At 35.6% G+C, this 143,842-nt stretch overlaps 10 protein-coding genes, 2 long non-coding RNA genes and 1 pseudogene across 17 annotated transcripts; 9 read left to right on the top strand and 4 right to left on the bottom strand.

Moving 5' to 3' along the window:
- The first annotated feature begins 6,482 nt into the window (after positions 1–6,482).
- LOC133783462 (subtilisin-like protease SBT5.3) lies at positions 6,483–11,826 on the top strand (annotated as a pseudogene).
- Positions 11,827–32,841: 21,015 nt separating this feature from the next.
- Positions 32,842–40,639, top strand: LOC133783460 (subtilisin-like protease SBT5.4). Of its 3 annotated transcripts, none has more exons than XM_062223092.1 (11): positions 32,842–32,958; positions 35,724–35,833; positions 35,915–36,009; positions 36,477–36,644; positions 37,039–37,150; positions 37,654–38,227; positions 38,306–38,406; positions 38,908–39,153; positions 39,260–39,374; positions 39,457–39,670; positions 39,890–40,639. In XM_062223092.1, the coding sequence occupies exons 1-11, from the start codon at positions 32,857–32,859 to the stop codon at positions 40,423–40,425; spliced, it is 2,373 nt and encodes a 790-aa protein (XP_062079076.1). In that variant the 5' UTR covers positions 32,842–32,856; the 3' UTR covers positions 40,426–40,639. The 3 variants fall into 3 exon arrangements, with proteins under 3 accessions (XP_062079076.1, XP_062079075.1, XP_062079074.1); XM_062223091.1 differs by lacking the exon at positions 32,842–32,958 and adding an exon at positions 35,400–35,582 and having other exon boundaries at positions 39,457–39,800; positions 39,890–40,092; XM_062223090.1 differs by lacking the exon at positions 32,842–32,958 and adding an exon at positions 35,427–35,582.
- Positions 40,640–56,399: 15,760 nt separating this feature from the next.
- On the top strand, positions 56,400–67,787 carry LOC133783457 (uncharacterized). Of its 2 annotated transcripts, XM_062223088.1 has the most exons (4): positions 56,404–57,572; positions 58,700–58,768; positions 59,918–61,080; positions 67,530–67,787. In XM_062223088.1, the coding sequence occupies exons 3-4, from the start codon at positions 59,928–59,930 to the stop codon at positions 67,550–67,552; spliced, it is 1,176 nt and encodes a 391-aa protein (XP_062079072.1). In that variant the 5' UTR covers positions 56,404–57,572; positions 58,700–58,768; positions 59,918–59,927; the 3' UTR covers positions 67,553–67,787. The 2 variants fall into 2 exon arrangements, 1 of the variants encoding a protein (XP_062079072.1); XR_009870900.1 differs by lacking the exons at positions 59,918–61,080; positions 67,530–67,787 and adding an exon at positions 59,386–59,904 and having other exon boundaries at positions 56,400–57,572.
- A 9,321-nt stretch (positions 67,788–77,108) lies between these two features.
- On the bottom strand, positions 77,109–78,497 carry LOC133786145 (uncharacterized). Its single transcript, XM_062225356.1, has 2 exons — positions 77,844–78,497; positions 77,109–77,681 (listed from the first exon to the last, which is right to left on the bottom strand). Exons 1-2 carry the CDS (start codon positions 78,495–78,497, stop codon positions 77,109–77,111), a joined length of 1,227 nt encoding a protein of 408 aa, XP_062081340.1.
- A 6,123-nt stretch (positions 78,498–84,620) lies between these two features.
- LOC133783456 (subtilisin-like protease SBT5.4) lies at positions 84,621–91,284 on the top strand. Its single transcript, XM_062223087.1, has 11 exons — positions 84,621–84,804; positions 84,981–85,090; positions 85,172–85,266; positions 85,741–85,908; positions 86,568–86,679; positions 87,853–88,426; positions 89,279–89,337; positions 89,426–89,668; positions 89,772–89,886; positions 89,975–90,188; positions 90,624–91,284. The coding sequence occupies exons 1-11, from the start codon at positions 84,703–84,705 to the stop codon at positions 91,157–91,159; spliced, it is 2,328 nt and encodes a 775-aa protein (XP_062079071.1). The 5' UTR covers positions 84,621–84,702; the 3' UTR covers positions 91,160–91,284.
- Positions 91,285–93,403: 2,119 nt separating this feature from the next.
- On the bottom strand, positions 93,404–94,790 carry LOC133783455 (uncharacterized). The gene is made up of 2 exons (XR_009870899.1): positions 94,098–94,790; positions 93,404–93,785 (listed from the first exon to the last, which is right to left on the bottom strand). It is a non-coding gene; the product is annotated as an uncharacterized LOC133783455 (long non-coding RNA).
- Positions 94,791–96,332, top strand: LOC133783454 (uncharacterized). The gene is made up of 2 exons (XM_062223086.1): positions 94,791–94,916; positions 95,659–96,332. The coding sequence occupies exon 2, from the start codon at positions 95,677–95,679 to the stop codon at positions 96,280–96,282; it is 606 nt and encodes a 201-aa protein (XP_062079070.1). The 5' UTR covers positions 94,791–94,916; positions 95,659–95,676; the 3' UTR covers positions 96,283–96,332.
- Positions 96,333–96,560: 228 nt separating this feature from the next.
- On the bottom strand, positions 96,561–101,295 carry LOC133783453 (protein DNA-DAMAGE INDUCIBLE 1). The gene is made up of 16 exons (XM_062223085.1): positions 101,173–101,295; positions 101,047–101,079; positions 100,772–100,899; positions 99,979–100,093; positions 99,573–99,689; positions 99,370–99,435; positions 99,112–99,174; positions 98,980–99,024; positions 98,717–98,778; positions 98,259–98,352; positions 98,029–98,121; positions 97,495–97,564; positions 97,322–97,392; positions 97,153–97,210; positions 96,957–96,982; positions 96,561–96,823 (listed from the first exon to the last, which is right to left on the bottom strand). The coding sequence occupies exons 1-16, from the start codon at positions 101,236–101,238 to the stop codon at positions 96,695–96,697; spliced, it is 1,236 nt and encodes a 411-aa protein (XP_062079069.1). The 5' UTR covers positions 101,239–101,295; the 3' UTR covers positions 96,561–96,694.
- A 15,922-nt stretch (positions 101,296–117,217) lies between these two features.
- On the top strand, positions 117,218–120,157 carry LOC133786144 (putative disease resistance RPP13-like protein 1). The gene has a single exon (XM_062225355.1). The coding sequence runs from the start codon at positions 117,494–117,496 to the stop codon at positions 120,155–120,157; it is 2,664 nt and encodes an 887-aa protein (XP_062081339.1). The 5' UTR covers positions 117,218–117,493.
- An 806-nt stretch (positions 120,158–120,963) lies between these two features.
- LOC133784539 (uncharacterized) lies at positions 120,964–122,594 on the top strand. 2 transcript variants are annotated; one of them, XR_009871401.1, is made up of 5 exons: positions 120,964–121,578; positions 121,664–121,805; positions 121,899–121,992; positions 122,079–122,262; positions 122,560–122,594. It is a non-coding gene; the product is annotated as an uncharacterized LOC133784539 (long non-coding RNA). The 2 variants fall into 2 exon arrangements; XR_009871400.1 differs by having other exon boundaries at positions 121,899–122,262.
- A 2,762-nt stretch (positions 122,595–125,356) lies between these two features.
- LOC133783452 (putative disease resistance RPP13-like protein 1) lies at positions 125,357–130,098 on the top strand. The gene is made up of 2 exons (XM_062223084.1): positions 125,357–128,753; positions 129,516–130,098. The coding sequence occupies exons 1-2, from the start codon at positions 125,529–125,531 to the stop codon at positions 129,549–129,551; spliced, it is 3,261 nt and encodes a 1,086-aa protein (XP_062079068.1). The 5' UTR covers positions 125,357–125,528; the 3' UTR covers positions 129,552–130,098.
- Positions 130,099–133,650: 3,552 nt separating this feature from the next.
- LOC133783450 (general transcription and DNA repair factor IIH subunit TFB1-1-like) lies at positions 133,651–139,523 on the top strand. 2 transcript variants are annotated; one of them, XM_062223080.1, is made up of 20 exons: positions 133,651–134,264; positions 134,592–134,670; positions 134,809–134,870; positions 135,073–135,136; positions 135,274–135,412; positions 135,620–135,695; positions 135,789–135,884; positions 136,063–136,107; positions 136,267–136,323; positions 136,481–136,636; positions 136,747–136,812; positions 137,170–137,293; positions 137,473–137,529; positions 137,634–137,743; positions 137,830–138,021; positions 138,208–138,321; positions 138,469–138,546; positions 138,634–138,681; positions 139,029–139,097; positions 139,181–139,523. In XM_062223080.1, exons 1-20 carry the CDS (start codon positions 134,184–134,186, stop codon positions 139,271–139,273), a joined length of 1,806 nt encoding a protein of 601 aa, XP_062079064.1. In that variant the 5' UTR covers positions 133,651–134,183; the 3' UTR covers positions 139,274–139,523. The 2 variants fall into 2 exon arrangements, with proteins under 2 accessions (XP_062079064.1, XP_062079065.1); XM_062223081.1 differs by lacking the exon at positions 133,651–134,264 and having other exon boundaries at positions 134,598–134,670; positions 135,073–135,132.
- Positions 139,524–140,404: 881 nt separating this feature from the next.
- Positions 140,405–140,934, bottom strand: LOC133783451 (uncharacterized). Its single transcript, XM_062223082.1, has one exon. It carries the CDS (start codon positions 140,716–140,718, stop codon positions 140,530–140,532), a length of 189 nt encoding a protein of 62 aa, XP_062079066.1. The 5' UTR covers positions 140,719–140,934; the 3' UTR covers positions 140,405–140,529.
- Positions 140,935–143,842: the final 2,908 nt, after the last annotated feature.

Raw genomic sequence — 143,842 nt, 5'->3', positions numbered from 1 at the left:
AAAATATTCTTTTAGGGTAGACAACGAGATCTTGAACAAAATTTTATTTAAATGCACTCAACGGGATCTTTAAGGATACGCAATGTGCGGCCCTAAAAACATTCATTTAGGGCTTGTAACAAGTGCCCTAAAAACATTATTTTAGTTGTGCGCCATAAAAAACTTTACTTTTTAAGACTCTGTCATAGAGAGCGCACAATGCAAGCTCTAAAAACCCTTTTTTTTTTATAGTAGTGTGATTGAGCACCTTAAGCCCCCCGATAACTTGGGGGCACACGAGATATAAGGCACAAACAAAGCATATGAAAATATGTAAACAGATGAGCAAAATCAATGAAAGCATGAAAAACATTGAAGAGTATAAAGTGTTATATTAGGTTCGGTTATACGAGCTATGTATTTTAATATGCAAATATTAAAAGTACTAATTAATAAGATTATATTTACACCATAAGCAAAACTGCTCGAATGTAATTAAAAACTTAAAAGGAAAATTGCATCAAGCAGTCTGTTGTCTCACCAGGTGAACGCTAGTCGGCGGCAGTATCAGCTTCACCCTCAGCATATTAAAACCAGTGGCCAAAGAAATCTTTTCATTTGGAGAAGCAGGATGGTCATTCTCCTCGACAAAAATAGCAGCACATTTCTCCAACTCAGCTTGCTTTACATGTTCGGGAAGATAATCAAAATTAGCATGTTGATTACGCTTCCAAAACATATAAAAGCAGTTGAAAGTAGCCATTTTAAAGTGCTCCAGGTTGCTTTTGTTGTATGTCCTGGTCGAGAGTCGTTATCTTATGATCCAGCTCGAAAACTCTCTTCCCCGGCTTGTTCGACTCCTCTCGACTCTCTGTGAGCTCCTTCTCAAACTTCAAGGCTTCGTCTTTGTTTGTTTTGGCGATGCATCTAGCCTTTTCCAATGATCCCTTAGCTTTTTCTAGGCCATCAAACACCTGCTTCTTTTCCACGACCACTACCTCTTTCTCCTCGGCAAGCTTCTTGATTGTTCTCTTTGACTAGGCTTTTTCAACTCCCCTCCAACCGTTATTAAGAGTGAAGGAGAGCCTTCTTTTCAAATGTAAAATGTATTATTTACTGTGCTGGCAAAAGTTATTATTCTTGTAATGTTAGTATTATTTTGCTAACCATCAGACTAAAATTATCTCCAATAAAAAGATAGATAAAATCTCACATTAAGAAATTGTATGTTGAAAGATAGAGCTAATACGTACCAACTTGTAGAATATGCAGTATTCATTTTTTTTATTATTGTGTCTTGAAAGAGAAGAAAAAAGAACTTGCTATCTCAATCGAGTGGATAAATAATGAAAGCAATAGACTTTTATTTTCAAAAAAAAAAAAAAAAACCAAAGGACTTTTCTTCCCATTAACACAATAATATTCTATTTTTTGACCCACACACGTTTAACACTTGAGAACCATTGTGGACATTTCCTTTTGTTTTCTTCTTTCTAAAGATAGATAGGTGTGAACCAATATTTTAAAGTGGGCAAAGGTACCAACAATGAAGTGTCTTGTCGTAATAATTACACACTCCAAACTCTTCTGTTATCTTTTTCTTAATGAAAAATATCACCAGCACCCTTATTTACACTATTCTCCACACACACACACTGACAAATAAAGTTAGACACTACAAGAAAACAAGCTTTTGCAGGCACAATTCGTAATGGTGCCGGCAAAAAAAATCATTACCGGCGCAAGTGGTAAAATGTGCCGGCAAAAACTAGGTCATTTGCCGGTGTTCATTTGCACCGGCAAATGTCACTTTTGCTGACCCAAGTTGGAATTGTACCAATAATTCCGACTTGCGCCGGAAAATTTTTATCAGAAATTGGTAATTTAAAAAGAAGATACTTTCGCTGGCGCATTTCACCTAACGCGCCGGCAAAAGTCAACGTGAATATTAAATTGATGCACGTTTTTAAAGAGGTAGGTGGCCAGACTTTTGCCGGCGCGTTTTGCTGCGTCGGAAAAAGTATACTTATTTAAACGGTGTCGTTTTGCATTAGGGTTTTCTGATAGACTTTTGCCGGCGCATTTTTATTGCCGGTGCAATGAAACACGCTGGCAAAAGTCATAACGATATACCATAGCCACCCGAGCCTTCTTCCCCATTTTTGCAATTTTCAATTTTCTCTTCCCTTTCTTCCCCTTCTTCCCTTCTTCAACGGCACCACTACCACCCCCACCCTCCACCACCCCCACCAGTCGCACCCCAAGCCCACCCCACCCCGACGACAGCCTGTGCCCAGCCCACCCACCCGGACAGCACCCCACCCCACCCCGACAGCCACCCCACCCCACCCGAGCCCCCACCCCGACGCCACCGCGAGCCCACCACTACCGCCCTCCTCCTCCTCCAAGCTACCTCCTAAGGTAAGTTTTATAGTATAGTTTTGTATTTTATTTTATTTTATTTATGTATTGAATTTATTTATTTTTTGTTTTCTATGGAGTTCCCGAGCCACTGTCGGAGCAGTGGGAGCGAAGCCACTGTCGGAGCGGAGCCACTTCACCCACTGTAATATTTTTATTTTTCATTTACTATTTTTAAGTTATTTTTATAATATATGGATTTTGTATTTATTAATTTTTTTTTGTGAAATTAAAAAAATAGATTTGAATATGTATTTTTTATTTATTTTAATGCTTTATATGTATTTGTATATTTTTGCTTGTTAATATTTATTATATTGTATGTTGTGATATATGTATTTTAGTTAAAGTATGAACTTAAAAAAATCAGATTAATAATGTATGTTTATATTTTTAAATTGTTTTATATTAAATGTGATATGTTTGTAAATATGTATTTAATAATTTTTTTTTTGTATTAATAAAAAAATTAGTTTTGGTATATGTTTTTTTGTGGTTAAATATTTGTATATATGTAAATTGATGTATTTGATAATGTATATATATGTTTTGTATGATCTGGGAATATTCTGGTTATATATGTGTTTAATTTGTAGGTTTTTAAATTTTTGGGATAGTTTAAAATATAGTCGTTATGCTGCCCAAATTATGTTAGGGTTAGTAAAATTAATAAAATTTTAATAATTAATTAAATAAAAGTTTAAGTATAATTAAAAAATACATCAAAAAATTAATTTTTAACTATAATTTAAAAAAAATAAAATTACCAATCATAATAATTAACAATTAATTTTAACATTAATATTCAATGTTTTGTAATTGAAAAAAGTTAAAAATACAAATGATTTAATAAAATATAAATATAATAAAATTGTTATTGATTAAGTAAATAATCAAATTCGAATTGAAGAATTTAATAAAAAATTACAAAATGAAATTAATGTATAATTAAATTAATTTTAAAATAAAAGTAATAAATAAGTAAATGATTTAAAAAATTGTAATAATTAATAATTAGCTACATTTTCTTTTGTAAATATAAATGATTATACTTGCCATAGATAGAATATTATTATCACTTAGTGATAATTAGGGAGACAAACAGTCATGAAATATTTTGACTATCATTTCCCTCATTTTAAGATAATTATTAATATTTTCTTAATTATTTCGCTTAAAGATGGTGAGCGACAGAAGCTGGATGAGTGCGAGGAATTATTAGTCTCTGGAGTATAGAAATGGTGTTAAGGAGTTCTTCGAGATCACTAAAAATTAGGTGAACGATCGGGGTTTGGTTCGTTGTCTGTGCAAGAAATGTGGGAATGTTAAGTTACAGGCTATAAATGCAATTTTGATGCATTTATCCAACAATGGCATCATATAGTCCTACAAAGTGTGAGATTACCATGAAGATGCGCTGCCGTCTCTACCAGATGTGGTACGAGATCAAGACAGAGATAAGATAGCGAATATCATGGAGGATGTTTATGCTGAAGATGACGTTCCCGCTAGAAACTATAATAATAATCCCCAAGATGATGTTCAACATCGCGACAAGTATGACAATTTATTTAAGGAGATGTCAAGGAGATAAGATAGTGGCCTATGCACGTTATATAATATTTTATACTTTTGAGTGCGGTATGTGTGTGGGGGGGGGGGGACTGAAAATGACTTATATGAAACATTGTGGTCATTTCTTTTCCCCAAAAAAAAAAACATTATAACATTAGTGGACATTTACTTTTTGTTTCCTTGTACAGATATATAGAGATAGTGAACCAATATTTTTCCCTCTTTCTTTCGGCCTTTAAGGTTTCATATTGTGTTTTCATATGATGAAAGACATCACACACTATTCTCCACACACACAAACAAAAAAATCTATAGATTAATTCTTCAATTGTGCTTATTTGTTCATTTTAACTATAAACAAACTATATAATAGAACCATTATAATGCATCGACCATGTACGCACTAGTCCTATATTCCAATTTTAGGTCAAACTTTCTAAAGGGTCAATATCGCTTACCAGGAGACTCTCCAAAACTCAATCACCAAAAAAAAAAAAATAAGGAACACATGACATGGCATGACAAACCAACTCAAACTAAATGCTCAAATAAACATGAAAGAAATGAAAGAATAAAAAAACCAAATATTCACGTTATATGTTGTCAAAATGAAGAAAACAAATCACACGCAGCCACAACGCTAACACCACAAATAGATGGCATATTGTTATTGGTACAATTCAATATCGGGTCCTGTTTATTTGCACTACAAAAAATCTTAGTTTTAGTCACAACAAATTTTGTGACTAAAATCAAAAAAAATGTGACTAAGGAAAAATCATTATACTTATGTCATCACTAAAAAGTCCGTGGCTAAAAGTATTAGTCACAAAAATCACAATTTGTTGTCACTAAATGTATTTTTAGTCACAACAAATTTTATCACTAAAAATAATAGGTTGTGACTAAAGCTACATTAGTGACAACTTGTGATTAAGTATGACTTTTTAGTCACAAGTAATATTTTGTTGTTACTAAAAGTGACATTTAGTCACACAAAATATATGTTGTGACTAAAAAGTTGTCACTAAAGGTTACATTTATTTGTAGTGTTGAATTTAATAAAGATTATGCGACATTGCTAACTAATCATGAAGCGACACCTCATGTGTTGTTGGATACCTTAAAATGTCAAATAGCAACACTCCAACTCAATATACTACATATTGAGAATTCATCCAAAACGACACAAACATAAAAACGATGATTCCTCCTACTACTACTACTACTAATAAGATATATTGGGTCTCAAACATTTCACGTTATTCAGATAAAAAGTTGAAGGCATTGAAGGTCATCAAATGACTAAAAATTTGTGAGCTGAATTAATCAGCCAAAAGCAAAAACTATAGATATCAGACATGTATTTTGAAATATAATCAAGGTAGAGGTATATATAGCGTGGTTCTTGATACTAGATATATATAAGAAATTCTAAAGGCGTGTGAAAAATCCTAATATGCAGAATAAATTAAATAGGATTGTTATATTCTTCTTCTTTTTTTACCCACACATGTTATAACACTTAGGGGTGTTTGGTATGAGAGTTTGGTTTGGTGGGAATGGAAATGTCAAATCTAACCCATTTTTGGTAAATTTATTTTTAATGGCTTGGGAGTTTGTGTTTCCAAGTGGGTCCTATTTTTTAGCTTGATTTGAGGGAAATCTTAACTCTTTTAAACACTTGAGTTTAACATTCCCTTAATCTAAACATCTTCTAACTCTTCTCTCCCAAACCCAAACCTCATACCAAACACCCCCTTAGGAATGAAATATAGTGGGGATATTGAAGTGTCATGTTCTTATAATTACATTCTCCAATTCCTCTATTATCTTTTTCTCATCTCTCCCTTTCTCGGCCATTATAGCAGGGTTTCACATTGTGTTCTCTTCGTGAAAAATATCACATGCACCCTTATCCACACCATTCTCCAATCTCCACACACACACCACTACAAATAATAATAATAGTAATAATAATAATAATAAAAGTCTATATTGTTTTTTTTTCAACCATGTCATGCCATGACTTCAATTATTTATTTGAATATATAATTAAAAATTGAGATGATTAATTCCTTTTAGAGTACTCATAATGAATTGTGTAAATGTATATTTATTTAAAACATAACGAACAATGTTAAAAGAAAAAGAATACTCCATCAGATTTTCTGTTTTATAATTTTTTTTACATATATTGCTATAATTTTTTAATAATATCTCACTCCTCTTTTCTTACTCCTTCCTATTTGAAAGGAAGAAAAAAAAAAGGGTATAATTGGATCAATATAGCGGCGATAAAAAAACAATATTATATGCAAAAAGTGATCCATCGACCACTAAAATTTATTTTAATATAATTTATATATAAAAAATCATATTAATTTGATTTTTTATATTATTTTTTCAAACTTTTTCATAGGAGTTCACATGGGAGATGCAATAACTTATGTTACTCACTTTCTTATTCTATAAATAATAAAGAGAAAACCGCAGCCCTGTTCCATCCACAATTGAATCTCTTCAAAGGGAATATTAAACTATGGCACCACACTCTAGTGTTGTTTCTTCTTCATATTCTCTTCTCTCAATATTTCTTATTTTCATTTTGCTTATATCATCACCACTCGAAGCCTCTGAAAAAAAGGCAAGCCTATACTTACATATATAGTCTTTTTTGTCTTCATTTATATGAAGTTTATGTTAAAATGTATTCATTCATGCATATAATAATACAGTCTTTTATTTTGTGTGTTGATTCACATGAAATTTAATTATGCTATAATCAATGTATTCATGCAGCCATATATTGTGTACATGGGAGCACATTCCCATGGTGTGAACCCTTCCTCAGATGATCTTGAAAGAGCCACAAATTCTCATTACACCCTTCTTGGATCTTACTTGGGAAGGTACATACGTTAACAATGCCTATAATTTTGTTTTCTCAAATATATGTTCAACACCACAATACGTAAAAAAAAAACGTAATTACTTTATTATTACAAAAGTAATTACACCAAGACTTGAATACAATAAGGTCTCTTTCAAGTGTGTTCAAGGTTGTAGCAAAGCGAGCGTCCCAAAAGTGAATCTAAGTGAGTCTTATATAAGTGTGTTTAAAAAGGGTGTGAGAGAAGTTATAAGTGAATGCTCCAAAACAAAGTGTATAAGTATAAGGGTCTTGTGATAAAATATTATATTCAAGTCTTGGTGTAATTACTTTTGTAATAATAAAGTAATTACGTTTTCACGTATTGTGGTGTTCAACAATATATACATACTCTTGTTTGTAATTTTCTTGTTGTGCAGTGAGGAAAAGGCAAAGGATGCCATCATTTACTCGTATAATAGACATATCAATGGCTTTGCAGCAACTCTTGATGAAGTAGAAGCTGCAGAAATTCGAAGTAAGCATTTTATTTTTGTTGTTATGTTAACTAATTATTTATGAATTGATTTATTAACTATATGAAATGTTGATTATTACAGAGCATCCAAATGTGATATCGGTTTTCCTAAGCAAAGAAGTGAAACCAGCCACAACTCATTCATGGAAGTTTCTTGGATTGGAAAGATATAACGAAGTTGTTCCTTCTCAATCTATTTGGAACAAGGCACGTTTTGGTGAAGATGTAATTATTGGAAACTTGGACGCAGGTACTTTTTCTCTCTAAATATATATATATATATATACTAGATACAAGCAACGTGTATATACCTTTGTTTAATTTTATTAAATTTATATTAATGTCATATAAATTTCAAATATTCTAGTTTAATTAAATAATTTATTTAATTTTGTTTAAATTTATGTTTGTTCTATTTTTTGAATTTGAGAGTAACAATAAGAGATTATATATTGTATATTTAATATAATATTAAATATTATACGTGGATTTTAAATTTAAATTTCTTACTAGTTTTTTTTTAAATTAATTTGTTTCTAATTCATAGTAAATTATATTATATGTTTAATATGATATTATTCTAATAAGTGAGTTTAAGTTTAATTAAATTTTATTTAAGTTATAAAATGATTTTATTATTTTTAAATAATTATTATTGTACAATATCTAAAAAATATCATATTTTAATTTGTTTAATTATTTATTATTTTTAAATAATTATTATTGTAATATATTTTAAAATATCATATTTTAATTTGTTTAATTATTTATTATTTTTAAATAATTATCATTGTAAAATATCTCAAAAATATCATATTTTATTTTTTTTAATTATTTATTTTATTTTATTTAAGTTTACGTGTTTACAAATCACGTTAAATATAAGAATATTCTGTTAAATATAAGAATATTTCGTTAAAGTTAACATTAAAAAAATAAAAATCCGTTAAAACCAAGAATTTTCGTTATCTACGCACTTATTATATAGAAGAGATATATAGGCAATAAATTTAATCCCATTTTAGTAAAAAAAAAAAAATGGAATGCCTGATGTTATGTAATGTATATTAAAGTACTTTAGAGGCTTGGTTTGAAGTGTTTATTCTTTCAATGATTAACAACCGTTCGATCAATCTAATCATTGATCCAATAATTATGAAATTGAACGAGAAGCGAGGACAAAACCAGCTCCATATATATAATCATGTTTTTGTTTTTGTTTTTTTTTTTCTTTGCTTTATTTTCTAGATTATTAATTTTAAATGTGGTGAGAGTTGGTTGGTATAGGTGTTTGGCCTGAATCAAAAAGCTTCAGCGAGTACGAAGGAATTGGACCTATCCCATCAAGGTGGCGTGGAAGTTGTCAACGAACCATTGGAGATAAAATTCATTGCAATAGGTTGATCCTCTTATTTCTACTTTTTATTGTTTTTCTTTTTCATATACATATTTCTATGAATTGTATTTCATATACATATACATATATATGTATATGATTTGTTTTGTGGCATTAAAGGGTAGAAAAACATTGACATAAAACCAATAATTATTAGTTATATAGTCCAGCATACTTAAGGGATGCATTTGGGTTAAAGTAGTCTAAATCTTTAATTTTGTTAATCAAAATGACATATGATTTCACAACTACGTTATGCATAAATTTATTTATTTTGTCAGGCAGGCATGAAAGTTTTGATAGCTTAATACATACATATATAAATATATATATATATATATACATATTCTATAGATTATTTTACTTGCTCTCCAATTTCCACCATAGGAAGCTAATAGGAGCAAAGTACTTTAGCAACGGCTTTCTGACACAACTAAGGATGTCCAACGCCTCTATACCTAAGGAAAACTTTTTCACTAGTCGAGACACAAATGGACATGGGACTCACACTCTTTCCACAGCTGGGGGTAGCTTTGTCCCCAGAGCAAATATTTTGGGATTTTGCTAAGGGTGGCTCTCCAAAAGCTCGTGTGGCTGCTTACAAAGTCTTATGGCCAGGGAGCAACGAGGCCGACATACTGGCAGGATTCGAGGCTGCAATAAGTGATGGCGTTGACGTACTCTCACTCTCTCTTGGTACTCCACCTATTGAATTTTATGAAGATTCAATTTCAATTGGAAGTTTTCATGCCATTATGAACAACATTGTCGTGGTTGCCGCTGGTGGAAACGATGGACCTACACTTATGACTGTAAATAATGTTTCACCGTGGATGTTAACTGTGGCAGCAAGTACAATTGATCGTGAGTTCAATAGTTACATAACTCTTGGGAACAAAAAAACACTTAAGGTAAAAACATATATATTTAAGACTTTCAAAGACTGATTTCATAAACTTTTGCATGAAAATTATTGTAATCGTGAAAAATATAATGACAGGGAGCAAGCCTTTCTTCAAGTGGTTTTCCATCTCAAAAGTTTTATCCATTGATCAATGGTACAGATGCAAAAGTTGCTAATGTAGATCCTTCCAAAGCGTGAGTTTAAATAATATTATATATATATATAGTAGTCTTCTTGTTAGATGAAATTATATATATAGATCAATATTAATAATGTATAATAATAACTGTTTGTTTTATTCAGTGAATCATGCAATCCTGGTAGTCTTGATTCAAACAAGGTGAAGGGGAAGATTTTGATTTGTCTTGTGAAGAACATTCTACCTGCTGAAATGGTTTATACCAAGCTTCTCTTGTGGGTGCTGTTGGAGTGATAGTAATTAATCATATCTCCATTATAAGAACAATTCCTCAAACCTTTATTCTTCCTGCATCTCATCTCATTGCCTCTCAGGGAAATTCTGTATATGAATACTTGAAGATTGCTAAGTACGACTAAAACTCTTGACTTGTTTCACTATGCAACTTTTCATTTTGGCTTGACTAAAACTCTTGAGTTGTTTCACTATGCCACTTATTTTCATTTTAGCTTGACTAAAACTCTTGACTTGTTTCACTATATTTTGTTGAATTCAGGAACCCTATAGCCCACATATCTCGGGGAAAGACTGAATTGGAAGTAAAACCATCACCAATTATGGCTCCATTCTCATCAAGAGGACCTAATGCCATAGAACCAGCTTTGCTCAAGGTCTACATATCCGTATAAATTCTCTAGTTCCTTTTTTTCTTCTTTGATAAAATGTGTTAACTTACTTTCTTCTTATCAAATGCAACTGCAGCCGGATATCACAGCACCAGGAGTGGATATTCTTGCTGCATTCACTGAAGCTATTGGACCAACTGAACTACCATTTGATAAACTTCGAGCCCCATTCAACATAATTTCTGGAACTTCGATGGCATGCCCTCATGTTTCTGGGATTGCTGGTCTTCTCAAAACCCTTCACCCACATTGGAGCCCAGCTGCTATTCATTCAGCTATCATGACTACAGGTATATATATATATATATATTTATTGAGAAATTGATTAAAATAGCCTCTTATTTTAAGTAGTTTTGTATTTTGACCTATTTTTGATAATTTTTTGCAAAATGGCATCGGTCTAAAATTCAACCAGTTGTCTAAATTTTTTGACTAGTTATCTAAAATTTTTGACCAGTTATACAAATTTTTTGACTACCTATCTAAATTTTCAACTAGCTGTATAAAGTATGAGAAGTCATTTTGTAAAGAATTATTAATACTAGGCTAGAGTGCAAAATGACTTTAGAAAATAGGTCATTTTACCAAGAAGCCCATATATATTTAGTATATAATACTTGTGTTAGAGTTCCTTAATATTCTCATTAAAGTAAACTATATATATATATATATGCAGCAAAAATACAAGACAGCAACAAAGGATCACTGTTGGATTGGAACAGGAAAAAAGCAACACCCTTTGAGTATGGTTCAGGCCATGTGCAACCAAATCGAGCTATGGACCCTGGACTTGTCTATGATCGAACTATTGAAGATTATTTGAACTTCTTATGTGCTCATGGTTACAATGAATCATTGGTTAAACTTTTCTATAGTAAACCATATAAGTGTTCCAAATCATTCACTCTAGCCAACTTCAACTACCCTTCCATCGTAGTTACTGATCTAAGTTCACACTCAGTGACAATTACTAGAAACGTCAAGAATGTTGGTCCACCAGGCATCTACAAGGCATATGTGAGTGCCCCAGAAGGAGTTTCTGTTTATGTTAGGCCCACAAGCTTACAGTTTAGCAAAGTTGGTGAAGAAAAGAAATTTGAGATTATTTTGAAGCCAAAAGTTGTTGGGAAGCCTAAAAACTATGTGTTTGGACAGTTGAAATGGTCAGATGGGAAGCGAAATGTTAGGAGTCCTATTGTAGTCAAGTACTGATTAAAAGAAATGACAAAGTACTATGGCAGAAGAGTATGTGCAATATTAATTATATATATTTAAGGATCTTCATCCAAAAATAAAGTATTTGCATTTTCTGTCAATTATTTTTTCAAGTGAAATTGTTGAAAATAGTCTCTTTTTTTTAAGTAGTTTTGCACTCTGGTCTACTTTTGATAATTTTTTTGCAAAATAGTCTCTATCTAAAATCCAACCAATTGTCTAAATTTTCGACCCGTTATTTAAATTTTTTGACCACCTGTCAAAATTTTCGACCGGCTGTTTAAATTTTTCAACCACCTATCAAAATTTTCGACCGGTTGTCTAAATTATGAGAGGTCATTTTACAAAGAATTATTAAAACTAGGCTAGAATGCAAAATGACTTTAAAAAATAGTTCATTTTGTCAAAATGCCCTTATTTTAAAAGAATCATTGATACTAGAGATATTCTAGTACTAATGAAGGAAAAGACTCCTAATATAATTTAATTAAAGAGCTTGTTCTTTGATACTAACTCTACTGCTTTATGACTACTTTAATGATATTTATATGGTAGTAGAAAAGATTGGAAAAGACTCCTAATTAGATAAAATGGTAGTATAAAAAGCGGTTATATAATTGTCCTAATAAATTATTTTACTGTAAATGTAATTATCCCTGTTAACCATGCATTAAATTCAGCATAAGAAACATAAGAAACAATTACAATTGCTTAGAAATCAAGCAATAGATTAAATTCAGCATTAGCTTTTGGACTCGGTCTCTATGTAATGATACTTAAGAAAGCCAGAGGTAATTTGGCACATACCAACACAAACAGAAGAGATCCAAAAAATATATAAATGTAATGAATTAAATAATATTGATCATAATCTAAATCTCCAAATAATGCTTCATATGGTCAACCTTGACCATTAAATATTGTCCAAAAATATAATTTGTGACAATGTGTGTCTTCAACACATAAAGTCTCACAAAACTCTTCTAAGGAACCCAATAATTTCTAAAACTATTCTAAGGTCCTAATTATGAGATACCATGCAATAAAAATAATTAATCTGCACTAGTATTTATTTTTTGTCTAAAGTCCCAAAAGACTCCAGTCATACCATCTATAATTAAAATAATATACTCAATATTATTTTAATTGCTAAAAATATTTAATTAAATAAAATATCTCAAATCGGATATTACATAAATTCTTAAGGCAATCAAAGTGGATTTTTATTAAATGTTCACTACTAGAAAAATGGGATTTCCCGACAGTTTTTAACTGTCGTTATTGAGCAACGATGACAGTCGAATAATTGTTGTATTTGCCTATACCGGGTGCAGGGGTAGCTACGCCGACAGTTCTTAGGTGTCGCCGTTGCTGTCAATGCCAACAGTTAATACACTACAAAAAAACTTGATTTTTAGTCAAAAAAAAGTTGTGACTAAAAGTTTAAAATGTTGTGACTAAAAGTTTTAGTCACCAAAAAATATTATCACCACGTTATCACTAAAAAGTCATCTATATAGGTGTCGTCGTTGCTAGCAACGTCGATAGTTATTAATTAGGCGTCGTGATGGGCTATCTATGGTGACAATTTTTAACTGTCGCAAATTTTTCACACTAGAGGACACTGCAAATATGCTGTCAATGCCCCCTGGTTTTAAAATCAACGCAGCAATTGCAGTAAAAGAATGCACATCAAAAATTAAATTAAATTAAATTAACATTGGTAATATTAACTTGATATTTGATTAGTTCTAACACTTTCTAAATAAAAGAAATACATAGTTTCAAAAAAGTTTGTCATAAAATGAATATTTAGCACATTATGCACCTGAAAAGGCTAAATTAACTCAACCTATAATTTCTGAACCCTTACTATTAAACATAAACTATAAAATATAAAAAATATATTAAGCTTTTGAATAAATACATGATTATAGGTTAATTTTTAAAAATAAATAGTCAAAATAAGTAATTGATCAAAATATAGTGTTCAAATAATCAATTATCTATTCATATTTTTAGCATTTTTGACAAAACATGAGGTTTAAAAGTTCATTTTTAAAAATAAATTGTTCAAACGGGTAATCGACAAGAATAACCCTTGCACAAAACATAAATTTTCTTATTCATAATTTATACTTATTATAAAAAAAAAATTGTGAATAAACACCATCATGAAAAGAAAAAAAAAATTACAATGAAGATGCCCTCATATATATGTATGTATCCATAAATGAAATATGCTCTACAGCTAGGGTAAAAAGGAATTTCTAAAATATATATATTTTTTAATAAATATATATATTTTAATTATTATAAAAGGCAAAGCACATTTGTGTTTTCTAGCACATTATATATAACGAAGAGTAGTGAAAATAATATTCAAAAATAGAAGAATAAAAAGAAATAGAAACAATAAATTAAAGCACAAAATTTTCCAGAAAAATTCATAAAACAAAACAATGTTTTTTTTTTAATGAAAATAACAATGCAATGCAAAAATTTCAAAAAAAAAAACAGTAAATAAATAAATAAAATGGTCAAAATAAAGAATGAAAATGGACAAATAATTCTCATGTTTTGTAAGATATGAGATTAATGAAAAGTGGTAAAAGAAAAATAAAGAAAATGCCGACAGATTCCAAAATTATGCAGGGGAAAGAATGTAAATATAAAAAGACAAAAGAAAAAGTGACACCTGTCAAGGATTGGACCATTTTTTGTGTGGCTTTTGAAAACAATTTTTTTTTTTATAATTTTGATAACACATAAAATTGATTGGACCATTTTGTGTGAAGATTATTTCCATGGATTTTTGCTATCATTTTCATTAATTAGCATTGTCAATTTGTGATGGTTTTGCGTTTTCCCAACGCTGTTGAATCAAACAAAAATTTCTGTCCTTTTTTTAATTTATGTTATTTATTATTCGTATAATTGCAATACATTTAGCCATGCATCATTTTGCAAAAAAAATCAAATTAATTTAAATAATTATTAAATTATTTTGCAAGTATTTTTAAAGCATATCTCTTTAGTGAAAAATGTTTAGGGAAATTTGACTTTTTATGTTTAATAGTGTGGTGTAATACAAAATAATTCTAAGCATTTTTAACATTACAAAATAATGCCAAAAATTTTCCTAGTACCCAAAATGCCCCTATCACAATTCCCCCCAATCCCACTTTTGATTCTCCCTCTCTCTCTCAAACTCTCGGTCAAGCTCTCCCCCGACCATTGAACTTCCCAGCTCTCCCCCGACCGTTCAAGCTCTCTCTCTTAAACTCTCAGTTCAAGTCCCCGTCACAGCCCCCGTCGAAGCTGCGCTGCCCCCCGTCGCAGCCCCCGTCGAAACCCCGCGCCTCTCGCGTCTCGCCTCTCCCCGTCTGTCATCCAAAACCCACGGTTCAAGTTTCTCCATACCCAAAACAAAGGTAAGCTTATTACCGTGATCATGTGTGTTTGTGTGTATGTGTATGGATTAGTGTGGGATTGTTTGTGTATGGATTAGTGTGGGATTGTTTGTGTGTATGGATTAATCTGGTTTGCTTTGGGTATGGAATAGTGTGGGTATGTTTTAGTGAAGCCTGCGATTTTTGTGGGTCTGGTAAGGTTGCTCGATGGGGGGTTCGATGCATGCTCTATGGGGGTTCGATAGGTTAAGCCGTTAAGGGTTCCAAGTTTAGGTTCGATGCTCGATGGGGGTTCGATGCATGCTCGATGGGGGGTTCGATGCATGCTCGATGGGGGTTCGATAGGTTAAGCCGTTAAGGTTTCCAAGTTTAGGTTCGATGCTCGATGGGGGTTCGATAGGTTAAGCCGTTAAGGGTTCCAAGTTTAGGTTCGATGCTCGATGGGGGGGGGGGGGGGCGGGGGGTTCAATGCATGCTCGATATGGGTTCGATGCATGCTCGATGGGGTTCGATAGGTTAAGCTGTTAAGGGTTCCAAGTTTAGGTTCGATGCTCGATGGGGGTTCGATGCATGCTTGATGGGTTGGGTATTTTTTGGGTTCGATGCTTGTCGATGTTGGTTCGATAGGGTAGGCCTTAGGGGTTCGATGTTGGTTCGATGTTGGTTCGATGGGGTAGGCCCATTATGGGTTCCAGGTTTAAACCTAAGAAATTAGATGCATGCTCGATGGGGGTTCGATGCATGCTCGATGGATTGGGTCTTATGTTGGGTTCGATGCATGCTCTAGGGGTTCGATGGGTACTCGATAGGGGTTCGATGGGTGTTCGATATGGGTTCGATGGTTGCATGTATGTTTATTTATGGATTTTTCACCCAACTTTATTTAACTATATTATTGTTATCTTTATTTTTTGCAGATGCCGAAGTTTCTTTTACCCTTGACAGATCACTTTCCTGGACGAGTCACATATAAGGGCAATGGTTACTTTAAAATAATCAATGACAAGTTTGAGGAGCTCGGGTTGATAGAAAGGGTGAAGGAATCCCCATTCAAACAATTTTTCATGGCTGAGAAGTTAGACTTCTCTGCATCAATTAATGTTGCGCAAGATCCAGTGCTTCAAAGAGGATGACTTGCATTTACATTTGGGATCTAGACCTTGCAGATTTGGTAGAGGCGAGTTTGCTTTGGTTACGGGGTTGAACTTCAGTTCCGGGCCATCTGAGACTGATTTGAAGAAACACTTGACTAGTGACCGCTTAATCAAGGAGTACTTTAATGATGAAGAAACAATGAAGATAATGCATTTGGAGGCTGCTTTAAAAAACTGCACTGTAGTTGAAGATGCCTACAAATTGGGCCTATGTTTCTTTGTTGAGGGGGTTTTACTTGCACGAGAGAGCAAGTTAAATGTCTGGATAGATTCGCTGAAGATGGTGGAGGATACTGAGTACTTCTTTACTTACCCATGGGGGAAGGTGTCTTTTAACAAGCTTATGGATTCATGTGAGAAAGACATGCTTCATCAGAAGAGGAACTATGAGAAGAAGAAGGAAGTTAAGGGGAAACAGAAAGAAGCAAAATACAGTTTGTATGGTTATGTCCCTGCATTGCAATATTGGGCATACGAAGCCATCCAGCAGTTTGCACGTGAGTATGGTATTAACCATGGAAACCAGTTTCCGAGGATGCTCAGTTTGTCGAGAAATAAGGAGCGTCCTATTTCGAAGGCCGACCTTGCACCGATGTTCAAGAAGACGAGTGTAAGTTCTGATATATTATGTAAAACTAGTGTTTTCTTTGGTGGTTTCAAACTAACTTAATGCATTGTATTTGATGCAGTTGATTGTGTTGTCCATGTTGAAGCCCCGGCCTTCGGAGATAGATTATTATAGCGCTCTGACAGAGGGTGATGCTCCCTTGTATCCCGGGTTGGGCCAAGAAGAAGAGGTAGAAACTCCCACTGATTTTGAGAAGGTAGCGGAGATAGCTGTTGAGGTTGCGAAGGCCGCCAATATTTTTGTTGATGGCCCTGATGATGAGGATACCCCAGTCCCCATCGGCCCCATACTCTCGGCCCCGGCCCCATCGGTACACCCCAGTCCTGATCAACCTGATTTACTGTGACGCCCCACATCACTATGGCTGCTTTCTGGAATGACGACTGGCCCCACAAACCAACACAAGTCTTTCTAGCGTGCTTTGTCCTCACTCGCACACTTCCTGGGAAAACTTCCCAGGAGGTCACCCATCCCTAGATTACTCCAGGCCAAGCACGCTTAACCATGGAGTTCTCAAGTGATGGGCTACCGAAAAGAAGATACATCTTCCTTTGTCCTTGAATAGATCAAAATATCGTCAGTAAAGACGATTACAACTTGTCCAAATACTCTTTGAACACCCTATTCATTACATTCATGAATGCTGCAGGGGCATTTGTTAGACCAAATAAGAGTATTAAAAACTCATAATGTCCATACCGAGTCCTAAAAGCAATTTTGGGTATATCATTTTCCTTTATCTTAAGCTGATGATATCCCGACCTCAAATCTATCTTATAGAATACCGCTGCCCCTTGAAATTGGTCAAACAAATCGTCTATTCTAGGTAAAATATATTTGTTCTTTATTGTCACCATGTTTAGTTCCCTATAGTCAATTCACGTACGCATCGATCCATCCTTCTTCTTGACGAATAGTACCGGAGCTCCCCATGGTGAGTGACTTGGTCGATTGAATCCTTTGTCAAGTAGCTCTTGCAGCTGTTCTTTCAACTCCTTTAATTCTGAAGGCGCCATACTATCCGGTGCTTTTGAAATATATGTTTTCTCTAGTGCTAACTCGATCACGAACTCGATCTCTCGATCTGAGGGTAAGCCTGGTAGATCTTCTGGGAACACCTCGAGATACTCACACACCACTTTAATGTCCTCAAGTCGTTGTGGCGTGTTCATTGTGTTGTCTACTAAGTTGAGGAGAAGAAGAAACCACCAAGAACCGGCCACATTAAGAGGTATATATTCATAAATTTCCTTAGTAGTTTACGGTACCGATTGTTCTTCATTTATGTTCTTAGGTTGGCTATGGATTTATGGGCTATTTTGTATGGATCTAATTAGTGTTTTGGGTCTAGAAACATACATTAAGGGGTTGGAGATAGTTTAATATATGTGGTCTTGAAGTTTGAGATGATTTGGTGGTGGTTGAAGAATGGTGGAAATGGGTGGCCATGCATGGGGAATACTACTTTGGGTGGTCACGCGTGGAGGCTGGTGGTGGGGCTAGTGGTGGCCGAAGTGATGAGCATGGTGGTCTATGGAGTGAGGTCGTGGCTGCCATGGTGAGAAACCTTGGTTAGGATGGCCATGGCTGAATGTGTATAAGGATGAAGATGATGGGGGTCGTCACGTGCATGTATGAGCATGTGTCCAAGTAGTTACTAATGGTTACTAATTAGTAACCAAAAGGACCAAAAATGGTAGTTGGTCCCAAAACTTTAGAATTTTATCGCTAGGCTCGGGATTAGGTACCCCAAAGTCTACAAACTGATATTTGAGGATCAAGGTTTAGAAAATTTATCTAAGTAATATCTAAGATTAATGATTTACGAGATAGGCTCGGGAATTATTATTTAAGCTTCAAGGAAAATTCTAAGTTCGGGAATTAGTTTCAAAGTTTAGATTGATGACTTAGAACCTACGAAATATTTTCAAGGACTTAGAAAATATTTTAGGAAGTACAATATTACCGATTTTAAGTCTCAAGGTCAAGAGGTGGGCTCGGGGCTCGTGAATTGGACTCGAGCATCGGAAAACGGAATTTTAAGAAATAATTGGAGTTTTGACTTGAAATTTCGGACGTGGTCTAGGATAAAATTCTTATAGGAAATAATAATTTTCTAAGTTGAGTTTGGGATTTTTGAGAAGGGTATTATGGTCATTTTACCCCAAGGGCTCGGGTTTGGGCCAGGGTCGGGAATTTTAGTTTTTGATTTTTAAATTCCCTTATTTATATTTAAAATCTTAGTAAAGCATAAACTAAGACATATTGTCCCAATATGATTATAGGGTCTAAACGCGATCGGAAATACTCACAAAGATATAATTCGCGAAAGCTAAGGACAAGAGGAAGAAGGGAGAGTTATTGGGAATTCGGTACATGAATAGTCAGAAGAAAAACGTAAGTCCGAACATACATTTGCGTTGATTTTCTCTTAGATTATGAGTACCAAATTTATGTCAAATAGTTTTTTTGTGTTCTTGTTTTGTACGTTCACTTCGGGTCCAAGAAGGAGGAATCAAAGGTGAGTTTTCCTTAGTTTTTCTTTGGGTTACAGTCCTTAGACACGTCCTTAGAGCCTATGTTTTGATTGTAGAAGAAAGCAAGAGGTAAGGAAGTATACACCAAGAGTAACTTAGCTTGTTGTGATTCTAGTGAATTGTTTGCATATTTGTAGACTGCTGGTTAAATTCTAGATGCTATATATGTGTGTGATTATATGGCTGGATGCGCATGATAGTACCCATCTATCGAGTTTGAATATGCTTAGTGTAGTAAAGTTATCATGAATGCATGTGTAATGTTTGAGACTGTCAAGGGAAACCTTGTGAGGGTGGACCCCATGCAGCCATGTAGTGGGGTTCGCCGTCCAGTCAGTAAAGTCATCGAGTTTTAGCGGAGTTTACCCCTTTGGCACGGGAGGTGAGTATTCTCTGGGCCGCGGAGGCCACCCGGGGATCATGACCCCACAGATAGCTCAATGGCTCAGTACAAGGCCTTGTGAGGGTGGATTCCCCATGCAGCCGTACAATGGGGTTATCCGCCAAGTCAGTAGAGTAGAGTCATCGTGTTTTAGCGGAGTGTACCCCTTTGGTACGGGAGGTGAGGTTGCTCTGGGCCGTGGAGGCCACACTGGGATTAAAACCCCACAGATAACACGATGGCTCAGTTATATGTTTTCAGTATGTTATGCAGCACTTTGACTTATGTGAATATGCTAGACGTGTTGCTCAGTTTGCAGTTTCTAGATATGCATTTCTGTTATGAAAAGTTTGTTTTGAATAGTAGAATCATGAGTTGTAGCTAGCTTCCTTACTGAGCGTTATAGCTCATCAGTTACTATGTGTGTGTAGGTAAAGGCAAGGCTTAAGGAGCAGTGCAATGAGCTGGAGGGGATTCTCTCTGAAGTATGCATACTGTGAAACAACCGACCTGCAGGGTTGTCAGGGTTCTCTTAAGTTTTCCGCTAAGTCTAGTAACAGTTTTATCAATTTCATGTTTACTAGTTCTACTTAAAGAAGGCCCTATGGCCACAGACTATTTCTTAAGTTACGTTTAAACTACATTTTATTTTTAAAACCATGGGATCCCATCCAAATACTATTTTATTTCAAAGTACTCCAATGTAAAATTTTCTAAAGTTTACTCTAAAGTTTATTTACTTTTTAACGTCCGATTTTTACCAAATTTGACCGTAAGGGTCCAGTTGACCCCGGATAGTCATAGTCGTGTTCAGTGGGTCTAGTTAAGAAAAGTCAGGTCGTTACATTTACGGGAGGTGTTGGAGAGGTTGGAGCGAGTCGAGAGTCGTCAGGATACCATCCTAGAGAACCAGGCGGTCATCATGGATGTTGTCAATAAGATCTTGACATTCGTACAAGATCTTCCAAATGATTCTGATTCTGATTCTGACTCACTTGACCTCCTAGATGATTTTGTCTCACATGACATAGGCACTCCTCCCCCGATAGTACTCACCGCAAATCCTGAGACCCCAGGTGTTGCTATTATAGAACCTAGGGATGTTGCTGGTGTAGAGTTTGAATTGGCCAAGAGGAAAAGACGCAAACCTAAGAAACTTGAAGACTACACCGACCCAACCAGAAAGAAAGCTTATTTGGATGCGATTGATGATGTTTCATTAGTCCTCGACCCTCTAAAGAAGCCACTTGCTACACAGTACAGGACGATCGGCAAGTGGTTGCTTGGAGATATTCCGAACAAGACGAAGAGGAATGTCCAAACTGGTGTGTATGGTCCGAGTTGGTTTCTGACGATGAAGACACCACAGTTTTGGATCGATGATGGGGTAAGTAATTTTATTAAATTTATTAATATTTGTCATCTGGTATAAATAGTGGGTTCAATAGGGGTTTCGATAGGCTGATTAATTGCTTTCCTATTATTTTTGCAGCATATTGATGCGGCCATGCATATGCTACGTAGGCGTCGACAGTTCTATCCCGGGGCGTATCGGCAAGATGCTATTGTGATGAATATTATGTTCTCACAAGTGGTACCGGCCCGTTATGATGCATATCAGAATGCTAAGGAAGCGGATAAGAAAAGGTTTTTGTGGGATTCAGATGTGATATCAATGATTACGGGAATTGACAATCAATTTCTGGCATCGTGGAAGGGAGTAGACACTGTATATTGGTGCCAGAACTACCTTCAAGCGCATTGGTTTGCAGTTGAAGCCTCCATTTCTACTTGGACTCTGAATGTTTATGTAACGCTCTGGATAGCCAAGACCGCTACACTGTGTGTTTATAAAGTGTCAAACTTGCTAATCAAGTCGTTTAATTAAAACTGTGTTACTGAACTGTAAAGGAACTACGGTTAAAAGCATTTTGGTCTCAAAAGCCACATTTTCATTAAAGAACGTTATGTGTTTACACGGGATCCCAAAAATACAAGTTTAAAGACCGTTTACAAAAGTTATAAGACCCAGATACAACAGCCAGCCATACTAAGGCAAAATAAGCAATTAGATAATCCTTGTCCTGGTCCACTCCTCAACCATGGTGGTCGAACAGCTGGCTATGTACATTTCACCTCGGAGCTCTCCACCTCAGGCTTGGTCCAGCTTGCCCTTGCCTCTACCTGCACCACGTAGCACCCGTGAGCCAAGGCCCAGCAAGAAAACACAACAACAACAGAGCATAAGCATTAAGCAGTCAAGTCAATATCTCACAATGCATCACATGGCCTCAGTCAAATAACCATTCAATATAGTCAAGTATTCCACATACTAGGCATATCAATTCATAACATACACAGTTTATAACGATAACCAGGGCTAGCGCTCACAGGCTGCTCCCTCTGTTATCCCAGTGTTCATGGCTCCTAGTGGCCAAATTGCGCTCTATGCGCTAACAGTATGTACGACACCCTTAGGCTGCTTTTACATGTCCCATGGCATGATACCAACATTGACACGATACAATTCACGGGAGCACTTAGTCCCATCACAATCATATAACCGAGTGCAGTTTTCTTACCTTTCAATTCAATAGCTTTGATCCCTCGACTCCTTGAGCACGATCCCCCTCGAGCCCTAGCGCTCACCTAATCACAATCTTGAGTCAAAGTCATTATCAATCCCCAAGTTCAAAACCTAGCCCCGGGGCCAATCCCGAGCCCCCGGGAAGTCCTAGTTCCACCAAACAAGGTGGTGGAACCAAACCCCAAACCTTAGGTCAAAAACCCTTGCAAATAACCTCAAAATCCCCTTTAGGAAGCAGGGTAGCGCTACAGCGCTCTTGGGAGGGCGCTACAGCGCTACAAGCAGAAGCCAGAAGCCAGAAGCCCTTTAGCAAAATGGCCTAGCGCTACAGCGCCCAAAGGCTAGCGCTGTAGCGCTAGTCACAGGCAGTCCAGCACCATTTTTCTTTTCTGCGATTTTTCTCAAACCAACTCGAACCAAAACTCTTCCAACTCTTACCCAAACTCAAAAACAACCTCATGAACACACTCCACTCTTCCCAAGCACCCCAATCACCTAAAACCCAAGCACATGCATCCATAAACTCAGATTTCACCATAGCCACTCCTAAGCTCTAAAACTCAGTAAAAACCAGCTGATCATCAAAGTTTAGAGTTTAGACCTTATACCTTTGATAGAATTTCGACTACAAGCTGCCTCTAGACTCCTTTTGCTTGCTCCTCCTTAACCTTTGCCCTGAATTTCCCAAAGTCCCCATCAAATTCTACTCATACACCATAGTTCATAAACCAAACCAACAACTGAAGAGATTATAGAACCTTACCTCAAGTGATGGCCTAATCTTGCTAAACCCTTGTCAAACCCTCAACCTTAGCTCAGTAACCTTGTGGATTAATTGGGCTTGCTTCCCCCTGAGTTTTACTCTAGGAATCCTCAAGAAATTGGTGAAGAAAGCCTGAACCGACTTAGAGAAAACTCTCTCTGTTTTTCCTCTTTCTTTTCCCTTCCTTTTCCTTCTTTTTCAGACTTCTTTGATATTCTACAAATTCCACTAACATAAAGCCTTAGTATAATCTAACTTCTGTAAAGCAAATGTCCATTATGCCCTCCCTATTAATTCTAACCCCTTTAGTCCACTTAAGGGCATTTTAGTCACTTCACCCAATTCCCGCTAATTCCTCGAGTGTCTTTATTATTTCCCGCTTAGTTCCCGATACTTAATTAATCACCAATAATATTCCTCAACATCAAAATAAAGTCCAGTATATCCGCTAAATTCCCATTTATACCCCTGAGCTCACCCCGAGCCAGGTATAAATCCCCGCTATGACTTTTCCGCTACTTTGCTCACTAGGATCGTCTCGAGTCACAGATCACAGATATATCCACATAATAATGTGGTCTCGAAAATTATCACATATACCAAAGCAGTTATGCCCATAATGGCCAAAATTACGATTATGCCCTTCTAACCTAATCTGGGCCTATATGCATACTAACACACATAGTCATGCATCTCAAATACTCAAGTAATCATATAACATGCTTTAAATCATAATCATGCATCTTAATCATTAAAACCACACATAATCCCCATTATGCCCTCCAGGCACACTAATCAAGGCCCTTAAGCCTTATTAGAGAATTTGGGTCGTTACAGTTTATGACTCGGACGTGACCGTGATAAGTGATAATGTAGAGTCCAAGAACTTTACTTAGCTAATTGTTTAGTAGTATTATAGTATGTTTAATGTTATCATTGTTACTTTGGATTTTTGGTTCAGACCGGGAGTTATTTGGACACTCATAGTAGTACTTATAGATTTTCTAAGTTTAACCTATAGTTTAAGAATATTAAGTATAACCTAAGGTTTGATTAATGTGACTGATATTAAGGATTATATTAGTATATTATAAGGTTTAGACATCAACCAATAGGATTTTAAGCACATGTTTTGAATGGTAATTAAGGATTAAGTATTTTTTAGGATTAAATTAAATAAGGGTAAAAGTTTGAATGTATAGGGTCAGTCAGCAGCTTTGAGCACGTTGAGGGCTTAGTCAAGGCTGTTTAGTCCATTCAAACTTAGCTAAAAATGTGTAAATTCGTGTTTAAATATTCTGCGTATGCCGATATATCGTAGCTATAGGGGGCGATATGTCGCAGCACGTAGATACGGAAAACACGAATCGATGCACGGTCGCCTCGGGAACAAAGGTCCAGGCGATATATCGCCTATAGGGGGCGATATATCGCCTCCACCAGCATGAATTCAAATACTTTTGAATTCTTTTCCCTTCAGCCATTCAAACTCCTTCAACAGTCCAGCATCTTCTGAACGAGTCTTCAGCCTCTGCTGAACGATTATTCAAATGGTCTTCACTTAAAAAGCCATTATTTTTATTCAAGTAAAATCAAGATATTTTCATTCCCAAACTCTATAAATAGGACCTAGTACCCAGCCATTATTCACCATTTGCTCTAAGTTCAGAGGATGCTAGTGTTAAGTGAGTGTGAGAGTGTAAACACTTGGTTTGGGGAAAAACTATAAGCTTAAACATCATAAGCTTATCAAACACTTTGGGAAGTGAGTTCTATAGTATTTCGGTGAAGGTTAGATTGATCTTGCAATCTTTGAGGTAAACCCAAAACTCTAGTTCTTTTTTGTATTTTTATGTTATTTCTTTTCTCAAAACCTTCTACTCAGTCCCCTAACCTTATTCTTATTTTGGTTAGGGAATCCAAGCTTTTAAGCATATAAGTCGGTAAGTATGTTTTCTATGGTTTAGTTTTTCCATCTCTTTCATTTCATCTCCTTTCTTAGACTCACTCTTTCTTATGGTTTTAGGAGTGTTCCAACAATCCCAACTCAGTCCATAATCTCGGTAACTTTGGTAAGGAAAATAGGCTAGAATTAATATGTTATGTGCTTATGTTATCTATATGTTTTATGTTATTAAAAGTGTTATGATATGTATATGTGTATGTTGTAGGCTTGGGCATATGACCCATATGACTAACAAGACCCCAAATGGGTTATGGGCATATGACCTACTTAGCTAGTAGGACCCCATTAATCCCATGGGCATATGCTTGTTTAGTCTATGGGACCCCAAGTAATAATGGTCATTATAATAAGTGTATGTTATATGTATTATGTTAAGTCTTTATGTTTTCTTATGAAATTATGTATGTGACTTTGTGTTAGATTTTCCTTACTGGGCATTAGGCTCACTCCTTTCTGTTTATGTGCAGGAAAATAAGTTTAGAGGCGGAAAGATTCGTGACGCTTGGAGAATGTGTATCGATGATGAATGGAGTCAAGGGGCCGAGCGTTATTCGATTCGAGGATATAGTCTCCTTTTATGTTTTTATGGTTTTATGTGTATTTTCCGCATTATTATGTAATGTCTTTTATTTTTAAATCATCTTTTGTTTTTAAAGACAATGGGATCCCAAAATCCTTCTTAGTATTCTGTTTATTTGTAAATAACTCTTATTTTCAAGTTACTCAATAAATTATGGTATTTTCGTAAAAATGTAAGTTTTATGTATAGTTTCGATAATGGTCCAATTAGTCTAGATTAGTGGGCCATTACAGATAAACACCTGCAATCGTTTATGAAGTCATGGTATCCTTTGTTCCCATCGTTGTTATTGCAGTCACAACTTTTCAAGGACGACCCTCGATTGACGATTCCACCTGGAGCTAAAAGATGCAAACAGGTTCAATGTGCACCGCATGCCAGTTGATTCAGTACCCCAAACCAAAGTCAGGTAAACAAAAGTCTAGTTTTTATTCAAGTTTTTTAAATTAAATTCTATGTTGATTTTGTTGCTAATGCAATTTATGTTTTGGTTATAGTGGAGATTGTGGTGTGTACGCCATCAAGCAGATCGAACACTTATTGGGTAGGCTACCACTTGACACGATTTGCGATGACAACATGGAGTTGTTCAGAAACAAATGGACAGTTGACTTATGGTATCAGAATGTTAGACATTGAATATTCTCTTGATATATGTATTTGCTTAAAATGTAGATTTTTAAGAATTTTTTTTGAGTCGAGCATCTTTTTATTAACGACCAAAATTCATTAACAACAATAAAAAAAGAAAAGGAAAAATAACCTTCAACTTCAAGTTTAAATAAAATACAACAAAAAATAAACTCAAAGTCGAGCTTTGCATGAGGATTTGTTGTGGCCACGACCACCACATCTACTGCACTTACGCATTGTAATTGGTTTTTCCCCGCCAAATGGCCAACGGTTTGTCCTTGGCCTTCCTAGCTTTGGCTTTTTTGGCCGACCAACTTGTTGTTTCTCTATGGGTACACCAACTACCATATTCTTAGTCTCATCTGGAAGTATCCAGTCATCCTCGTTCCCAGTTGGGTAAATGGTTTCTTTGTACGAATTCCTCCATGACTCAATGGTGTAAAACGGTGAACACAAAGAGTAAAGGTTCACTCCACGCTCTATAGTTGCTACAGCTGCATGGGGACAAGGTGCACCTATGAGCTGGAATACCCCACATGAGCATGATTTCGTCATCAAACTCACCTCAGCATCACTGTCTACACCAGTTACATGAAACTCGAATTGACCAAGGGCATAGACATTCATGAACCCTCCTTTGTTAGCATTGTTCGATACATCTGCCTCCATCAGGGTGAATAATTTGGTGGTAGTCTTCTCTGTCACACTACATCGTTCAGAAAACCAAGACTGTAGTGTGAACCGAATGAATTCTAAAAATATTGTAACTGAAAAGGTTCTTGCATCCTTGGTCTTGTTGTTGAAGCTTTCAGCGTAGTTGCTTGTCATTATATTGTATCATTTTCCAAGAAAGAAAGGACGAGACCACTTATCGAAACCAATTCCCTCCAAATAGGTAGCTATAGGAGGATCCATTCGCTTAATACTTTCAAAATGCTTTAGAAATTCGGTCTTCTTCCATGCATAGGTTGTTGCCCACATCTCACTGTGACAGTGATCAGTCTTGAACTTGGCTTTCACATTCATACTGATGTGATGGTAGCATGCGCCATGGTAGGCATCAGGAAAAACAGCCTCTAGAGCATGAATAATACTCGCATGCCTATCTGACACGAAAGCCAAGTCATCAACGTTCCCAATGGCTTCCTTAAACTTCATCATGAAATATTTCCACGAGTTGTGGTTCTCACTATCCACCAACCCGAACGCAATTGGATATAAATGACTATTCACATCCAAAGCAACGGCACATAGCATGTGGCCACCGTACTTATTCTTCAAGAACGTGCCATCCACACATATCACAGGACGACAAAATCTGAATCCTCTCCTACAAACTCCAAGGGCAAATAAGCAATATAGGAAACGACCATCTTCAGTGACAAAATCAGTAATTGTACCTGGATTCTTTTGCTGCAACATGTGCAAATAGGATGGCAACTTGCAATACGAATCCTCATATGTCCCCCTAACATACGTAAGTGTCTTCTCTCTACATCTCCATGCCTTTTCATAACTCATATCAATACCAAAATTTTCTTCATATCCTCTTTATGTTGTTTTCCATGTAACTAGTCCCATCAACTGCGTATTTGTTCTTTATGAGGTGTCCAACGACCCACGGTGCAGCTTGACGATGACCTTTTTGTCGCACTTCTAGTGAGCATGTGTGTACACTCTTGTATACCGTGATCTCAAACATGGGGGACGTTGGTTGTTTTTTCCCTCTTAGTCTCCAACAACAGTCAGGATCTTTGCATGTGATATAACACACGTCAGTACCAGACTTTTTCACCATATACTCAAAGTTATTCTTCATTCCAAATAGAGCAGCTTTGGTTTTTAAATCAATCTTTTCCTCAAAAGTCTTCCCAACATATATTTCTCCCATTGGTCCACCAGATGATGGCGAATGGGTTTTAGCAGATGCCTCAATATCTTCTTTTATAAACATTGGGGCATTCCATCTGGTGTGATCTTCTCTTTATACAATTGTCTCCCTCCACCCAGTGTTATCTTCTGTCCTAGCAGGTTGATTACTGCTTCGAGCAGGTGCTCGGCGTCCTTGAGTTAGGAGGTGTGCCTATGCAAGAGGCAGTCCTGACTCTTCTTCTACTTGTTGGGCTTGGGAAATGTCTAACTCCTCATTTGAAACATCTGCACTATAATACGAGTCATCCTCGGAACCATCATCATTATCTTCAAAGCAATTACCAACTGGATCATCATTCACATAGGGATCGTACTCATATGCCTCAAGCACACCTGTGGGACCTCCTTGTGGTATATCAAGCTGAATAGTAGCCATCGGATCAGTAACTGGAACAAAATTTCCCACCTCGCTAAGATGCTTGTAACTGCTACCTACAGGAGATGGATCGATACTGGTCGTGTCTTTTTTGTTCACACTAGGAGAAGGATCTAATATGACATTCTTCTTAACTGGAGACACACATAAGACTACCCGTTCATTCAAGCTTATTCCTAAGAATACATGAACTTGACGATCATTCTTCAATTGAATCGGTGCAAATGGTTGCTCGCCGCATACGTATGGCACCTCGAGTTTCAATTCATACACCTCTCTATCCACCTTAAATGTCTCGTGCAGTATGTCAAGTAGTTGCAAGTAAGTGACATCATTCTCTACTGGTATCAATTCACCTTCAGCATCCTTAAAATACCATTTCCTACCATGCATTTCCCAAACACCATTGTAAGAAACAAATACGTAAACAGTAGAACCTGAAATAAAAAAACACAAATACAGTTAGCTGAAAAACAGATGGTAGGAAATGGTATTTTAATGATGCTGAAAAACATGACCATTGAGCCTGCATCGAGCATGCACGAAATAGTGAGAATGCACATTACCATCGAGCTTGAATCGAGTAGCTATCGAGTAACCATCGAGCACAACATGCAACGTAAAAAATGATGTGCCATCGAGCTTGCATCGAACATCCATCGAGCATGAATGAAATAGTGATAATGCACATTACCATCGAGTACCCATCGAGTAGGTATCGAGTACCCATCGAGTACAACATGCAATGTAAAAAATGATGTGTCATCGAGCTTGCATCGAGCTGGCATCGAACATCCATTGAGCATGAATGAAATAGTGATAATGCACATTACCATCGAGTACCCATCGAGTAGGTATCGAGTACCCATCGAGTACAACATGAAACGTAAAAATGATGTGACATCGAGCAGGCATCGAGCATCTATCGAGCATGCATGAAATAGTGAGAATGCACATTACCATCGAGTATCCATCAAGTAGGTATCGAGTACCCATCGAGCAGAACATGCAACGCTAAAATTGATGTGTCATCGAGCCTGCATCGAGCAGGCATCGAGCACCCATCGAGCACAACACAAACCCAGAAAATTCCCAGAAAACGCAGATCGACAAAAAACCAGAAAAAACCCAAAAAAATGTACAAATATTGCTCAGATCTATTCGAAATGCTCAAAAAGTTTAAAGGAAACATCACTAATCCAAGTATTTAAGAAAAAATTACTTACCCATTAAATTTTTCTCCAAGATTTCTCAACCCTTACTTTGGTCTTGATCCCCCTCTACAAATGGCTTTCTTAGTGGTGGTCCCAAGCTCGATGGGGTTCTACCGTGGTGCTCTTAGTGGTGGTGTGAGGTGAGGTGAGGTGAGTGAGAGTGAGGAAGAAACAAGAAGAAGGAAGAGAGGAGGAAGGAAGAGAGGGGGAGGGAAGAGAGGAGATAGTTGTTTTTAGGGGTATTTTGGGTACTAGCAAAACTTTTGGCATTATTTTGTAATGTTTAAAATGCCTAGCATTATTTTGTATTACACCATACTATTAAGCATAAAAATTTAAATTTCCCAATGTTTATGACTAACTTAATAAGGAATTCGGTATTATTGTAAACTAGGTAACACTGAACCACGTTAAAATACTTGATTTCATTTTCTTATTCAAACTTGCATTAAAAATATCTTTGAATGGCATGCGAAGAGAGTCCTAAAACTTTATTTAAAAGTACTCAACAGGTTCTTGAAGGATGTGGATTGCGACTCTAAAAATATTATTTTAGGGCTTGCAACGAGTGCCCTAAAAACATTATTTTAGCTGCGTACCATAAAAAAAATTTACTTTTTAAGGCTCTGCCATAGAAAGCACACAATACGAGCCCTGAAAATCTTTATTTATAGTAGTGTGACTGAGCACCTTAAGCCCATCGATCAATTGGGGGCACACGAGATATAAGCACAAGCAAAGCATATGAAAATATATAAACAGGCGAGCAAAATCAATGAAATCATGAAAAACATTGAAGAGTATAAAGTGTTATGTTAGGTTCGGCCATATGAGCATGTATTTTAATATGCAAATATTAAAAGTACAAATTAATAAGATTGTATTTACACCACAGGCAAAATTGCTTGGGTGTAATGAAAAACTTGAAAGGGAAACTACAATAAGTAGCCTGTTGTCTCAACATCACGAACAGGTTGTTCGGACATTGCAAAAAATGTATTACAAGATAAGAAATAGAGAAAATCAAGCAGCAGGTGAACGCTAGTCGGTTGGAGTATCAGCATTCATCCCCAGCATTAAAACCAGTGGCCAAAGAAATATTTTCATTAGGAGAAGCAGGAGGGCCATTCTCCTCATCAAGACGAGTAGCTCATTTCTCCAGCTCAGCTTGCTTTACATATGTTCGGGAAGATAATCAAAATCAGCATGTTGATTGCGCTTCCAAAACAATTGAAAAGTAGCCATTTTAAAGTGCTCCAGATTGCTTTGGTTGTACATCCTGCTCGAGAGTCGTTATCTTATGATCTAGCTCGGAAACTCTCTTCCCCGCTTGTTCGACTCCTCTTGACTCTTTGTGAGCTCCTTCTCAAACTTCAAGGCTTCGTCCTTGTTTGTTTTGGTGATGCACCTGGCCTTTTCCAATGATCCTTTAGCTTTTTCTAGGTCATCAAACACTTGCTTCTTTTCCACGACCTCCACCTCTTTCTCCTCGACAAGCTTCTTGTTCTCTTTGACCAGGCTTTCAACTCGCCTCCAACCATTATTAAGAGTGATGGAGAGCCTTCTTTTCAAATATAAAATATATTATTTATAAATTATTTTAGTTGTGTCGAAAATAATTACTATTCTTATAATGTTAGTATTATTTTGCTAACCTATCAGACTAAAATTATCTCCAATAAAAAAATAGATAAAATCTCACATTAAGAAATTGTATCTCGAAAGATAAAGCTAATAAACTACGTACGTACCAACTTGTAGAATATGCAGTATTCATTTTTTTATTATTGTGTCTTGAAAGAGAAGAAAAAACAAATTGCTATCTCAATCGAGTGGTAGATAAATAATGAAAGCAATAGACTTTGATTTTCAAAAAAAAAAAAAAATAGCAATGGACTTTTCTTCCCACTAACACAATAATATTCTATTTTTAGACCCACACACGTTTAACACTTGAGAATCATTGTGGGCATTTACTTTTGTTTTCTTCGTTCTAAAGATAGATAGGTGTGAACCAATATTTCAAAGTGGGCAAATGTACAAATGATGAAGTGTGTTGTCGTAATAATTACATACTTCAAACTCCGCTGTTATCTTTTTCTTAATGAAAAATATCACCCTTATTCACACTATTAATTCTCCACACACATACACTGACAAATAAAATTAAAAATCTAGATTCTTTAAATTACTTGATAATTGTTATTATTTGATCTTTATTTGAATCATTATATTTAATCGAGATGATTGATTATTCTTCTTTTACATCACTTTAACTAAAACAAAATAATGGACCGTACAAAACCCTCACTACCAACAAAGTTACCTTTAATCATAACATAAATCGTGTGTGATTAAATGTAATTAATTTTTAGTACAAACAAAAATTTGGTCCCAACAAAAATTTACTCATGACTAAACAGTAATAATATTTAGACACAAATTATCATGAATATAGTTTTAATCGCAACACATTATATATAGTGATAAAATTTATTATGACTAAAACACATTTAGTCCCACCAAATTGTAGTTTTTGTGACTTATAATTTTAGCTACAAACTTTTTATTTACAATATATATATGATAATTATTTTTCTTTCGTCAAATTTTTTTACTTTTACCTACAAGTTTTGTTGTGACTAAAAGTAAGATATTTTGTAATAATTTCACAAAAAATATATATTTTGTAGTGCCTACACTTAGACATAGACATGCACTATACTCCGATTATTATATGGCAAAACCCTAATGGGTCAATGGGTCAATATCACATACACTAGCTATAGTTATTGGCACTGATCATGAGTCATCATACAATATATTCTTCTTTGGCCAACTAAAGATGTAGCAAATTAGAAATGTGGTTCACAAGATGATATGTTACTTTAGTTTGTGTATATATAGAGAGGGAAATCACAGCCATTCTCTCCAATTCAATCTCTTTATGTCAGAGATAATAAACAATGGCACCACATTGTAGTGCTGTAATTTCTTCTTCTATGCTTTCCACTATTATTCTTATTTTCATTTTGGTCCAATCACCAGCCCAAGCCACTGATAAAAAGGCAAGCATATATCTCATACAAAACCCCTCTTCTCTTTTCTCTTTCATTTAACTGATGAATTAAGCTTATTTTTATGTAAATATACATAAAAATTTCACTAATAATAATGGACTTGATGAGATTCTTTTTTTATATGTTGTACATGTAAAGTAAAAAATAATTTCTATTACACAATCTCTAAAATATATATATTTTAATTATTACAAAAGGCAAAGCATATTATATATAATAAAGAGTAGTGAAAAGAATATTAAAAAATGGAAGAATAAAAAGAAATAGAAAGAATAGATTAAAGCACAAAATTTTCCAGAAAAATTCATAAAGCAAAACAATGTTTTTTTTTTGTCTTTTTTTAATGAAAATAACAAAGCAATGCAAAAATTACAAAAAAAAAAACAGTAAATAAATAAATAAAAAATAGAATGGTCAAAATAAAGAATGAAAATGGACAAATAGTTCTCATTGAAAGATATGAGATTAATGAAAAGTGGTAAAAGAAAATTAAAGAAAAGACAAAAGAAAATGCCAACAGACTCCAAAATTATGCAGGGAAAGAATGAAAATATAAAAGACAAAAGAAAAAGTGACACCTGTCAAGGATTGGACCATTTTTTGTGTGGCTTTTGAAAACATAATTTTTTGTGTCACTTTTGAAAAAGTGACACCTTTATGGAAAAACCCGAGCTACCTCTGGGTCTTAGAGTGATTGACCTTAGGGGAGCTGATGGGGAGTGGGATGAGAACTTTATCCGAAATATCTTCACTAAGGAGGATGCGAATAGTATTCTGAGCATTATTCCAGGGCCCTGAACTCTAGAGATAAAAGGATATGGCATTACAACCAAAATGGTGAATATTCAGTGCGCAGCGGCTACCAAGTTGCTATTCGTGAGAGAGAAATAGCAGAAGGCTCAGATATGAGGGAAACTGAAAGTTGGTGGAAAAAAATGTAGAGTATGAGAGTTCCTCCTAAAATTAAACAATTCCTATGGAAGCTAAGCAACAGGTGACTCCCCACTAACAGTGTTCTGTTTTGCAGGAAACTCAGGAAGGACCATGGTTGCTGCAGGTGTGGGGATTCTAGCCAGAGAGAGGACTGGTATCACGCAATATGGCAATGCCCAAAGAATAAACAGGTCTGGAAGGTGGCGGGGTTCAGCAAGATCAGTAAAAGAAGGAATTGGGAGGACCCGATCTCCTTCTTGTCCAGAATCTCCCTTCAGCTTCCCAAAGACAAATTTGGGTTCGTTATTATTTTGGCTTGGCAGTGTTGGAACAGTCGCAACAACGCTGCTTTCAAAAAATGGAATCCGGAGGCTACAGCTGTGGTGGAATGGGCTGCCAACTATCTCAATCGAGTGGTAGTTAAATAATGAAAGCAATAGACTTTTATTTTCAAAAAAAAAAAAAAAAGCAATTGACTTTTCTTCCCATTTACACAATAATATTCTATTTTTTGACCCACACACGTTTAACACTTGAGAATCATTGTGGACATTTACTTTTGTTTTCTTCTTTCTAAAGATAGACAGGTGTGAACCAATATTTTAAAGTGGGCAAAGGTACCAACGATGAAGTGCTTGTCGTAATAATTACATACTCCAAACTCTTCTGTTATATTTTTCATAATGATAAATATCACCAGCACCCTTATTCACACTATTCTCCACAGACACACTGACAAATAAAATTAAAAATCTAGATTCTTAAATTACTTGATAATTGTTATTAATTGATCTTTATTTGAATCATTTCATTTAATCGAGATGATTGATTATTCCTCTTTTACATCCCTTTAACTAAAACAAATTTAGGCACAAATTATCATGAATATAGTTTTAATCCCAACATATTATATATAGTGATGAAATTTGTTGCGACTAAAATACATTTATTAGTCCCACCAAATTGTAATTTTTGTGATTAATAATTTTAACAATAAATTTTTTAGTAACAACATATGTATATATAATTTTTAGTACAAACAAAAACTTATTTGTGACTAAACAGTAATATTTAGACATAAATTATCATTAATATAGTTTTATAGTGATGAAATCTGATGTGACTAAATTATTTAGTCCCACCGAATTGTAACTTTTGTGACTAATAATTTTAGCCACAAACTTTTTAGTTACAACATATGTATGATCATTTTTCTTTAGTCAAATTTTTTTACTTATATTTACAAATTTTGTTGTGACTAAAAGTAAGATATTTTGTAATAATTTCACAAAAAATATATATATTGTAGTGCCTACACTTAGACATAGACATGCACTATACTCGGATTATTATATGGCAAAACCCTAATGGGTCAATGGGCCAATATCACATACCCTAGCTAGTTATTGGCACTGATCATGAGTCATCATACAATATATTCTTCTTTGGCCAACTAAAGATGTAGCAAATTAGAAATGTGGTTCACAAGATGATATGTTACTTTAGTTTGTGTATATATAGAGAGGGAAATCACAGCCATTCTCTCCAACTCAATCTCTTTATCACAGAGATAAACAATGGCACCACATTGTAGTGCTGCAATTTCTTCTTCTATGCTTTCCATTATTATTCTTATTTCCATTTTGGTCCAATCACCAGCCCAAGCCACTGATAAAAAGGCAAGCATATATCTCATACAAAACCCTCTTCTCTTTTCTCTTTCATTCAACTGATGAATTAAGCTTATTTTTATATAAATATACATAAAAATTTCACTAATAATGGACTTGATGAGATTCTTTTTTTATATGTATATCCAGCCTTATATTGTGTACATGGGAACACATTCTCATGGTCGGAACCCTTCCTCAGCTGATCTTGAAATGGCCACAACTTCTCATTACAATTTTCTTGGATCATACTTGGGAAGGTAATAATAATCAATCCTCATACATCTTTTTTTTTATTTATCATAAAAATGAAGACATAATTCTTTGATTTTCTTGTGTAGTGAGAAAGCGAAAGATGCCATCTTTTATTCCTATAATAAACATATTAATGGCTTTGCTGCACTTCTTAATGAGGCAGAAGTTGCAGAGATTCAAAGTAAGACTTTATAACTATATATATTATGTATTCTGTTTATTATGATTAGGAGTAATTGGTAAAAAAAACATAATTTTTTAAGGAAAAATGTATATATTTTTCCAAACCACTCTTATACTCACTACAAATAAATGTACCATTTAGTGACAACTTTTTAGTCACAATATATATTTTGTGTGATTAAATATGATTTTTTTGTCACATATAAGTCATATTTAATCACAAGTTGCTACTAACGTAGTTTTAGTCACAACTTATTATTTTTAGTGATAAAGTTTGTTTTGACTAAAAATACATTTAGTGACAATAAATTGTGATTTTTGTGACTAATAGTTTTAGCCACAAGCTTTTAGTAATGACATAGGTAAAATAATTTTTCTTTAATCATAAATTTTACTGTGACTAAAACTAAAAAAATTTGTAGTGACCATATGTATATCTTAAATGTTGCTTTATTATTATTACAGAGCATCCAAATGTAGTATCAGTTTTTTTGAGCAAAGGAGGGAAATTGCACACAACTCATTCATGGGAATTTCTTGGATTGGAAAGAAAAGGTGGTGTTGTTCCTTCTCAATCTATTTGGACGAAAGCACGCTTTGGTGAAGATATCATTATTGGAAACTTGGACAGCGGTAAGTAATTAATTATTTTTCTTATTATCTAGATTATTAAGATCCAATATATTTACTAAAGTTTTATCAAAAATATATATATATGTACACATATACATATAAAGGCAGGGCAATATATATATATTATATATAGTTGCTCTCCACATGTTGGGCAATACTATTCATTGTCAAGGTCTGCAAGGCAGGGCCAAGCAGCTATTTGGGCCCAAATTTTTTTAAAATGACACTATTAATATAAGTTTATAAAAATCTCATTTTATATATACCAAAAAAAAAACTTACATATTTTGGAAAATCCCATAATATCACTTTAGGCTAGGCCTGCAATTTATAAAGCTAGCTTGTTTTATATGCAGTACTTGATAAGAATAATGAGTGAGTGTTGTTTTGGTAGGTGTTTGGCCCGAATCCAAAAGCTTTGCTGAATACGAAGGAATTGGACCAATTCCCTCGAGGTGGCGTGGAAGTTGTCAACCAGTCATTAACGATACATTCAAGTGCAATAAGTCAGTATATTTATTAAATTCAAATATGTGAGATCTAATATTAAATTACACTAATAGCTATACACCAACTGATTGTAGTGTTGGGCAAAACTAGCACCCATTAGCAACTCCCTTTTTAAAATGGGATAACTTGAAAAGTACCCCGATTTAGGATTAGTTAACCAAAAATAGCTACTAATAACATTTAGTTGAATATTACCCACTTTTTTAATCACATTCCTCATATTACCCTTAAAACACTACTAGAAGTCCAATGTAAAATTCTCAATATTTACCTCTGTCGTGCTATTTACTTCCCTCTTTAAATAATCTTCTACCAGTTCCACTAGTTCAATATGAAATGAGAGGGATATAATAAGTATGTTAATAAAATATTGGTATTAATGTCAAAATCTAAAATAATAGGTGAAAATGAAAGAGGTTCTTTAAATTGGGTACCGCATCTAATTTCTACTTTTAAAATCCAATAATCTAATCATTCTCTATTTTCTAATATTGTATAGGAAGCTAATAGGTGCTAAGTACTTTAACAAAGGCTACTTTGCATATCTAAAGACTCTCAACGCTTCTTCCTTTCCATCGTCTGCACGAAAAGCAAACTTTTTCACCAGTCGAGACATTAATGGGCATGGGACTCATACTCTTTCTACAGCCGGAGGTAGCTTCGTTGCTGGAGCAAACGTGTTCGGGAATGGGAATGGCACAGCAAAGGGTGGATCTCCCAAAGCCCGTGTGGCCGCTTACAGGATTGGTGGTTGGCTTCCACCTGATGATGGCCCTTCGTACACTGATGGTGATGTTTTGGCTGCATTTGATGCGGCAATAAGTGATGGTGTAGACGTGATTTCGGCCTCTATTGGTTCGGATGAAGCTACTGAATATTTTAAAGACTCAATCTCAATAGGGAGTTTTCATGCGGTTATGAATAACATTGTTGTGGTTGCCTCAGCTGGCAACGAAGGACCTGATCCAAACACCGTAAAGAATACATCGCCATGGATGGTAACCGTGGCAGCTAGCACACTCGATCGTGAGTTCAATAGTTATGTATCTCTTGGCAACAAAAAGCACCTTAAGGTAATTAAAATACGTATCCTCAAGTCTCTTAAAAAATTTGGTTATCTATTATAGCATATATAACATATATAATAACAGGGAGCAAGTCTTTCTTCAAGTGGCTTGCCATCTCAGAAGTTTTATCCATTAGTTTTTGGGCTAGGTGCACAAGCTTCTAAAGTAAAAAACCCTTTGGACACGTGAGTTATAGTATAACGAATCTTGTAAATAAAATTATTGGACAATTCGCCTATAGAAGCTTCACTTTAAGTTTTACCGGTAGGGCTCTCAGTATTCTCGACTTTTGTTTTCGACGTGATTTTTTTATGACTATGTGTATTGTAGCTATTTAGAGCATCGGCTCGTTTTTTAGAAAATTCTGAATAGTTTACAGTACCAAAAACTTGGTTCAAACATGTTGTTACACGCATGAATAATTTTTTTTATACGAGTGTAAAACAACATGTTTAAACCTAGTTTTCAGTACTGAAAACTATTCAGAATTTTCTGAAAATTTGCAGGATGCTCTAAATAACTACAATATACACGGTCATAAAAAAAACTGTGCCAAAAACTATTCATGAGTCGAGAACACTGAAAAGACCCACCGATAGAGCTTAAAGTGAAGCTATAGAAGAATTCTCCTAAAATTATTTATGATATTTTTACCATTAAATTGATATTTGTATGTTTTTATTCAGACAACTATGTATGCCCAAAAGCCTTGATCCAAAAAAGGTAAAAGGAAAGATCTTGGTTTGTCTTGTTGGGGAAATTTCAAATCTTGAAAAGGGACACCAAGCTTCTCTTTCAGGTGCTGTTGGAATGATTCTAATAAATAATGGCATAGTTGACACTGAGATTGATCCTGAAGCTCATGTACTCCCTGCATCTAATCTCAATGGTGCTGAAAGCAATTCTATGATTGAATACCTCGGCAGTACTAGGTACAACTCAATAATCTCAAATTGGTTTTGCTTTGAAGCTTTTATCCAGCTAAGATGAGAATAAATTCAATTTGATCGACCTACATGGTACTTTTTGTGAATCTAGGACTCCTGTGGCTTACATGACTCGACCAAAGACTGAAGTTGGAGTAAAGCCAGCCCCAGTTATGGCTTCATTCTCATCAAGAGGACCTGATGTTATTGAGCCAGCTTTGCTTAAGGTCTCTAACTTTACTTAGTACTATACTCTTTTCTTTGAACAAATAATATGTTGACTAACTTTCTCAACAATTACATATACAGCCGGATATAGCAGCACCAGGATACAATATTATTGCTGCATATAGTGAATCTGTTGCACCAACTGACGAAGAATTTGACAAGCGTCGAGTCCAATTCAAAGTAGAATCAGGAACTTCAATGTCATGCCCTCATGTTTCTGGGATCGTTGGTCTTCTCAAAACACTTCATCCAGATTGGAGTCCAGCTGCAATTCATTCGGCTATAATGACTACAGGTCTATATATATGTATATATATACACAGGGAAACTCTAAATAGCTACACTATATACGGTCATAAAAAAAATCGCGCTGAAAACTATTCACAGGTTCAGAAATACTGAGAGCCCTACCGATAAAGCTTAAAGTAAAGCCCCTGTAGAAAAATTGTCCTATATACATATGCATATTCCACAAATACTACTTATTTCTCATTAAACTATAATCTATTTGCAGCAAGAGTTCAAGATAACAACAATAAGCCAATGTCGGACTATAACATGACAAAAGCAACACCATTTGAATATGGTTCAGGCCACATCCAACCAAATCGAGCTATGGACCCTGGACTTGTCTATGACAGAACTACTGATGATTATTTGAACTTTCTATGTGCTCATGGCTACAATGAAACAATGGTTAAGCTTTTCTACAATAAACCATATAAATGTTCCAAATCATTCACTCTAGCCAACTTCAACTACCCTTCCATTACAGTTACTAATGTGGGTTCACGATCAGTGACAATTACTAGAAAAGTTAAAAATGTTGGCCCACCAGGGACTTACAAGGCATATGTGAGAGCTCCAGCAGGAGTTTCTATTTATGTTAAGCCAGCAAGCTTACAATTTAGCAAAATTGGTGAAGAAAAAAAATTCGAGATTATTTTGAAGCCTGAAGTTGTTGGGAAGCCTAAAGAGTATGTGTTTGGACAATTGAAATGGTCAGATGGAAAGCGTTATGTTAGAAGTCCAATAGTAGTCGAGTACTGATAGAAAGGAGAAAATAATATGTATGCATGACAGAAGAGTATGTACAATATTTATTATAGGGAATTCAAATGTAAAAAGTACATGCATTTTATGTCATATATATATATTAACTTAATATAATTATTGATACTAGAAATATTCTAGTACTAATAAGAATTCCAAGAATATGATTGGAGTAGTGATCACTTTGATGACATAGTATTTGTTTATCCAACCTTCTTGTCTCAGATTAATTGTTGATCTAAGATACCATGTTGTCCTTCCTTGACACTACAAATGATTTCTTGGCATAAGATCTACTAACAACTGAAGTTCTTCATCCACATTAATAAAAACCATAAACAAACAATTTTAAACTAGCTAGAACAGTCCAACGTTAGCAAAAAAAATTGGAGTAGAAAGAAAACTAAAGAAAGAGAGGAATAATATGGTCCATCATTCGAGGCATCTACGCCAAGAGTTGGACCAGCGTCAGCACTTCATCGTCATGGTTTAAGGCCAGCGCATATTGATTTTACGAGCCCCTTGATGTGCCCCCTAGATGGGGTCCTCCTGAGATAGTCTCTACTCATCCATTGACCGGAGGGGGTCCATGGGCCATTGGCTACAAAGCAGCTGGCACTTGTCCTTGGGCTTGTGGAGGTTGAACTACAGCTGGAGCTTGGGTGGGGAGTGCTCTAGCCCTGGCATACTAGTGAAGAAGCCCTAGCTTGATGAGATTTACAATCTCATTGCGAATTACTATATCCTCGTTGGTGTGGTGTCCAACGTCATTGTGGAACTTGTAAAACTTCAAAGTATCCCTTCGCTTCCTATCCCCCGGGGTGGGCTAGGGTCTCCGGTAGTGGACCTGCTGCTCAGTGGCAGTAAAAATTCTCTCCCGATTATCAACCAAGTCAGTGCACTCAGAGTATTGGGGAGTGTACTTATCCTCGGGATCTCTAGCTTTCTTGGTCTTTTTATTACTTCCTGCCATTTCCCTCGCATTTGCTTCCACTCGAACCCTCACTGAGCGCCACTAACTAGGTGGGAGTCGTTGTTCCAACACTGAAACCAGGTTAATAAGCATTGAATCTAGTTGTAATAACCCGGAATATTTTTTTTTCTTTCTTCTCTGATTTGATTTAAGAGTATGAATAATAATTAAAATAATATTTGGTGAATATTATTTTAATTAAAGAAATGTGAGTTGATCGCTTTAGACCATAGTGTGGGGACTTATATGTGAAATAAATCTAAGATGGACATCTTGTTCAAAGAGTTTAAATATATGATTTTATGTGTTTGGAATCCACGTAAAATCTTAAAATTATTTTAGACTATGATTTTGTGAATTATTCACCAAGAGCCTACGAATAATTCAAGAGGAATTTTATGGGATTAAAGTTGTGATTTTATGTTGAAAGGATTCACATAAAATCATAAACATAAATTTAAGCTAAAGTCACATTTTGGTATTTACACTATAGTTTTTATTTAATTATTTTTAGATATAGTTAAATGCATTTTCTGAACAAATGCATAGGTTCGGCTGGTGGGAATTTTTTTTAATATTCAAGGCAGTTATTAGAGGTTAGAAGGGTGGGAATTAGAATCACTCTTCCTTATCTCTTTCAGCCATTGTCGAACTTGAGAGAAGAAACTGAGAAAGATATAGGAGAAAGAGAACATTGTGTTCTTATAGTGCACGACCATTTCGGGTCCAAGAAGGAGAAGTCAAGGTGAGTTTCTTTGGTTTTCTTTGGGTTACAGGCTTTAGACACATCCTTAGAGCTGCTGTTTTGATTGTAGAAGAAAGCAAGAGAAGGAAGGGGGTGTTATAGGGAGTTCGGTACAATAATAATCAGAAGAAAAACGTAAGTCCGAACCTACCTTTTCGTTGATTTTTCTCTTAGATTCTGAATACTAAATCCATGTGAAATGGTTTGATTACGTTCATAGCATTGTGGACTAAAGTGGGGAGAAGAAGGAACCCCAAGAAACCAGCCACAGTAAGAGGTACAAATCCGTGAACTTCCTTCGTAGTTTACGGTACCGATTATTTTTCTGTGTATGTTATTAGGTTGGCTATGAATTTGTTGGCTGTTTTGTATGGATTTAATTAGTGTTTTGGGACTAGAAACATTCATCAAGGTATTGGGGATAGTTTTAAAATGATTGATCTTGAGGTTTGGGATGTTTTGGTGATGGTTAGAGATGGTAGTGTGGCTGGCCGTGCGTGGGAGGATACCACTTTGGTGGTCACGGAGGTAGACCGGTGGTGGTGATGGTGGAGGTAGTGGTGGCCGAAGGATGGGCATGGTGGGGTAGGGATTGAAGTCGTGGCTGCCATGGTGGGGAACCTTGGGTCCAAGCAAGGTTCGGCTGGCCATGGTGGTGAACGTGTGTGAGGATGATGGAAGTTGGGGTGGTCACGTGCATGTAGTAGGGTACATGTGTTCAACTGGTTACAAATGGTTACAGATTTGTAACCAAATGGGACAAAAAGTGGTATTTGGTCCCAAAACTTTGGAATTTTGTCGTGAAGCTCGGGATTAGGAACCCCAATGTCTACAAACTGATATTTGAGGATCGAGGTTTAGAAAATTTATCTAAGTAATATCTAAGATTAATAAGTTACGAACTAGGCTCGGAAATTATTATTTAAGCTTCATGAAAAGTTCTAGGGTCGGAAATTAGTTTCAAAGTTTAAATTTGATGACTTAGAACTTATGAAATATTTTCAAGGACTTAGAAAATATTATAGGAAGTACAATATTACCGATTTTAAGTCTTAAGGTCAAGAGGTGGGCTCGGGGCTCGGGTTTGAGCCAGGGTCGGGAATTTTAGTTTTTGATTTTTAAATTCCCTTATTTATATTTAAAATCTTAGTAAAGCATAAACTAAGACATATTGTCCCAATATGATTATAGGGTCTAAACGCGATCGAAAATACTCACAAAGATATAATTCGCGAAAGCTAAGGACAAGAGGTAAGGAAGTATACACCAAGAGTAACTTAGCTTGTTGTGATTCTAGTGAATTGTTTGCATGTTTGTAGATTGCTGGTTAAATTCTAGATGCTATATATGTGTGTGATTATATGGCTGGATGCGCATGATAGTACCCATCTATCAGGTTTGAATGTGCTTAGTGCAATAAAGTTATCATGAATGTATGTCCAATGTTTATGACTGTCAAGGGAAACCTTGTGAGGGTGGATCCCATGCAGCCGTGTAGTGGGGTTCACCATCCAGTGCGTAAAGTCATCGAGTTTTAGCGGAGATTACCCTTTTGGCACGGGATGTGAGTATTCTCTGGGCCGCGGAGGCCACCCGGGGATCATGACCCCACAGATAACTCGATGGCTTAGTACAAGGCCTTGTGAAGGCGGATTCCCCATGCAGCCGTATAGTGGGGTTATCCGCCAAGTCAGTAGAGTCATCGTGTTTTAGCGGAGTGTACCCCTTTGGTACGGGAGGTGAGGTTGCTCTGGGCCGTGGAGGCCACACTGGGATTAAAACCCCACAGATAACACGATGGCTCAGTTATATGTTTTCAGTATGTTACGCAACACTTTGACTTATGTGAATATGCTAGACGTGTTGCTCAGTTTGTAGTTTCTAGATATGAATTTCTGTTATGCAAAGTTTATTTTGGATAGTAGAGTCATAAGTTGTAGCTAGCTTCCTTACTGAGCTTTATAGCTCATCAGTTACTATGTGTGTGTAGGTAAGGGCAAAGCTTAAGGAGCAGTGCAATGAGCTGGAGGGGATTCTGTCTGAAGTATGCATACTGTGAAACAACCGACCTGCAGGGTTGTCAGGGATCTCTTAAGTTTTCCGCCGAGTCCAGTAATAGTTTCATCAGTTTCATGTTTACTAGTTTATCTAAAGAAAGCCATGTGGCTACAGACTATTTCTTAAGTTACGTCTAACTACTTTTTGTTTTAAAAGTATGGGATCCCATCCAAATACTATTTTATTTCAAAGTACTCCCATGTAAATTTTTTTAAAAGTTTACTCTAAAGTTTATTTAGTTTTTAACGTCCAATTTTTACCAAAGTTGACCGTAAGGGTCCAGTTGACCCCGGATAGTCATAGTCGTGTTCGGTGGGTCTAGTTAAGAAAAGTCAGGTCGTTACACTAGTGGTAGCTGCTCCATACCCGGTGGGTGTATAGCGCTGTAGCCAGCTTAGGGAGCAGCTGAACTATAGTGTGGGGCACTCATAGCACTTGTTTAAGCTGGAGTGTAAGGTGAGAACTAAGGGTCCGAAGTTGTGGCAGCAGGAACTGTAGGCGCTGGAAAAGAGATTGGTTTTCTGAAAGCACCAATCTGGGTATCCTACCAGTGAATGTATTCTTGGGCCCGACGAATGAAGTCATCGAGCATGTGGCATCCGCGCCTTTGTAGGTCATTCCACAGCAGAGAACCTGGTTAGATACCGACTTGTAAGGCCATAAACAGTTGGCCATCATCGACTATCTTGGTCCTCGCAACTTCTTCCTTGAAGTGTTTTATGTACGCTTTAAGGGTCTCGAAAGGCCATTGTTTAATATTGGCCAAAGCGTTGACCTCGAAGTGCACCTTTTGAGCAGCTAAAAATTGTCTCCGGAAGGCAGCGGAGAGTTGGGGCCAGGAATGAATTGAACCTAGCTAGTTTTTCTTAAACCACTCGTCAACTAGTCCCGCGCATCAAGGTTAACAAGAAGATGTGGCATCTTGTGTCCTGAGAGACACAGTGCACCAACATCAATTTGTTGAATTTGGACAGATGGTCAAAAGAGTCTGTAACTCTACTATAGGGAGTAATGTCTGACATCTTGAATCCTCAAGGTAACGGGGCTTCGACGATGTGTGGGGCACACGGCTCCCCATCTTCATCCTCCGATTCAGAGTCTTGGCCCTGTCTCCCGGCCATCTTGATCAATATCTTCTTCAAGCTCTCCAACTTCGCATGGAGAGTGTAACGCCCTAACTTTATTTTGTTGGGGTTTTATGCCCTAATTAAAACCCAAATTCTTTGTAATCTCATTTTATTATCAATAAAAGAATAGAAATCATTTTTTGACTTGGTCAATCACTTTGCTCACATGTTTTATTTTCATGATTATTTATTTAATATAAACTTCTATTAAATCCCGAGCATATAGCTAATCTTATTTATAGTGACGTAATCACAGTGGAATATAAATATGATTATATGTTCAAAAATAAGTTAGTCCTAAGATTAGTCAGTGCACCGGATTTACACTGACTTGCCAATCTACGATATGATCTACTTACACATTACAGTGTTATGTTCTTTCCAGAACATTAGCAAAGTAGATAAGATCGGATGTATTTGTTACATCGGACAGGACCGATATTGACAGTTGATAAGATAAGTAAACATACCGTTATTATCTATTCTAGTCATATCATATAGTTGACCATAGGTCAATTCAATCTCAATTCTGAGTGGTTAATATTCTAACTGATTGTATTATTTGAGTTCTTTGACTTGTTCGTTACCAGCTTACCCTACGGACTAGCCCATACTTACATCTTGGGAACTCGGTAGTATAATTGAGTGGGAGTGTTAATCATAGATATGAACATCTATAGCTTCTGATGAAGAAGTGAAACGATGGTTTCCTTTTAGTTTGGTTCAAGGTGTTAAATGATAGAGATCTCATTTCAGTAATTTAATTAGCTTACTGAAATATCATTTACAAGGAACTAAGTGTTTTAAGGATAAAATACAATGAGGGGTAAAACGGTATTTTAGTCCTATCTCATTGTAGACCATCTATAGAGGATTGAGTGACAATTATGGTTGTAACAATGGATAATTAATAGCGTATCTATATTTGTTATAGAGCGTTCTATGAATTCAAGAGTGCAATTCCAAGTCTATAGTGGAGTCACGAGGAATTAATAAGTTAGTAAATTTATTTGTTAGATTTATGAAAACTTATTGGAGCTTGATTTCATAGGCCCATGGTCCCCATTGTACCTTGGATAAAATCATCTAGATAGTCTCAATTAATTGATTTAATCATCAATTAGAATTATCAAAGTTGACCAGGTCAATTTTGGATAGTTTCACAGAGTTGTGTAATTTTGAGAAGAAAAGAGAAATTATGGCAGATTTATTAATTAAGATAAATTGGTATCTAAATTAATAAATAAGTTTAAATCAAGGTTCAAATTATAAATAATTAATTTGATAAAGGATTTAAATAATTATTTAATTAATTAAATCAATTGAAAATAATACAGGCCTTGATTTTAAGTCCAATGGGCTTATAATCAAATGGGAAATTTCACGGGCTTATAGCCCATGATAATTTCGACCTAGGGCTTCAAAATGGCTGTTATGTTATTGATTTTTTAATTAAATTAAATGGCCTAATTGAGTCTATAAAAGGAGTGCTTATAGAGAAGTCAAAATAAGGGTTTTTGATAAGTCAGATTTTCTGACAGTTTTATATTCTCTCTAAACACAAGTCCTTTTCTAAGCCTCTTTGTATTTTCTCTTCTTCTCTCTATATCTATCTCATGTGTTGAGAATTGCCCACACTAGTCTAGGTGGTTCTAAGGATACATTGGAAGATCGTGAAGAAAATAGAAGATCGGTTCAGTTTCTTGATAATACTCTGCGACAGAGAGGATACAAGAGTTAGAGAAACTGAAGGAAGGACTCTTAATTCCGCTGCGTATACTGTAAGTATTATATTATTTGTTTTTCTTTGAATTCAATTTTAGAAACATGTTTTAGGCTATCTCGTATTAATTTGTTTAATATTAGATATACATGAAAATAAATAAAGATCCTATATAAGTTTTTCCAACAACTGGCCTCAGAGACTTTGGTAATCTTTATTTTCATGCATGAACATGTTTAAAATTGGATTATATGATATGTTTGAATAATTGGATGGTTTTTCATGTTTTTATGAACATATTGATTTTATGTGAATTTTAGCAATTTTTAGGTTATTTTGTTGTGTTTTCTATGCTCTTAATTTTTATATATGCTTTATTTTGTGTAAAACATGGTAAAAATTAATTAGAAAATGGTTTTGGTTTGAAAAATTGCTTAAAAAAAATTTTTGGAAAATTTCTGGCCTGGCTGCCCATGCGCGCGCGCACACCAGCCACCATCGATGAACAGTACCCCGTGAACAGTGCCACGGGTACTATTCATCATTTTTTAATTTTTTTTTAATTTTTTTTTTTAAATAAATAAAATTAAAATTGTCAAAATTTATTATTTATAATCAAAACCTAAAATATCTTTTTTGTTTTATCATTTAAATTTTTTAAAATAAAGATATTTTTGTTAGTTGATTTTAATAATTAGATATTTTCTACAAAGAATCAAATTCAAATTTAAAAATAGACTAACAACTTAATTTGAAATCTTTTAATATATCAAATATTAGAATTATGATATCAGATATTTAAGATATTTTCATTTAAATTCTTGATTTTGTTTTATTAAATCTTTATTTGAAAATATAAATATCTTTTTATTCTATAGTTTTTAATATTTAAATTATTTGAAATTTGAACATTGTTAGTTAGATATTTTTATGGTTATTTGAATTTGTTTAACTATTTAAGATATTTTAGGCTTGTTATAACTATTTATATTTTATTATTTTTAAATGGTTAAAATATTGATAATAGTTATAACAACATAAGATTTTTTGGAAAATAGTTAAGATATTGATTTTAAAATTTAAAATTGGTTAAATTTTGAAAAATATCATGTTTTTCAGCCAATTAATAAAATATTTTTTTTAATAAATGGGATTTAAATTAACTATGGTTAATTGTTGATAAATCCTATTTAAATTAAATTAATATTTTTTTTTCAAATTAACCTAAAACCAAGTTGATTGTTGATAAATGAAATTTAAATTAACTATTGTTAATTGTTGATAAATTTCATTTAAATTGACTTATTTTTTGTAAAAATTTAATTAATTTGAATTTTTTTTGATAAATTCTAGATAATTAATTGTGGTATTTTTGCAAATGAAATAAATTGTGGTATTTTTGCATAAATTCATAGAATTGCTCATATAGTAACATGATTAGGCCCATCCAATTATAACATGTCTGTTTGCACTATATGTGGTATTTTTGCAATTGGGCTTAGATGCATATAGTGGCCCATATGTTTGTTAGATATATGGTATTTTGCCAAATAAAATATTCATAAAATGATAGGTTTTATTTGGGCCCATTAGAAAATGTAAAGTTTAAATTCCTCTCTTGTGGGTGATTCCACTTGTGAAGGCCCATTTGCTTTGCATGACTATAGTGGGCCTAATCAATTAATAACAATTAATAAAACGAAGGTTTAAATTCCTGTCTTTTGGACCTTGTATGGAAGATAGGGGGCCTTTGTAGTGGGAACGACATACTGGACCCAGCCCTCCTCCATACAAGCCCAATTGTTAAGGCCCATTTACCTGAGTTGGACTTAATTGTATAGGTTCATTATATTAGTTAAACCTAAATATTGATTAGCAACAAATTAATTCTAAATTAATTGAATTTGTTTCAATGTGACACTTTAGAATTAATAAGAAATTATAGGACTTTGGTTTTAAAAATGTTAATCTGTTTAATTTTTTTTGGAAAACCATAGTCATTAATTTTCTAAAAATAAATAATAAAAATACTAATTTTAATTTTATAATGAGCTTATTTTAATAATTTTATTCGATCTCCACCGTTGGTTTAACATAGTCAATAGCTTAATGGGGCCTCGAGACGCTTTGATTCGTCCCCCTATGGAAGGTGTTCATTAGTTATTTTGACAAGGTTAGATTTCGAAAGATAGATAATTATAGGTCAAATTCTACTAGACTCACCCATACGGTGACTACTAGGACTAAATCTATGATTATTGAAACCGTGGGTCTAGCTCATAAAATAAGAGATTTTGTTTTCTTATTTTGATTGAATAGTAGGTTGTTAATAATGGTGACCATTATTAAATGAGTTTACAGCTCTATTTAACTAGTGGTATTTTTGACTCTCGCCAACCGGGACAAGGATATCATAGATTAGTTAAAAACCTAAAGAAATAGAGATATGATTGTTTTTGGTATTTTTTTCTCATATCTTACATATTTTTGGTATATGTTGTGCTATTTCTTGAAATTTGTGTGAATAGAAGTTTTATTGAGCAAATGTGATTGATTTCTATTTTATTGGTAATTTGTAGTTTTAAGCTAAGTAGTGTCTGTGTCTACTCGCATCCTTTCTTAACTTTCTATGGAGAAACTCACTGGAGAAAACTTCCTTAATTGGAAGCAGAATATCAACATAGAGTTGATTGGTGACAACTCTGAATTCGTCATGATTGAGGAATCCCCAGAACGAGCACCGTGTCTGCACGTTAGTGATGGCACCGTCAATGCTCGTGATGGTACCGTAAATGCTTGGATAGCACTGTCTCCACACGTACATGATGGCACCGTGAATTCTCGGATGGCATCGTGTCTGCACGTTCGTGCTCAACTCAACTATGGTCTGACGCAGCTCATGAACGAGCTTCAGATTATTGAGCCTGTCATGGGTGGACCTAGTAAAGGAGGTGAAAATAAGACCACTGATGTTGCTGCTCATCTAGCTAAGGCTGAAGCTAACCAAGCTTCGTCTTCGAAAGCTGGAAACAAGAGGAAAGGTGGACAAATAAACAACCCCAAGCCTGCAAAGGCTGCAAAGACGAGTGCACAACCACGTGCACAGACGCCTAAGGGGAAGAACAAGAAAAACAAGAAAGGTAAAGATAAGTGCTTTCACTGCAAAGAAAAGGGGCATTGGAAACGAGATTGCCCCAAGTTTCTAGCAGATAAAAACAAAGGTAATGATTATAGTTCATTTATCTTAGAAACATGTGTTTTAGAGAATGATAACTCCGTTTGGATTATTGATTCTGGATCTACTAACCATGTTTGTAACTCTTTACAGCTTCTTGAATCGTGGGAGAAAGTGAACGAAGGCGGCTTAAAGCTTAGAGTTGGGAACGGAGCGTTCATTGCGGTCCAAGCTAGAGGAAGAGCTCGTCTGAAGTTCGGAAATAAATTTTTAATTTTAAAAGATGTATTTTTTATTCCAGATTTTAGTAGAAATTTAATTTCAGTTTCCATGTTGCAATTAGAACGATTTGTTATGACTTTCACAAGTTTTAATATATCTATTTCTTTCAATGGATCACAATTGTGTATTGCATGTTTGGAAAACGGGCTTTATATTCTGCGACCTAACGAACCCATCGCTCTTAACAATGATTTATTCAAAGTAGCTAAACCTAGGACCAATAAACGTCAAAAGACCGATAACAATAATATGACGTATTTATGGCACTTGAGACTAGGTCACATTGGCTATGATAGGATTCAAAGACTTACAAAGGACGGACCTTTGAGGGAACTCACCTTAGGTGAATTACCTGTCTGTGAATCTTGTCTAGAAGGCAAACTGACCAAGCGTCCATTCTCTGCAAAGGGTGATAGGGCCAAAGAACCACTTGGTCTTGTGCATTCAGATGTTTGTGGACCTTTGAATATACAAGCCAAGGGTGGTTTTGAGTATTTCGTCACTTTCATTGATGATTACTCTAGATACTCATGTCTTTACCTAATGCATAGGAAATCAGAAACATTTTCAAAGTTTCAGGAATTCCTAGCAATGGCTCAGAACCAATTAGGTAAAAGGTTAAAGATCTTGCGATCTGATAGGGGTGGAGAATATTTGGATATGCAGTTCCAAGATCATTTAACTGAACTTGGGATTTTATCACAACTTACTGCCCCAGGTACTCCGCAACAAAATGGTGTAGTGGAACGCCGAAACATAACTTTATTGGAAATGGTTAGATGCATGCTTAGTTACTCAACTCTACCAACTTCGTTCTGGGGACATGTAATTGAAACCGCAAATGACATTCTCAATGTCGTGCCGTCAAAATCAATCCCCAAAACACCTTTAGAACACTGGAATGGTCGTGAACCTAGTTTACGCCATTATAGAATCTGGGGGTGTCCCGCTCACGTCCTGAGGAAAAAGGAGGGAAAGCTAGAACCGCGAACTGAAGTTTGCATGTTTGTTGGCTATCCTAAAGGTACTCGGGGTGGAGTTTTCTACAGTCATTCAGAAAAGAAAGTGTTTACTTCTACAAATGCTACTTTTCTAGAAAATGACTATGTCCAGAACTTTAAACCTCGCAGCAAAGTAGTATTAGAGGAGATGGTTAAAGAATTGACTCCAACCAATGTTCCATCGTCATCAACGCGTGTTGATGATGAAATTCCCACTCTTCATGTACAACCGACGCAAGTCGATTTAAATGAAGAAAGTACCACTGTTCCTGAGCAAACAGTCACGGAGCCTCGTCGTAGTGGGAGGGTTTCTAGAAACCCAGTTCGCTATGGTTTGGATGGTGAAACCAATATGGTTGTTGGTGACACTAGTGATGATGATCCATTGTCTTTCAAACAGGCAATGGCTAGCCCTGAAAAGGAACTATGGCTTGAAGCCATGAAACAGGAAATGGAGTCTATGTACTCAAATTCCGTCTGGGATCTTGTGGAAGCACCTAGTGACTTTAGGGCCATTGGGTGCAAGTGGATCTACAAGAAGAAACGAGGTGTTGATGGAAATATCGAGACTTATAAAGCTCGATTAGTGGAAAAGGGTTATACCCAAAGAGAAGGCGTGGACTATGAGGAAACTTTTAGTCCGGTAGCCATGCTCAAATCCATTCGCATCCTCCTATCCATAGCAGCCGCTCTCGACTATGAGATTTGGCAAATGGACGTCAAGACAGCTTTTCTAAATGGAAAGCTTGACGAGGTCATTTATATGGATCAGCCAGAAGGATTTAAAGTATCTGGACAAGAAGGAAAAGTTTGTAAGTTAAATAGGTCCATCTATGGACTTAAGCAAGCTTCTTGTTCCTGGAATCTTAGGTTTGATGAAATAATCAAAACCTATGGCTTTGAACAAAATATTGATGAGCCCTGTGTTTACCAACTGAAGGCAAATCAAATAGTGGTATTCCTGGTTCTTTATGTAGATGATATCTTACTCATTGGAAACAATGTTAAGAAATTATCAGATGTGAAGAATTGGCTGAGCGCTCAATTCCAGATGAAGGATTTGGGTGAAGCAAGTTATGTTCTAGGTATCCAGATCATCAGGGATAGAAAGAACAGACTCTTAGCTCTATCTCAAGCAGCTTACATAGATAAAGTGCTTGAACGTTTCTCAATGACAAATTCCAAGAAAGGGCGTTTACCGTCCCGCCATGGAACTCATCTTTCAAAGAAGCAGTCTCCCCAGACTCCTGAAGAGGAAGATGCAATGAGAAAAGTTCCTTACGCATCTGCAGTTGGAAGTCTGATGTATGCCATGTTGTGTACTAGACCAGATATCTGCTATGCAGTGGGAGTAGTGAGCAGGTATCAGTCAAACCCAGGACCAGAACATTGGATAGCAGTTAAGCATATCCTGAAGTATTTGAGACGGACTAGGGATTATATGTTAGTCTACATGGGTGGTGTTCTGAACCCTGTAGGCTACACCGATTCAGATTTTCAGACTGATGTTGATGACAGGAAGTCTACTTCTGGAATGGTTTTTACTCTTGGGGGTGGAGCTGTGATTTGGAGAAGCATAAAGCAGTCTGCAATCTCAGATTCCACCATGGAGGCTGAGTACATAGCTGCGTCAGAAGCAGCTAAGGAAATAGTCTGGCTAAAGAAGTTCTATTCGGATCTTGGTGTTATTCCAGAAATGGATAAACCGCTTGTGTTGTTTTGTGACAATACAGGAGCGATAGCCAACTCAAAAGAACCTCGAAGTCACAAGAGGAGTAAGCATATAGAAAGGAAGTATCACATTATTCGAGAATATGTGGCCAGGGGAGATGTGAAGGTTATGAAGATTGCAACTGAAGACAATCTTGCGGATCCGTTTACAAAGACACTACCATAAGCTTCATTTGATAAGCATATCAAGGAGATGGGATTAGTAGAATTAAGGCATTAGTTTCAATTAGTGCAAGTGGGAGTTTGTTGGGGTTTTATGCCCTAATTAAAACCCAAATTCTTTGTAATCTCATTTTATTATCAATAAAAGAATAGAAATCATTTTTTGACTTGGTCAATCACTTTGCTCACATGTTTTATTTTCATGATTATTTATTTAATATAAACTTCTATTAAATCCCGAGCATATAGCTAATCTTATTTATAGTGACGTAATCACAGTGGAATATAAATATGATTATATGTTCAAAAATAAGTTAGTCCTAAGATTAGTCAGTGCACCGGATTTACACTGACTTGCCAATCTACGATATGATCTACTTACACATTACAGTGTTATGTTCTTTCCAGAACATTAGCAAAGTAGATAAGATCGGATGTATTTGTTACATCGGACAGGACCGATATTGACAGTTGATAAGATAAGTAAACATACCGTTATTATCTATTCTAGTCATATCATATAGTTGACCATAGGTCAATTCAATCTCAATTCTGAGTGGTTAATATTCTAACTGATTGTATTATTTGAGTTCTTTGACTTGTTCGTTACCAGCTTACCCTACGGACTAGCCCATACTTACATCTTGGGAACTCGGTAGTATAATTGAGTGGGAGTGTTAATCATAGATATGAACATCTATAGCTTCTGATGAAGAAGTGAAACGATGGTTTCCTTTTAGTTTGGTTCAAGGTGTTAAATGATAGAGATCTCATTTCAGTAATTTAATTAGTTTACTGAAATATCATTTACAAGGAACTAAGTGTTTAAGGATAAAATACAATGAGGGGTAAAACGGTATTTTAGTCATATCTCATTGTAGACCGTCTATAGAGGATTGAGTGACAATTATGGTTGTAACAATGGATAATTAATAGCGTATCTATATTTGTTATAGAGCGTTCTATGAATTCAAGAGTGCAATTCCAAGTCTATAGTGGAGTCACGGGGAATTAATAAGTTAGTAAATTTATTTGTTAGATTTATGAAAACTTATTGGAGCTTGATTTCATAGGCCCATGGTCCCCATTGTACCTTGGATAAAATCATCTAGATAGTCTCAATTAATTGATTTAATCATCAATTAGAATTATCAAAGTTGACCAGGTCAATTTTGGATAGTTTCACAGAGTTGTGTAATTTTGAGAAGAAAAGAGAAATTATGGCAGATTTATTAATTAAGATAAATTGGTATCTAAATTAATAAATAAGTTTAAATCAAGGTTCAAATTATAAATAATTAATTTGATAAAGGATTTAAATAATTATTTAATTAATTAAATCAATTGAAAATAATACAGGCCTTGATTTTAAGTCCAATGGGCTTATAATCAAATGGGAAATTTCACGGGCTTATAGCCCATGATAATTTCGACCTAGGGCTTCAAAATGGCTGTTATGTTATTAATTTTTTAATTAAATTAAATGGCCTAATTGAGTCTATAAAAGGAGTGCTTATAGAGAAGTCAAAATAAGGGTTTTTGATAAGTCAGATTTTCTGACAGTTTTATATTCTCTCTAAACACAAGTCCTTTTCTAAGCCTCTTTGTATTTTCTCTTCTTCTCTCTATATCTATCTCATGTGTTGAGAATTGTCCACACTAGTCTAGGTGGTTCTAAGGATACATTGGAAGATCGTGAAGAAAATAGAAGATCGGTTCAGTTTCTTGATAATACTTTGCGACAGAGAGGATACAAGAGTTAGAGAAACTGAAGGAAGGACTCTTAATTCCGCTGCGTATACTGTAAGTATTATATTATTTGTTTCTCTTTGAATTCAATTTTAGAAACATGTTTTAGGCTATCTCGTATTAATTTGTTTAATATTAGATATACATGAAAATAAATAAAGATCCTGTATAAGTTTTTCCAACATATTTTATATAAAAACTATTCAAAATAAAGTGTATAAATAAACAGTAGACGTCGCCATATTTATTAAATGTAAAAGAAATTTAGACAAAATGGGATCCCAGTAAAAAAAAAAATAGTCTTAACATAATCATAGCAACAATCTTTATTGGAAATAAATAAATAAAGTTGGCTTGTCCGAGATCTCTCATCGATTATATGGTCCTCACAGGATACACACGCTTCTGGATCGAGTCTCAGCTTATTGCGTCTACCCTAATAGTTTCACTTTTTCTCTGCACAAAAGACAAAGAAAGGAATGAGCAACTAAAGCCCAGTAAGGAAGTGCTTCACACCTACAAACAAGAATTCTAAAAAAAATAAAAAATAAAGTCATAACATGAACTCTATAGCATACTAAATTTCATGCAATAAAATATCAACAACAATATCACATATCTCTACCACAGCAAATAACATATAAACAAGTTGAGGAAGCAAGAGATCCTGATTGTGTTGGGAATAAAATACCTCTGAGACCACACTTGGTCATAACTGTGGACCTACACGGTCAAAAAAACTGTGATCTCTGTACAAAACTCAACAAGTAAGACTAGATTTACATAGAACAAAGACTAAATCTATCTAACTTTCTTACCTCAAAGAAATCAAAAACTAGCGCAAGTGACTGCAAAGATCAACTCTCGTCTTAATGTGACCAAAATACCCACAATTATTCCTTGCTACTAATCTCTTGAAGTCTAATGCAAAAATAGCACCATCAGTAACTTTCTTGAAATATTTTTATAAATCACCGAAAATAACAAAATTGTACCTTGAATATTCTACTAGGCCAATTTTGAAGCACCAAAATGTCACTTACGTTCTCTTCATTTCCTATCACTTTGAAAGCTCGTTTTATTTTGAAAGCTCTATATATAGACCAAGGATGTAACAACCTAAGAAAAATATCTATTTAAAATTCCCTAAAATATCTACCAACTTTATCCTCATTGTATCTCTCGGTCAACAAAGAGTGTAATATCCGTTTTCCCGGAAGGGCAATTTCGTAATTTTCCCATTGTGTGCATCCTTGTCATTTTTTTTTCTTTTCCTTTGATGGATTATTGGATATGTATGACTTCCAATGGAAATAAAATTCATGGTTTCTCATGTTTGAGTTTTTGTGGAATCACAACATGAGAATAAAAGAAAAGTGAATAAATAATGGCTCGGGTTAAGTTATTTTATTTATTTAAAAATTATAATAGTAATTATTATTACTATTATGAGCATAATAGTAATAATAATATGCTTGAAATTATTTTATCTTATTATGTGTAATTTTTGATTTACCATAATATTAAATATTAGAATTTGTGAAAAGACCATAATACCCTCAAGTTTGGGATTGGTTCAAGGGGCATTTTAGAGACTTTATTTCTTCTGTTTTAACATGATTAAATATTCATAAAATTGATTAAATTTTTGAAATTTAACTGATAATATCAGTTGTGGAACTTAGTCAATTTATTTTATTTTTTTTTTAAGAAAAAAAAAATAAATTCCTTGAAAAGAGGATTTTACCACTTCAAACGCTAATTTATTTTTTTTAAACCTATTTCCAAAACGTGTTACCATGATAATCTGATGAAGAAATCGTGGGAATATTGAGGGAATCAAAGGATTGAAGAGAGAGAGTGTTCTTATCGTTTTTTTTTTAAAGAGAAGAAATTTTTGAGTTCTTGCACTTGGGAAAAATCTGGGCAGTAAAGAGCATTGTAGAATCATTCTAGGGGAGGAAATAAACATTTTGAGTGTGAGAAATACATTTATAAAGCCTCGGATTGTGATTCACCATTTTTATCCAAGAAAATGCATATTCTTGGATAATTTTGGATTTAAGTGTGTTCAAGAGTGTATGGTGTGTGTGGTTGGTGATAAACAAGCTTAGGGGACTCCAATAATCGGTTTTGACGTGAAGAAATGGGCTGAAATGGTCTAGAGCAAGAAAAACTAATTTTGAGCTCCATTTTTGGCGGTACACCGGACTTGGAGAAGAAGACTTCGGAACAAGGGGTTACGGACATCTTTTTGGGCTGGGGTCTATTGATTTGAAGTTCTGGACATAAGGGGATCATTTTCCAAGCAAGAGAAGGATTGGAAAGCAGCAAAAGTCAGCCATAGAGTCGCCGTCGCCGGAGAAGAAGACAAAACCGGCGATATTCCCGGCGAACCCGATCTGGGTGTTTACTGAGGTGTTTTTTTTGGTTTTTCAATCTTAAAAATTAGTACATTAATTTTAGAGCATTTTCCAACTGGTTTCATATTTTTCTGATTTTTCTTTGAATTATTATGATTTATTGAAGTTTAAATAAAGATTAATTATGAAAAATATTTTTATTGTTCAGAAAAATATGATTTTATGTTTCAATGATATCTGTATGTTTTAGAATGACTTTGTACGTTTAGATTTAAGTTTTGATCGTATTTGATAATTTTCTTCAATTATTTACTTTTAAATGTGTGATTTAAGAAAATAAATGTGGAAAATTATTTAAAGTATTCTGAAAATTCTGAGAATTTTTGTATATGTTTAAAATGAGATTCTAAGGCTCTCTGTAATTTTATTTCGAATTTGTATCATTTATGAAATTTTCATGATTTATTTGGCTTATGTTATATTTTAAATATAAAAAAAAATATTAATGCTACTGTTCTGAACCTTAGATAATTTTTGTGTGTTACTGTAGGGTGTAGAAACCGATCTGTATAGTTAGATTCTATTTTTAATCAGTTATTAATTTTTCTTTAATTAATTAGTTTCTCTATAAATTAATTAAGAAAATTAGTTATTTTGCCCAGAAAATTCTAAAATAATTTTTATAAGTTTATTTTGGAATTTTAAACAGTTCTGTATGTTAGTTTGATTTTTGGGCTTGGTTGTGTATTTATTTATATTATTTGGGTTTTATTTGAGAAATTGAGGAAAAATAATTTATAAATGTTAAAAATTATTTTTCTGGTCGTATATGAGAATTTGCTGATTATTTAGGGTTCTGGAAAAGTTATTTATTAAATTTTGTTGTCATATGATAATTTTTATAAAATTATTGAGTCTTTAATGTAATTATGATATTAAAAGGTATTTTGGTAATTTTCACATAAAAAGTAATTATATGAATTCATGCAATATGTTAGAAACATCATTGTTTGTGTATGTGACATGATGGTTTGAACCTTTTGTGGAAAATTGTTTTAATTTACGTGTCATGCATGTTAAAATGGCATAGTTAAATTATTTCGATAATTAAGGTTTCGAAACAAAACCTTAACGCCTATTTTATTTTTTTCCTAAATTTTCGCTGTGTAATTGGACGTCTAGGAGCTAGTGGTCATCGAGGTGACGCAGCGAGTGGTTCGGGACACGTCAGCGGAAAACGCACTGTGTAAGGTAAGAAGAGTGGACATCTGCGCATAGGGTGTACGTTATGCGTACAACCTTGTTTTCTTATTTGTTAGTTATGTAATTATATTTGTGACCTGAATTGTTGCATTAGGTTGACTAGCATGAGGATAGTGCTAGAGATTTTAGTTAGTAGACATGCTAAGAGGATAGAGTAGGCGTGCTACTAGATTTTAGCTGCTTGTGTGAGTATAGCACTTGCAGGAATTATCTTGGGTGTGTATAACTCATGATAATAGGATGCCACCACGGAACTGCCGAGTGTGAGTACAGCGCAGGCAGGGCAACGATGTCTCGAGGGAACGGCCGAGTGTGAGTACAGCGCAGGCTAGACTAGTAGCCACCGTGGGAATGCCGAGTGTGAGTACAGCGCAGGCAAGGCAGATTACATTTCATGTCCGATCAACATGACTTGTTAGTATTTATGTGTGTGAGTGTAACTCACATTATGTTAGTGTGATATGGTGTTTATATATCACACGATGATTATTGTGCTTATGATGTTTATTTATGTTTAGTTGAAAGTTTATGTTTTCTGGTTTGGGGAGTTATGTCCTACATAGCTCTTCTTACTGGGCGTTAGCTCACGGGTACTCTGTGTGCAGGTAAAGGCAAAGCAAAGCAGTGAGTGGTGCGGGCTCGAGGCATGGACGAAACATGTTAGAGGCTGGGCTCCAGTTATTTTATGTTTTTAGAAATAAATGTTATGTTTTTAAATTTTCAGACTTGAATGGTTATTTTCCTTATGTTTTGTTATTAAACCTAGCGTCCAACATTTTTATTTTTAAATAATGAGATCTCATTGCTGCTTAAATTTTAAATACATATGTTCTCTTAGTGTCTTAAAGTATTTATTGTTTATTATTTTTAAATGGACTCCCTAAGTAACGTCTCGGGAAATCGGGGCGTTACAGTATGGTATCAGAGAAAAACGGTCCTAAAGAATCTGTGATAAGCCCTAACATGTAAAGTTCATCGCCAAGGACGAGCTCGACTCACTGTACTGTAAGCGGTTAAAGATTACTTAAGAATTTTTGCTTTTTGACTATGCACATTTATGTACTTAGTGTTCTCTTATAATGATCTCTTACCGCAATAATTCCTTTTCATTATAAGTTATTTACGTGTGTGGTTCAGGAAATTGAGAATGCTCCCTCGTAGATCAGTCAGAGTAGGACGTGGTCGAGGTAGGGGGAGAGCAGCAATGAATGCAGCACAGCCCGAACCGCCACAAGGATGGGAGGAACGTCTTGCGAGAATGGAAGAGACCATTCAAAGACAGAACGCAGAGATCAATCAACTGAGGCAGCAAGCTGGGCCACCTGTAAGGTCTGAAGCACCAATGGTTAGTCAGCCACCTGCCATCGTAGGGTTACCAGTTGCGGAGAATCGTATGGAGCCTTTGTTTGAAAGGTTTCGAAAGCAACACCCGCCAGTGTTTGAAGGCAGCATCGATCCTGTCCAGGCAGAGGAGTGGATCAGTGGGATGGAGAGGATCTTGAACATGATGGGAGTTCAAGGAAATGAACGAGTGGTGTGCGCATCTTTCATGCTGAGAAAAGATGCTCGGATTTGGTGGGAGGTAGTGGAGCAATCACGGGATGTTAACACTATGGATTGGGACGGATTCAAACAAGTGTTTAATGATAAATACTACAACTCAGCAGTGTTAGCAGCAAAAATGGATGAATTTACCAAGCTGACTCAAGGTAATCTCTCGGTGACAGAATATGCACAGAAGTTCGATCGGTTGGCGAAGTTTGCCAAGGATCTTGTACCTACTGACAAGGTACGAGCGGACCGGTTTGTGAGAGGTCTAAAACCAATGATAGCTCGGGATGTGGAGATTGTTTCTAGAGGTGCTTTCACCTATGCTGAAGTGGTGGAAATGGCTCTTACGGCTGAAAGAAGCGAAGAGAGAATCTGGAAAGATAATGCTGCTAGAAGAGATGCTAAGAAGAGTGGGGCAACCACCTCCACTGACAATAGGAAAAGGGTACAGGACCAGCCAAGCCAAGCCAGAAATGATAAACGGCCCAAGCCCAACAATGACAACCGTCCTGGTGGAAATGGTAGCAGAAACATTCCACCTTGCCCTAAGTGCACAAAACGCCATCTTGGTGAGTGCAGAGCTGGAGTTTGCTACAAATGTGGGAAGGAAGGTCATGTGAAGCGCAATTGTCCGACATGGGAACAATCTGGCAGTAAGGAAGAACAGAAGAAGGATGACAAGTACGTCCCAGCCAGAGTCTTCACCATCACCCAAGCTGAAGCTGAGGCAAGTCCTTCCGTCGTAACAGGTCAGATCCCTATGGCCAATATCACATGTAAAGTTTTATTTGATTCTGGTGCATCACACTCTTTTATTTCTAGTAGAACTGTAAATGTTGTAAATGCACCTAGTGAAATATTTGATGTGGGGTTTGGGACTATGTTACCTTCTGGGGAAAATGTAATATCTAAAAATTGGGTTAAAGCTGTACCTTTATGGATAGGTGGGAGGGAATTGTATGTAGACTTGATTGTATTAGATTTGTATGATTTTGATGTAATTCTGGGGATGGATTTTCTTTCCAAATACGGTGCATCTATCGACTGCAAACGCAAGAAAGTGGTCTTTGCACCGGAAGGTGGAGATTTGTTTGAGTTCGAAGGCATAAGCAAGAAACCCAGAACTCCTATCATATCAGCGATGAAAGCTAGAGAAATGTTGCAACACGGATGTTTGGGGTATCTCGTGAACATGGTCAATGAAACCGAAGAGACAGAAAGGAGACCTGAAGAGACAAGAGTTGTAGCTGAGTTCCTCGATGTTTTTCCAGAAGAACTGCCAGGTTTACCTCCGCACAGGGAGATAGAATTTGTAATTGATCTGATGCCAGGGACAACGCCAATATCTCGAGCACCATACAGAATGGCACCAGCAGAATTGAAAGAGCTCAAAACTCAATTGGAGGAATTACTAAAGTTGGGGTTCATCAGACCGAGCTATTCTCCTTGGGGCGCACCAGTGCTTTTTGTCAAGAAGAAAGACGGGTCTATGAGGATGTGTATTGATTATCGGGAGCTGAATAAGGTCACAATAAAGAACAGATATCCTTTGCCAAGAATCGATGATCTGTTTGACCAGCTTCAGGGGACCAAGGTGTTTTCAAAAATTGATCTTCGGTCGGGATACCATCAATTGAGGATCAAGAATGATGATATACCAAAGACAGCCTTCAGAACCAGGTACGGGCATTACGAATTTCTGGTGATGTCGTTTGGACTCACAAATGCCCCAGCAGCTTTTATGGACCTCATGAACAGGGTTTTCAAGGAGTACTTGGATCAGTTTGTCATTGTGTTCATAGATGATATATTGGTCTACTCCAAGACAGAAGAAGAACATGAGGTTCATTTACGTCTGACCTTGCAACGATTAAGACAACATCAGCTATATGCCAAATACAAGAAGTGTGAGTTCTGGTTATCTGAGGTTGGTTTTCTGGGTCATATTGTCACCGATGGAGGAGTGAAAGTAGATCCTGCAAAGATTGCTGCAGTGAAAGAATGGCCAAGACCAAAGAATGCCTCGGAAGTCAGAAGTTTTCTGGGTTTGGCGGGCTATTATAGGAGGTTTGTCGAAGGGTTTTCAAAGATAGCCGCACCGATGACAGAATTGACAAGAAAGAATCTGAAGTTCAATTGGTCAGATAAATGCGAGCAGAGCTTCCAGGAATTGAAGAGTCGGCTTATATCAGCACCTGTACTCAGCTTACCCTCAGAGGACGGGCAGTTCGTGGTTTACTGTGATGCATCAAAACAAGGGTTGGGATGTGTACTGATGCAGTCTGGTAAGGTGATAGCCTATGCCTCTAGGCAACTGAAAGATTATGAGCAGAGGTATCCGACACACGACCTGGAATTAGCAGCGGTTGTCTTTGCACTGAAGATTTGGCGTCACTATCTCTATGGGGTGAAATGTGAGATTTACACCGATCACAAGAGCCTCAAATACTTCTTCACCCAGAAGGAGTTAAATATGAGACAGAGGAGATGGTTGGAGTTAGTCAAGGATTATGACTGCGACATACTATACCACCCTGGTAAAGCCAATGTTGTGGCGGATGCACTTAGTCGCAGAGGGCCGGGAATGGTTTCTTATTTACAAGGAGTATCAAGGAAGATCCTAGAAGACATGGAACGCGCTGGTATAGAACTGATCACAGGAAAACTTGCAAAGGTTACACTTCAGTCCACCTTGTTAGAAAGGATCAGGGAAGGACAAAATGCAGACAAGAAGTTAAGTGACCTAAAGCAAGAGATGCAGGATGGGAATGCCAAGGATTTCACTATGTCAGATACTGGACTAATCAGATTCAAGGGGCGTATTTGTGTGCCAAACAATGATGAGCTGAGGAAAGAGATTCTGGCAGAAGCTCATACTACCCCATATTCAGTTCACCCCGGGACCACTAAGATGTACCATGACCTTAAGGTATTGTATTGGTGGTCGGGAATGAAAAAGGATGTAGTGGAATATGTGGCAAAATGCTTAACCTGTCAACAGGTTAAGGCAGAACATCAAAGACCAGCGGGGCTATTGCAACCGTTGAATATTCCTGAATGGAAATGGGATGAGATATCTATGGATTTTGTGACGGGGTTACCTAGGACCACAAAACAGCACGATGCAATTTGGGTAATTGTGGATAGGTATACTAAGTCAGCTCACTTCCTACCAGTGCGCATGACTTATTCTATGGATCAGTTCGCCGAGTTGTACATGAATGAGATAGTACGGCTACATGGGACACCGTACTCTATTGTGTGTGATCGGGATGCTCGGTTTACATCATCATTCTGGGAGAGTTTGCAAAGAGCGATGGGAACTCGGTTGAAGTTCAGTACAGCTTATCACCCAGAAACGGATGGTCAAACTGAGAGAACAAATCAAATCTTAGAAGATATGCTCAGAGCGTGTGTCATTGACTTTCAGGGATCCTGGAGTAGATACTTGCCACTAATTGAGTTTTCGTACAACAACAGCTACCAATCTACCATCGGGGTAGCACCATATGAAATGTTGTATGGAAGAAAGTGTAGGTCCCCACTTCACTGGGATGAACTAGGAGAGAGAAAACTACTTGGACCCGATGCAGTGCAACACACCAATGAGGCTATTCAGAAAATCAGGGCTAGAATGGTCACAGCTCAGAGTAGACAGAAGTCTTATGCAGACCTAAAGCGCAAGCATGTTGAGTTTGAAGTTGGTGATCATGTATTTCTTCGTGTGACTCCAAGGAAAGGAATCTCGGTGAAGAGGTTTGGCAAGAGGGGAAAGCTAAGTCCCAGATATGTCGGACCTTTTGAGATTTTGGATAGAGTGGGCAATGTGGCTTACAGGGTAGCTTTACCACCATCATTGTCCGGGGTGCACAATGTATTTCATGTGTCACAACTTCGAAAATATGTATCCGACCCATCGCATGTGCTGAGCTACGAGACCTTGGGTTTGCAGGAGGATTTGTCATTCGATGAGCGTCCAGTGAAAATACTCGATCGAAAGGAAAAAGTTCTAAGGAATAAGACCATTTCCTTTGTAAAGGTATTGTGGAGGAACAGTGTTGTTCAGGAGGCAACCTGGGAATTAGAGTCTGATATGCTGCAGCAGTATCCCGAGTTGTTTGAATAAAATTTCGGGACGAAATTTCTTTTCAGGGGGGGATAATTGTAATATCCGTTTTCCCGGAAGGGCAATTTCGTAATTTTCCCATTGTGTGCATCCTTGTCATTTTTTTTTCTTTTCCTTTGATGGATTATTGGATATGTATGACTTCCAATGGAAATAAAATTCATGGTTTCTCATGTTTGAGTTTTTGTGGAATCACAACATGAGAATAAAAGAAAAGTGAATAAATAATGGCTCGGGTTAAGTTATTTTATTTATTTAAAAATTATAATAGTAATTATTATTACTATTATGAGCATAATAGTAATAATAATATGCTTGAAATTATTTTATCTTATTATGTGTAATTTTTGATTTACCATAATATTAAATATTAGAATTTGTGAAAAGACCATAATACCCTCAAGTTTGGGATTGGTTCAAGGGGCATTTTAGAGACTTTATTTCTTCTGTTTTAACATGATTAAATATTCATAAAATTGATTAAATTTTTGAAATTTAACTGATAATATCAGTTGTGGAACTTAGTCAATTTATTTTATTTTTTTTTTAAGAAAAAAAAAATAAATTCCTTGAAAAGAGGATTTTACCACTTCAAACGCTAATTTATTTTTTTTAAACCTATTTCCAAAACGTGTTACCATGATAATCTGATGAAGAAATCGTGGGAATATTGAGGGAATCAAAGGATTGAAGAGAGAGAGTGTTCTTATCGTTTTTTTTTTTAAAGAGAAGAAATTTTTGAGTTCTTGCACTTGGGAAAAATCTGGGCAGTAAAGAGCATTGTAGAATCATTCTAGGGGAGGAAATAAACATTTTGAGTGTGAGAAATACATTTATAAAGCCTCGGATTGTGATTCACCATTTTTATCCAAGAAAATGCATATTCTTGGATAATTTTGGATTTAAGTGTGTTCAAGAGTGTATGGTGTGTGTGGTTGGTGATAAACAAGCTTAGGGGACTCCAATAATCGGTTTTGACGTGAAGAAATGGGCTGAAATGGTCTAGAGCAAGAAAAACTAATTTTGAGCTCCATTTTTGGCGGTACACCGGACTTGGAGAAGAAGACTTCGGAACAAGGGGTTACGGACATCTTTTTGGGCTGGGGTCTATTGATTTGAAGTTCTGGACATAAGGGGATCATTTTCCAAGCAAGAGAAGGATTGGAAAGCAGCAAAAGTCAGCCATAGAGTCGCCGTCGCCGGAGAAGAAGACAAAACCGGCGATATTCCCGGCGAACCCGATCTGGGTGTTTACTGAGGTGTTTTTTTTGGTTTTTCAATCTTAAAAATTAGTACATTAATTTTAGAGCATTTTCCAACTGGTTTCATATTTTTCTGATTTTTCTTTGAATTATTATGATTTATTGAAGTTTAAATAAAGATTAATTATGAAAAATATTTTTATTGTTCAGAAAAATATGATTTTATGTTTCAATGATATCTGTATGTTTTAGAATGACTTTGTACGTTTAGATTTAAGTTTTGATCGTATTTGATAATTTTCTTCAATTATTTACTTTTAAATGTGTGATTTAAGAAAATAAATGTGGAAAATTATTTAAAGTATTCTGAAAATTCTGAGAATTTTTGTATATGTTTAAAATGAGATTCTAAGGCTCTCTGTAATTTTATTTCGAATTTGTATCATTTATGAAATTTTCATGATTTATTTGGCTTATGTTATATTTTAAATATAAAAAAAAATATTAATGCTACTGTTCTGAACCTTAGATAATTTTTGTGTGTTACTGTAGGGTGTAGAAACCGATCTGTATAGTTAGATTCTATTTTTAATCAGTTATTAATTTTTCTTTAATTAATTAGTTTCTCTATAAATTAATTAAGAAAATTAGTTATTTTGCCCAGAAAATTCTAAAATAATTTTTATAAGTTTATTTTGGAATTTTAAACAGTTCTGTATGTTAGTTTGATTTTTGGGCTTGGTTGTGTATTTATTTATATTATTTGGGTTTTATTTGAGAAATTGAGGAAAAATAATTTATAAATGTTAAAAATTATTTTTCTGGTCGTATATGAGAATTTGCTGATTATTTAGGGTTCTGGAAAAGTTATTTATTAAATTTTGTTGTCATATGATAATTTTTATAAAATTATTGAGTCTTTAATGTAATTATGATATTAAAAGGTATTTTGGTAATTTTCACATAAAAAGTAATTATATGAATTCATGCAATATGTTAGAAACATCATTGTTTGTGTATGTGACATGATGGTTTGAACCTTTTGTGGAAAATTGTTTTAATTTACGTGTCATGCATGTTAAAATGGCATAGTTAAATTATTTCGATAATTAAGGTTTCGAAACAAAACCTTAACGCCTATTTTATTTTTTTCCTAAATTTTCGCTGTGTAATTGGACGTCTAGGAGCTAGTGGTCATCGAGGTGACGCAGCGAGTGGTTCGGGACACGTCAGCGGAAAACGCACTGTGTAAGGTAAGAAGAGTGGACATCTGCGCATAGGGTGTACGTTATGCGTACAACCTTGTTTTCTTATTTGTTAGTTATGTAATTATATTTGTGACCTGAATTGTTGCATTAGGTTGACTAGCATGAGGATAGTGCTAGAGATTTTAGTTAGTAGACATGCTAAGAGGATAGAGTAGGCGTGCTACTAGATTTTAGCTGCTTGTGTGAGTATAGCACTTGCAGGAATTATCTTGGGTGTGTATAACTCATGATAATAGGATGCCACCACGGAACTGCCGAGTGTGAGTACAGCGCAGGCAGGGCAACGATGTCTCGAGGGAACGGCCGAGTGTGAGTACAGCGCAGGCTAGACTAGTAGCCACCGTGGGAATGCCGAGTGTGAGTACAGCGCAGGCAAGGCAGATTACATTTCATGTCCGATCAACATGACTTGTTAGTATTTATGTGTGTGAGTGTAACTCACATTATGTTAGTGTGATATGGTGTTTATATATCACACGATGATTATTGTGCTTATGATGTTTATTTATGTTTAGTTGAAAGTTTATGTTTTCTGGTTTGGGGAGTTATGTCCTACATAGCTCTTCTTACTGGGCGTTAGCTCACGGGTACTCTGTGTGCAGGTAAAGGCAAAGCAAAGCAGTGAGTGGTGCGGGCTCGAGGCATGGACGAAACATGTTAGAGGCTGGGCTCCAGTTATTTTATGTTTTTAGAAATAAATGTTATGTTTTTAAATTTTCAGACTTGAATGGTTATTTTCCTTATGTTTTGTTATTAAACCTAGCGTCCAACATTTTTATTTTTAAATAATGAGATCTCATTGCTGCTTAAATTTTAAATACATATGTTCTCTTAGTGTCTTAAAGTATTTATTGTTTATTATTTTTAAATGGACTCCCTAAGTAACGTCTCGGGAAATCGGGGCGTTACAAAGAGAATCACCAACAACTCTAAACTAGCTGACTATATAAATTTTAAATAAACTTAAGTCTAAATACTTACCACCATTTAAGGAATACACGTATAATAATCCATTAACTCAAATATCCCCTCAAAACAGATTACTCTAAAAATCATGTAACATATATATAAATTTATTTGACTAGAACCATTTTTCCCACCTATCTTGGGAGGCTTAGGAATTAGATAATATCCCCATTATTTTCTTATTAAAATATTCACCTAACAATAACGTAATACTTTATCTACTTAAAATCATTATGATTAAAAAAAATCACCACTTAATTCCTTAAAATAATCGCACTCCACCAAACAGTAGTATTATTTAATATTATTATAACTCAAAATAAATATTAGTTTTTCTAAGAAGCTAATTGTTGACGCAGTTCTTCACCAACAGGTAATTAAGAAAATAAGAGAATGGGATTAGTGCTAAGTGTTGAACCGAAATAGATGAGTGATCTTAATGTAAAATGGTAATGCAAACACTTTTTTTTTTGTGGTTCAAAGGTTAAAATCCTTCTACTCCACCAGCCACTATTATTACTATATTTCTGGTATTCTTTACAAAGTATTTTGTTACACCATAGAATCCAAGCCTTTGCAACTCCCAGCCTTTCCATATTTATAGGAGAAGGCACCTGGGGGTTGGTAAGGGGGGGTCATCCCGTGACCTCCTTACCCATCATGTCACTTCTGTGACATTCATGATTAATTCCTAAAACCTGACACATGAAGTGTGGTCTAATCAATAAAAGGGGGATAATGGGCCGCACGGCCCATCCCAGTCGTGGGTGCCTGAACACGCACGTTCCTGCTGCGTGTCCGAGAATTCAGGGATATATCAAACACGTGAGGTCTGATAAATGCACGTTTACATTGCGTGGCTGACTTTATAAAAGGTCACAGCTTCCAACTCCAGCTCGTGCCCCGAGCTGGATGCCTTCTTGACCTACAGTCTTCATAGTCCTGACTCGGCCCTTAAATGGTCTTGATAGACCTTTGGTTACCTCGAGCTAAAGAGGTAGGACTTGACAACAGCAGCTCCGGCCACGTGGTACCCACGTGGCTGATATAATTACGCCATATCTCAGCTCGCTAATAGCCCGTGGAAAATTAGGGCGTACATTTGCCCCCCAAGCCTCTGCTCATGGCACACGACGTCATTTGGGGCCACAGTAGGGGCTTTTAGGCTTCTCCATGGACTCTCCATATTCCATCCATTACGCAGGCGCCGAATACGTGGAGCATCGTGGTTGGTGACGGTACGTCTTCCGAGAACCGCATTAAATGGCCTAGCCTATACTCAGTCGTCATTTCGCCTTTCGAGTGGAGAGCCTCGGATCCCACATCAGGGCGATCCAACGGCCCTCCTCTCATGGCCTTTCACGTATATAAAAGGGGTGGCCACCATACACATGGGCCACCCGTTTATTTGAAAATTTTCTGAATTTCCCATCCTCTTCTCTCTTCTCATCCTCAAAAAAAAAACCCTATTTTTCTCCCGGTTACCATTCCCAGCATTCCAGAAGATCGGGTGCAAGGGCACCTTTGAGGTTTTGGAACCAGTTACTCCATCGAGGCCCCAACCCAGACGACCCCTTCATCCCCCCCACAGCAAAACAGTTCGTAAGTTTTATGACTGTGCATGCTTTAAATTTTCTTTTCACTGTAGCTTAGGTAAATAGTTCCTGTAGCTGCATGCAATGTTTTGTTGGTTTTTTGTGGGTATGAAGGGTGTAGGATTTTAGGTTAGGGCATCGATTGTAGAAGAAAACCATTTAGGAGTATGGCTCATAGGGTGCGTTTTCTGGGGAAACCTTCTGGGTAGATTTTTTGGTAGGCTTGTTCAAAATATCCAGAATTTTGGGTGCAAAACTGGGTAGCCTAGGGGACACGCTTCACAGGCGGTTTTGCACCTCTTTCCTACTGAAACTTTCCTTCCAAGGAAAACTTTTATCCTGACCCTCCTGACACACGAATTCCGAGTAATAGGGGATCCGTTGGGAGCATAGGCCCGTGTTCATAGAACCGCGTAGTCTCACTCTCCACGAGCTGAGATTACCTCAGCCCGTGTAAAGGAAACACCTCTTCAAATTCTTTCTTATGTTCAGGTCGCCCTTTCTAAAATTTCTTCTTTTGTTCGCTGGGCGACCAGATGGGACCCAAGAAGAACGCCCCAAAAAAGACCACAGGCAGCTTGTCCTCCCAACAATCCAAAGGAAAGGAGGTGGTGACAGACTCCCCCATCCCCGTTTTCGGGCCGGCCGTGGAGCGGGAGCTCGAGGTGGCGCCCGACGCCTTCTTCGAGGCTAAGAAGATCGTCTCGAAGATCACTGACTAGGGGAAAGTGAATAAAATATTCCTTTCCCACAACATCGAGCTGGGGAGGGGCGCCCTGATCGCCCGACCTCCCCTAGAAGGTGAGCGGAGCTGCGCGCCGCTCGACGAGGAATACGCGGCTTGGAGTGACGAGCACTTCAAGGCTGGGGCCTTCCTCCCGCTGGACCAATATTTTGCCGACTTCCTCAACTATGTGAAGTTGGCTCCTTTCCAGCTCCTCCCCAACTCCTACCGTTTGTTGGCGGGGTTGAGATATCTGTTCCTGAAATAGGAGTGGGAGGTCCCCACTCCGGCAGATATCTTATATTTTTTTTGCCTCAAGGCCAGCCCGGAGCAGCAGGGGCGAGGCGACGGGTTCTACTACTTAACCCGATTTCCAAACACGGCTGCGGTCATCGAGCTGCCCAGCCACCCCAACGACTTCAAAGGCCAGTTCTTTATGTCCACAGGGTTTCGCAACTGCGAACTTCACTACTTCAACCGTCCTCGTAAGTACATTTTACTCCTAGCTCGCAAGTTAAGTATTGATTAGCTCCCCCTTTATCCATTTCTGACTTAGAATAATTCTGCAGCCATTTTCGCGAGGACAGACAAGTCTGTGATCCTCGGGAGTCAGTACGAGACGCTGGCGGGTCTGCCCCCGGTGAAAAGGACTACCGCCAGCTCGTGACAGACGAGACGATGATGGCATGCAAACTGATCTCCCCGGGCCAGACTTTGAACCTGAGGAGACCGCGGGGGCCTCCCCCAGCTCGCGAGATGAGGCCCATTCCCGAGGAGGAGGCCGAGGGAGGAGACGAGGAGGAAGAGGACGAGGTGCCCCTCGTGAGACGGAAGAGGGCGCGGGAGGTCGCCCAAGAAGCTAACATGGAGAGGGCCCAGTCCGGGGCAGCAGCCGGCCCCTCCGGCCAAGGTAACCCATATCTATTTAGGGGCTTAGATAGGGCCACCGCAGACCCCCGGCTAGCTAGGTTTAATCCCAACTAGCCCGTCGAACGCCATCGAAGTGACCCAGACCTTGACATAACCCTGCTCCATTGTGTCGACCAGCTTGTGCTGGATTATGAAAGTAGTCGTCCTAGGGGTACCGTAGTCGTAGACAATACCCTAGCCTTTAGGTCGACCTTATTTGAGGAGTATGGGACCAACCTTCGGTCATGGCCCTCCCTCCGGGAGGGTACCGTAGCTCTGGGTCTTAGGCAGTACGTAGAAGAGTCTAGTCCCGAGCCAGATTCGGACCCAGAATGTAACGCCCTAACCCCAGGGACCGTTACGGTGTGCCTTGTAAACAGTGCTAAACTCGCTAATCGAGTCATTTGGCCAAAAACGTGTGACTAAGTGTGATTAGCGGTTTAGGGATTAAACATTTTGGTTAAGATGTAACGTTTCACTAGAACGTTTAATATATACATTGGGATCCCGAAAATAAAGTTTCAGAGTTTATTACAGAAAATATATACAACAGGTCGTTCTAAGCGGCAAAACAGGGTTCAACCCTAGTTCCACTTTAAACCTCGGCCGTGGCAAACGAGCAGCTGCATATGTACACGTCATCACCTAAGCTCTCCAACTCAAGGATGGTCCAGCTTCCTCTTGCCTTTACCTGCACCACGTAGCACCCGTGAGCCGAAGCCCAGCAAGAAAACCCAATAGAGCTTGATATAATATCAACAACGATCATAATAACCATTCAGGACTATCAGTCCAAGCAAATAGGCGACAATAGCCAAAAGTCACAATAATGAGCATCGCTCCTTCTAGCCATGTGACGATAGGGTCACCAGGGCTTAACTGATACATGATCCTTTCATAAGTTTGATTAGGACAGGTGCAAGGTGATTAGTCACCAACATAACCTTCCTCACGACTCTAGAGTCGAAACTATGGACAACGTCCCTTAGCCATGTGACAAACGGTCACCGGGGTCATATACCTTGGCTATAGTCATCTGGTCGTAGACCAGGCAAGCGCTTATAAGTTCTTCGACCCTAGGGTCGGTCTAGCATTAATGCCATAGAGCCATTCAATGCATGATTCTCGACTTTAGAGTCAGTCCCTGATTAGTCAGTGTCATCCACAAGTAAGACATGCCACCAATCAAATATCTCATGTTCCGTATCCATAAACGAGGCATTTAGCATGCTTACTAAACAGGTATTAGTGCTATTAGGGCCATGCATAAACACAGAGGCTCAAGCTCTGAACGATATCATACTCAGTATATAAAGCATGTCCCAATCACATGTTTCTCATGCAATAAATCCAGCAATCTAACATGCACCAATAACAGCCATGCATGTCACGTTTAATAGTCAACCAACATGCATCAAGAATAGCCATGCATGTCATACATAATAATCAATCGACATGCATCAATAATAACCACGCATGTCATACTCATTAATCAACCAACATGCATCATAATAACCATGCATGTCATACGTAATAATCAATCAACATGCATCATAATAACCATGCATGTCATACATAATAATCAACCGACATACACCAATAATAGCCATGCATGTCTCATATAATAATCAACCAACATGCATCATAATAGCCATGCATGTCATACATAATAATCAACCGACATACACCAATAATAGCCATGCATGTCTCATATACACAGGGTGCAGTTTTCTTACCTTTGGTCCAAGCACAGGTTACCAGTAAACGAGCCACAAGCACGATCCTTTCTCCAAGCCTCTAGTGATAACCTAGTCACAACCAAAAATGGTGATCCAATGAGTTCAAGTTCTAAAACCAATCCCGGAACCAAGACCTAGCCTCCGAGACATCAAACGCCACCAATCCGGGTAGTAGGAATGATCCCGAGGCCTAAGGTTTGAGTTCCCATGACTAAAAACCCATTTTGGTCACTTTTCCTCTTTTGAGTCGCGGCCCCAACCCTTAGAGTCGCAGCCCCACTCAATTCAGGCCCAAAAATCCTCTCTGACAGCAATTAGAGCCTCAGGGCTACCCCATAGAGCCGCAGCTCAAATAGCCCATCAGCACCAAATCAGCAACTTCTTCAAGCTTGAGCCACATCGCCCAAGAACAGGGCCGCGGCTCAACCTCGAACCCAGCCAAAAATCCTCCATTTCTTCATCTAAAATCCTTTCATAAACATATCCAAACATCTCCAAACCCAAAAATCAAAGTTCCCAAACATCCCCATGATCCAAAACCCATAAAACCCAAGTCTCAAATCACCCAAAAACACATCAAAACACAAAATCCAATTCAAGCTTAAAAACTTTAAAAACTTATAACTTAAAACTTGAATTACCTCCAATTGAGTTGTTTCCAACTAAATCCTCCGGCTAATAAGCTTCTAATCTTTCCTAGGATCGCTATGCCTCGATCCTCGCTTGAATCCGAGTCCTAGAACTCAAGTTTCCTTCGAAAATGCGATTGGGAGACGAAAGTATAACTTAGAGGGAGAGAGAACGTACAGAACGTTCTTTTTATTCTTTTAAAAGGTTACTTCAAGCTTAAGTAGCCTCAACCAAATCCTAGTGCTCGGGGTCCCGAAAGCACCCCCGGGGACAAAATAGTCAAAACCTCCAGAATTTCCCCCTGATCTTACTAACTCCCAATTTATCACCAAATATTAATTCCCATTACCCAATAACCCGGTAATGCTCTAAATACCCCTTGACTTACTCCAAGTCAAGCTTAAATCCCGTTGTGACTTTCCCACTAGCTTACCTCCTAGGATCGTCTTGTGCTGGGTAACCCTGGCATAACCAAATAATAACAAAGCACCACGCCCATTTCACATATATGCCAAAAATGCCTGAAATGGCCAAAATATGAAAATCACCCAATTCATCACAAATGGGTTACATGCATATTTAATACACCTAAACATGCACATTATCATTAAATAATACAATAAAGCAATTATGGCCCTCCCGGCCTCCTAATCAAGGTCCTAAACCTTATTAGGAAATTTGGGGCATTACACAGAACCCGTGCCAGCTCGCGAAATCATTGACTTAGATTCCCCCGCAGAAGCTCCGGGGCCGATGGTCGTGACCATAGATTCCTCTTCTAGCTCGGGGGGTAGGATCCCTTACGATATATGTTTTTTAATTCTGTTTTCTCCTTATCTTTGTTGTTCTTGCATAAATGCTAACTTGTATACTAATGTTGTCTTTGTTTTGCGAGCTAGGTTCACCGGAGGGAACTCCTCCGCTAGGGCTTCCGGGCCCATGGTGAAGAAGCTCCGGGTGGCAAAGAAGGTCGCTGGGACAACATCCAAATCCCCCGCAAAGGGGAAAGACCAGAGCCCGGCTGCCCAGGCCAAGGTACCTCCGCCTCCTCCGGCAGTGGAGAAGATGCCCCCGCCCCCTTCCACGAGCTTCGTCCCCTGCTCGGGACATGGAGGTGGATGCCGGGACTCTGACAGCCGTAGCCCCCGAGGTGCGCGTTCTGGTGGACCCCCAGGCCTTGGAGAAGATTCCTGACGTCTTCCAGGGGACGGTGTATGAGACGGTGACCTACACCGTCGACCACTACTACAACACCACCGAGAGGGACCTGCGGGCAATCGAAACAAGGAGCCCGGAGAGTGTGATGGAGTCTTCACTGGGAATGGCTCTAACGGTAAGCTGGCTTTGCCCTTTCATACTCTTTGGTTACCATGCTTTGCCTTGTTTCTCTTTTTTTTTTCCAAGGCAGTTGCCTCTTTGTTTTGTAGGGCGCTCTGGCTCTTCACCGGAGCATATCCAGGTCCAAGGCTCGGCTCGAGGACATGAGGGGCGAGCACCAGGCGGTTTTGGCCGCCCATCAAACTACCTTGGCCGCCCTGCAGACGGCCCAAAAGCAGGAAAAGGAGGCCAAGGATGCCTTGGCGGCTGCGTGGGCTAAGCTGGATGCAGCCCATCCTAAGCTTCAAGAGGCCGAGGCTACCAAGGCCACCCTAGCTTTCGTAATGGCCAAACTGGACTCTGCGAATACTAGAGACGAGGAGGCTAAGGCCGCCCTGGCAACAAAGAAGGCAGCTTCCAGCTCCTCCATGGAGGACATGCTCTACCACTGTTGGGTCTTCAACTCGGACGGCGACTTCTCCTTTTTAGGAGCAAACTGGGAGGCCTTCCGGGAAGGGTTCAAAGCTCGCCTCCAGCAAGAGGCACCTTTTAAGACTGGGGAGGCCTCCACAGTGGCCGAGCAGGAGGGCGAGACGGCGACCTCAACGGAGCAGCCCGGTGGAGCCTAGGGTCTTTCTTTTTCTTTTTACATGTATATTTTTTTTTGTAACTTTGTATGAGGTTTTTTCACCTCGAGACAATTGGTTTTATCAATTTTTGATTCTATGCACCTTAGTTTGTTTTTCTTTTTGGTGGTGCCATGATTGATGCTCTTATATTTTTCTGGGAAAAACATATTAACCAATCTTGATCCAATTTTTAAGACAAATCCTGGTTGAATCCCGGACCTCGCTTTAAAAACTTAGTTCGCGTTAATTTGTATTGATATCTCGTGCTTTTTAAGAAAAACACTAATCAATCAATTTGAATCAACTTCTAAGTTTTAGGACCTAGTTATGTCCAGGACGTTAGTTTGAAAACTTAGTTCGCGTTAATTCTTTGACTAATATCTTGTGCTTTTTAAGAAAAACATTGATCAATCAATTTGAATCAACTTCTAAGTTTTAGGACCTGGTTATGCCCAGGACGTTAGTTTGAAAACTTAGTTCGCGTTAATTCTTTGACTAATATCTTGTGCTTTTTAAGAAAAACACTGATCAATCAATTTGAATCAACTTCTAAGTTTTAGGAGCTGGTTATGTCCAGGACGTTAGTTTGAAAACTTAGTTCGCGTTAATTCTTTGACTAATATCTTGTGCTTTTTTTTAAAAAACATTGATCAATCAATTTGAATCAACTTCTAAGTTTTAGGACCTGGTTATGTCCAGGACATTAGTTTGAAAACTTAGTTCGTGTTAATTCTTTGACTAATATCTTGTGCTTTTTAAGAAAAACACTGATCAATCAATTTGAATCAACTTCTAAGTTTTAGGACCTGGTTATATCCAAGATAGGACTTAGTTCGTGTTAATCCTTTATCAATATGTCGTGTTTTTAAAAAAAAAACATCGACCAATCGATTTGAATCAACTTCTAAGTCTTTAAGGCGGCCTGGTTATATTATCCAGGTACCATATGCCCCCCCCCCCCCCCCTAAGTAATTAGGAAAGGGTCTTTCGTGGTTACTTGAGATTACATTCGCAAATATACACAATAATGAAAGAAGATTTAATTCTCATTGCTTAATACATAAGAAATGGCCTTTCTGAGTAAGCCTTACAAGGGTGTCACTGATAATACTTCTTTAAGTGGATGGTGTTCCAAGCTCGTGGGACCGCTTCTCCATTAAGCCGGGCTAACTTGTAGGTTCCTTCCTTTATGACCTCGACTATTTGATAAGGCCCTTCCCAGTTCGGTCCCAATACTCCATCTTTGGGGTCCTTGCCGGCTAAGAAGACTCTCCTGAGGACCAGGTCGCCAATGCTAAAAGCGTGTTTTCGGACCTTTGACTTGAAATAACGCGTAATTTCAAGTACTGACGACGTATCCCAAGAACTGTCCAGAGGACACCCCAAAGACACATTTAGAGGGGTTTAACTTCATTTTATAAGCATCAAGGATGTCGAAGCACTCAGTCAAGTCGTCGATATGTGAAGAGCTGTGTTTGGACTTGATGACCATGTCATCAATATAAACCTCCATATTTCTCCCGAGTAATGAGCAAAACAGCTTGTGCGTCAACCTTTGGTATGTTGCGCCTGCATTCTTTATACCGAAGGGCATGACTTTGTAGCAATATAATCCTCCCTCTATTATGAAAGTCGTATGAATACGATCCTCTGATTTCATGGGGATCTGATTTTATCCAGAGTAAGCGTCAAGGAAGCTCATCCTTTCATATCCTGCTGTGGCGTCTATCATCTGACCGATCTTTGGTAGAGGGCAGCTATCCTTTGGACACGCTTTGTTTAAATTTGTGTAGTCTATGCATACTCTCTTTTTCCCATTCTTCTTTGGTACCACGACGGGGTTGGCAAGCCAACTGGGGTATAAGCATTCTTCTATTGCCCCTGTGCTCAAGAGCCATTGGACCTCCTCTTGTATGACTTGATTCACCTCTGGAGCGAACCTCCTCTGCTTCTGCTTGACGGGTGGGAAGTTATTGGAGATATTCAGACTGTGACTCATGACAGAAGGGTCTATTCCGGGCATGTCATGTGGAGTCCAAGCAAAAGTTCCCATTCTGGTCTTGAGAAATCGTATGAGGGTCTGCCTCTCTTCTCCAGAGAACTTGGTACTTATCAGCACTGTTTTAGAGGGGTCAGCGTCGTCTAGACCCACTTGTTCTAAGGTATCTAGTGTAACTTGGGGTTTTTCTTGGTCTTCTTCTAGATTGATTCCTTTTAGGCACGCTGGTAAGTCCTGCTGTAATTGCTATTTGTCAGGGGAGTTGTCATGGGAAGCAGATCCAGAGCTATTTATTTCTTTTAAGGTAAGGATGCATTTTTTGGCCTGCTTCTGGCAGCCTTTGATGTCGACGGTGTATCGCCCATTGAGTGATTGACACCGCATCACCTAATGTAGAGTTGAGACTACCCCCTGCATCCGGTGGATCCAATTTCTCCCCATGATGGCGTTGTAACTTGTGGTGGAGTCTATAATGAGGAAGTCTACTGGCAGGGCGCGTTCTGCAGCTACCACAGTTAATCGAATGACACCCTTTGGATAGACTCTTTGGCTATTGAATCCCAAAATGGGCATGGTGGAGGGCCGGATCTGATTCTCCTCCAGCCCCATCTTCTGGAAGGCTTCCCAGAAGAGGATGTCAACCCCACTGCCCCCATCGATCAGAACTCTACCCAGCTGGCAGTGGTCAACTTGTAGGGAAATGACGAGTGGATCATCATGGGGTAGGTGGACGCCCTTCAGGTCATCTTCGGTGAAGGTGATTGCAGAGGCTGGGTAGCTACTGTCTTCTGAAGTGATGAGATTGACCACGTGGCCTAATGATTTGTATCGCTTCACTCGTTCTTCCATCCTTTTGTGGATTTTAGTTGCATGCTCTTGGTTATCGGTGGGTTCTACGATCCCGTGGATCATAGGGACTTGCTTAAGAGGCTCCTGGGTGCTGTCAGAGGCTGTGTGCACGGGGTCTGACGCCCGCGGAGCGGGGGCAGAAGCTGAGTTCTGTCGCGAGGCGCCTGGTCTGCCTGTCTCCTTGATGTATTGGGTAAGCCTCCCGCTCCTCATGAGGGCTTGGATCTGATTGTTCAAATTGTGGCATTCAGCGATTGTATGACCGTGATCTTTGTGGAAGAGACAGTATCTGCTTTTATCCCTTCTGTCAGATGGAGTGGTAATTTTGTAGGGCTCTCGCCAGATAGGTCTGTCTTTATTTTCTTCATAAAGGACTTCTTGCGGGACGGTGTATTCGAAGGATGGGTATCATGATGGTTGTCGATCCTGTCTTGGCCTTTTTCCTTCCTTCATATGATATGTTTGGTTCTGTTTCCTCTTGTCATCCCTGGCAGGTGGTGAAGGATTATTTGTTGGCGAAGCAGAGATGAGTGCAGTCTTCTTCTGTGCGCGCTCTCGAAATTCTAATACCCTGAAGACGCCCTCGGCTCGGGTCTGCACGTCTGCCATGTCGTATGGTGGTGTCATGGTGAGATTCTCATGTAAGAGTGATCCCACCTGCAGGCTTTTGACGAAGAGATTTGCTGCGGTGAGTGGGTCGACGTCGTGGATTTGATGCACGAGGTCAATGAAACGCTGTAAGTATGCTTTCAGATGTTCATTCTCCCCCTGTTCGATTCAATAGAGATCGGCCATTGTTCTGGGTGCCTCTCGATTCGCGTTGTACTGCTGTAAGAAGGACCGTCGGAGATCACTAAAACTGTTGAGTGACCCGGGCTTTAATTGTCGGAACCATAACAGAGCTGGCCCGGAGAAAGTCGTTGAAAAGACTTTGCATTGTATGGCTTCGTTATTAGCTTCTAATGCCATCTTCTGTTGAAATTGAAATAGGTGGTTTAGAGGGTCTCCCTTTCCATTGAACGCAGGCAGGGAAGGGATGACGAAGTCCCGAGGCTTTGGCTCATTCTGAATCCATTCCGAGAAAGGTGATTTCTCAGTGGTTCTTGATACTAGATCCAAATGTTCGGTGGCGTAGGCGGATCACCCATCTAAGAACTTCTGCATCATTTCCCTCATCATGTCTTCTTTCCAGCTGTCCAAGAAACGGATCGAGGGAACGCGACCTTCAGAGGGAGAATCGTGTGCGTCTTGAGGTGTGGTGCGTTGAGGCCGAACTTCGGCTGCTGGCTGAGCGGGTCCAGTGGGTTCTGCTTCTGCCCGCCCATGCGTGTCAGAGGTTGGGGCTTGTCGCTCTTCGGCCCCGAAGGATGGCGGGATGCCTTGGGATTGCCCGTTACCTGGGTTCATGTTTTGATGTGGGGAATTAATGCGGTCGATTAGAACGTCAGATCTGCTAGAATCAAGATTCTCGTGGGCTTGGGTGTTGCGAGTCGTGTCAGCGGACCTGCGCAGCTCAGCAATCTCGGCTTCGAGCCTAGCTTGGGCTTCGGTCAATGTCTTGATTGCTTCGTCGGATCGCTGTTGGCTCGCCTCCAATAGACGACACATCCTTTCGATCTGGTCGCTCATGTCCGTCGGAGGGACGCGTTGTGCGACTGGGCCCGAAACTCCGTTGCCTTTTGGTGGCATGATTTCTGGGTTCGTAGTGGATCTTGATTTCTTGGTTCGACGACGTGGCTAAGGCCGATGTGCTTGTCGGTTCCCACAGACGGGGCCAATTGTTGGGGCAACAATTTGTCTTTCTATATCTGGAAGTAAAATCCCAACGATGAATGATAACTTGCTTCTACTCCGGTGATGAAATCTGCCTTTGACTCGTCGGGATCACCTGCAAGAAAGACACTCCGATGCTTTAAGTCAGTTCAAAGTCCGATCCCTTTCTCCTCTCAAAATCTCATATTTATAGGATGAAATATACAAAGCAGTTAGTTGGTTCAAGTGAACCCTAAAAAGGGGGAAAGAGAATAATTGAATTTCCCTCCAAGAATACCGACTTTTAAAATGTCTCGCTCAGGGGTCAGAGGCGCGGATTGCCTCTGACCCACAGCTTCTACCTTCGGAACCTCTCTTTGTCAAAACGCTCCGTTTTGAATATTTGATAAATGAGGTAAGTGTTTTCGGGCCGAACATTTTGGGCCCAACAATAAGGCACAAGCAAAGCATATGAAAATATATAAACAAACGAGCAAAATCAATGAAAGCATGAAAAATATTGAAGAGTATAAAGTGTTATATTAGGTTCGTGATGGACCCAAAACGGATATGTTTAAAAATTTATAAATCGCAAGCGCACGAATCGTTCATATAGAATAGTGATTGTGTAAGCAAGGATATCGAACCCAAAGGAGTTGTCTTAAAATCGAAAAGAAAACTATTTTAAATCAAAATTAATAAATTCTAACCTAGCTCCAAAGATTGATGAGAGTTTTGTATAATGAAAATAAAATAAAAGACAATAATAAAAATATTAAAGACAAATATATAAACATAAATTAAAAGTAAAAATCAAGATGGTAAAATAAGATTATTAAGGATTAGAATCCACAAAATATAAGTTCAATAATATTTATAAGTACATTGATTCACAAGTTTTAGTGATAGTTAAAATAAATAAAACTATCATTTTCTAAATAGATTTATAATTTTAAGCATAAATTATTTCTAAAAAGATAAGATTTTTTCTTCACTTTTCCAAATTATAATTTCAAAGCATTTAGTGTAAATTAATCTAATGAAATAACAAATAAATCAATGAACATTATTTATAAGGTAAAACATAATATTTTTGTTCTAAGCATGGATGTGTACAATTTAATGACACGTCTTACACAAAGAATATTATGTTTTTGCACTAATGAAGAACAAAGTATAAATATGTACTAACAATCCAAAATACATGATATTTAAGATGAAAGAAGATATTTGAAGAAGAAAATTCCATAAACTTTGTTGCACAAAATGGGAAATCAACATACAAAATAAATACTATCTAGTTACAAATTGTTTCATCACCACCTTAATAATCTTAAAAAGATTATAAACACATAACTAGAATAGAAAATACAAGCTAAAAATGACAAACATAAATAGGAAAATTTAGAGGAGAAACCCCCAAATATTTCCTCTAAAAATACATAGAAAATAACCAAAAAGAAGAAGAAGATGAAGAGAATGGAGAGGTTTTGAAATGTGTAGAGTTTTTGGTATGGTAACCTCCCCTAACTCCCTTATTTATAGCCAAAAAATGGGAATTAAAATAATCAATTTAAAATAATTAAATTGATTAAATTAATTATAATATGGCAAATAAGGGTAAAATATAGAGTGTAATAATGATGTTTTGGGGTAAAATGTGTAGAAAGTGGGGGTAAAAATGTGGTATTTTTGGCAAAGGGACAAGGGTACAAAAGCAAGCTTTTGTTGGGCTCAAGACACTTTTTTCTTTTGCTTTGCTGGGCGTGTGGGCTGGGGGAAAGGATTGGGCCGAAGGGTGCTTGGTGTGGTGGAGAAGCTGCTGGAGGCTGCTTGGCGTGTGCTGGCGGTTTGCTGAAGAAGGCAGGTTGATGTTTGGAGGCTGGCAGGTGGCATTTGGAGAAATGGCAGGGGAGTTGAACGTGGTGGTTGGAGGAGAAATGATTGCTGGGAGGAGTTGGGCTTCGTGGCATTGGGCCTTGGGCCTGCTGAAGGAAAAGGCCTACTTCCTTAGCTTTCTCCCAAAAATACCACTTTTCTCTCATTTTTCTTGCTTTTTTTTTTCAAGAGCAAAAATACCATAAATTCCCTATATAATAAATATAAAATAAATCATAATAAAATATTTTCAATTATAAAATAAATCAATTTAATTCTTTGAAAATATCAATTATAACATAATTTATATTTAACATTTAATTTCAATAATACAACATTTTTTTTACCACTAACTTAACAATAATAATTCAAATAATTAACTACAATATTTTACAACAAAATAATTATAAAAACACACAAAAGTATATAAAATCATGATAAGACTAATAAATTCAAAATTACTTAAAAACTGAATAAATTACTTAAAAACTCAATAATTAAGCAACAATTTACACATAAAAAGTGGTAAAATAACTCTATTTTGTAGAGTTATCAGTTCGGTCATATGAGCATGTATTTTAATATGTAAATATTAAAAGTACTAATTAATAAGATTATATTTACACCGCAAGCAAAATTGCTTGGATGTAATGAAAAACTTAAAAGGGAAACTACAATAAGTAGCCTGTTGTCTCAACATCACGAACAGGTTGTTCGGACATTGCAAAAAATGTATTACAAGATAAGAAATAGAGAAAATCAAGCAGCAGGTGAACGCTAGTCGGTGGGAGTGCCAGCATTAAAACCAGTGGCCAAAGAAATATTTTCATTAGGAGAAGCGGGAGGGTCATTCTCCTCGTCAAGACACGTAGCGCATTTCTCCAGCTCAGCTTGCTTTACATATGTTCGGGAAGATAATCAAAATCAGCATGTTGATTGCGCTTCCAAAACAATTGAAAAGTAGCCATTTTAAAGTGCTCCAGGTTCCTTTGGTTGTAAATCCTGTGCTCGAGAGTCGTTATCTTATGATCCAGCTCGGAAACTCTCTTCCCCGCTTGTTCGACTCCTCTTGACTCTTTGTGAGCTCCTTCTCAAACTTCAAGGCTTCGTCTTTGTTTGTTTTGGTGATGCACCTGGCCTTTTCCAATGATCCCTTAGCTTTTTCTAGGTCATCAAACACTTGCTTCTTTTCCACGGCCTCCACCTCTTTCTCCTCGACAAGCTTCTTGTTCTCTTTGACCAGGCTTTCAGCTCGCCTCCAACAATTATTAAGAGTGATGGAGAGCCTTCTTTTCAAATATAAAATATATTATTTATAAATTATTTTAGTTGTGCCGACAAAAATTACTATTCTTATAATGTTAGTATTATTTTGCTAGCCATCAGACTAAAATTATCTCCAATAAAAAGATAAATAAAATCTCACATTAAGAAATTGTATCTTGAAAGATAAAGCTAATAATTTACTACGTACCAACTTGTAGAATATGCAATATTCATTTTCTCCACACACTCACTGACAAATAAAATGAAAAATCTAATTTCTTTAAATTACTTGATAATTGTTATTAATTGATCTTTATTTGAATCATTATATTTAATCGAGATGATTGATTATTCCTCTTTTACACCACTTTATCTAAAACAAAATAATGGACTGTACAAAACCCTCACTACCAACAAAGTTACCTTTAATCATAACATAAATCGTGTGTGATTAAATGTAATTAATTTTTAAACAGTAATAATATTTAGACACAAATTATCATGAATATAGTTTTAATCCTAACATATTATATACTGTGATAAAATTTATTGTGACTAAAACATATTTATTAGTCCCACCAAATTGTAATTTTTGTGATTAATAATTTTAATCATAAACTTTTTAGTAACAACATATGTATGTATATAATTTCTAATACAAACAAAAAATTATTTGTGACTAAACAGTAATATATAGACACAAGTTGTCATTAATATAGTTTTAATCGCAACATATTATATATAGTGATAAAATTTATTACGACTAAAACACATTTAGTCCTACCAAATTATAATTTTTGTGACTTATAATTTTAGCCACAAACTTTTTAGTTACAACATATATATGATCATTTTTCTTTCGGCAAATTTTTTTACTTTTACTTACAAATTTTGTTGTGACTGAAAGTAGGATATTTTGTAATAATTTCACAAAAAATATATATTTTGTAGTGCCTACACTGACATAGAGACATGCACTATACTCCGATAATGGGAAAACCCTAATGGGTCAATGGGTCAATATCACATACACTAGCTATAGTTATTGGCACTGATCATGAGTCCTCATACAATATATTCTTTTTTGGTCACGCTATTACAAATATAGGTTTTTTTTGCAGTTTTTTTTCAACAATAAATAAAAAGCACAGAGAAAAGGTTTGAAAGAGTCGAAAAAATTATATTTAATATCCGCGCCCTATTTTATTGCGGTTTTAAAAAAAAACGCAGTAAAAAATTTGAAGTGGGTCACTTTTCTCCGCAGTTTTTGGTCTAGAACCGCGTACCACTTTTCTCTGTGGTCGAATACACTACGATTTTCAATAATCTTGAAAACCGCAGTGTATTAAGTAAAAAAACCATAGAGAAAAGTCTTTTTTGTAATAGTGCCAACTAAAGATGTAGCAAATAATAAGAAATGTGGTTCACAAGATGATATGTTACTTTAGTTTGTGCATATATAGAGAGGGAAATCACAGCCATTCTCTCCAATTCAATCTCTTTATCTCAAAGATAATAAACAATGGCACCACATTGTAGTGCTGCAATTTCTTCTTCTATGCTTTCCATTATTATTCTTATTTCCATTTTGGTCCAATCACCAGCCCAAGCCACTGATAAAAAGGCAAGCATATATCTCATACAAAACCCTCTTCTCTTTTCTCTTTCATTCAACTGATGAATTAAGCTTATTTTTATATAAATATACATAAAAATTTCACTACTAATAATGGACTTGATGAGATTCTTTTTTTATATGTGTATATGCATATATATATATATATATATATATGTATCCAGCCTTATATTGTGTACATGGGAACACATTCTCATGGTCGGAACCCTTCCTCAGCTGATCTTGAAATGGCCACAACTTCTCATTACAATTTTCTTGGATCATACTTGGGAAGGTAATAATAATCAATCCTCATACATCTTTTTTTTTATTTATCATAAAAATGAAGACATAATTCTTTGATTTTCTTGTGCAGTGAGAAAGCGAAAGATGCCATCTTTTATTCCTATAATAAACATATTAATGGCTTTGCTGCACTTCTTAATGAGGCAGAAGTTGCAGAGATTCAAAGTAAGACTTTATAACTATATATATATATATTATGTATTCTGTTTATTATGATTAGGAGTAATTGGTAAAAAAAACATATTTTTTTCATAATTTTTTAAGAAAAATGTATATATTTTTCCAAACTTCCCTTATACTCACTACAAATAAATGTATCATTTAGTGACAACTTTTTAGTCACAACATATATTTTGTGTGACTAAATGCCATTTTTAATCACAACAAAAAATTATCTGTGACAAAAAATTCATATATAATCGCAAGTTATCACTAACGTAATTCTAGTCACAACCTATTATTTTTAGTGATAAAGTTTGTTGTGACTAAAAATACATTTAGTGACAACAAATTATTATTTTTGGGACTAATAGTTTTCACCACAGACTTTTAGTGATGACATAAGTAAAATGAGTTTTCTTTAGTGACAAATTTTATTGTAACTATATGTATTTCTTAAATGTTGCTTAATTATTACAGAGCATCCAAATGTAATATCAGTTTTTTTGAGCAAAGGAGGGAAATTGCACACAACTCATTCATGGGAATTTCTTGGATTGGAAAGAAAAGGTGGTGTTGTTCCTTCTCAATCTATTTGGACGAAAGCAAGCTTTGGTGAAGATATCATTATTGGAAACCTGGACACTGGTATCTATAATTGATTATATATTTTTCTTATTATTTAGTTTATTAAGACCAATCACACTTGCAAGTTGAACTTGTCTCATTCCAAAACAAATAACCAATAATCCACTCTCACTAATCTATAGAAAATACAAGTTACTCGACAAGTGACTTGGATTATGGAGTTTATAAAAATACCTAAATTTTAAAAAAAATACTAAAAATATGAAATTTGAAAAAAAAAAATTATAAAAATACAGAGGGGCATAATCATAAATATGGAATTTAAAAAAAACAAAGTTTGCAAATTTATAACAATACAGTTTTGTAACCAAAATAGAAAATTGTAACAAGTAATAACAAAACTGTTACAAACTATTTTTAAAATTTACAATGCTATGTGTATTCTTTACTAAAATATATATTAGATCGGCCCTGCTTATTATGGGCCTCGCCTAATAGTGGGTTCTAAACTTTTTTAAAATGATATTATTTACATAGGCTTTAGAAAAATGCCATTTTTTTTATATATATACTAAAAATATATTTACATTGGAGACCCCATAATTTTACTTTAATTTAGGTCTTCAACCTCTCAAGGTTGGATCTTGTTGTATATGTAGTTATAGATGATAATAATGTTAGTCTTTTTTAAGGATATATAGTGATTGTTGTTTTGATAGGTGTTTGGTCTGAATCCAAGAGTTTTGCTGAATACGAAGGAATTGGACCTATTCCATCAAGGTGGCGTGGAAGTTGTCAACCAGTTATTAACGATACATTCAAGTGTAATAGGTCAGTTCTCTTCTCTATAATAATAAAAGTAACAGTTAGATTTTAAGTTTTTATACACAAACTCAAATAATATCATTTATATTCTTCGTGTCCGACATATATTTTAGTTACGAGGAGTAATGTGGTCAATCTCCTATTTTAATCTCTTCGTCAATCTTCTGTTTTATGGCAATGTTCATTGTAGTTACGATATCCTTACTGCAAATTTTTTTTTAAATTTAAATAGTTTACAGTGCCTAAAATAGAATTCGAAAAAAAAATTAGGGTCTGATTGGTATAGTATCCAAATTCCATTTTATCATTTTAAAAACTTGAAAACAATGGAACGTACAAGAATAATTGATTGGTAAGATGGTTTTGAAAATAAAATTCAAATAAGTTTTCTAATTTTGTGTTTTAAAATAAAAAACAATAAAATCATGTTTTCACTGATTCCAAATTATTGTATCCTAAAATCCTACAAATCTATCATTGTTTTATATTTTCAAATTCCCTACTAATGACACATTCAATTTTTAAAACTCAAAAACAGTTTTTAGATACGAAACTAATTATATTTTCAAAAACATGTTTTCAGACTATAAATTCATATTTTTATTTCAGAAACATACTTTTAATGTGATTGGTAGAGTATCCAAATCCAATTTTATCATTTTAAAAACTTGAAAACAGTGGGACCTACAAGAATAAGTGATTGGTGAAATGTTTTTGAAAATAAAATTCAAATTAGTATTCTAATCTTGTGTTATAAAATCAAAAACAAGAAAATCACGTTTTCTCTAATTCCAAATCACTATATCCTAAAATCCTACGAATTTATCACTTTTTTATATTTTTAGATTCCATACCAATCACATTTTCAGTTTTTTAAAACCAAAAAGCAGTTTTCAGATACTGAATCAATCACATTTTCAAAAACATATTTTCAAACTATAAATTCAAATTTTATTTTAGAAACACTCTTTTTTAAAATGCAATTTTCCAATCACGAACCAATCAGGCCGGCAAACCAATGTCAGACCCTTACTTTGGTTAAGGAAAAAAAAATCCACCACCTATTGATGTGTGTTCATTGTAAGTATAGCTTATCCTCAAGAATACATATCTCTAAATGTCACTATGCATGTTTTAAAATCCAATAATATCTATCGACTCTACTTTCCATGCCACTAGGAAGCTAATAGGCGCTAAGTACTTCAACAAAGGCTACTTTGCGTATCTAAAGACTCTCAACGCTTCTTCCACTCCATCCTCTGTACACAAGGCAAACTTTTTCACCAGTCGAGATGTTCGAGGCCATGGGACTCATACTCTTTCCACAGCAGGAGGTAGCTTTGTCATTGGAGCAAATATGTTTGGCAATGGGAATGGCACGGCAAAGGGTGGATCTCCCAAAGCCCGTGTGGCCGCTTACAAGATCGGTGGTTGGCTTCCAGCTAATGATGGTCGTGATTATGTTGATGCCGATGTTATGGCTGGCTTTGATGCTGCAATTAGTGATGGTGTCGACATACTTTCAGTCTCTATCGGTCCTGATGAACCAACAGAATACTTTCAAGACGCGGTTTCCATAGGGAGTTTCCATGCTGTTATGAATAACATTGTTGTGGTTGCTTCAGCTGGCAATGATGGACCTGATCCAGGGACTGTAACTGATTCGTCACCATGGATGGTAACCGTAGCAGCAAGCACACTCGACCGTGAGTTCAATAGTTATGTATCTCTAGGCAACAAAAAGCACCTTAAGGTAATTAAGACATGAAGGTGATAAACTACCTAAGAATCTATAATATTGAAGAAGTAAAACAAGATTTAAAGAAATAACAAAGAGTAAGTAAAAGAATCACACCAAGCAATTTTTACAAGGTTCACCACTACACAAAGTAATGGCTAATCATTGGGACCTAGTCCAGAAAAAGAATTCCACTAAGATAGAAATTGCAAGTTCTACACAGTATCTCCGATTTTACAACCAAAACAGTAAATCATCTATACTTGTCTCTCTTGCAAAATTCCTTAGCTTGATCTATTTGAATCTTTACACTTGAACTCTTGCAGATCTAACTTTCTTCCAATACTCAGCCTGACGAACAATCACAGCTAGCCGTGGATGAACACCCTCTGAAGATCAAGTTCTTCAACCTGTAAAAGAAAGACAACAAAAACAAACCATACGAAAAACCCACACAAACTCACTGAGCTGAGAAAAAAAACTTAACCAATTTTAGATCTGAGTTCTAACCAATTCAAATATCCAGCCACACTCAAAACAGAAAATTGTTAAGAAAACCAATTAACTCAACACCCACTGAAAAACTCGAAACCTAACAATTCAGTCACACTAAACAAAGTCACGTAAGCAAACAGTCAATTAAAACAATATCCAACTGCCAGATGCAACTGGCAAAATAACAGATGAACCGAAATACTGTCAAAATACAAAATACAGATGGAACTGAAAAACTAACAGATGAATCATGAAATTGCCACAATACAAAATACACAAAGTAAGACACTTACAAGACACCCCCTCAAGTCTCTCTCAATGTCTTTTCCATAACATAACCAAAAATAGTATGTTGTTGTACTATATTGACAGGGAGCAAGTCTTTCTTCAAGTGGCTTGCCATCTCAGAAGTTTTATCCATTGACCTATGGGTGAGTATGGTATAAAGAAATAAGCAATAGACATGAATGTTAAGTACTTGTATGTATAACTAATAATAGTTTGTATGTGTTTATTCAGTGGATATTGCAAGCCTAAAAGCCTTGATCCAAAGCAGATTAAGGGGACAATTTTGGTTTGTGTTGTTGGGGATGAGACTTCGACACTCGAAAAGGGCAACCAAGCTTCTCTTGCGGGTGCCGTTGGAATGATTCTGGTGAATTTAGCTGAGGATGAAATCTTTCCCGAGGCTCATGTGCTACCTGCTTCTCATCTCAATGTCACAGAAAGCAATCTCATATTTGAATATTTCAACACTACTAAGTACTAATCAAAAATCATGAGTTGGTTATACTGTATAGTTTTTATCCAAGAGAATAATAAATCATTGTGTTTTGACTTGTGATACTTATGATGAATGATTCAGGACTCCCATGGCTTACATAACTCAACCAAAGACTGAAGTAGGAGTAAAGCCAGCCCCAGCTATGGCTTTTTTCTCATCAAGAGGACCTGATGTCATTCAGCCAGCTTTACTCAATGTCTACTTTTACCAATTCATTTCTTGATGAAAATCTTCTTTGTTTTCTTTATTGAAATGTTAACTTGGTTTCTCCATTGCACATACAGCCGGATATCACAGCACCAGGAGATAATATCATTGCTGCATACAGTGAATCTGTTGCACCAACTATGGAAGCATTTGATAGGCGTCGGGTCCAATTCAAGGCAGACTCAGGAACTTCAATGTCATGCCCTCATGTTTCTGGGATTATTGGCCTTCTCAAAGTCCTTCATCCAGATTGGAGTCCGGCTGCACTTCATTCAGCTATAACGACTACAGGTATATATACATATAGGACAATTCTTCTGGGGCTTCACTTTAAGCCCTACTGGTGGGGCTCTCAGTGTTCTCGACCCGTTAATAGTTTTTTGTGCGAATTTTTTTATGACTGTGTATATTGTAACTATTTAGAGCATCCTGCAAATTTTCAGAAAATTCTGAATAGTTTACAGTACCGAAAACTAAATTCACATATTGCTTTCCGCCCGCATAAAAAAAATTAGTCAAGCGTGCAATAACATGTTTGAGCTTAGTTTTCGGTATTGTAAACTATTCAAAATTTTCTGAAAATTTGCACGATGCTCTATACAAAAAATCGCACCGAAACTGTTTACAGGTCGAGAACACTGAAGGCCCCACCAGAATTCCCCTATCTATATATATATATACTAGTGCTACAATTCTTTATTTCTTATTAACCTAATCCATTTGCAGCAAGAGTTCAAGATAACAACAATGAGCCAATGTTGGACTATAACATGAAAAAAGCAACACCATTTGAATATGGTTCAGGCCACATCCAACCAAACCGAGCTATGGACCCTGGACTTGTCTATGACAGAACTATTGATGATTATTTGAACTTTTTATGTGCTCATGGCTACAACGAAACATTGGTTAAACTTTTCTATAACAAACCATATAAATGTTCCAAATCGTTCACTCTTGCCAACTTCAACTACCCTTCCATTACAATTACTGATTTAAGTTCACAATCAGTGACAATCACTAGAAAAGTTAAGACTGTTGGCCCACCAGGTACCTACAAAGCATATGTGAGAGCCCCAGTTGGAGTTCTTGTATATGTTAAGCCCACAAGCTTAAAATTTAGCAAAGTTGGTGAAGAAAAGAAATTTGAGATTATTTTGAAGCCAAAAGTTGTTGGGAAGCCCAAAGACTATGTGTTTGGACAATTGAAATGGTCTGATGGAAAACGCAATGTTAGGAGTCCCATAGTAGTCAAATACTAGAAGACATGAGAAATACAGTAGCATGGCAGAAGAGTATGTACAATATATATATATATATATATATTCAAGGCCTTCATCCAAAAAGTACATGTATTTTCTGTCATAATATAATTGTGGGTTTATATTTTTTTGCATTATTTATTTTATCTTATTATCTGTTTAGACCCTGTGTTTTTATAAATTATTTTTTAGACTCTATATTTTGTAAAATTGTTAAAATAGAACCCTAAACCCGATTTTGGTCAATATTTTCTCAACTAAAATCACAAATAATTTACCAAACTAACAATTCAGAACAAAAATACTAACAATTCAGAACAAAAATAAAATCATTCTGCTTAAAAACTGTGTTGTTATATTCAATTTTTTCTTCATCAAAAGTGAGTTTAGAGTTTTATTTTAACCATTTTACAAAACATAGGGTCCAAAAAGTAATTTGTCAAAATACAGGGTCCAAACAAATAATAAGACAAAAAACAGGGTCCAAAATAGTATAAACCCTATACTAAATATATTCTAATACTAATAAAAATTTCCTAGAATATAATTGGACTAGTGATCATATTTTGGAAACAATTGTTATATTCAATGTAATTCGACCAGTACTTGTCCATCCATATATGGTGCTAGGATTTCTTAAACGTAGGAATTAAAATGCATATAACTAGTTCATAGGACTGTCTTAGATTAGAAAGAAGTGGTCTAATCATTCGTTCTATTATTGGGAGCTTCAACTCTGGTAATATTCCCTAAGACTCGATGCTACATAATTATTATCCTCCCTTGCAAAAGAATATGAAAAATGTGTTCTTGAAAGCAATGGTTTTTATTCTGATATTCTACCAGCACATCGGTAAATTCTTAGAACTTGAGCAGAAAAAGAAAGAACTTCAAATGAAATATATATATATATATATACAATTTATATATATCCAAATAAGTAAAGAAGATTATGATAACAAAACAGTGAATATAAGTAGAACATTGTAGCTGCCAAACCAAACTTATGTGCAATGTTTTACAAAGCTGCATAATTTTTTTTAATAAAGTTTTTCGGCTAATCCTACAATAATTGGTTGCAAAGATCAGAAGAAAATATAACAATTGCTATGTAAGTATAGGAGGGATTCGACCATTTGTGACAAGCATAACTTTCATCAATTCCAGTCACTAGAGCATGATTTGAAGAAAGTTACTTCCTATCAATGAATCAATGAGCTGAAGGGAAAACAATCAAGAATACTATAATTCAAATAGGAGGTGAGCTAGTTGACTCGTTAGGCTTCCACAGAACAGAACAGTTTATCCTTTTGGGAAGGAACATGCGGTAAAAATAGTAATCATGACATAACTAATTAGCTTTATTTTCGATTACACTTCAGTTATATTGGTTTCTTGTTCTTTTTAAACAGAACTTGCTGAGGTGTCCAAATTCTTGAAGACCAATGTGTATATATATATGAGTAGCTCATTATTCTAACGACAAGGAGAGAAAGCTGAAAAGAGTGCTCTAGTTTTTCAGATTGAAGATGTTCATCAAGAAGTTCTAATACAGAAAGTAATTCCTAGGAGAGTTGAGTGAATTCTTGTATGAGTGTGTAAGGAAATCTTTGTATTATGAGGAGTTCATTCTTGAGTGAAAATCAGAGAGTTTTTGGGAGAGATTAGCTTAGTAATCTACTAGCTTTCTTGTTTAAAGGATTGGTGTATTTCAGACCAATTTGGAGCTGTTGTAACAGAGGTGTAACATTTGCCAAAGATCAATAGAACCCTTGAGAAAAGCTGGATGTAGGCTAACTATTTGTTAGCTAAACATGATAAAATTTCTGGTGTTCTTCTTCCTTATTTTCATATTTGTTTAATACTTGTTTCTGATCCTAACATTGTTAAATTGTTTATTCTGTTTGATCTGAATCTTTTGGATATTATAAGCTTAGAACTCTGTTTTATATAGCTTTGATCTTCACCTTTATTCTCAGTTTTCTTCCTACAGAACAATACCCTTTGCTTATTATGTTCATGCCATATCCAGAGATATAAATTTTGGACATGTCTCTATGATATGAAATTTGATGATTACAGCTTATAGGGACAAAGATCAAAAAAAATTAGCCTGGAATTACAAATTTACAATGGATGATACTCTCAAAATACTCTCTAATAAGCCACACCATTGTCCCAAGTCATCCACTTCAGCTAACTAATCTAAATTCAGAAAAATTGATTATGACAAGCCACACCAGATGAAGTTGGTAAGAATTTGAAGCCATGCTCATTAAAAGAAAGAGTAAAATAAATTATTACATACGATCAGTCTCAAGGATCTTTAACCTGAAAGTACATGTTTTATGTATCATATTAGTAAGATTAAGTACTTTACAAAAGAAATTCAAGCAGAACAAAAAACAAATCCAACAATGAAAAGAAAAGGAAGTGCTTGCTTAGTTAGTTCAACATTTTGGATCCAGTATTCGTAAAGAAAGTTCTTCAATACACTCAAAAAGACATTAAATATCAGACTAAAATTAGTAAGACTTCAGCCAAAAGAGCAGTCCAATTCACACCCCACTCTGACTTGTTCAAAAGATCCCCTCCACAGCTAGCTTAGATTCCACAGCTTAACCTTCTTCAAAGACAATTGATGTTTACTTGAACTTCTTACCCTAAAACAAGCCACACCTGCAGCTTAAGTTTCTCTTTTATTATGATCAGTAACTTATGTTAAGTAATGTTAAGTCAACGGTTACTAAAATAAACAAGGATTATAACAAAAAAATTATATACACTGATAGTCTCAAGGATCTTATCCATGAAGTACAAAAACAAAAAACTCCAAGAATTAAAAGATAGTGATTAGTTCTACTTGGTAGATTAAGTTTGATCCAGTATTATTAAAGGTATTTCTTCAATATATATCACTAAAAATAGAAAATTCAACCTAAGATCTACCAAGAACTGAAGTTCTTCATCCACATATAATAGCAAAACCTGCACAGAAAACAGCAACAGAATCTGTCGTGAAAGGTTTTAAGTTAATAAAATTCATAAACAGACAAGTTTGAACAAAACCCAGTTGGCAGTACAGCAGCTAGAACAGTCCAAGATTAGCAAGGAAGAAACTAAGGAGAGGGAGGAATAATCGGAAACGTATGGTATGGGTGGAGTAGGAAAGATCAACTCTTTTTTCACTTTCACTTGTTTTGTTTGATCAAACCAAGTGAGTAAAAATCTTATCTTTCCTACTCACCCACACTATAAGCTTCTGAAAATCCTTTCCTCTCCTTGTTCTCCATTAGTGACACTCCGAAGCAGACTTTGCAATGGCGGCTCTCTCTAATCTCAATTCCCAAGTGATCCTTTACTCGACTTTATATATGGGTGCCATCCCAACCCTTCTCATCTCTGACCGTTGGTTTGCCTTGAGATGCTAACACACTGAGTTTCTAGCTTTCTGCACCGTCCATTTGTTGAGCTGAGCTGACAGTGAGTCAACGCGGTTGACTCACCTGGGCCGTTGGCAAGTTCATATTTTTATGGGCCGAGGAGTTTCTTCGGATAGGTTGGGCCTGGCCCAAAATATTGCTGCCAAGGTATAAAAGCTAAAACCCTTCAATTTTTCTCTACCTCTTTCAGTTGGGTGCCGTTGTTTCTGGCTTAAGAACCAGAGACGACGGTGTTGCTGCTTATCTCAACTTTTGTCTTCTCTTCTTGCTTTTTGATCTAAAGGGTCACCATCTTTATTCCCTTCCTCATTCTGGTAATTGAAAAAATCCTTATATTTGATGTTTTTTTTTAATCATTCTTGATATATATGAAGTTTTTGTCTTGAAGGGCGTGTGGAGTTTATTTTGGCTTAATTAGTAATCTAATCGGGTATTGATTTGTTATCAAAAGATTTGGCACTTTTGTTTTTTGAAAGTGCCATTATTTTTGTTCTTTTAATTAAAAGTTCAATCTTTAAGAGAAGAAGGGGAAAAATCTCTGATTAGTAATGTGTTTTCTTAATTGTTTTAATTTTATGGTCGTGTTGTATAGATACTTAGCTATTGAATTCTTTTGATGAAAAGTTGAATCTTTAAGGGGAAAAGGGTTTTCTTTGATTAGTAATTTGTTCTCTTAATTGCTATAATTATATGATCATATTGTATCGAGACTAGCTATTAAGTTATTTTAGTGAAAAGTTCAATCTTTAAGGGAAAAAGATTTTTTTTTATTATTATAATTTGTTCTATTAATTGTTATAATTATATGATCACGTTGTATAGACTTAGCTATTAAATTCTTTTAATGAAAAGTTCAATCTTTAAGGCAAAAAAAGGAGTTTTCTTTTATTTTTAATTTGTTCTCTTAATTGTTATGCTCATATTGTATAGAGACTAGCGATTAAATTTAACTAATATGTTACCATTATGTATTGTCATGTTTTATATAACATATTGAATTAGTTTTGATCCGCAAAGTATGTGACTTTTGTGTGTATGTTGTTATGTTACGAGTAGGTATTGAATTTTGACTCAATGGAAATGCCACAAAAACCACTCTTTGAGCCATTAAAGGCTCATGAGATGTCTGATGGCCGAGTTCAGTTCCGAAAGGTCTCTGTCCCATCGCATCGATACTCGCCTCTAAAGAAAGCTTGGATGGATATCTACACCCCTGTGTATGAACAGATGAAGATCGATATCCGAATGAACCTCAAAGCTCGAAAGGTCGAATTGAAGACTAGAGTGGACACACCAGACATCAGTAATCTTCAAAAGAGTGCGGATTTCGTCCATGCCTTCATGCTCGGCTACGATGTTGTAGACGCGATTGCGCTCTTGCGTTTGGACGAGCTCTATGTGGAGTCTTTCGAGATCAAAGATGTCAAGACACTTAGAGGAGAGCACTTGTCTAGGACCATTGGAAGAGTTTCTGGTAAAGGTGGTAAAACCAAGTTTGCTATTGAAAATGCTACAAAGACTAGGATTGTTATTGCTGATACTAAGATTCATATATTGGGGTCTTTTGCCAATATTAAGGTTGCAAGAGACTCTCTTTGCAGCCTTATTTTAGGTTCACCTGCCGGAAAGGTATACTCAAAACTAAGAGCTGTTTCTGCTAGATTGGCAGAGAGGTTTTGATTTGTGTGGTTTTGACTTTGATGTTATAAAAATTTAGGTTTTAACTTCAATACTTAGCACAACCACTTTCTTGAATGAATGATAGCTTAGATTATAAAAGTTTGTGATTTCACTGTTCAATCTTTTATGATGGATAATGTATAGTATGATATGAATTTTATCTGTAAAAATAAGGAACCTTATGTTCCAAGTTCAAGTCTTTTTCAGGTACCACATAACAATGATTAGGAAAATAGTTATGAAACATCACTCACTTGAATTGCAAGACTAGTTTGTAGTAAAGTTTAATGTTATCAACAATTTATATTTAAAAAGAGTTTAGTGTTATCAACAATTTGACTTTTAAATGAAATTCCAATGGAAACATAATTCAAGGAAAAAAAAAATGCTATAAAAAATGAGCTAGAATAATTTAGCCCCCGAAAAGAAATCCAGCTGCTTGATCCTCATTTCCATTGCATAACTTGAGAGCTTCTATGACTGCTTCTCTTCCAAATCCAAGCTCAACCAGCTTCGAAATTTTGCTTTCGAAATCAGATCCCTGGAGTCAAGCAAGAATAGAATGTTTAGATGATTTCTTTCTACCTTGCTCAATGGGGTCCTAATATTTAGGGAAATCAGTGATTCTTGAGAATGAAATAAGGCACAAGGCAACAAGGCATGGACTACTTTACCTGAGTAGTGCCACCATGAGCACCTCCTGTAGAAAGAAAGAAAAAGTCTTTAACTTGTAAAAATAAGTAAAATGTAAAAGAGAACACTACTATTAGTTCCTAAACACAACTTATACAATAATTGAATGTCCGCAACTAACTAAATTTCCCTTAAGTTAAGCAAAAGACTACTGTGTCATCTAAATTGGAAACTCACCTGAAGACTGGGCTCCTGGTGATGCATTTTTGCTCCCATCCGCTGTTCCTGATGTCCCCTGAAGAGTAGGAACAAAGGAAAGAAAAAGCTTAGATGGGACTCTTACAACATCACCTCATGGTTTACCAAGAACATTTAAGATTAGACAAGAAAAGATGGTATGTCTCACCCCGGCTCCGGAGCTGGATGCTTCTTTGGCAAGCCTTTGTTCATCCAGGAAATGTGATGGTATGTCTTTTTCTGAAAAGGGTCTCATGTCATATTGATCGGTCAACCACTTTCAAAAAGCTTGACCGTGAGTAAATTCAAGCTAATTAAACAAGAATGGATAATATTACCAACCTTGCAAAAATGGTACAGCAACCTCCCCTCCACCCACTCTCAAAACATTATCCTTCAAATCTATACTGCACTGAATATGTGCAAGGGTGTTTCAGAAATATACAAACTATGAAGAGTTTATATTTTTTTGGACCTGTGTTTTGTCTCATTATTTATTTAGACCTTATATTTTGACAAATTATTTTTTAGACCCTATATTTTGTAAAATGGTTAAAATAGAACCCTAAACTCAATTTTGATAAAGAAAAAATTGAATATAACAATACAGTTTTCAAGCAGAATGATTTTATTTTTGTTCTGAATTGTTAGTTTGGTAAATTATTTGTGATTTTAGTTGAGAAATCATTGACTAAAATCAGGTTTAGGGTTCTATTTTAACCATTTTACAAAACATAAGTTCCAAAAAGTAATTTTTTAAAACACAGGGTCCAAACAGGTAATGGTACAAAACACAGGGTCCAAAAAAGTATAAACCCAGCTATGAATTAGCAAGATAGATTATATGTACTACTTATTATGGATTCAATTAGCTACCTGGTGCTTACGCAGCATATCCAGTCCAAAAAGGAACTCCATATTTGGTTGATCGAGAACCATGAAAGAACAATGATAAAATATATTCCCAATCTACAGAGATAATTTTTACCAATAAGAGATGTTAGACTTGGATTTTAAGATGGTTAACGCAATACAATTACATTGCAAAGAAAGAAATCTTTATTGACTTGGAATAAAATTATCTAAATCTGGGTACCATACATTACCTTTATTGGAGCTACATGTATTTTGCCCAATATCTCGGATTGACCAACACCAAGAGCAATGCCCTTGTAACGTCGATCTAAAAGCCTCAACAACCTGGTGATAACATTGCCAAAAACAAAACCACAAGAAGCCTTTCCACTTAAACACTTGATTCACTAATCATAGTGAGTTGTGCGTGAATCTTCTAAACAAAACAACAAAATTACCTCCTCAATCTAATAACTCTAATTATAAAAATTGAACAAAAAATTAATAATAGATTCGTGTAGATTTATGATATCTTCAGCTAAGTTTCTTTTATCAAAGCACGTAACATAACTGCAAGGACCAACAGAGTATGATGACCCCTCAATTGTTAATTTAAGTGAGAATTAGTAGGAAATTGCTACAACTGTCAAGTGATAATCTTTTGTATAAAGCACCGTAATCAGAATATAAATACATATAAAGCACATACCCACAACGCTCGGCACAGCTTTTTGATATAATTGTTGACTGTGCTCCACTATCAACAAATGCCTGGAGAAAATAAATCTTAATAAGCAACAATAGTATAAAAACTGCAATTCATCTAAATGTATCCAGTCTATAATGCCTAAAACAATTGGAACCGAACTCAACAAGAAACCGAAACATGTCGAAGAATGTCAGTCGGTCATTTCAAATCAAAAAACTTAAGCTGAAGAAAAGAAAATCAACATCCTTAAGAGTTTCAATTACCTTTAAAGGTACTCCATTGACCTCCATGTCAACATACAACATAACCTGAAGAGTTTCAAGAAAAAGATCCAATGAAGTACTCAAAATGAAGGGGAAAAGGAACAGTAAATAGAAGTTATATATTGTACATACCACCCTAGCAAAAGCTTCTGGGTTATGTTCCAGGGCAGCTGCCCAATTTTCATCAATTCCTTTCTGCAAAAGATTTAGAAACACAAAATTGTATTTAATGAAATAAACTAAATATTCATAAGTTAAACCAAAGGAAGTACAGAGTCACATTGATCAAGTGTTAACTAAATATTCATAAATTACACTTGTTTGTAGATATACATCGAGTGACATGTGTTCATGCATTAAACTAAATGTATCAAAGGATATAACAATCACCTGCTGTATAGCAGCTTCAATTTTCTTTTGGGCTTCGACATCAAAGGGATCAGCATAAAGAAGGGCCTAATCACGCAATTACAGAAAATATAGGTAAATTTGCACTTTGATCGAATACAAAGTTATAATTAATTCTACTGACATTGTGTGTCCAAAAAGCACTACACAGTAAGAAGTTCTATAGGCAAAACCAATGAACTTACAAGCTCCTCATCTTGTTGACGCCGCATGTCAGATCTTTGGCGATGACGATCTCGTAAAAGCTCCTGCAGTCGATTGATATTGTCCCCAGAAATAGCTTGTGCTAAATCAGGATCGCTCTGTAGAAGAGAAACAAAATTTCTTCAAGAAAGAGTCCACACATATTTTTTTATATTAAAAAAAAAACTGGAATTTCTTCAAGAGACCACACATAAAAAAGATAAAGCTTGCAATGCATATAATGGAACATCATAAATAATGGCAAAGATGATATGCCATGACATGAAAAAGCCCAATTCATTTAATTGCAGAATTCTCCACTCTAATTGAGAAAACTTGACCAGAGTACATGCTTCAAAATCGGTTGAAAACAAAGAAAACCTAATAAGAAACACAAAACCCCTCTACCTGAAACAGTTGTGCCATCATATTGGAATCACTTCGAATGTGCCTCTGGAAAGCTTCGGGGTTTGCAGCAGAGCCATCTGGATTCATGCCCAACCCATTGGAGGAGGCAGTGCCACTGGAAAGAAATTAAGAAAAACATTGAATTTGCAACAATTAAAGTGAAAATGCACAAATTATACTCACTTGATGTGTCAGCCAGTAATATGAGATAGACCCGGATATTGATAGTAAATGGGTAATAGATGAGTATATGGGTCATCGTAATTAGGAAGTGGATGAGCCAAGAGTAGTATATATTTTTAAAAATTAGGCTCCCACCTAATCCTAAGAATATTTGGGGATTAGGAAACTATGGCAATTGCTATGTAGGTAGCTAAGAGGACTCAAACTTCAGACCCCGTGGGAGCAATTTACATGCCTAACCGTTTGAGCTACTCCTCTTGAGTCTTGGGTAATAAAATTGAGTGGAGATATCTCGAATATGACATGGTTCTAGAATGATTTTATCAGTTGGTTTAACTAAACACCCCCTCTTAGATTTGCCTATTTTCAACTTCCATCAACCTTCAATTCATCTCAGTTTTCGCCTATTGTTTTTGCTATTGAATTGAGAATTCTTAATTGGGGTCTAAGAATATGCATCTTTCAAAAACATACAGTAAGTAAAGCAAGAATCTTTGGTCCACAAACTATGAGTTTTAAGAGATTCAATTTCATAAAACATCTTAAAATTCCATAACAATCACAGAACAATATAAGAGAGAGTCTATTATAATAAGAAAAGCAAGCATACCCAGATGCAGCATTCGGTACCATCATCAACAAATCATCATCTTTAACACCCACACCACTCAGCTTATCAGAATTCCTTATCTCCCTCCCATTGTAAAGCAACTGCTGCTGCTGTAGCGGCACATGAGTCTGCTCACATTAACCAAACAATCAAAAAAGATTCATAAATCAATTCTCCCAACCAAATCCCATCTATCAATTCAAAGCTTTTAATCATTCAAAAAAACAAAAAATGCAATCTTCTTTCTTCCATGTCTTCACCAAACATCATCTTACCTCAACCTCGAGTAAAGCTTTCACATTTTCAACCTACCGCAAAAACCAACAAAACGAATATCAAAAGCCATGGAAGAAGTGATATCAAAAGTGAAATTGAGAAAGAAGAAGAAAAGGGTTTGATACAGTTTCATGAGGGTCGACGTCTAAGGTGACGATGTTATCGTTGGTGCTCATTACAGTGATCTTCATCTTCTTCTTCTTCTTCAACTTCTTCTTTTTGTTTTGGTTGGAAAAGGATCTGAGGACTTCGTAGTGAGGAAGTCACCGGAATACTATTTATATACAAATTGGGGACTTGGCTGGCTTCGGAGACACGATAATCGTATCAAACGACAACGTTTTGCAACTCTTGAATTGTTGTCGTTTTTGAATATTTCACCAACAAACGACAATGTCGCTTTTCAGATAAAATTTATCAAATTAATTTTGAATTTATTTTCCTTTCTAGTACTAGTCTAATTAACTTTGAATTAGTTTGAATTTAATTTCAACCATGTTTTTCTAAAATTTAAACTAAAATAATTTTTAAATAATAAAAAAAGCTTTTAATAAAGATAAAATAGAAAATTTATTATTGAAATATAAATAAAATAGGAAATAAATTTTTTTTATTAAAATTCAAAATAAAAAAACTTTCCTTATGTTAATGTTGGTCTCAATAAAACTAAAAAAGAAAAATTAATTATCTTACACATCAATACAAAAAAAAAATTAATTGAGTATAATCCTAATTAAATTTAACAAAGATAATAATATTATCTTATTTCTTTGTATTTTACTTAAATTTTTTATGAAACATAAATATCTGAAATTTTTTTAAAACAAAACCAAATTATTTGCTAAATTAAAAATTACCAAAGCTATTGTCGTTTGAGAGAGAGAGAGAGAGTGTGTTGCTTCATGGAACAATGAAAAAATACCAAAATGTGAGGCTAATGTCGTTTTTAATTATGCACTAAAACGACAACGTTTTCTTTACTTAAGGAAGAATAGAAAAATGAGACTGACCGAGGAAGAGTGGAGTGAAGTAGTTGTCGATTATGATCTTTCGCTAACAAAAATTAAGGAAGGCTTAGGGACTACAATATGGGGCTTGAGAAGTGCATATAAGAAGTAACATGCATGTTATGTTAAAACATATAATGAAGACATTAAGATTCATGTTAATCAACATTTACATATTCTATGAATTTTGTTATTACCATCTCGAAAAAACCCTAGTTGCCTCGTAGAGAGAGGCTTTGAATTGAAGAGTGGAATGCTACTCGACGGTGCTTGGTGTTGGTTTTGCAGCGGCACTTGGAGTGGCTTTCTTAGCCTAAGATTGGACAAAGCGAGACTTTTTCTACTCGAGATTTTGTTGCAATTTTTTGACCTTTTTTTTCATGCTATTTAGTTTTGTTGTTATTTTTATTGATTTTGTTGTTTTTGTTATTTCTTTACTATAACTTTTCTAGGTTTATGTTTTCTTTTTTGGATTGTTCTCATGTGTGGGATTTGATAGTAAGTATTCTAGGAATGTTCTGTTACTTACTATCTTGGATAGTATGATTCTTGTTGATGATTATGGTTTTGGCATGTATGTCATATTATGTGAGTCTATTGGTTTGTGTTGTCGTTTGCTCATCTGTGGTGGTATTAATTAAAACTTGACCCGAGTTTTCACCAATTACTTTATTATTAAATACTAATATAAAAAGTAAAATAGTGATAATTTTTTTTGTCATAATTGCAGTATTCCATCGTATTTGGACAACATAATAGTGGGACAAATGAAGTTCGGTTTGATTGTAATATGGTGTGATATTAGCACTATTTTGGTATTTTGCACTCCCATTTGACTTGCCATTATCTAAACTATTTGTACTAGACTTTTAGTTTTAGTTTTTTTTTAATGAAATCTTTTGGTCTTTTATATATATATATATAGGACCGACTTAAGAGATAGGGAAGTAAGACTTGTGTCTGAAGTCCTCAATTAAAAAGGGCTTGTAATGCCATTAAATTTCTATACAAAATGACCTCAAATTTCACAAAAATACCATTTTGTGATTCATATTATAAAAATATCAAAATTTTCCTTGTACTCACATGCTCACTACCGGCCCTACATATATATTATATATGATATTATCACCAAATAGGTTCCTAACTTATCTTCTGGTGCATATTACAATAATAATAATAATAAAAACGACAAATGATCAAGGAATTTTTTATTTAATATAGTTTTCATATTGAAAAGCTTACTATAAGTAGCATAATTTAATATATACAAATTATAAGAAAAAAGAAATAAGAGAACAAACTCTAATGCTCTTTTGTCTTACTTACTTACCATCAATATTTGAAATAACAATGCAACTTTGTTTGTGCATTTGAATAATATCTTATGAAATAAATAATAATCATGAAAGAAATGAATTTTATTGCCACAAAATTACAAATGATCAAAAGCATATGTACCATCATATTTACTCCTTCAATTTTTTAAAATTCAATTTAAACACTTATAAATTTATTAAATGTATTAGAATAAGAAACCAAACTTTGCTATTGTAACATTATTAGTAATACACACGGGGCGGTGAATTGGCGAGGAATGTTCTCCCATCCCCGTCCCCATTTATATTTTTAATCCACGTCCCCTCCCTTTATTGGTTAGAACTTCTTTATTTGGAAAAGCTACCGTGCTTACCAGTAGCACAACTGCCGAAGAGTGTTACTTATTTGTCCATAGAAGGATGCACTCTGCTAATTCTCAGGTGCAAGGAAGGAACAGGGGAAGATTGGCCCAAAGTTCAACGCATTCCTAACATACTAATCGAAGAAACAGAAAGTAATAAACTCTTAAGCCCAAGGTAACTTTCCTTGTCTCCTCTACTCGACCTACTTTTTTTTTTCCTTGTCATTATTTTAGTAAATATATTTTGATTTATAGATTAATTCAAAGATTGCATTAGAAAAAGTCATTATTAATTCTTTCGTACAAATTTGTTTATTTTCTTCTCATTACTATTTCAACACGATGCAGGTTTATATCTGTTTGCTAAGATCAATTAAAGAATCTAACATAATATAAATCTAATAATAAATATTCTATATATATAAGTTGCTCATGAGACTAAGAATTTGGTGTTTAGCTGATTTGTTCTCAAGCCATTCACGTCTCATTATTATTATTTCATAGAGTATTTGAAACTTATGTACTTGCAATTGTACAAATAAATATAAAATTTTCTTTTATTTTTTAAAAATTATTCTTTTTCACTGATTTTCTGAGTTTCTATTTTCAAGAGTACTAAACAATAGATTTGCCGGGATCTTCTTACTGATCACTTGTTGGGATTGCTGAAGACTCTTTAATTTGGTTGGTATTTCTCTCTTTGCTGCTACTACAACAGAGTTATGACTTGTGACTGAGATTGCCTGTTGTATTGTTGTGAACATTATTGCTTGGAATCATCTTTCTTGATTTCATAGGTTGTGTTTGGTAAAAATTAATTTATTTTTGAATTTTTTAAACACAAAAATAGAATATATTATTTTTATTTTTGTTTCTTTATTTTTTAAAAATAAAAATATGTTTGATAACTATTTGTGTTTTTTGTTTTTAAAAACAAAAAATAATAAATACATTTGATAACTTTTATTTTTATTTTTTGTTTAACAATATAACAAGAAGTGTTGATTTGAAGAAGAGAAAAAAAAAAGGAAAAGTAAAAAACAGTTTGAATATTTTTCAAAAGTGAAAAAATTTTATTTTCAAAATTTAATGAATTTTAATTAAAAATTTTAAAAGTAATAAATAAAAATAGAGTTACCAAACATTATTTTATATTTCATTTTCAAATTTTTAATTAATTAAATGAAAAATTATATTTTTAAGTGTTACCAAACAACTTCATAATGTTTTGTGGGTGAGAATGTGATAGTGTTGTAATCTTTATGATCATTTCATTTATTTGTATTAGAAAACACATAGTTATGCTTTATACGTCCTTTTACTGGTTTCCCTTTGATTTTCTTTCCTAATTTTCATCAAAGTGATAATTTATTATTCATGATGTAGGAATGACTAATAATTTCACATTATGAATGAGATGCGAATGTTATTGTTAAGAAAATATATTATTGACGAAGTTGTTTTCCTTTTATCAATCTCACCTAATATTATCTTATCAATTTATTTTTTTAATTCTCATAGTCGTTTTCTTGACCAAAGAAATTACATATTTATTAAGATAATTTCATGTATATTATTATGAATGAGATGACAATATTATGATCCTGGCTTTTAGTTTTACTTTTCTTACAAGGAAATATGACAAATATTTATTTCTGGTTTGTAGAGTATTTGGCCAATGAGAAAGACAGTGTTTTTGTAATCTTTCTCAATTTCTATGTATAAACCAATCCTCATAGATGTAGCCATGCATCAGACAAAACCATATATTAGGGGTGTAATATGTAAACTTTTCTTTGAATGACTCATATCTACTCAAAGTTTTGCTGCTAATAAATACATTGGCATTGATCATCTATTTTTCTTATATTTTTCTATCTATATGTGTTAGAATTAATATGAAAGTGGGCATATGAACAATTCTATATACATGTAGGCGGAATTAATATATAGAATGAACATATACAAAAATGATCGAATATTGTATACCTCCAGCCATTGCTATTGATAACCTCGATCTAGCTTTAAATCTACAAAAGAAAAAGAACAGAAGTTATAACGAGTACACGGGCTTCCAAGCTCTCACTAACTCTTTTAGATGGAGTTACTGAAAGTCAGAATGAGCAGCGAGCTTGGGGACCGGTACTCTATATTTATAGAGTGAGACTTACCATCAGAGTCTCTGCCACAGATTGAGATATTTCCTCAATCAGTTGGGATATGAAAAATCGGGTAACAACAAATCAGGTAACAAACAATGTTGACCATTAATTAGAATATTTTGTCAATAAATTAAATATTGACTTTAATATATTAAATCAATTAGTTGATTTTATATACCAAATAAATAATATTCTAACATTCTCCCACTTGGTCAGCATTTAAATTAATGTATTACTTAAGCCCGACGATCATCCTTGTTAGATAATAAACACATGAATCATGGCGATAGGTCCTCTTTTTATGACGAGTATTATCTTCCATGTATTACAATATATTTATTACATAACAATGTAATTTATGTGGCTATGTACTTAAACGAATAAACCTTATGTTTATTCAGGTCCTATGAAAGTAAAATTTTCTCAAATAAAATTAAGATGCGCATAAATATGAGAAAATATCAAAAAAGAGAGTTTCATTGATAATAACTTCAGTTTGTACAATAAATTTACATAAGGGAACCAAGTCCCATGTTCACTACATGATCCTTGAATTTATGAGGTGGCAAGCCTTTCGTCATAGGATCAGCAATCATCAATTCAGTGCTAATGTGTTGAATGACCACTTTATTTTCTTTAACACGTTCTCTCACGGCTAAGTACTTGATGTCGATGTGCTTGCTTCGACTACCACTCTTGTTGTTCTTAGCCATGAATACAGCAGCTGAATTGTCGCAAAACATTCTCAATGGCCTAGATATAGAATCTACAACTCTAAGGCCTGAAATGAAACTCTTTAGCCATACACCATGCGATGTAGCCTCAAAACACGAAACGAACTCGGCTTCCATAGTAGAAGTAGCAGTCAAGGTCTGTTTGTTACTCCTCCATGATATAGCTCCACCGGCAAACATAAACACGTAACCAGAAGTTGATTTACGTGAATCAGTACAACCAGCAAAGTCTGAATCTGAGTAGCCAACTACTTCTAGGTTGTCGGTTCGTCTGAACATGAGTTTGTAATCCTTAGTACCCTGAAGATACCTCATAACTTTCTTTGCAGCTTTCCAGTGGTCTAATCCCGGGTTACTCTGAAATCTTCCTAGCATTCCGACAGCAAAGGCAATGTCGGGTCGTGTGCACACCTGAGCATACATCAAGCTTCCAACAGCAGAAGCATATGGGATGTTCTTCATTTCTTCCTTTTCAAAATCATTCTTTGGACACTGGCTCAAATTTAATTTATCACCCTTAACGATAGGAGCAACACTTGGTGAACAATCTTTCATCCGAAATCTCTCTAAAACTTTGTTAATGTAGGTTTCTTGAGATAGACCTAAGATACATTTGAATCTATCTCGATGGATCTTAATGCCAATGACATAAGACGCATCACCCATATCCTTCATCTCAAAGTTCTTTGAGAGAAATTGCTTCACCTCATGTAGCATGCCCTTATCATTGGTTGCAAGAAGAATATCATCCACATATAAAACAAGAAAACAAATCTTACTCCCACTGATCTTCTGGTATATACATTGATCCATGACATTCTCTTCAAATCCAAAAGAAGAGATGACATCATGGAATTTTAAATACCATTGGCGGGACGCTTGTTTTAAACCATAGATGGACTTCTTAAGCTTGCACACCAAATGCTCACCATCACTAGAGGAGAATCCTTCTGGTTGTTTCATGTATACCTCCTCCTCTAGGTCACCATTTAGGAAGGCAGTTTTCACATCCATCTGCTGTAGCTCTAAATCGAAATGAGCAACTAATGCCAGGATAACTCTGAGGGAATCTTTCTTAGATACCGGAGAAAAGGTCTCCGTGTAGTCAGTTCCTTCTTTTTGAGTGAATCCCTTAGCAACGAGTCTCGCTTTGTGTCTCTCAATGTTGCCTAATGAGTCTTTCTTTGTTTTGAAGACCCATTTACACCCAATAGCCCTCGCCCCATTAGGCAACTCAACAAGATCCCAGACTCCGTTGCTTTTCATAGAATTCATTTCTTCATTCATGGCATTGTACCACAGTTCCGATTCTTTGCTATTCATAGCTTGTGAAAACGTTTCTGGATCATTTTCGCCTCCAATATTGTAGTCAGATTCTTGCAAATACACAATGTAGTCACTAGGTATCGCCGATTTTATTGTCCTAGTGGATCTTCTTAAGGCTACACCAGCAGGCTCTTGAGGAGCGGGTGGTTCAGCTTGTTGTTCAACAATTATAGGCAACTCTTGAACAACTTGATCCATTTGAACTTCATCATTGACTTGTGGATCTTCAACAATTGGCTGTGGTGGTTCAACATCCATTTGGACTGCAGGGGTGTTATCGACCACAATCAATCTTGCTCTTGAGGTGGAGGGTTCTAAAGGATCTTTCTCAGAACCTAAGTCCTTGGATTGATCACTCCCACTAATCAAGGCATTTTCAAGAAATTTTGCATTCCTTGATTCCACAATCCTAGTGCTATGAGATGGACAATAAAACTTGTAACCTTTAGACCTTTCAGCGTAACCAATAAAGTATCCACTTATGGTCCTTGGGTCCAGTTTCTTTTCTTGTGGATTGTATACCCTAACTTCAGATGGGCATCCCCAAATGCGTACATGTTGCAAACTCGGTTTCCAACCTTTCCATAATTCAAAAGGAGTTTTGGAGACTGCCTTGGTTGGAACTCGATTTAATATGTACACGGATGTCTTTAGAGCTTCAGTCCACAAGGATTTAGGAAGTTTAGGGTTGCTGCTAAGCATACTTCGCACCATGTCCATCAATGTTCGGTTTCTCCTTTCTGCAACACCATTTTGCTCGGGTGTACCGGGCATGGTATATTGGGCAACAATCCCATTTTCTTGAAGAAACTTTGCAAAAGGACCAGGTGCTTGTCCATCTTCAGTGTATCTACCATAATATTCTCCACCTCTATCTGATCTCACTATCTTAATTTGCTTGTTGCATTGTTTCTCTACTTCAGCTTTAAATATCTTAAAGACATCTAACGCTTCGCTTTTGTTATGAAGTAAATAGATATACATGTAGCGTGAGTAATCATCTATGAAAGAGATGAAGTATTTCTGACCATATGAGTCCATGTCTGGACTACATATATCAGTATGTATGATTTCTAATAGGTCAGAACTCCTATGGACACCACTTTTCTTAGACTTGGAGGTATGCTTTCCCTTAATGCAATCCACACAAGTATCAAAATCAGTAAAATCTAAGGTATTGAGTACCCCATCATTTACTAACCTTCTAATTCTATCAATAGAGATATGTCCCAATCTCCGGTGCCATAATGTAGAGGAATTCTCATTCATAACACATCTTTTATTGCCAGCGTGAACGTGCATAGTATTATAAGCGGTATTGTTTTGTAAATTAAGGCAGTAAAGACCATCAGACAAAATACCATTTCCAACACATTCATATTTATTATATAAATTAAAAGATTTGTCTGAAAATGTAAAGGAAAAACCAAAAGGTACAAGTCTTGAAACGGAAATCAAGTTTCTAGAGAAACTTGGTACATAAAATGTCTTTTCTAACTTTAAAACAAAACCGCTACTTAAAACTAAATGGCACGTTCCTATAGCCTCCACATGTGAGCCCATCTTGTTTCCAGATAAGATGCTTTGCTCACTTCCCACTGGCTTCCTTAGGTTTTGTAAACCCTTTGTCGTCCATCCATTTCTTGAACTTGGCGCATTCCTTTTTCGCATGTCCCTTCTTTTTGCAGAAAAAACATTTGATGGAATCCTTCTTTATATCGCCTTGGGGAGGCACTTTATTTTTCCCCTTGTCCTTCTTGGATGGTTTGCGTTTCTTGCCTTGGGTGGCCATGTGAGAACTTTCACCTTGTTCCTGCAGGAGCCTTGCTTCTTCTTGAGCACACATGGTTATCAGTTCATTGATAGTCCATTTGTCCTTATGTGTGTTGTAGGAAATTTTGAAAGGCCCATATTGAGGTGGAAGATGGTTAAGGATGTAGTGGACCAGGAAGGTTTCAGGAATGACTACATCGAGTTTCTTCAGTTGAGCAGAAATGTCCCTCATCTTTGAAATATGTTCTCTAACTCCTTTGACACCGGTGAGTTTTGTGGATGAGAACTGGTGGATGAGGTTGTTGTAAAGTGGTTTGTCCGAAGTGTCGAACTGCTCATCGATCAGTTTGATCAAGTCTTTGACTTTCTCAGGTTGCTCCACCGATCCATGCATTCCCAGAGGGATCTTGGACATGATGAACATGATGCTGAGGCGATTGGACCGCTCCCATTTCTCATATAGTGCGATCTGAGCAGCAGTGCTAGTCGCAGTGATTGCAGCAGGTTCGTCCTTCCTTATTGCGTAGTCCATGTCGGCGCAGCCTAAATGAAGAAGAACTCGTTCCTTCCAGATTTTGAAATTATCACCCCTAAGCTCAGGAATTTCGGTAAGGATTTCAGCAAAACTAGAGGATGATGAAGAAGCTGCATGAATAGGATTACAAACTTAGATTTAGAAGATTGAGGCTTAATGAAGTCATGTTTTACCAATGTATAACATGCTGAAGATTGAAATTTTATTAAACAAAAGTTGCCTGTGGGCTAAATTTTTAATTTAATAAAATTGGATGTAAAGGATGATAGATTATTCAAACGAATTATTTGGGATAAAGTAAGGTTTGAAACTTCTATCTTTATTAAACTTTATGATAAAACTATTAAATTAATTATCATAACTCCTGTGGGTAAATTAAGAAAATTAATTTAATATATTATCCTAATTAATTATATAAATATAATAAAATCCCTGTGGGGTAAAATTGTTATATTTATATAATCAATCACAATTTTGTCCATTATGTGATCCTTTCAAATTAATATATAATTTTATATAATTAAAGATGCTGTGGCTACTCCCTAATTATGTAAAATTATATGGTTCACTAGACATTATGTTTTAGGCTCTAGGAAGACCTAAGAACAATTTCGTTATAACATAATAGGCAATCACAGAGAGTAGTGCTCCTAGTGTGGTCATCCGAAGATCATTAAAAACCGTTCTAGATTGAGCATTTGTCTCAGTTTCATGCGTTCTTATGTCAACCACAAAATTGTTTATGAATTATTCATAATTTTATTCACCCTAAATGTTTTATGAATATTTTATGAATAAATTATGGAGATTAATGTGCTAAATATTATTCAACCTATCTTAATGTTTTGAATATAATCTAAATATATCTAGCACAATAATGGAATATATACATAATGTATTTAAAATTATAAAGGCATACATATAAAATTAAAGATAATTATACTAAAAATAAATTTTGCATGAATAAGAACAAAATAATCATGCAAATTAGTATAATTAATTATATGTACGAAAATACAATAATTCCATATATATATATACTTAATGGCAGAGAAATTCATGCTAAATAAAACAATAAAATCATTTATTAATCCGGTGAATTAATAAAACAATTGCACAAACTTAATTGTAAAAATTAATTACATTCTTAAAATAGCACAATTATTTAATATTTCATGAATAAAAGAAATATACCATACACCAAAATCAAGTAATTGCACATTTTAATTAATTTCCAAATATATAATTTACCAAAATTATATGTTTTAATTAAATTGGCAAAATAAAATTTATTGTCCAAATAAGCATTAAAATGAATAAAATAACAAAATTCCAAAATAAATCAAAAAATTAATTTTCAAGATTTTAAAGCCCAGAATTCATGTAAATACATAGATATGAAGATTCATAGCCTTATTTTTCATAAACAACAACTTAAAATCAAGCATTAATATCAAAGAAAAAGTTTGACTATAACCGGGTTCTTAAGGTTTCAAAAGTTGTTTTGAGTTTCAAAACATGTTTTTGATACATCAAAACATTAAAAAAATAATAATAATAATCTTAAGATGTCCTAATACTCAAATAGATCGAAAATACATATTTGAATTAAAAATAAATAAATAAATAAAAAATTTCAACTTAAGGCCATGAACGTGTATGTATATGGTCATTGTTTTGTTTTTTAAACTAGTTTCTCAAATAACAAATTATTAGAAACACTTACCAAAGATTTCTAATGCAACTAAATTGAGAAACAAATTTGAATTAACAATTCCAATTTTCAACAATATATGAAACTATATACACGAATATATAATATATGTGAATAGATGAAGACATAGGCACATCTATAAATCATGAAAAAAAATATATGTGTATATATGCATACAAAAATAACAAGGCAGAGATTAACCTAGCGACTGATACCAAATGTTAGAATTAATATGAAAGTGGGCATATGAACAATTCTATATACATGTAGGCGGAATTAATATATAGAATGAACATATACAAAAATGATCGAATATTGTATACCTCCAGCCATTGCTATTGATAACCTCGATCTAGCTTTAAATCTACAAAAGAAAAAGAACAGAAGTTAGAACGAGTACACGGGCTTCCAAGCTCTCACTAACTCTTTTAGATGGAGTTACTGAAAGTCAGAATGAGCAGCGAGCTTGGGGACCGGTACTCTATATTTATAGAGTGAGACTTACCATCAGAGTCTCTGCCACAGATTGAGATATTTCCTCAATCAGTTGGGATATGAAAAATCGGGTAACAACAAATCAGGTAACAAACAATGTTGACCATTAATTAGAATATTTTGTCAATAAATTAAATATTGACTTTAATATATTAAATCAATTAGTTGATTTTATATACCAAATAAATAATATTCTAACAATATGTTCTTAGAGCAGAAAACCACATCACATAGGGACTGGTGTTGCCTTCATTGGAATCCTTCTCGACTTTGCTCTTCAGTCTTATGATGTCTTTCGCTCTTTGGTCTTTCAATTGTGCTTTTGGCGAACAGCAGCAACTCCCATTGGGGAGTCTCTTGATGGCTTGTGGAGTTTCCTTTCTTCTTCTCTTTACCAATTGGGATTATTCAATAAGGCACAACAAACATGGTAAAGTCAAGTCCAAACTGTTAACCTGGAAAAAAAACATGGGATTTTGATCTTGTTTAAGTTGTAAAAATTTATTAATGTGCAGCAATCCAAGGTTGAATGTCAGTGTTTACAGAGTTCATCATTTAATTATATCAGCATCTCACAAGCTCTCATGTTCCTGGGTGACTTCAAACTATACAGGTCCTTACATGAAGATTTGTACCAATCCATGTTCCTTGTTCAGGTCATAAAAATCTTCAAGAACAACTGGTTTGATATTTCATGTCTTTTGGTCTAATATGATATCCTTTTTATTACTCTAATTTCAGCTAGTTGGCACAATTATTGGCCAAGTTTCTACTTTGCCATGGCATATATGGTGGTCACTTTCAACCATTGATCATGTCATCAACACAGAACTTGGTAATGATGTTTTCTACAAACAAGTTTGAGTATTGAATCTTGACTCAAAAATTAGTTGGAAGTTTGTTGACAGTTGGAAAAAACATCAAGACTGCAGCTTGGTTTCAACTCGAAGTCTTACTACTTTGTACTACTTTTTATTTTGGAAAAGTTAATTATTTTTACTGAATAGATTTGCAGGAAAACAACATGGTTTATCATATGGGTGGGGATCGAGTTGTGAATTTGATTGAGTCTCAAAGATGTCAGCCAATGAGACAATGCAAACTGTCAACTTTGTGGGATATATAGCCTTGTTTAATTTGGTCAGTATCTCTCTCTTTAATTTGTTGCCATTATGTATTGTTATTATTATGTTACAGAAAATTGTTATTATGACTTGTGACTGAGATTAACAGAGTGAAATCTGTAGGAAGGCAAGCAAATTACACAGAAAAGTTTCTACGAATATTGAAGATGCATGGTGCTAAGAGTGTTATAGTTCCCTTAGATGGATAAAGTCCCATATGCACTATCTTTCCACAATCTTTCGCCAAATTGGTGCGTCCGTCTGCTGTAAAAATGAAGTAGAATTAGTTCGTCATCTTTTCTTAGATTGTCTCCTTGCAAGGGAGGTGTGGTTAAAATTACTGGCAGAGTTCGGGGTCTCTTGGTGTATGACGTCTTCTTGTTCTCAACTATTCCTGTGCAATCTGGGGGGCGGGCGAAGGATGGTTCGTTTGTGGCAGAGTACGGTTTTGGCGACTTATTGGGCAATTTGGCTCGAAAGGAATAGTAGAATTTTTGAAGATGTCTCTTCTGTAGTGGACAGCCTTTGGGATAAAATCAAGTTCTGGGTGGCCACTTGGGTGTATAGAACGACAGACTTTGACGGTTTGTCTTTTTTGGATCTTTGTAGGGAGTGGAGTAGTTTATGGGCGCATTAGAGTTTGTTGAGTGTGAGTCCTTGGGTGTTGTTTTGACAATGATTGTTTATTTCTGTTCGTTTGAGTTGTTTTTTTTGTCACCACGGTATTCCTCCGCCATAAGTGAGGGTTCTCAATTTATTTGAGAAGAGGTCACTCCCTGACCTCTGTCTCTTTTTCAAAAAGAAAAATAAAGTCCCATATGCACCAGACTAGATATAGCTTATGCCATCAGCTTTTTCAGTAGATATATGTCTAATCCTGGGCTCGAGCATTGGCTTGGTGCGAACTGGTTGATGAGGTATCTCAAAGGTACAAGCACACATGGTTAGGTATACAAGAAAAATGCCAACTTCATATGGTGTTGGCCATTACTGGTGCCTCTTAGCATTTCTCTATTAAAAGCATACGATAATAATAATAAATATTGTTTGATCTTATCATTGAAACATAGTAGTTGGATCCCATAATAATGTGTCTAATGTCTTTGTGCTCTTGCTAGGGTAATTAAATGTTGCTAGGCTAACTTTTCTTGGCAATTTCCTAGAACCATATTGTATCTACATTAATCATATTCTATTCTCATACCCCTACAGCTTTTGTCTCTCTCTCTATTTTCACTCTTATATTATTTTAAGTAGTTATGCATAATAATATTAAAATATATGTATGATAAAAGAGAGAGAGACAAAGTTGGAGTGGGTGCACCTAATTTAATTTTATCATACATATATTTTAATATTATTATATAATAAATATGTTGGATTCGGACACCAACTTGTCATGTTTAATTGTCACACATCAGCATCAGTATCTTTTGTCTGTACTTCAAAATTTATTATCAAAACTCTATTTTTTTTTATTTTACACCAAACTTTTACCTTATATTTTACATCAGTTGCTCTATTTTTATCTTTACATTATTTAAATAATATATTAAAAATATATTATTCATAAAAAAGTTATTTATGGTTAAAATATCTAAATTATTACGTTTGTAGCTAGAACTGTAAATGCAGACTAGGCTTTCCAGCATGACACGAAACTGGCACTAGCACGACACAGCACGAAAAAATATGGGCTTGGCTAGGCACGACACGACATGGGCCTGAGCACGGCATGACATAACAAGCTCGAATGCACAATACGAAAGCACAAACAAACTAGCCTGAAAGCACGACATAATAAAAAACTTAATATTTTGACATTAATAATGACAATTTTTTTTTGTCAATTATCTATAAATTAAAATAATAATAAAAGTCTATTATTTTTCTCAATGTTTATATTTTTATAATTATATTAATTTATTTTAAAATCTGTGAGTTAATTTTTTTAGCATTTATTAGTAGGTATGTAAATTCTAATAATTACCTTTGATATAATTTTGTGTAAAGTATTGTTAAAAATTATATAAAAATATCTAAAACTATAATTTAAACAAAAAGATGTATTTGGATTGGTAGTGAGTCTATTGATTCTTAAAGAAAAGGTGGAGAGTTTAATTCTCTATCCTCACATTTTTTTGCAATAATAAAATTGGCTCAAATTTGGGCCCAAATAAGGAAAGTGGGTCGGCCCGATACGGCACAACATAGCCGGGCCCATGGGTTGTGTTAGGCTTACTCTTTTAAATGTGGGTCGACCCGGCCCACATTTACAGCTTTATTTATAGCACTAAGTGCCAAAGTTTTTTTTTTTTTGAAGCAAAAGTATCTTCCGTCTATATTTGGTGCACTTTGGTACAGTCGTGCATCAATTCTCACCGTTAAGTTTATCTGTAACACGTAAGCAAATGTATCAAATTAAAGATATATTTGCAGCGAAAATACTCAATTTAAAAGATGTTTGCGGTGAAAGTAGACAATTTAAGAGAAATTTGCAGTAAAAGTACCAAAGTTATACATATATATATTTCACACCATGTAATTTAGTCCACCAACATGATGTAAAAGACATTTGCACTAAATGTATTCTTTAATCCTATATTATAGGATAATTCTTTGGTAGTGCATAGAAAATGCTCCTACCCTAGGAGCGTTTTCTATTTCTTGTATTTTGAAAAATTATAATTTTTTTTCCTTGAGCGTATATATTATACTTATAGCAGATATCTCACAAATTTTTGATAAATTCATTTATCATTCCCAAATCAGAGTTCAAGTGCACGTGTGACTAAGTTTTTTTATATGTGTGGAAAACACACTGATTGAACTTTGTTCTGGGCACTATAAATTATTCGGAATTTCCATAAAATTGGTGGGATACATGCGGTAAGTATTATAGAAAGTGTTATAAAAAAATAATTGGTTTATAATTTTTCAAAATAACAAATAGAAAATGACACCACCGTAGGGCCATTAGAATTATCATATATTATATACCATAAAGGCTAAATTTTTTTCTTGGCAACTTCTTCCAATCATCTACTTTGCTGTATTTGTTCATGAGTCACATCTCTCAATTTCACTCTATTTTTTATTTGACAAGAAAGAGTAATTGGTCAGTGTCTTTTAATTTAATAATCGCCTAAACGTGATGGACGGTTGGACCTATTCATATGATGAATTTAATATAAGATCAATATATATATAATCAGTCATACAAAGAAAATATACACACAACACAACCTCCTTATTTCCCTGCGTATTGATTTCTCATATTTTCTCACCAGAATCTGAAACCATGGCCGACTTAATGGTTGGGGGAGCTCTTCTCTCTGGTTTGTTGAATGTCATCTTTGATAGGCTTGCTTCTAAAGAGGTCATTGACTTCTTTAAAGGAAAGGAAGCCATTCTCCAAAACTTGAAGACTGTGTTGCTCACCGCTAATGTTCTACTCAACGATGCTGAGGAGAAACAACTTGGAGACAAGAATGTGAAGAAGTGGCTTGAAGATCTCAAAGAAGTAATTTATGAAGCAGACCATGTGATGGACAAGATCAACACTGAAGCCCTGCGACTCAAGATGGAGAAAGGTGAATCTGAAAGCACAGGAAGTAAGTCCTTGAACTTTTTCAAAAGAATTTATAATTCATTTGAAAGAGCTGTGAAATCTGAAATAGAAGGGATCACTAGTACATTAAAGGATCTCTTAGCCCAAACGGAGTATCTTGGTTTGAAAAAAGTTGAGCTGAAAACAACATTACATAGACCACCTGCACCTTTGTTAGATGATTCTAAGGTTTATGGAAGGGAGAATGATAAAGAGGCTATTGTTAAGCTATTATTGTGTGATGATGTTGGTGACCATAGGATTGTCCTAATTCCTATAATAGGGATGGGTGGTATTGGCAAAACTACACTTACTCGAAGTGTATATGACGATACCACTGTCCAACAACACTTTGACTTGAAAGTGTGGGTAACTATCTCCGAAGATTTTGATGTTTTGAAAATAACTAAACTTATTTTTGAGGCAATCACTAAAACAAGTTGCGAAGCAAAGGAGCTATATCAACTTCAAAATGAATTGAAAAATGCTTTGATAGGGAAGAAGTTTCTTTTTGTTCTCGATGATGTATGGAATGAAAATTATTTGTTGTGGGACTCTTTGAAAAGCTCTTTTCAATCTGGCAATCAAGGAAGTAAGATCATTGTGACCACGCGTAACGAAGATATTGCTTTGATGATGAGGACGATGCATGTTCAACCTTACGAGCTTAAAGAAATTTCTTACGAAAATTGTTGGAAGTTGTTTGCAGAACACGTCTTTGATAATATAGGCTCCAATGAGGTACATCGAGACATGAAAAAAATCGGAAAGCAAATTGTAAAAAAGTGCAAGGGTCTTCCTTTGGCTGTAAAATCGATGGCTGGACTTTTACGATCTATGTCCACTAGTGAAGAATGGAGACATGTACTGCAAAGTGATATCTGGGAGTTGTCCAATTGCCGCGACATAGGAATTGTTCCAGCTTTGTGGTTGAGCTATCGATTTCTGCCTCCTTATTTGAAGTCATGTTTTTCTTTTCTCTCGATATTTCCCAAAGATTATGAATTTCGGAAAGATGACAGAGAAAAAATAATCTTAATATGGATGGCAGAAGGTCTTTTACAACCTCAAAAAGGAAAAAGGATTGAAGATGTTGGAGAAGAGTACATGAGTGCTTTCATATCAAGATCATTTTTCCAAAGATCCGGACACGATCAATTTTCTCTCTCTATGCACGATCTTATGCATGATCTAGCTATGTATGTATCAGGTCAGTGTTGTTCTATTTATGATAGTTGTAATGACTTCCACAAGCTAAATGGTAGCAAGACACGCCATCTATCATACATGAAAGACTTAAAAGATACAGTAGAATTTGACAACTTTTCTAGAGTGAAGTATTTGCGCACCTTGTTAGCTTTACCATTGCAAGATACATTTCCATCGCAGAAGACACAATTAAAGCTTGAAATTGTGCTGAAGGATGGAGGATGCCTAAGATCACTTTCTTTGTCAGCATCATGTATCACAGACCTACCTGATTCAATTGGCAATTTAAAACATCTCAGGTATTTGGATGTGTCTGGCACGAAAGTTAAGGAATTACCTCATTCAGTTTGTGGATTGTACAATTTGGAAACACTCTTATTGTCAAATTGTGAAAATCTCACACAATTGCCTACCAACATTTCCAAGTTAGTCAACCTGCGTCATCTTATGACAAGATGGACTCCTCTAAAAGAGATGCCACCGAAGATTTGTAATATGATAAATCTTCAGACGTTAAGTAATTTTGTTCTGTGTAAAAATGATGGGTCCAGGATCAAAGAGTTGGGCAAGTTGGACAATCTGCGTGGAAGCTTGGAGATTTCAGGGCTTGCACATGTTAGAGAAGTGAGTGATGTTTTGGAAGGCAATTTGAAGAACAAAAAGTATCTCAATGAGCTCGTTCTTTCATGGAACGGTGTGGCAGATAGCTCGACAAAGGAAAGAGAAGTTCTTGATGCACTCCAACCACATGTAAATTTAAAGAAACTCGTAATCAGAGGTTATAACGGTACATGCTTGCCAGATTGGGTAACAGATCCATCATATTGTAACTTGAAAAAAGTTGATCTACACTGCAGAAATCTTTGCTTGTCGTTGTTATCATTTCGGCGGCTAAGTTCATTGATAGATTTTTGTGTTTTTGGTGTTTCCTATCTTGATATGCATGATGAATTTCGTAGTATTTCTTTGAATAAGCCCTTTCCATTCTTAGCAAGATTAGAGCTTCATGATACAGATATGTTGGATTGGTCATTTATTAATGCAAGTGACCAAAGATGTGAGATTTTTCAATGTTTAAAGCAATTTGATTTAGACAATTGTGGGAAGCTGAGTGTGGCGCTACCTATGTGTAATTTTCCATCTTTAGAAGTTATCAATATTGCATCTTGCGATGAATTGGTAACTATATTTCCAACAAGTACTCACATTGACTCTGCATATCCTTCCCTCGAAACGTTGAACACAATGAATTGCTCAAGGTTGGAAACCTTTTCAGAAATGGGATTGCCCTTTACTTTACAACATCTACGCATCGCATCATGTGATAAGCTCATGGAAAACCGCATGAAATGGAATTTACAAAGACTCCCATCATTGAATTCCTTAGAACTCTGGCATTGTGGAGAAGTGGTGGATTCATTTCCAGAGGAATGGCTGCTCCCACCATCTTTGAGATATCTTAAGATCTTTGAATGTAATAACCTCAAAGCTCTGAATAGCAAAGGCTTTCAACACCTCACCTCCCTTCGTGGTTTAGATCTTCTTTATTTGGAAAACCTAGAGTTCTTACCAGCAGCAGGACTGCCCCAGAGTGTTACTTATTTGTCCATAGAAGGATGCAATCTGCTAATTCCCAGGTGCAAGGAAGGAACAGGGGAAGATTGGCCCAAAGTTCAACACATTCCTAACATACGAACCGAAGAAACAGAATATAATAAGAGAGACTTAGGCGGCAGGTAACTTTCCTTGTCATTATTTTTGTAAATATATTTTGATTTATAGATTAATTGAAAGATTGCATTAGTAAAAATATTCTGTATATAATATTAATTAAATAATAAATATTCTGTATATATAAGTAGCTAATGAGACTAAGAATTTGGTGTTTAGCTGATTTGTTCTCAAGCAATCCACGTCTCGTTAATACAGAGTATTTGAAAATTATGTACTTGCAATTGTACAAATAAAAATAAAACTTTCTTTTATTTTTTAAAAATTATTCTTTTTCACTGATTTTCTGAGTTTCTATTTTCAAGAGTACTAATCAATAGATTTGCAGGAGAATTATTGTTTATTGTGCGAGGATTGATGATTATGATGATTGAGGCTTCTTTAATTTGGTTGGTATTTCTCCTTTTACTGCTACTATAACTGAGTTATGACTTGTGGCTGAGATTGCCTGTTGTATTGTTGTGAACATTATTGCTTGGAATCATCTTTCTTAATTTCATAATGTTTTGTGGGTGAGAATGTGATAGTGTTGTAATCTTTATGATCATTTCATTTACTTGTATTAGAAAACCCATAGTTTAAATGTGTAAGTGTTTCCAAAGTTTTCTTTTAGAGATGTAATAATATTCTAAAGTTTTCTAATGACAATATTATGTCTGTTGATGCAGAGATGGCACCACTTTAAATGATAATTTCACATTATGCATGAGATGAGAATGTTATATATGGTTCTTAACATAATATTATTGTTACGAAAATACATTATAGACGAAGGTGTTTTCGTTTACTGATCTCCCCTAATATTATCTTATCAATTTCTTTTTTTAATTTTCATAAAGTCTTTTTCTTGACCAAAGAAATTACAGATTTTTTAAGATAGTTTCAGATATATTATTATGAATGAGATGACAATATTATGATCCTTGTTCCTTAGTTTTACTTTTCTTATAAGGCAATATTATGACAAATATTTATTTCTGGTTTGTAGAGTATTTGGCCAATGAGAAAGACTGTTTTTGTAGTCTTTCTAAATTTCTACATATAAACCAATCCTCATAGATGTAGCCATGCATCAGATAAAACCATATATTAGGGGTATAATATGTATACTTTTCTTTGAATGACTAATATCTACTCAAAGTTTTGCTGCTAATAAATACATTGGCATTGATCATCTATTTTTCTTATATTTTTCTATCTATATGTTCTTAGAGCAGAAAACCACATCACATAGGGACTGGTGTTGCCTTCATTGGAATCCTTCTCGACTTTGCTCTTCAGTCTTATGATGTCTTTCGCTCTTTGGTCTTTCAATTGTGCTTTTGGCGAACAGCACCAACTCCCATTGGGGAGTCTCTTGACGGCTTGTGGAGTTTCCTTTCTTCTTCTCTTTACCAATTGGGATTATTCAATAAGGCACAACAAACATGGTAAAGTCAAGTCCAAACTGTTAACCTGGAAAAAAAACATGGGATTTTGATCTTGTTTAAGTTGTAAAAATTTATTAATGTGCAGCAATCCAAGGTTGAATGTCAGTGTTTACAGAGTTCATCATTTAATTATATCAGCATCTCACAAGCTCTCATGTTCCTGGGTGACTTCAAACTATACAGGTCCTTACATGAAGATTTGTACCAAATCCATGTTCCTTGTTCAGGTCATAAAAATCTTCAAGAACAACTAGTTTGATATTTCATGTCTTTTGTTCTTTTGGTCTAATATGATATCCTTTTTATTACTCTAATTTCAGCTAGTTGGCACAATTATTGGCCAAGTTTCTACTTTTCCATGTCATATATGGCGGTTACTTTCAACCATTGATCATGTCATCAACACAGAACTTGGTAATGATGTTTTCTACAATGCCTCAATTACAAGTTTGAGTTTTGAATAATCTTGACTCTAAAATTAGTTGGAAGTTTGTTGACAGTTGGAAAAAACATCAAGACTGCAGCTTGGTTTCAACTCGAAGTCTTACTACTCTGTGCATAAAAGAATGTACTGTTAATTCCCAAGTGCAAGGAAGAACACAGGGAAAGATTGGCATATGATTCAATTCAACACATAGCTAAAAAAAACTAACCGAATAAAGTCATGTCTCTCTTAGACAGCAGGTAAAACCTACTTTCTTTTTCCATTTCAATTTGTTTCAGTGAATGTATTTTGATTTCAAGATCAATTCAAAGTCAGTATTAGTAGAAATCATTATTCTTTTGTACAGATTTGTTTTATTTTTCCTCAATACTATTTCAACTCACTGTGATACAGGTGTACATTTGCTACATCAATTTAAGAGTCCAAGTTGTTATTAATCAAATAGTCAATAGCCTTTTTTATTTTAGAAACAGTTATTTATTTTTACTGGTTTTCTGAGTTTCTTTTTGCAATCATGCTGATGAATAGATTTGCAGGAACACAGCATTGTTTATTATACAGCCAATGAGACAATGCAGACTCTCACCTTTGGTTAATTTGGTTAATATTTCTCTCTTTAATTTGTTGCCATTATGTATCATTATTATGTTACAGAAAATTGTTGCTATGACTTGTGACTGAGATTAACAGAGCGAAATCTGCAGGAAGGCAAGCAAATTACACAGAAAAGGTTCTAAGAATATTCAAGATGCATGATGCTAAGAGTGTTACAGTTCCCTTAGCTGGTCATCTTAAGTTCACAGCTGATCAATGTCCTGAAACTGAAGCAGAAGTAAAACTGTAAAAGACGAGGATAAAGTCCCATATGCACCGCACTTGGTTGTTTGATGTATGTAAAATGCTTATGCCCTCAGTTTTCTTGATGTCTAATCCTGGGCTCGAGCATTGGCTTGGTGTGAAATGGTCAATGAGGTATCTCAAAGGTACAAGCACACATGGTAAGGTGTACAAGAAAAATGCTGGAAAGATATGGCTCGAAGGGTTTTCAGATTCTGATTTTGCTTCAAATCAAGATTCAAGAAAGTCCCTCATTTTCTATGTTGTTACAATAGTGGGAGCACGGTGAGTTGGAAGTCTCATGAGCAACAAATCATTGCTTTGTCCACGTCTGAAGCTGAATTCATGGCGACTGTAGAAGCTTGTAAGGAAGTAGTGGGAGCATTGCTTAAACTTGTTGAACATTGATACAAGCTTGTTGAAGTTACTTGAGCTAAATCATCATGAGCTTTCCTTATTACTAGTCCTCCAGTGTTTTTACCGCTGACTTTGCCTATGCACGCTAACTCAGTTCATCATCTTAGTTTCAGATTAGTATTGTATTTCACATCTTTGTAGAAAGTGTGGTTGTACAAGGGGTTCTCGAGTTTGGTTCTAAGGGTACAGAAAGAGTGAGTTTGGTACCAAGAAACCGTTGAAGATCTTCAACTGTAACAAAGATTGTATTGCTGATTCTCTATGGTGGATTGCTCATGATAATGCTCAAACTGGATGTAGGCCAAATTGGCGTCCATTTCTTTACTTTAATTTTGATTTGTTGCTCGGATACTTTGTGTTCTGTTCTTGAACCTGTGGCCATCTATATCAGCATGTCACAAACTTCTCCGATATAAATACATAATAGTGAGGTTTTCTATTTGAGATTGCTGAAATCATTGAGGGTGTATTGAATTTGATTGATATAGTGGGACTGAATCAATTAAATTCCTCTCTTGTTCTTTTACTGCACTATTTTATTTGTTCTTTATCAGGCTAATGTGTTAGAGTAATTTGATGTTAATGTAGTTCTTTGGTTTTAATTTCTTTAATATGTTTTTTGTCAGAATAATTGATAAGTATGTATAATAGTACTGAGACAATAAGGAATTTATACAGAAGTTTGTATACAGCTAAGTGTATAGTGAAATTTTATCGTGTAATATTAATATTTGATGCATTTAACCATATAGTTTATTCCTTTATTAATGAAAGAGCTTCATATATATTTATTCCTTTTACAAGCCACAAGCTCTCTGTTATAAAATACCTTAATTCTATCAACTGTAATGATTTGCTTTACAATTTCTATAATCGTTTTTGCCTTGTTCATCAATTGGAACCATTTAGGTTGTCATCTCTTGGTCAAAGCAAAGCCTGATCTTCCAACTCAGAAAGAAGAGTTCACACTTGAAATAGCTCTTTCTTAAGCCAACATATCATTGCAGAATAAGCAACCATATCAAATCAAATCAAATCATTCTTTCTTAAGCCATGAAATAGCTCGTATGCTTTTTCAATGTTTCCACACTTTTAGCATACAAGTCGATAAAAGAATTCGCCAAATGATCATCCAATCCAATCCAATTTATGAATGTAACTTGGGTTTATCAACACATAAATGTTGTTTTACAGAGAAACTCTCAAAAGGCCTTTGGAAGAGGAAAAGAGAAACCTTCAAGATTGTCTTTACAGAAATACCCCAGAAGCCAAGGAAAATCTTCAAAAGCTGAGAGGGATTGAACAAGAAAGAAGTACACACCATCTAATCCAAAATTAAAAATAGGTAAGAAATTTTCTGTATGATCATATTGATGATGTATGTACTGAAAGTTGTCTTTACTGGATTTGTTGAAAGCTTGTCTCTTGTTATTATGAACTCTCTCAACTTTCCAAAGTTGCATCAAGGAAATCTTAAAAGAAAGTGACTACTTAGAGAAATGCTTCCAAGTAAAGTGAGTTCCTTGTGTTTGTATAGTACATTCTTTCAATAGCCCTTGTTATACATTGTGCTTTTAATTCTCTCTCAATATTCAATGCTAACTTCATCCATGAATCTGATTAATGTTCAAGCCACTGGTATTTGTTTGTACCTCATAGAATAAAGAAGGAAAAACATTAAAGGAAACTAAAGAATCACCAATTCACAAGCTCTCTCTTAATTAGGATACTTTAATCTATCAACTGTCAGAGATTTGGTTTACAAAATCTACTACTCTTGTTTTTGCCATCTCCATCAATTGGAACCATTCACAACAATTGATTACATACTAAAATAGTTTCATTTTTGTTTTAATATAGAAAATGCAAAGACCCCAAGTCAACTCTCATTTTAATAATACATAATCATTTCTTTTAAACAGTATTAACGCTCCATACAATATATATATATATATATATTCAGGGAAACATTTGATATAATATTCGAAATTCAATCAACTATTTTTTTTTTGTACGAGTCTTATATCAACTAATTGGATACAAATACGCAAAAATGGCTAAATAAAATGAGTTACTAATTTGATATTTGTGTTTTTATTTATTTATTTTTTTTTCAGCTAATATGAAAAGCATCATAGACTTTTCCTTCCAAACGCGTAATAGGGGGAGCATCATAGACTTTGTTCTAAGCTTCTTTCTATACCATACATTAGTTATCTCTTTCTCTCACTCTCTCTGAAGAACAGAGACCATGGCTGACTTAATGGTGGGAGGAGCTCTTCTCTCTGGTTTCATCAATGTCCTCTTTGACAGGCTTGCTTCCAAAGAGGTACTTGACTTCTTTCGTGGAGACAAACTCAATCAAAAGCTGCTCAAAAGGCTGAAGACTGTGTTGCTATCAGCTAATGCACTGCTGAACGATGCCGAGGAGAAGCAGCTTGGAGACAACAACGTGAAGAATTGGCTTGATGAGCTTAAAGAAGTACTGTATGATGCTGATCATGTGATGGACAAGATCAGTACTGAAGCTCTGCGACTCAAGATGGAGGAAGATGAACTCGAAATCACAGCAAGTAAGTGCTTGTGCTTTTTCCAAAAGTTATCTTATCCATTTGAAAAGGCTGTGAATTCTGAAATAGAAGAGATCCTTGATGCTCTAAAGGATCTTTTAGAACAGACACAACACCTTGGTTTGAAAAAAGTTGACCAGAGAACAACTGTGCATAGACCACATGCCCCTTTGCTAGATGATTCACAAGTTTACGGAAGGGAGGGTGACAAGGAGGCTATTCTTAAGTTATTGTTGTGTGATGATGCTGCTGGCCCTAGGATCTCAGTTATTCCTATAGTAGGGATGGGTGGCATTGGCAAAACTACTCTTGCTCAGAAGGTATTTTACGATACCACTGTCCAAGAACACTTTTCCTTGAAAGCATGGGTAACTGTATCCAACGATTTTGATGTTCTTAAAATAACAAAGATTATCTTGGAGAAGATCACTGGAAAAGAAAATAAAGCAAATGAGTTACATCAACTTCAAAAAGACTTGAAGGATGCTTTGGCAGGGAAGAAATTTCTTTTTGTTCACGATGATGTGTGGAACGAAAAATACGAGTTGTGGGATCTTTTGAAAAGCTCTTTTCATTCTGGTGCACAAGGAAGCAAGATTATTGTCACCACACGTAATGAGGATGTCGCACTGAAGATGAAGACGAGAGATGTTCAAACATATAAGCTTGGAAAGATATCGGATGATGAATGTTGGAAGTTATTTGCGGATCATGCCTTTGATAATGTAGGCTCTAATGAGGTGGTATTGTCTGAGTTGCAAGAAATTGGAAGAGAAATTGTTAAGAAGTGCAAGGGCCTTCCTTTAGCTGTAAAATCGATGGCTGGTCTTTTACGATCTATGTCAACTCGTGACGAATGGAGGCATGTACTGCGAAGTGATGTGTGGGAGATGCCCAATCGTCAAGATGTTGAAATTGTTCCAGCATTGTGGTTGAGCTACCGATTTCTGCCTCCTTATTTAAAGCCATGTTTTTCTTATCTTTCGATATTTCCCAAAGATTACGAATTTGGTGATGTTGATAGAGAAAAACTAATCTTAATATGGATGGCAGAAGGTCTTTTGAAATCTCAACCTGGAAAAAGAATTGAAGATGTTGGAGAAGAGTACTTGAATGCTTTAATAGCAAGATCATTTTTTCAAAGAAACACAAGGAATCGTTCTCTTTCTATGCACGATCTTATGCATGATCTAGCTATGTATGTGTCAGGTCAGTGTTGTTTTATGTTTGATAGTTGTAAAGACTTGCACAAACTTAGTAGCAAGACTCGCCATCTATCATACATGAAAGACTTAAGAGATGCAGTAGAATTTGATAATTTATTATTTGCGTATTTGCGTAGCTTGTTGGCTTTACCATTACCAAGTGGTATATATTACCATTATAGTACAAGATTAACACTTCAAATGGTGCTAAGAGATGGAGAATGCTTAAGAGCACTTTCTTTTTCTGGCTCTAATATGACAGAATTGCCTTCTTCGATTGAGAATTTAAAGTATCTCAGGTATTTGGATATATCTAATACATGCATTGAAGAATTACCTGTTTCAATTTGTGTGTTGTACAATTTGGAAACACTGATATTGTCACATTGTGAAAACCTCACACAGTTGCCTACCAACATTTCTAAGCTAATCAACCTGCGTCATCTTATCATAAGAGGAACACCTTTAAAAGAGATGCCACCCAAGATTTGCAGTATGACGAATCTTCAGACATTAAGTGATTTTGTTTCGTGTGAAAATGATGGGTCCAGGATCAAAGAGTTGGGTAAGTTGGAGAATTTGCATGGAAGCTTGCAAATTTCAGGCCTTGGGTATGTGAAGGAAGTGAGTGATGTTTTGGAAGGCAACTTGAAGAACAAAAGGAATCTCACTGAGCTTATTTTAAGATGGAATTTTGGTGAAGCAGATGATTCAAAAAAAGAAAGAGAAGTACTTAATGCGCTCCAACCACATGAAAATTTGAAGAAACTCGAAATACTCGATTATAACGGCACAAACTTACCAGATTGGGTAACACATCCATCCTACTCTAATTTGGAAAAACTTCATCTAGACTGTAAAAATTGCTACTTGTCGTTGTTATCATTTCAGCTACTAAGTTCACTAAGAGATCTTCATATTTCATGTCTTGATATGCATGATGAATTTTGTGGTATTTCTTTGAACAAGACATTTCCACTGTTAGCAGCACTAGAGCTTGAAGGAATAACTACATTGGATTGGTCGTTTACCAATACGGATCATGGCCAAAAGTGTGAGATTTTTCCTTGTTTGAAGCAATTTTATTTAACCAGGTGTGGGAAGATAAATGTGGCATTACCTATCGGTAATTTTCCATCTTTGGAATATGTCGGCATTTGGAAATGTGGGGATTTGGTGACTATATTTCCATCGAGTACTCATATTGACGTTGCATATCCTTCCCTTGAATGGTTGAAAATAGGTGGTTGTTCAAGGTTGGAGTCATTTTCGGAAATGGGATTACCCTGTACTTTAAAACGTCTAGAAATTAAATCATGTGATATGCTCATAAATAATCACATGAAATGGAATTTACAAAGACTCCCATCATTGACTGAGTTAAAGCTTTGGGGATATGGAGGAGCAGTGGATTCATTTCCAGAAGAATGGTTGCTCCCACCTTCTTTAACTGTTCTTTCAATCGGTAGTTTTGATAAGCTTACAGCTCTAAACGGCAAAAGTTTTCACCACCTCACCTCACTTCGACGATTGGAACTTCATCTCTTGGAAAAGCTAGAGTGTTTGCCAGTAGAAGGACTGCCCCAGACTCTTACTGCTTTGAGTATAAAACGCTGTCCTCTGTTAGAGCCCAGGTGCAAGGAAGGAACAGGGGAAGATTGGCCCAAGATTCAACACATACCTAACATAGACACAGTAATGGTACGCCACGTAGTCTTTTTTTTTCCATTTATTTCAGTAAATATATTTTGTTTTATAGATTAACTCAAAGTCTGTTTTTCTAAAAGCCATTATTCTTTTGTACAAATTTGTTTATTTTTCCTCAATACTATTTCAACTCACTGTGATGCCGATGCAGGTATATATGCAACATATATCAATTTGATAGTCTAACATTTTATTAATTGACTAATAAATGTTTTGTATTATATAAGGAGTTAGTTAAATTAAGAATTTGGTGTTTTTCAATTCAATATCTTGTTTTTTTTTTATTCTTTTGTCTAGATAGCTGATCTTCATTTGTCACTAGTTTAGCGAATTTGTTTTTAAGTCATCTAGATGTCATTATGAAAATGATTTCATTTTGGTGTGTAGAATTATAATGTTTGTAATATGTCTCCTTTGTTTTAAATATAAACTAATTCTTGTAAAAGTAGCCATGCAATTAGATCAGAGAAATTTGGGTATTTATCCTTTTTGTGGGTTATTGGAAAAAATACTGCAAAGTTTATGATCAATTTTGGCTTTGTACAAATGTTAATAAAACTATTAATTTGGTTTAATGTGAGACAATGTTTCTTTCTACATATAATTACATTACCTAGGGTATTGGTTATTTCTAACTTGCCTTTGTAGGTCTCTTGATTACTACATCAAATATTGCATTTTTTACCTTTAAATTTCTTGTTCTACAATGCTTAAGTGTGATGTTTTTTAATGTAATTTTTTCTCTCGTCTTTATAGGGTTCTCAACTATACATGAACTTCAAAAAGACTTGAAGGATGCTTTGGCAGGGAAGAGATTTCTTTTTGTTCACGATGATGTGTGGAACGAAAAATACGAGTTATGGGATCTTTTGAAAAGCTCTTTTCAATCTGGCGCACAAGGAAGCAAGATTATTGTCACCACACGTAATGAGGATGTCGCACTGAAGATGAAGACGAGAGATTTTCAAACATATAAGCTTCAAAAGATATCGAATGATGAATGTTGGAAGTTATTTGCAGAGCATGCCTTTGATAATGTAGGCTCTAATGAGGTGGTATTGTCTGAGTTGCAAGAAATTGGAAGAGAAATTGTTAAGAAGTGCAAGGGCCTTCCTTTAGCTATAAAATCGATTTTCTTGCCTATTGCTTTTCTGATTTTCATTGTCTCTCTTTACCAAAAAATAAAATACAGATTTATTATCTTGCTTACTTTAATATTATTGCAATTATATCTTTTTGGTCGGTAGAGTATTTGGTCACTGAGAATGTCAGTGTTTGTAATCTTTCTTCTCTGTTTTATATATAAATAAAATCAGATAAAACCATACATTCAGTATAATTTGTTTTTGTTTTTTCTTAAATTAATCATTTCCACTCAAAATTTTGCTGCAAGAGTTTCTGATCAACTTTCCTTTGTACAAATGTTTATACAAATTAGGTTATCTTGGGTATTGATTATTTTCAACTTGCCTTTGGAAAAAGTCTTTTGATAACTCCATCAAATATGGTAAATTATAACTTTAATTGTTTTGTTCTATAATTGTTAAAGCAGTCAACTACATCATATTGGGAGCTATATATTGGTATATACTTGATGTTGGTGTTGTCTTCATGATAATCCTATGATGCCTTTGGCCCAATGTGGTGAGGTTTGGATGCTGATAGTCACTGCACTCTGGCCAAGTATGTGTCCCACAACTCCTGGGGTTGCTGTAGAGGATTTGTCTTGTTTACTGATACATTTGGTCTTTCAATCTTTGCTTGTGAAGGTTTTGGCAATCAGATTCAACTCCCATGGTGGTAGATTTTTTAAAGGCTTGTGGAATTGCTTTTTTATTCACTTAGTGGATTGGGATTATTAAAGCCACAACAAACATGGTAAAGTCATGCTCAAACTCTTGACTTGAAAAAATTAACCATGGATTTGGTTTTGTATATAACCTGTTATTCATTACAGAGTGGATCATTGGTTGGGCCTCTTTCTAATGTGGCCTTTAAGACCTGTCAGTGGTTATATCAGCATGTCAGAAGATCTCGTCAAACTCATGTTTGTTGTTCAGGTAATAACAAGTTCAAGAACAACTAGTTTGATCTTTCTTGTCTTTTGTTTTTTGGTCTGATATAATATCCATTTACATCACTCCAATTTCAGCCAGTTAATTGGCACAGCAACTATTTGCCAAGACATGGTTGTTACTTTCACCCATTGATCATATCTGCAATGCCTCAATCATAAGTGTGTGTATTGGATCTCGACTCGAAACAGCGCCTATGCTAGTTGGGAGTTTGTTCACAGTTGGAAAGAAACATCAAGACTGGTGAAAACACTCTTTTCAACTCGAAGTCTCTCATTGACTTGATGCTAATTTTGAGTGATCTGTTTGTATTGAGCTTGTGTGAAAGCCTATAGTGAGCTGAGAGCAATTTTCTTGTACTTTGTATAGTGAGGTGTGCTATTTGAGATTGGTGTATTGAATTTGATTGATAATAGTGGACTGACTAGGGAGCTTGTGTCTCTGCCTTGGCCATAGGACCAAGTAAATTCTCTCCTGTTCTCTTACTGCACTTTAGTTGTTCTTTCTTTATTACATGTTTTAGTTTGCTATTTTTCTTGGTGCTGTTAATTTTGTGGCTCTTGCCTTGTGCTTATGCTGAAATGAAGTGGTTGGCTCTTGATGAATATTAAGATTCTTGCTACAAATTTGTTGAAAATGTTATATTTCATTATGAGTGGTGAAATTACGTTTTTAGTAATTACCAAATTAATTAAAATGCGGAATGGTAATTAATTGTTTACACACATAGCAGTTCTGTCGGAACAGAATCCGAACTTGTCACGACAGAACTGAACACAATAAATAGATAGTGCAAAAATTAAAGAACACAGTGAGTTTTTACAAGGTTCAGAAACTCTTTCGGATAACCTACTCCTTGGGGTCACGCCCAGAGAATAAACCAATTAGTAAAGAAACAAAGTGTACAAAAGTATTGACTTAAACAATGTAAGACTCCCTCTTAAACTATTGCCGCAATCTTGTTGTACTTTTCTCTACGAATTTGGTTTGATGAAACGCTGATTCTCTTGAACTCCCTTCAAAGAATAGCGAGTGCACACTTCCTTCTGAAGTGAGACTTAGATAGAATCCTCTCCCAAAGATGCTTATGAACACATTCACAATAGAAATTCCGCAGTGAGAAAGCTAACTTTTGGGTTATATATGGGAATTAAAAGAAAAGGGGAAAATGCACTAGGAAAAAGTGCTCTAGTCTTAAAAGTTGTTCCATACAATGGTATGTTGATTCATCTTTAGTGGATTTTAGTTCATATATCTTCATTGTTTACTTGAGTAGTGTTGTTCTCACATTAATTTGCTAAACCTTGGAGTTAATTAACAAAAATAAAGATTTTTGTAGAAAGGTGACTAATCATTATCTAATTGGTATCGTACATGATACTATAACTAATTTTTCTAAAATAGGCTTGAAGGTAATGTAAAAAATATCTTAAATATAAGATATGTAAATTACATGAGTGACTAAAAAAATCTATTTTAAATATTCATTTAAAAGCTAGTGTGTAGTATACAAAATTTATTTTTATTAATAGCTATATGATAACTAATTAGTTTCTGAAATAACCTTGAATGATATCAAAATGTATCTTAAATAATAAAATACTATAATATAATCTAAAGTTAACTAATTAGCATATTAAGATGTGTACAAATAAGTTTTTAGGCAACCAAAAAATATTTGAAATAATATGATCTAAAACTAAAATTTTTTATATATATAAAAAAAAATAATCAATCAGCATCTTATCAATATCGTAAGTAACCAAAAGTTAACTTTTTACAACCCATAAAAACAAAAAAAAATTTAGAAAGCGGGATTTCTCAATTTTTTTCAAATACTGTATTTTTGGAGTTAGTTTACATTTTCAAAATATTTGTGTAAATTTTACATAAAATACTAAAGCTTCTAATATAATAGATATATGATTACTAGTCTACTATAAATATATATATATATATGTTGATATATTAAGTTTCAATGAAATTGTGATTCTATATATATAGTGATACGAGGTTATGGAAATCAAATCCCCTACCCATCCTATCTCCTTCTTTGGTCTCTTCTCTTTTATTTCAACACATGTAACATGTCCGTCAAATACAATTACTTGTTGTTGGTCACATTCACAAATATATTCATTACGATCAGAATAAAAATAATTTAGCTATAAAAGAAAATAAATGTTAGTAATGTTGTGATTCCATTTTCTTACTTTTTTTTTTAAAGTTTTTTTTACCCAAATTTTTGCTAGCAGTTATCAAGAAGGAGATTCTTACTAGGGCTGAGCATAAAATCCGAAAAATTAAAAAAATCGTGTACACCGACCTACTGAACACCGAAAAAATCAAAACTGTTTAAACCGAAAATCGAAAAAACCGCCGACGGTGCAAATCGCCACTGTTCGGTCGGTTTGGAAATTTTGGGTGAACCGACCAATAAAACCGAAACCGACCAAACACAATAAAATAATAATATAATATTATATAATTATTAATTATTAAAATTTTTAATTAAAAAAAAAACTTAAAGCACTTGTAATTATGTTCTATATATTTATGTTTTAAAAACATAGAAAAATGGATTCTAACAATCCAAAATTTTTAATTTTTTAACTAAAACTTTCAACAAAAAATAAATAAATAAATAATCAATTCGATTTGGTCGATTTAACGACCAAACCGCGGTCCAAAATGTTCAGTTTTTTTTTAACTGGTTTGGTTCGGTATTTCACCAATCCGAACCGAAAATCGAATTCTGTATTTATTTATTTTTTTTTTTAAAAAAACCGTCCAAAACCGACCGATGCTCCTTTCTTCCCCCGTCCAAACGATGGCTTCTACACCTACGAGGCCTTCATAACTGCCGCTAGATCTTTTCCAGGCTTTGGTACTACTGGCACTCTTGAAACTCGAAAAAGAGAGCTCGCAGCCTTCTTTGGCATAACTTCTTCCCAAACCACTGGTACAATTATATTTGTATGTCGTTTTTGGGTCCCAATCCCTCGTTGGCGCTCAATAAAGCCACTGAGAGTGAGAAAGAGGAGAGAAAGAGTTGCTTGGGAGATTTTGGGGTCGTCTTCTTGGTTGCTTCATTTACAGGGACACCCTCTACCTTCTCAATTAGCCTCAACTTTAATTAACCCCAACACTTTTCAGAAAAACCCTAGCTTTTTTTCCGATCATTCGCATCAACCTATAATTAATTACATTACACAGATTATATATATATACAGTACAATATTATTCATGTCCACCCATTTCGGTACTCCGGCGTTGAATCTAAATTTTCCATTAATCTAAACCCATTGATCATTGGGTTGGATTGGATTGATTGGTGAGTGAGGCAAAGATGTCAACTGGGCAAGTGATTAAACGAGCTAAATACAAGACCTCAGTCAAGGACCCCGGCACTCCTGGTCTTCTCAAAATGGTATGTTTCTTCTGTCTTTTTCCCCTTTGCTTATACTTGTATTGATACATGTATATGAATGTTTGGTTGCAATCTATGTGATAAGATGGGTATTTTTTTACTTGATGGGAAATTTCCACTTTGGTGTTTTTAGTTGTGCAATGACACATGAACAGAAAATCCCAATTTATTTTACTGTCACTGAATAGCATTTGCTCAAGTGTTTGAAATTTAGGAAATTTGGAATTAAGAGTAAGCTTTTGTTTTAGTTGGAAACTGTTCATTTTGAGTTGCTGCAATGTATGGATGATGCTTTCTTTGTAACTTTGCAATTGTTACTTGATGCAGAATGAACGAAAGTTTTCATTCATCCCCCATGATCCCACTTCTTCTGTAAAGCTGAATGTGGATTTTGTACACATTAAAGGTACTTCTTTTAGTTTTTCCTCAACATTTTCACATTGAGTTTCAGAAGTCTTTGAGTTTTAAGCTCTATTCTTTCCCTTATTTTTAATCTAATGGTTTTCTAAATGCTATTTTATTTGAATTTTCCACTAATGTTCAGGTCATAAACACACTAAGGAGGGCTCAAATAAACCACCTTGGCTTAATCTCCCCCATGATCAGGTTTCTTTTGTTTTAGAATTTCAATATGTTGAGTTGCCACAGTGACTAGTTTTCATTATTTATTGCTGATAAGCTCCATAAAAAAAATGGTTTTTTTATCCTAAGAAGACGGTAATTTTATATTCGTTTAGAATTTAACTAATCTTGTGTCCCTTTCTTTGTGGACCTCCATATGAATATTCCAAACAATGTGTTGTTCCAGGGTGGGAGCTACATATTTGAGTTTGAAAGCTTTGCTGATCTTCATGTATGCCGAGAATTTGTGGGTAAACCTCATTTGCAAGCACATTTTTCATGACAGTGCTACTCCTTCCCCCACCCAAATAATGGCTTCCAGCCAAAGTTCTGTTTAATATTGTTCTCTTTGCATTTTTGTATTTATGTGATAATCTATCATACATAGGCAATTGCCTTGCAAAGGCTGGAGAAGCTGCAAAACCTGTTTCTGCTCCAAAAGTTACTTCCGAGAAAGTTACATTTTCTGATGAACAACTCAGCACAGCAGATTTGGAGCTTCGGATGAAGCTATTGCGAGAAGATAGGTAATCAAATGTTATGCATGTGATAGTAAGGCATGGACTAGAGTACATTTGGCTTCTTGAAAAATCTAAGATCTCTTCTCTAGAAAGAAATGATTAAATTTAAAATGTATAAGTTTGACTTACAAGTTTAACAGGACTGATCTCTATGATTCGCTGATTGTATTATTCAAACTTTTTGTTCATAGAACTAAGATTGTTCCTTCACAGTGAGTTGCAGAAGCTTCATAAGCAATTTGTGATTGGTGGTATCTTGACAGAATCTGAGTTCTGGGCAACGAGAAAGGTCAGCTACTTTTCTGAAGAGAGATATCCAAATGTGTTGTAAATTTCATCAAATGATTGTACTATTTTAACACTCCCTTAAATCTGATTACAGAAATTGCTTGATGGTGATAGCAACAGAAAATTAAAACAACGGATTGGTTTTAAAAGTACGATGATATTAGACACCAAACCTATGGCTGATGGTCGGGTAAAATCTCTCCTTTTAAAGTATTGTTGTACTGATCTTTTTGCCATGGTGTTGAGGTGTTTCTCTTGGCATAGCTTTGTAGATAGAAAAGAATTAAGTCCCTTGGTTCTTTTCTTTATTATTACTATTTCTTTTATCTTATCTTATATTATTTTCTTTACTTCACTGCTTTTTCCAGACAAACAAGGTTACATTTAATTTGACACCAGAGATCAAATATCAGGTATGTCTATCTATTGGCCCCTTTACTCCTTTAGTCCTTTTCTGCTTTTTCTATTTTGTGAGGATAATTTCAGTTGTCAAACTTATAATAAATGTATGACCTTTTCTATTCTGTGTTTCTTGTGTTTTTAAGAACCATACACTGTTTTCATCTCTTTAGATTTTTGTTCTGAAACCAGCTGTTCACCGGGCATTCCTTAATCTCGTTCCCAATAAGGTAGTGCACCTGCTGAAGGAATTTCTTCGTTAGTTTGCTATTTTTCATTTTCTATTTGCACTATTTGCTATCTTATTATTTAGGCTTTAGGTATATTATCAGCTGCTCTGTTATTTTACTCAAAGCTTGCTTTTTTTTTTTTTGTCAAAAAAACCAGATGAGTGAAAAGGACTTCTTTACTAAATACTTTAAAGCTGAGTACCTCATTAGTACAAAGAATGCTGTTGCCGCAGCAGCAGAGGCTGCGGAAGATGATGAACTGGCCATTTTTTTGAAGGAAGATGACATATTGGCACAAGAAGCTCGCCGGAAGGTAATCCTTTTATGCAAATATCTGCTCTTTTTCATTCTGTCCTTCATAGACATTCTGTTGCATTGTCTAAAGTATTACAGTATTTCAATCCTTATTATTCTTATATGCAGATCAGAAGAGTTGATCCAACTTTGGACATGGAAGCAGATCTAGGGGACGACTATAGCCATCTTCCAGTATGTAGTATATCACCATTCTTCAATATATGTTAGATTTAGCCTTCTACTGCTTTTGGAATTCATATTTTCAAGTGAATCTTCCTCTTGCTTTTGATTGTCGATTAACCTGTTTTGATTGATTCTTTGTTGTTTGTTTATGCTAACCTGTTTTAACACTTTTTTCATCAAATGCCATACTGAATTATTTATATTGTTTTACATTTTCCCTCAAGTCGTAAGATTATGCGTCAAATGTTTGCAGCAGTGGTACAAAAGCAAAAACAAAAAATCATTTTGTATTGACACATATAAAACCTTTTGATTTAGAACAAGTTTAGCACATCAAAAGCTTATATTATGCACTTTAATATTCAGGACCATGGAATCTTTCGTGATGGTACCAAAGAAATAAGCGAACCACAAAGTGAGCATTACAAAAGGACTTTGTCTCAAGATCTTAACCGTCAGGGTGCTGTGGTTCTTGAAGGAAGGACTGTAGGTGAGACTTTCCATATGTACCTTAGTCCAGAGTAATTCTGTGATTGATGAACCTTCCACTTGTAATGTGATAGCAAATTGAGCTACCCCTTGGGGTTACAGATTGTTTAGCCTCCTGCTGAGGCATTTGGTTCTTTATAGTTTCAGGTACATAACATTAGCTTGTCAATTTGACTGCAGATATGGACTTGGATGATCCACGATCGGTTGCTGAAGCCTTAGTGCGATCAAGGCGAGGTATGCAAGGTTTATTTGTTAGTTGAAATGATAGCCTCTCTGTTTTCTCATAAGACCTCAAGTTTCACCTTGGTTTTATTATATTTGCCCCCCTGGTTTTGCAGAGTCTGATGAGGATGCGACAGAGGAGAGACTTGATAGGATTTCTCGTATGACTGAAATAGAAGATCTTCAAGCACCTCATGATCATCCTTTTGCTCCTCTCTGTATCAAGGTTTGCACTGTCATCATCAGTAGAAACATGTATAAAATATATTTTTTATTTGTTCTTGTGCTTTATATAAATTTTCTTGAAACCAGGATCCTCGAGACTATTTTGATGCACAGCAAGCTAATGCACTCAAAACTTTGGACGATATACGAAATAAATCAGAACAAACGAAATGCAACCTCAGCATCGGCGAGGCTTATCGCTCATTGAGGAATTCCATATCTGAAATCAAGACTGTGGGGTTGAGTAATCCCATTGTTAAACCTGAAGTTGCTCTAATGGTAAAGAAATCTTTGCTTCTGGTCATTCAAGTTATGATGTGTGGTAGCCACTTGAGTCTAGCTCAAGTGTTTGGGTTCGGTTTGTGTGTTATGTGCAAGAGGGAAAAAGAAATAAGCAGACATGTATATGTGTATAGCTGCACTTAGTTTTATGCTAGAAATTATAACTTCTCATCTCTATGACAGGTTTTTAATGGATTGACCCAAAATATCTCAAGCTCCAGGTATCAACTGGGGAAGAATCCTCAGGAGAGTATTCTGGACAGCTTACCGAGCACAACAAAGGATGAACTTCTACATGTGAGTTGACTTAAGTTTTATTTTATTTTCTCTTAATAAAATAAAGCTACCTTCCTGAAACATAAATCCAAATGCCAAAAGGTTTCTTTTTTCCTAGTTAATTATTTAGAGATGTTGTGCCTTATGTGAAAACCTCTCTCTTGCCAGCATTGGATGTCTATTCAAGAGTTACTAAGACATTTCTGGTCTTCATATCCAATTACAACAACGTCTCTTCATACAAAGGTTAGTCTTGAACTCTTTTTTTATCCAATATGTCTTACATTTATTGCTTTATTTGTATTGAGATTCATGCTGTTGATAAACATGCAGGTAAGTAGATTGAAGGATGCCATGTCAGCTATATACCGGCAGCTAGAGGTATCTCCTTGTTCCTTTTAAAGCCTTAGCATACATTCAGTTCAGTATCCTGATTTCCATTTTGTCAATGTTTCGAAAACAAATTTTCACTACCTAGTTGCGATCATGTGTCATGCGATAAGCAACAGCATGGTGTGGATCAAAACAGTAAATAAAGATAAAGCCTTTTTGTGACCCTTTTGCTCCAACAAAAAACCAATAACAAAATTTCCCTACCTAGTTGCAATCATTGGTCCAAATAGTTGGTCAATCAAAAAACGAAATGCCTTCTGGGATGATGAGCACAGCATGATGTGGATAATGTGTGTTAGCGGTAATGATGGTACGGTTTTTGTGGATGAAAACAGGAAATAAAGGAGTCAGTGCCATCAGACTTTCGGCATCAGGTTTCGCTCCTAGTTCGGCCAATGCACCAGGTCAACAAATTCACACCTCTTAGCAGTTAGTTCCCCATGTAATGTTGTACTATGAGCTCATCTTGTTTTCCATTTTGGTGCAGGCTCTGGATGCTGCATTTCAACATTACGATGCAGACCAACAGAAGAGATCATCATCATCAGCTAGGACTGGAGATGGACCAAATGGATATTAGTGTAGTTTGGTCTGCTATAATGATATATATGGTTCATAATATGAATACTATTAATTGCAGATATCAAAATCAATTTTGCTTTGAGTTAATGTTACAATGGGTTTTTTTTTTTTTTTTGCACCTCAATCCCATTGTTGTAAAATTGTGTTCTTTCCTTGAAGTGAAAGAAAAAGATTAGTACCCAATTACATTTGATGTAGACATTTGAGTCAATCTTAATTAATAATACTTTTTGAGTGCCTTTCCATTAGTTCTCATGTTGGACTAGTAACAAGAGAGTTTAGCAGTAGACTAACTCAAACGGTCAAGCATGTCATTTTTTACTATCACAAAATTTTTGGTTCAAGTCTCTTATGAAAGTAGACTCAATAGAGGTAACTCAAACAGTCGAGACCCCTAGACTTCTAGTCAGGGAGCTCGTAGATCCTAAAAATGCATAGTTTTCCCTCCAAAAATAACTTTCTCGGTCGGTGAACGCATTAGATATTTACCTAAGAAATAACTCACTTGTTTCTCGAGAAGAGATGGGAAACATGTTCAATATCATTCATTTGATTGAATAGTTGACCCAGTTTCTTGTTGTTTGAAGAAACCCTTCCTCCTCGGGCGGATTCCTCCTCAGCTTACGGGGTAACTTGGATAGATATTTTCTGTTTCCTACTCACACGAGCCCATATCCTTGCTTTTCTATCCTTCTTCGAGGAATCCTTGCTTTTCTATCCTTCTTCGAGGAAATGATAAAGGACTACCCGAAGAAGACTTGAACTTGTTATTTGTCACTCACCAAATTTTTAGGTTAAAGCATGATATTTGCTACACTCAGATATTGAAGAGTTAGGCATTGAGCTTAGAATAGCAAAAAATGCAAAGACAAGTAATAAAAGTAGTTTGAAAGTAGAACCTCTCTCAAAGATGGTGGTTTGGTTTCTAAGCAAATTATATCAACCACTTTAAGCTTGAATTCAAAAATCACCTTTCTCAAAATTGCAAAAAAAATCAAATTTTGATCCCTTTTTCTTAATAATAAACAATTGCATACCAAACAAGAAGCTTAGGAATGTTGGGTTTTTATTATTATCATGATTATTCAATAATTAAAAAAAAACCAATCAAATTTATATACAAACATAATAAAGAAGCTAAAAATTGATGTAGTACTGCACAAACGAAAAAGAACACAAATTTAAAGAATCTTTTACATAATAATAATAATAATAATGAAATTGCTACAAATTTAAAAACCCAAATGATTAGATTTAGAATGGTGGAGGAGCATAGTAAGGGAAGAAAGGTCTTCCGTTTCCGGCTCCGGCGGAGTAATTGACAGTATCCTTAATCTTGTGAAACCCATTCTTGAAAACTCCGAAGCCGAACAACATTCCGATGAGAACCACCACCAGAATCAGACACGTGCAAAACATGCACATCCTACTTCCACAACACATCTTCTTCTTCTTCTTATGATGATGATAAAGATCTGATCTTTTTCAATTTTTCTCTCTATATATATATGTATGTATATATATATATATATGTATATGGGATTTGATTTGAATCGTATAGAGTGTTGAGTTGAGAGAGTGAAAGGATTTTAGGTAATGTAATGCTTGGACGCTATGACCATTTGGTTTGGGGATTGTTTTGTTCGCTTTTAAGTAAAGGGAACTTTTTTTATTATCTCTTTCTTTTTTATCTTTTTGTTTTTTTTTTTAATAATATAATAGTAAAGAATGGTTTAATTTTGTTCAACCGAAAAATATGATTCTGATGACGTGGCAGAGTTTGAGGAGTGGAGGAGTGGTTGATTCATTTGAATTATTTTGGCTTTTTGTTTCTATTGATGATTCTCCTTTACACTCAAACTTATCTCTTCTTATTTGTGTAGAAGGATCACAAAAGTTACAAGGATCTCATCTTTTTAAGATGAGACGAGGTACAAGGAACAAGGATCACGGTAAGCATTAGGGGTGCACATAAGTTGGATTTTTTACAAAAAATGTAGTATTGAAATTTGTGTAAAAAGTTGCAAATTTTAGAATAGGTTATGTTGGGTTCACATGAATATTTGAAATTCGTAAACATTCATCTTCAAAACAACCTCCAAATCCCAAAATAATATAACCGAAACCAGAAGATTCAAATTCATTGTCCAAACATAACCCAAAATCATATAGCCTAAACCAATACTAAATTAAGATTCAAACTCGTTGTCCATCATTCATATTATTCAATCCAAAATCAAACACAATATACATATGACAAAAACTATAATGATAGTAACAAAAGTGAAAAAAAAAGGTAGAGAGATCTTGTCAATTGAGATATAACAAACTAGCATGAGGATAGTGATGGGGACCAACAAGGGTGGGAGAGCATTCAAGGTAGAAGGTTGTAACGCCCTAAACTCCATGGATCGTTACAGTGTGCCTTTTAAACAGTGCTAAACTCGCTAATCGAGTCATTTTGCCATAATCGTGTAACTAAGTATGATTAGTGATTTAGAGATTAAAAATTTTGGTTAGGATATAACGTTTCATTAGAACGTTTACTGTATACATTGGGATCCCAAAAATAAATATAATTTAAAGGTTCATTACAAGAAAATATTTACAACCACCCAATCTAAGCGACAAAACAAGGTTTAACCCTAGTTTCTCTTTCAACCCTCGGTCGTGGCGGTCGAGCAACCGCTTATGTACACATTGTCACCTAAGCTCTCCAACTCAAGGATGGTCCAGCTTCCTTTTGCCTTTACCTACACCACATAGCACCCGTGAGCCGAAGCCCAGCAAGAAAACTCAATATGCTCATGAACAGTAACAACATGTCATCAAATCATAGAGTGCATGCCTAGCAATAACAACCTTAATCACGTATGCAAATAAGTTCAGACAATGCACGAGTGACTGATCAACAAGTCACTAACAGGGGGTTTGTACCTTTAAACGAGTGACTAATCAACAGGTCACTAACAGGGGGTTTGTACCTTTAAACGAGTGACTAATCAACAAGTCACTAGCAAGGGGTCTATACCTTTAAACACATAAGTGATCATTTCACTAACTTAAACAAAATAGGTATCTGAGGAAATAATCATCAACATAAACCTACTGAGTAATCACATAGTCACTGACATGGGACTCCGCTCCCTTAGCCATGTGACAAAACAGTCACCTAGGCCTTTGGCCCTGGCTCTGAGTAACTAGTCATAGACTATACAAGCGCTTATAATTTTCATCGAACTTAGGGTCGGTCCAGCATTAATGCTCCATATGAGTCATTCAATGTCGATATTCATCGAACTTAAGGTCGGTCCAGCATTAATACTCCATATGAGTCATTCAATGCTGATGTCGATTAGATCTAATCTTTTATCAGCTTTGCGTTCATGACACTTATGCCGTTTCTGACTCTTAGGTCAGTAACACGCGACCAGTGTCGATTTTGACTGGTTAGTTAGTGTCACACACAAGTAAGCAATGCTACCAGGCATATGTCCTATGTCAAATATCCGAATACAGGGCATTCAGCATGCTTACTTAACAATTGCTAGCATAATTAGGATCATGCACAAACACAGAGACTCAAGCTTTAATCAATCTCATATTTAACATTCATGGCATGCCCTAACCACATGTTTCTCATGCATCACATGCATCACACTTAAACACTCAACATGCCTCAATAATAACCATGCATGTCATATACAGGGTGCAGTTTTCTTACCTTTGGTCCAAGCACAGGTTACTAATAAACGAGCCACAAGCACGATCCTGATTCCAAGCCTCTAGTGATAACCTAGCCACAACCATAAACGATGATCCAATGAGTTCAAGTTTTAAAACCAAGACCTAGCCTCCGGGACACGAATCCCACTAAACCGGGTAGTAGGAACGATCCCTAGGCCTAAGGTTTGAGTTCCCATGATCAAAACATCATTTCGGCCACAAAAAGCCGTCAAGCTCTGCGGCCCCAACTCACTAAGTCGCGACCCCCAGCCAAAACAGAGGTGTCAACACTAGGCACCAACACCAAGCGCCGCGGCCCCCAGACCTTTCAAAATCCTCCACCTACTTCATCAAGCTTGGGCCGCAGCACCCAAGAACAGGGTCGCAGCCCAACCGTGAACCAGCCATTTTCCCACGATTTTCCACTTTTAAAACCTTCCAAAAACCTATCCAAACATCTCCAAATCCCAAAATCAAAGTTCTCAAACATCCCCATGATCCAAAACCAACAAAACCCAAGTCTCAAATCATCCAAAAACGCATATGTATACAAAATCCAATTCAAGCTTAAAAACATTAAAAACTTAGAACTTAAAATTTTGATTAACTTCAATTGAGTTGTTTCCCAACTAAATCCTCCGGCTAATAAGCTTCTAATCTTCCCTAGAATCGCTGTGCCTCGATCTTCACTTGAATCCAAGTCCTAGAACTCAAGTTTCATTCGAAAATGCAATCGGGAGACGAATATGGAACTTAGAGGGAGAGAGAACTTACTGAACGTTCTTTTTATTTCTTAACAGGTTACTTCAAGCTTGAGTAGCCTCAAAGAAATCCTAACGCT

This window comes from Humulus lupulus, chromosome 6 (assembly GCF_963169125.1).
Source record: "Humulus lupulus chromosome 6, drHumLupu1.1, whole genome shotgun sequence".
Taxonomy (NCBI): domain Eukaryota; kingdom Viridiplantae; phylum Streptophyta; class Magnoliopsida; order Rosales; family Cannabaceae; genus Humulus; species Humulus lupulus.
Note: the sequence above shows the minus strand (reverse complement) of the source record. Positions and strands in the feature narration are given on the sequence as shown.

Excerpts from the sequence above, each read along its gene's own strand:
- LOC133783454 (XM_062223086.1), top strand. The coding sequence starts at position 95,677 with ATGGAAATGCCACAAAAACCACTCTTTGAGCCATTAAAGGCTCATGAG.
- LOC133786144 (XM_062225355.1), top strand. The coding sequence starts at position 117,494 with ATGGGTGGTATTGGCAAAACTACACTTACTCGAAGTGTATATGACGAT.
- LOC133786145 (XM_062225356.1), bottom strand. The coding sequence starts at position 78,497 with ATGAGGAGCGGGAGGCTTACCCAATACATCAAGGAGACAGGCAGACCA. Across the intron at positions 77,682-77,843 it reads GGATCCACCGGATGCAGGGG|CAATTACAGCAGGACTTACC; the intron begins GTAGTCTCAACT and ends CCTGACAAATAG.
- LOC133783457 (XM_062223088.1), top strand. The coding sequence starts at position 59,928 with ATGCTCCCTCGTAGATCAGTCAGAGTAGGACGTGGTCGAGGTAGGGGG. Across the intron at positions 61,081-67,529 it reads AAGTCCTTCCGTCGTAACAG|GTAAAGGCAAAGCAAAGCAG; the intron begins GTCAGATCCCTA and ends CTCTGTGTGCAG.
- LOC133783456 (XM_062223087.1), top strand. The coding sequence starts at position 84,703 with ATGGCACCACATTGTAGTGCTGCAATTTCTTCTTCTATGCTTTCCATT. Across the intron at positions 84,805-84,980 it reads CCCAAGCCACTGATAAAAAG|CCTTATATTGTGTACATGGG; the intron begins GCAAGCATATAT and ends ATATGTATCCAG. Across the intron at positions 90,189-90,623 it reads TTCAGCTATAACGACTACAG|CAAGAGTTCAAGATAACAAC; the intron begins GTATATATACAT and ends ATCCATTTGCAG.
- LOC133783460 (XM_062223092.1), top strand. The coding sequence starts at position 32,857 with ATGGCACCACATTGTAGTGCTGTAATTTCTTCTTCTATGCTTTCCACT. Across the intron at positions 35,834-35,914 it reads CTTGGATCATACTTGGGAAG|TGAGAAAGCGAAAGATGCCA; the intron begins GTAATAATAATC and ends TTTCTTGTGTAG. Across the intron at positions 39,671-39,889 it reads TTCGGCTATAATGACTACAG|CAAGAGTTCAAGATAACAAC; the intron begins GTCTATATATAT and ends ATCTATTTGCAG.
- LOC133783452 (XM_062223084.1), top strand. The coding sequence starts at position 125,529 with ATGGCTGACTTAATGGTGGGAGGAGCTCTTCTCTCTGGTTTCATCAAT. Across the intron at positions 128,754-129,515 it reads CTAACATAGACACAGTAATG|GGTTCTCAACTATACATGAA; the intron begins GTACGCCACGTA and ends TCGTCTTTATAG.
- LOC133783453 (XM_062223085.1), bottom strand. The coding sequence starts at position 101,238 with ATGAAGATCACTGTAATGAGCACCAACGATAACATCGTCACCTTAGAC. Across the intron at positions 100,900-101,046 it reads AAGCTTTACTCGAGGTTGAG|ACTCATGTGCCGCTACAGCA; the intron begins GTAAGATGATGT and ends TAATGTGAGCAG. Across the intron at positions 96,824-96,956 it reads CTCATGGTGGCACTACTCAG|GGATCTGATTTCGAAAGCAA; the intron begins GTAAAGTAGTCC and ends GCTTGACTCCAG.
- LOC133783451 (XM_062223082.1), bottom strand. The coding sequence starts at position 140,718 with ATGTGTTGTGGAAGTAGGATGTGCATGTTTTGCACGTGTCTGATTCTG.
- LOC133783450 (XM_062223080.1), top strand. The coding sequence starts at position 134,184 with ATGTCAACTGGGCAAGTGATTAAACGAGCTAAATACAAGACCTCAGTC. Across the intron at positions 134,265-134,591 it reads CTCCTGGTCTTCTCAAAATG|AATGAACGAAAGTTTTCATT; the intron begins GTATGTTTCTTC and ends TACTTGATGCAG. Across the intron at positions 136,813-137,169 it reads ACGACTATAGCCATCTTCCA|GACCATGGAATCTTTCGTGA; the intron begins GTATGTAGTATA and ends TTTAATATTCAG.